At 40.9% G+C, this 138,939-nt stretch overlaps 2 protein-coding genes across 2 annotated transcripts; both read left to right on the plus strand.

Moving 5' to 3' along the window:
- Window positions 1-11,776: 11,776 nt before the first annotated feature.
- Window positions 11,777-22,347, plus strand: LOC149447619 (C-X-C motif chemokine 9-like). Its single transcript, XM_089652303.1, has 4 exons — window positions 11,777-11,873; window positions 15,999-16,125; window positions 18,170-18,256; window positions 21,796-22,347. The coding sequence occupies exons 1-4, from the start codon at window positions 11,816-11,818 to the stop codon at window positions 21,818-21,820; spliced, it is 297 nt and encodes a 98-aa protein (XP_089508429.1). The 5' UTR covers window positions 11,777-11,815; the 3' UTR covers window positions 21,821-22,347.
- A 13,251-nt stretch (window positions 22,348-35,598) lies between these two features.
- Window positions 35,599-83,886, plus strand: SDAD1 (SDA1 domain containing 1). The gene is made up of 22 exons (XM_089652304.1): window positions 35,599-35,829; window positions 41,217-41,321; window positions 47,746-47,844; window positions 48,317-48,427; window positions 49,847-49,918; window positions 49,997-50,097; window positions 51,139-51,196; window positions 53,674-53,745; window positions 53,854-53,955; window positions 54,991-55,060; window positions 56,974-57,077; window positions 58,165-58,222; window positions 61,151-61,209; window positions 62,372-62,448; window positions 67,186-67,283; window positions 67,482-67,558; window positions 71,673-71,805; window positions 71,893-71,984; window positions 76,303-76,496; window positions 80,118-80,202; window positions 81,446-81,607; window positions 83,585-83,886. Exons 1-22 carry the CDS (start codon window positions 35,740-35,742, stop codon window positions 83,633-83,635), a joined length of 2,070 nt encoding a protein of 689 aa, XP_089508430.1. The 5' UTR covers window positions 35,599-35,739; the 3' UTR covers window positions 83,636-83,886.
- The last annotated feature ends 55,053 nt before the right edge of the window (window positions 83,887-138,939 follow it).

A 138,939-nucleotide genomic window follows, 5' to 3' on the forward strand; every position in this document is an offset into this window, starting at 1 on the left:
GGAAACTTTTGTATCTTATTGACTGGAAGGGATATGGCCCTGAGGAGAGGTGTTGGATTACCTTCTGCTGATGTTTCTGCTCCCCGTCTGGTGGAATTTTTTCATCGGAAGTTTCCCCTTAAGCCTGGCCCTAAAAAAGTGGGGAGACCTCGTAAGAGGGGGGATACTGTCACAAGTTAGCCTGCAGCCTCTTGTTTGTTTAGTCTTACCTCCTTGCTGTTCTTGTTTCCTTCATGTGTGTTTGTCGGTGCTCATCTATGGGCATCGTCTGCTATTCTCTGGGTTTTATGTCCTTCCCTTTCATCACTTCCTGGCCCGCCTCCTAGCTGGCTTGTCTATTTAAGACATGCTCAGTCTGTCTCACTTTGCCTGTGCAACGTTTGTTGTCGGAGCTCCCCTGTGTTCTACTGAGTATCCGTTATTGTATATCTGTGTACCGACCCCGGCTTCGTTCCTGACATTCCTCCTATATTGTATATCCATGTACCGACCCCGGCTTCGTTCCTGACATTCCTCCTATATTGTCTATCCGTGTACTGACCCCGGCTTCGTTCCTGACATTGCTAGCTTTCCGCCTGTCCTGACCTCGGCTAGCCTACTGGATCTCCTGTGTTCTACTCCCATTGTACCCTGCTCCCACTAGCGGTCTCTTCTACCTCAGCTGGGTGTACCTGGGGGCCGCGACCTGGTTCCAGCCTGCTCCAAGTCCATCCCCACCATCAGGGGCTCTGGTGAATAAGCAGGCTGGGGCTTAGACTGGGGAACCCCAAGTTGTGGATTTGAGAGCTCACTACCAGAGGTGCTGACATCTAATTGCAAATGTGTGCTAACTAAACCCCTGTATTTAACGCATAGTGTTAGACAGGTTAATTTGGTTTGTTTGCAGGCTGGCTGGCAAGTTAGAGCTGGGAATTTTTCTCTTTTGTTGTTTGACATGCGTCGTCCTTCCATGTGCTCCTTGCTGTGAAGGCCAGTTATAGACTGGAGCAGTGGCATTCCTACGAAGACATATCTACCTAAAAGCAAAAATATGCCTAAAGCAGTACCAAACCCAAACACAAAAAGGTAACATACTGCAGTTTCATAATCCTCAAAAAGTGAAAAAAAAAATTTAAAAGGTGGCTGCATTCCTACATAAGGTGAGACCATGGAGAAGGAATATAGCCACCCTCTAACAAGAAGTCAGATGACAGCGGCAAAAAAAAAGAATTTAGAGATTTGGAGGAGGCAGAGAACAATAGAAGGAATTTAATCACCACTGGGATTTTTATTTTTTTGCTATATAAATGAAAAAGTCCAAACATTTTGAAAAAAAAGGGGTTTTCTTATAAAATTTTGCAAATAAATAATCTTTCTTCATAAATCTTGGCTAAAATGTATTCAGCTAACTTTTTAGTAAGAAAAAATAACCCAAATTAGTTTCTAACCAAAAATTATAATTTTTCTAATTTTTTAAAATTTTTTAAAATTATTATTTATTTTGTTTGTTTGTTTTTTTACCGTCACCCTAGCAGTACAGCGTCACCATAGTGACACTGTACTACTTGGGGGTGATGAAGATTTTTTTTCTTTTTTTACACTGATTGTTTTTACACCCATTTCTCCTTCTCTCTGACTGCATTCTTGCAGCCATTGAGAAATACTGTGTGAGCTGTGATTGGTCACAGCTTGTCACATGGTAAAAGGCTGTTGTGAATAGCCTTGTACCATGTGATCTCTGTGATCATTCACAGATTTCACTGGTAGTAAGCAATTATGTCAGAAGTGCTTACTACTATTCATGTGCTCACTGATTGGCCAATCAGTGATCACATGATCGGGACCTCACACAGAGGTCCTGTACAGCGATCCGGAGGACACAGAGGGCACCGGATCGCAGTGTCGCATGCTCCAATGGAGCGCGCACAGGTAGTGAATGTGGGGGCCATTTATGAACAGTGACCCACTTTGGCACTGCTCCCGTCCGGCTGACGGGAAGTGGTTAATGGTAATTCAATGTACAATCAGGCAGAAAACACTAATGATGTGTGACAGTGTTGCCAACCTGACAGAACATGGAAAATGTAATGACTGAGCACATTTTTTACTGACAGCCTGAGAAATAACATAAAACAACTAAGACAATCAATATTTAAACAGTATACTGTAAACACAATATGGATACACTGACAATACACACAAGTAATTTGACTGGTTTACACTTACAAAAGTCAACACAGTATGACAAATTATCAGCCCCTGATATTTACAGACCGTTCTAAAAATTACTGATTTGTACACATTTCTGTAAATTTACTGATGATTGGCAACCCTGGCGTGTGAATAATTGATAAATTAACTATAATAACATATACTCCTTTTTGATTGATCAGAAAGTAGAGCAGTTCTCTATATGGAAAACTGAATATTCCAGAAACAAATTTTGGTGGTAAACTTTACAGATAACAGACTCTTTCAAAATCTGCTGGACTGACGTACAGGTCAAACTGGTTGATTGAATCCACAACAAATCACTGGCGATAGTAGTAGCATCCATAGCACAGCCCTGTCTGGTACTGTGAATAGTTGGATTTGCACTTTCATTGTTCTGTTAGCTGCCTGCTGCTGCTCATGATACAGCTGCATTGCAATCATCCTGAGCAGTAGATGTGGATTGCTGATTCAATCCCAATCAAGGGTATTATTCCCCTTGTGAGCATGTTCTCCTTTTTGTATTTATGGGTTTCCTATAAATAACCTGGTTTCCTTCCAAATACATACTGGTAGATTAATTAGATTCAACCCTCAATTGTCTGTTTTGTGTTGATTAATGTGTAGTAGAAACAGTGCAATGTACACACCTTGGTGGCAGGGTATTATAGACATGGGTCAGATAGGTGTCACACACTGGCGTAGCACCAGGGGTCACAACTGCAATCCTGCCCTTGTTCCAGGGGGCCCAGGCAGCCCAGATGGCCTCCCTGTTACATTAACCACTTGCCTACAGGGCACTTATACCCCCTTCCTGCCCAGGCCAATTTCCAGCTTTCAGCGCTGTCGCACTTTGAATTGCGTAGTCATGTAACACTGTACTCATATGAAATTTTTAGCATTTTTTTGTGACGGATAGAGCTTTCTTTTGGTGGTATTTAATCACCTCTGGGATTTTTATTTTTTGATAAACAAACCAAAAACCACTGAAAATTAAAAAAAAACAACATTTTTTTCTTAGTTTTTGTTATAAAATTTTGTAAATAAGTGATTTTTCTCCTTCACTGATGTGTGCTAATGAGGCTGCAGTGATGGGCACAGATAGGCTGCACTGATGGGCACTGATGAGGAGGCACTGGTAGGTAGCACTGATGGGCATTGACAGGCATCACTGATGGGCACTGAAAGGCAGCACTCATATATGCCACTGATAGGTGGCACCAGGGGTGGACTGACCATTCGAGCACTCGGGCACTGCCCGAGGGCCCGGGGTCAGTAGGGGGCCCCATGAGATGGCCCTGGTACCTTTCATTAGCTTTTTCATAGGCTTTTTTGGGTGTGGGCAAGGTCACAGGGGCCCCATGATCCCCTATTGCCTGGGGCCCCATGAGTTGTCAGTCCACCCCTGGGTGTCACTGATAGGCGGCACTGACTGGCACTGATAGGCGGCACTGACTGGCACTGTTAGGTGGCACTGAGTGGCACTGTTAGGCAGCACTGATGGGCACTGATAGGTGGCACTGATGCGCACTGATAGGTGGCACTGACTGGCACTGATATGTGGCACTGATTGGCAGCACTGGTAGGTGGCACTGATTGGCAGCACTGGTAGGTGGCACTAACTGGCAGTGATAGGTGACACTGAAAAGCAGCTCAGATGGGCACTGATATGTGGCATTGATGTGCACTGGTAGGCACTGATATGTGGCATTGATGGGGCACTGATGGGCACCGGCAGGGGGCATTGATGGACATTTGACAGGTGGCACTGCTGGGGCTACACTGATTATCAAGGCACACTGATCATCAGTGCCCTGATGACCAGTGTACATCTGAGGGATGCCGATTACAGGCTCTCCACTCCTCACGAGCTGTCAGCGTGACAGCTTACGAGGAGAGAAATGCCAATAACAGGCTTTTGCCTATATACATGCGATCAGCTTTGATTGGACACATCTGATCACATGACCAAGCCGACATCTTCGGCTCTTTCCGTTGATCAATGATCTGCTGTGTCCGAGGGACACAGTGCACCACCGATTGCCGCGCTGCGCACCCCCGGAGCCGCGCATGCGCGGTTAGAGTGGGAGAATGTCATATGATGTCCTCCCAGAACGAGAGAACCACCTTGTGCCCGTCATTACCTTATATGCGGGCTAGAGGCTGTTAAGCTTCGCTGTCCTGCCATTTAGGATCTTGTCATTCTCTCAGAGCCCTCTGCAGGAAGCAGGACAGCTCTGGATGGAGGGCAGGGGCTGCCCGAGTTAACAAGCAGCTGATTGCTTGGCAGGATGTAGGGCAGTCCTAGCAACCAATCACCATCTTGCAGCTTGTACTGCCCAGCCCTCTGTCCAGACCTGAACTCAGCACACAGTTAACCCTTTAATCACCCCACATGTTAACCCCTTCCTGTCCAGTGTCATTAGTACAGTGTCAGTGCTTTTTGTTAGCATTGATCACTGTATTAGGGTCATTGGGACGTCAGTGGCAGTCAGTCAGTTCCCCCCAGTGTCAGAATGCCCGCCGCAGTCCCGCTATAAGTCGCTGATCACCGAAATTACTAGTAAAAAAAAATAGTACTAAAGATTCCAGTATATATACCGCCATTTATAGACAATATAATTTTAACTTAAACCAAATAATTTACATGTATTGGGATTTTTTTTAGTAAAAACATGTAGCAGAATACGTTTTGGCCTAAATTTATGAAGAAATTAGTTTTTGTTTATTTTTTTTTTACTGGATATTTTTTATAGCAAAAAGTCAAAAATATTGTTTGTTTGTTTTTCAAAATTGTCAGTCTTTTTTTGTTTATAGTGCAAAAAATAAAAAACGCAGAGGTGATCAAATACCACCACAAGAAAGCTCTATTTGTGGGAAAAAATTACATAAACTTAATTTGGGTGCATCGTTGCATGACCGCAAAATTGTCCGTTAAAGAAGTAACGCAGCGCCATATTGCAAAAAATGGCCTGGTCAGGAATCCTCTGGAGGGCAAGTTGTTAATGGAGGAGGGGCTGAGCACATTAATGGAGGGGGGCTAAGGATAATAATGGGGGGAGCGGAGGACATTATTGAAGGGGGGGCTGAGGACATTAACAGAAGGGGGGGCTGACGAGCAGTGGGTTAAACGGAAAAAAAACCCAATTCCCTGATTCACACACTCGTTGTGAATGGGGGTATTGTATTTTGATATCGGGGAGACTTCTCTGCCATCAGAATACACTGATCAGTGCTGCTGACTATAGCGGTGGAAAATCCGACAGGGTGTTTGTACAGAAATCTATTGGTAGATCAATTTCTGTACAACCAGCCTGCCCAAACGTGGATGTTGAACTGGTTGAAATTCGATCCATGTATGACCGGCTATAGATACTATCTAATTCCAGGGAAGGTGGTAAGCAGGAGGCATTCTTCATGAAGCCCTAATGATTCATGTGTTTTGTAATAGCCAGGCAATGTCAGTAAATGAGCACCTGATGCAATCCCCAACATGGAGACATACAAAATGCTTCCACCAGTTTCTTTGACATGTGTTTGCTATCTGAGACCAGTTGAAGTTCTGGGTATTTTAACCACTTGCCTACCGGGCACTTATACCCCCTTCCTTACCAGGCCAATTTTCAGCATTCAGCGCTGTCGTACTTTGAATGACAATGCAACATTGTACCCATATAAAATTTTTATACTTTTTTCACACAAATAGAGCTTTCTTTTGGTGGTATTTACTCGCTGCTGGGTGTCTTATTTTTTGTGCTATAAACAAAAAAAGAGCAAAAAATTGGGGGAAAAAAGTTTTTCTTTGTTTCTATTATAAAAGTTTGCAAACAGGTAATTTTTTTCGTTCACTGATGTGCGTTGATGAAGCTGCACTGATAGGTGGCACTGATAAGTGGCACTGATGAGCTGGCACTGACTGGTGGCACTGCTGGGCAATGACTGGCGGTACTGCTGGGTGGCACTGATGGGCACTGACTGACGGCACTGACTAGCGGCACTGCTGGGCACTGACTGGCGACACTGCTGGGCACTGATGTTTGGCACTGCTGGGCGGCACTGGTGGATTTCACTGCTGGGCACTGGTGGGTGATACTGATGGGCACAGGTGGGTGGCACTGCTGGGCAGAGGTGGGTGGCACTGATGGGCACAGGTGTGTGGCACTGCTGGGGACTGATGTTTGGCACTGCTGGGCGGCACTGGTGGATTTCACTGCTGGGCTGCACTGATGGGCACTGGTGGGTGATACTGATGGGCACAGGTGGGTGGCACTGCTGGGCAGAGGTGGGTGGCACTGATGGGCACAGGTGGGTGGCACTGCTGGGCACCGATCATCAGGGCACTGATCATCGGTGCCCTGATGATCAGTGCCTATCCCTCCTCTGACAACTGCCAGTTCTCGGCAGTACTTTCCTCACGCTGTGACAGCCTGAGGAAAGTGCAGCCGATAAACGGCAATTGCATTTCCCGGTGATCAGTGTGTCATTGGACACGGCTGATCACGTGGTAAAAGGCCGATGTGATTGGACTTTTACTATATCATGTGATCAGCTGTGTCCGTAGGACACATCGATCATGGAGATCGCAGGAGAGCACGTTCTGGGAGGACGTCATATGACGTCCACTCAGAACTGGCCGGATGCAGTGAAGCCGTCATTCGACTATCTGTGGTCGGCAAGTGGTTAATGGCTACTCTTCCTCTCTATCCGTCCATCCATCCATCTGTCTGTATTATTATTATACAGTATTTATATAGCGCTAAAAGGTTTGCTCAGCGCTGTATCTATCCGTGTATCTATCTATCCATCTTTCTTTCTTTCTTTCTGTCTTTCTTTCTGTCTTTCTTTCTCTTTCTTTCTCTTTCTTTCTTTCTTTCTTTCTTTCTTTTTACATTTACCCATTCTGTGTACAGATTTCCTATATGATTGCAGCTTGATTCCATAATTTCTCCCTCCATTGTAAGAGGGGCACACTGAATACCACTGTAACCACACTGACCACCTACAGTATGTAAGTAGCAGTGACATCATCACTTTTCTGTACATAATGTGTCTAGAGAGCAGAGCTGTGGGAGGGGCCCCGAAGCTCCACCCACTATAGGCTGCCTGCAGAAAACTACAGGAGGGGCAGAAGCAAAACCAGCCGCCCTGCACAAAGCGAGAGCAGCAGTTGCCAGTCTTTATTACAGTAAGCTCCTGCAAATTTCAAAGGGGATTATTGCACAGATCTGGAAGAAATACACAAAGAACACAAGGTTCACATAAGAATACACATGACTCTTGCATTAAACTATTTTCACTTATCCTTGAGTACAGCTGTAAAGTGTTACTAAACCCAGAACATTAAAATCAGTCAGTATATGCCAGGGGTGGGCAAATTTTTTGACTTGAGGGCCGCAATGGGTTCATATATTGGACCCGGGGGCCGGACCAAGAGTAGATGAATGATGTGTATGTGTCATCCATAGTAAGTATAGTAATATTCCCCCATAGTAAGCATAGTAATTAATCCCCCATATAGTAATTCATCGCCATAGTAATTCATCCCCCATATAGTAATTCATCCCCCATAGTAATTCATCCCCCATATAGTATTTCATCCCCCATAGTAATTCATCCCCCATATAGTAATTCATCCCCCATAGTAATTCATCCCCCATATAGTAATTCATCCCCCATAGTAATTCATCCCCCATAGTAATTCATCCCCCATATAGTAATTCATCCCCCATATAATAATTCATCCCCCATAGTAATTCATCCCCCATATAGTAATTCATCCCCCATAGTAATTCATCCCCCATAGTAATTCATCCCCCATATAGTAATTCATCCCCCATATAGTAATTTATCCCCCATAGTAATTCATCCCCCATAGTAATTCATCCCCCATATAGTAATTCATCCCCCCTATAGTAATTCATCCCCCCTATAGTAATTCATTCCCCATATTAATTCATCCCCCATATTAATTCATCCCCCATATTAATTCATCCCCCATATTAATTCATCCCTCATATAGTATTTCATCCCCCACAGTACTATTCCCCCCCAAGTAGTAAGCCAAGTCCCCCGTGTCAATTCACTTACCTTTGCTCCGCGCGTTCCTCTCGCCGTGTTCCCGCGCCGTTCCGGTCTTCAGGGCGGACTGTGAGAGGAGCCTAGCTCCCCTCCCCTCACGTTCGTCACGCTGCCCCGCCTACACACATCCTGACAGCCACATCTGCGGGCCGGATTAAAAGGTCCGCCGGGCTGTATACGGCCCGCGGGCCGTAGTTTGCCCATTGCTGGTATATGCAATAAAGCATGCTTGATATACTCACTGTGGAACCTAAGGGGTTAATTCTCTGGTGTGTGTAAAAACACTATTTGATCCTGACTTCTCTGATCCTCCCTGTCTTTCAGTGTCCACACATATTGTGTGGCTACACTCTGCACATGCTCAGTTTGAAGTGTATTTGTAGAGAGTTTTTTGTTTTGCTTGGGAGAGTGCACGTGATCAGCACAGGGCCAATTAGCGCTGTCCAGACAGAGATCAGGACTTCTGCATCCTCCTAGAGCAGAAAGAAAACTCCTCCTACAAGCTTTAGTTAGTGCTTGACTGGACACTGATAGAAGTCACAATACTGCTCTAACTGCTGATGAGAAAAGGTATTTAGCAGTTTATGTAAATAAAATAAGTGCATTTCCATGTTGTGTGTACTGTGGGAGACCAGATATAGTGAATGCAGGGTCCTGGGTTTAGTAACACTTTAAGCATGCACTTTTAGGTCACACTCAATATCCAGTGCAATTTAACCAAATCCACTCACCTTCATTTTGTAAAGTGCTGCGCAAACTGTTGGCACTATATACAGTTGCAAGAAAAAGTATGTGAACCCCTTGGGATTATGTGGAGTTTTGCATGAATTGGGCATAAAATGTGCTCTGAACGTCATCTAAGTCACAACAATAGAAGAACACAGTCTGCTGAACATAATACTACACAAACATTAGATGTTGCCATGGTTTAATTGCACATAACATGTAAACATTCACAGTGCAGGGAGGAAAAAGTATGTGAACCTTTGGACTTAATAACTGGTTGACCCTCCTTTGGCAGCAATAACCTCAACCAAACGTTTCCTGTAGTTGCAGATCAGACCTGCACAACGATCTGGAGTAATTTTGGACCACTCCTCTTCACAAAACTGTTTCAGTGTAGCAATATTCTTGGGATGTCTGGTGTGAATCGCTCTCTTAAGGTCATGCCACAGCATTTCAATCGGGTTGAGGTCAGGACTCTGACTGGGCCACTCCAGAAGGCGTATTCTGTGCTGTTGCAGCCATTGTTCTGTTGAATTACTTGTATGCTTTGGGTCATTGTCCTGTTGCATCACCCATCCTCTGCGGAGCTTCAGTTGGTGGACAGATGGTCGTACGTTTTCCTGAAAAATGTCTTGATAAACTCTGGAATTCATTTTCCCATCAATGACAACAATCTGTCCAGGCCCTGAGGCAGCAAAGCAGCCCCAAACCATGATGCCTCCTCCGCCATGTTTTACAGTGGGGATGAGGTTTTGATGTTGGTGTGCTGTGCCTTTTTTTCTCCACACATAGTGTTGTGTGTTCTTCCCAAACAACTCAATCTTGGTTTCATCTGTCCAGTATATTTTGCCAGTAGTGCTGTGGAACATCCAGGTGCTCTTTTGCAAACTTCAACCGTGCTGCAATATTCTTTTTGGACAGCAATGGCTTCCTCCGTGGTGTCCTCCCATGTACTCCATTCTTGTTTAATGTTTTCCTTATTGTAGATGTGTTAACAAAAATGTTAGCATGTGCCAGAGATTTCTGTAGGTCTTTAGCTGACACTCTGGGATTCTTCTTTACCTCATGCAGCATTCTGCGCTGTGCTCTTGCAGTCATTTTTACAGGACGACTACACCTAGGGAGAGTAGCAACAGTGCTAAACTTTCTCCATTTGTAGACAGTCTGCCTTACCGTGGACACATGAACATCAAGGCTTTTGGAGATACTTTTGTAACCCTTTCCAGCTTCATGCAAGTCAACAATTCTTTTTCGTAGGTCTTCTGAGAGCTCTTTCTGCGAGGCATGGTTCACATCAGACAGTGCTTCTTGAAACCAGTAAACCCAAAACAGGTGTGTGTTTTTTAAGGGCAGGACAGCTGTCAGCAACACATCCAATATCACCACACTGATTGGAGTCAAGGTTGGCTCACTCCTGGCTCCAATTAGCTCTGGGGGAAGTCATTAAGCTTGGGACTCACATACTTTTTCCTCCCTGCACTGTGAATGTTTACATGTTATGTGCAATTAAACCATGGCAACATCTAATGTTTGTGTAGTATTATGTTCAGCAGACTGTGTTCTTCTATTGTTGTGACTTAGATGACGTTCAGAGCACATTTTATGCCCAATTCATGCAAAACTCCACGTAATCCCAAGGGGTTCACATACTTTTTCTTGCAACTGTAAATCCTGTATAATAATAATCATGGTGCGCTCTGCATGTCTGCATATTGTAAGGTACTGAGGTTGTGGTTACATCTGTGAGGGGTTTGTTACAGAGTAATTCAAAAGTATATTTTGTGGGTACTGAAGGATAGTAGTATATGTATGCCATGTATACAATGAGGAGACTCGGCTTTTATTTAACCATATCCCCTTCAAGCCTCTTCTACTGTTAGCGTAATGAGTCCGCACCCATCATTTCCCTGTTCCACGTGAGATACATCAGGGGTCTCCAAACTTTCCAGACAAAGGGCCATTTTACTGCGCTTCCGATTTTAGGAGGTTGGCCAGTAGGAGTAGAAAATACCTAGACATCAGTGGGAGAATCCAATATTTCAGTTTTGGCATTAGGGGAAATAATAATGCTCCATCATTGGTGTCAGTGGGAGGAATAGTGCCCCAAGAGCCAGATAAAGGTATGCAAAAGGCCACATTCAGCCCCCGGGCCGCAGTTTGAAGACCACTGAGCTACACCATTACAATCCTAGTTATGTCCCTGCAGATACACAACAAAAAAACCTCTGCATACACTTGGCAAAACGAGAGGCAGCCTGATTATCCATAGATAAATATTTCATTTTGACATTAGTTGCTTGATTAAAGTGAATACATGTTTCTAACTGATTTGTAGTTGAATGGGGGACAAAAAGTGTCCTTGTACAGGGGCCCTTTGGTCTGTATGTCCACCACGGGGCACAGGGGTCACAGATACCCACAAATTTGACAGCCTAGAAGAAGTCATGCAGAAATATTGCAAAATCAGAAAAGACAAGCATAATACTGTTACTGTTTGGCACTGGCTTACAAACAATAGCCTACGTACAATGAAAGATCAGTAGAATATGTGATAAAAATGTTCTCTCAAACCTTTGACCTCTTTCTATGTTCCCAGCCTTTTATTTCATGAATAAGGCAACTCATTTAATGAAAACACACTTACTTCCAAGAAAATGAGAATTAGTGAATGAGAGAAAGTCCCAGTAAGTCTGACATTTTATGGGGTTTCCCCAGGGAGATTTATAGACATGTGGGAGGATTCTGATAATATAAATATCCTCTCCCTGCTACCAGTGTTAGACTGGTATTTTATCTAGTCCAGGTAAACCTGTTCTACACGATGGCCAGAATGCTCATTGCTGTCCTGAGCTCACTGCTCATTCTTCAGTGTGTGCAAGGTAAGTGGCAAAGGAATATATTAAGAAACACAGAGATGTGACTATTGACTGCACTTATTAAGATTGTCTAAGTATCTATGTAAATGGATTAAATAATAACTTTACTTCAATTCTAGGGCTGGTTCCTGAAAGAGAATATTTGTCCCTAGAAATGCTTTTTTCTTGGTAATGTCTGAGGTTTTAAGGGTTGACCAATAATATTAGAAACTGTAGTAATACAAAATTAGTGTAGCGTAACCTCCTCAATTTTGTATTAACTTTGTATTATTTGATTTCAAAGGATGGTGTGAAATCCACTTTGAAGTGTTTTTTTTAAGGTGGGTCGTCAGGGGGCGGTAAACTGCAGCTCAACCACATATTTTTACAACCCCCAGCCACAAATGCAAAATGCTATAGAATAACATTTACTGAAGAGGAACAATTACAATTATTTTTAGTATAAAATTTCATATATAGCATGTCCTCCTGAGGAATAACATACAGCGTTTTTGTTCAAGACTCAATTGAGCAATGTGGGTGTAACAGCAATAGAAAAGAAAGGCTTACATTTTTGCTGGTATTGACTGTACAGTTTTTCTAAGAGACAGCTTTGTGATGTTCACTAGAGTAGGTAGAAAAGAAGCAATAGTGCCACCTATAGAAAGTTAAATAAAAATGTATTTGCATAATTAGAATAGCCAGTAAACATATTACAATATATACATACTACTACAACCGCATAGTAATATTATAAAAAAGGAGTTTATAAATTACATTAAAAACTCCATCATGTTAAAGTATAACTAAAGGCAAAACATTTTTTTAGATCTGGATAACGTGGTGAGGGGTTAAAACAACGGGCAGATTTTATTGATGTGTTTTCTAACTGTCTTGATGTCACAGAAAAAAAAGTAAGGCTAAATCAAAAATATTGGGTTGCCACCAGGACAAGAATAGAGGGACATCTTCTGAAGAGGATAGTTTTTTTCTGTGACAACTGTCTAAGGGAGGATTTCCTACAAACTGGAAACATATCCTCCAACTTCCAGTTGAGCCCACGGGATGGGAAGTAAATGGAAATCTTCTTGATGAGAGACAGACAGCTAAAAAAAAATAGCAATTACAAAAATGTAAAAAAAATCTGCTAAATGTATACTTTATGTGAGTGATTTTGCATTGTATTGGGGAGTACTTGCTGTATATCACTTTAGCGATAAATATGGACACAGATGCAGTACACAGTTGTACCTTTAGCTAGCACTGAGCACATCTGAACATTTTACGCGTAGCACCACTCCCGAAGTAGCCGCTTGATTATTTTGGGTTCTCTGTTCTGCACCTCAACTCCAAGAACAATCTCGGACCACCCTAACACACCTGGTTGGATAATAGTACTGCAAACACAAGTGCAAAAGACAACCAAAGGAATAGTTTTACAGATTAATAATTTACTAGAGATTATTGAGTCATTAGGAAACAAAAGAATGTTAGCTGTGGGTATTCCCCAAATTGCAGTGTAGAGCATTAAACAGAGTCACAAAGATAATAGATCTGACTGCAGGACCCACAGGCCCTAGATAGATCTATGATCCTAGGAGCAAGAGGGGGAAGAGGAGACTTCTCATCAGTCAGTTCCCTCTAAGCCCTGATGCCACAAGCAAAGAAAACAATAAAGCACAATTTATGAAACCTGGTTAAGAGTTCCACTAAAAATAAATAGTTGCCACATTAAGGGGAAAAAGAGGGACAGCCAGTGACACTCTGTAGACTGAATCCTTTGAGTGGAGGAGTTTTTGAGGTAAGGGTGTCCTTGGTCTCCAGCTAGCTATGATGGGGCCCAAAGATATTACTGTGCAGTGGCAACCAGCAAACTGAATAGGATAGAAAATGTAATTCCCAGCAGAAAGCCTGTAAGTGGATAAGAAGGAGGTAACAGTATCTGCATGCCTCCGTAACACAGTGTCTATTACTGTGTTACGGAGAGTATATGGCTTGCACCCACTCACCAGTCCCTTGGGAGGTGACACAACTGAAATCCGCTGTGGAGGTTCAGGATCCCGGCAGAGTAGATTGGCACTTGGTCTCCTCCTGCCAACCGATCAGGAAAGTGGGTAGTGATGCCTGCAAAGTGACTAGCAGTGTCCGACCCGATTACTGGATGATACTGCCTTGGATTGTTGAGGGTCACCCCATGGTGTTGGGTGATACTGGACTGCCCATCAGGTTCACAGCACTGAACGGTGGTGAGCTGCAGTCTGGTCCTGAAGGGCAAAGTGGCATGCTCCCCTCCGTCCAGCTCCAAGTCCCCACACCAAAAGCTCCAGAGCAGCTGCTGCAGGAAAATATATCCACCTCCTCAGAATACCCTTCGATTTTCCTATTCTCTGGTAGGTGTAATCCAGACAATGCTGAAGAATACAGTGTGACTAGGCTATGGGACTACAAGTCTCAAGATTCTCTGCTTCTCAGGTACACTTTCCACTCTGCTAGAGAAAGAAAGAATCTTGGTCTATGCGGATGACCCTGAATTGCAGGATGACCCAGGCTGGACCTGGCTACATCTGTTCTATTCAAGTGAAAATTTGGCACAATAGAGATTCAGTGAGCCAAGGCAAATATGCTGTTCCTCAACTTTCTTTTTTCCCAGTGAAAATAAAAGGTAAGACAAGGGTGGCCAGTCTGTTACAATATGCTAATAAAATGTGTGTAGCAAGATTATAAATATTCTACTTATGTAGCTAATGCTGGGTACACATGGGCCTAAAATCATGTGAAAATGGTTAGTTTGGCAGGAGCTGACCGACTTTTAGCCCTTATGGAAGAAAGTCTTATGAACGGCTTCTGTTGGCAGGGGAATGCTGAAAAACCAGCATCCGATCAGTGCTGGCAGCCAATGACTGTGAGTGCTGATCAGTGTGTTCTGGCGGGGAACACTGCCCTGTCAAAACATAAAGGCACAGTGGGGGAGATAGCCACACTAACATTGCCTGTGTTAGTATAGCAATCGCTCAGCTTTTTTTGTTCAGCCCGCTAGGTTAAATAAAAAAAAATTATAGTGTGCACCCGGCTTTAGAATGGTTAAACTAAAATCCCACCTACGGTTAATTACAATTTTGATATGAGTGTGACTGGCCTTTATGTTACCAACATAGTTTTCTGTGTATTAGAGAAAATATATTGTGGTTTTTATATTTAATTATGCTTTATGGTCGTGACTACTTTTTTTTTGTAAGGTTAATAAGAAGTGTTACTGTATGTGATGTTCCAAGCTATTTTTCACATTTGTCGGTCTATTCTCATTTGCTGTACAGAACCCAATAGATCAGCTGCATACAGAACTCAATACCTCATGCTGTCATTTACACACAAAGGAGAGACTTATTCCCTTCCATCCCTCCCATGCCTACTTGTTCAGACAGATTGTATGGAATTTGTATTAGAAAGAGGGAGAGATATTGTAATAGTAAGGTTCTGCTGATTTAAAGCATCAGTTTAAAGCTGAAGTTTAGGTATGAGCTCTGAAGCATAATTTCATTTGGTCCAACATCTCATAGGTGACTGTTCCCTGTTGAATCTGCAAATTACTGTAGTAATCACCACTACTGCAGTGATAGCAGCAATTTTCCAGATCCAGTGCCAAACAGCTACACCTTCCTTCTCTTGCTTATTGCTGGTTCCAAACACTTCTCTTGCTTATTGCTGGTTCCAAACACCAGGACATCTTGTATTTTTCTAATGAATACAAGGTTTTCTCTGATGGGACGAGGTGGGGATGGTAATAGTCCCTCCCCCACATCATCCAATCAGAAAATACCTTGTATTCAAAAAATACAAGGCTTTCTATTAAAAGTAGCAGTGCCAAGTTGGTGACCCCATGTGGAAGGTAGGTCACTCTGCACTGGACCTGGATGATAACTACAGTCATTTGCAGCTTCAACAAGCGTCGGCCACATTGGAAATGTGCATACTTACAAACCGGACCAATGTAACTAGGTAATAAAAATCAAACCTAAACTTGAGCTTTAAAAACTCAATAGCTTAAGAACATAGTAGTGACCAAAAACATTATAGCTTACCATTAATATGCTTGCTATGTTGTACATCTTAACTATATTTATTGCTGGATAATCATCTCTTTTTTTCTAGGAATGTCACCACTAGGGAGAAGACGCTGCCATTGCCTTGGACACCTTTCCAATTCTGTTGATATCAAGCAAATAAGAAAATTTGAGGTGTTTCCTGAAAGTCCCAAATGTGAGAAGATGGAAGTTGTGTAAGTTACTGTTGTATTTAGAGAATTTGGGATCAATGCAAAAGTTAAACATGCAATATTTTAGTTCAAGGCTAACAATATACTGCAAATACATATCATACTGCCCAGCAAAACTTTACAATAGTAGCAGCCTTTGAATGGGACCTATCAACAGGAAAAGGGCAAATGACAGGTGTTTGCTAATGTAAATATATATTATTATTATTATTATTATTATTATTATTAATAAACAGTAAGGGACATATTTATAAAGCAGTTAATGTGTCATTCACCATATATGTATGTACTGCAGATATATTTTCCTGGTGCATGTGTTTTAAATAATAGTGATTGATTGACTTAGAGTGAATGTTTGGTGACTGTCAAATTTACTGATTTATAAAGATGCCCCAAATAAAACAAAATTCCCAACATTCTTTGGTGAGATTCCAATGCCCAGGTTTCTATATGACCTTCCAAGTAACACTTACTGTATTGCCCTCAACTGTCCTTTATGTCACATTATATTTATAGACAAAAGACCGTGAAATAATGTCTTGTTCTTCTTGTGGTCATGGTTTTTGACAAAGAACTGAAAGAACAGGACAGAAGGATCAGACAGAGACACTGACTGGCTGGCTCTGCCTACACATCAGTTCCCTAAGCTATTTTTTGTCCTAGACTACATGTCCAGATGTCAGCACCTTACCTTCTGCCATCTTTATGAGCTCCTTTTGCATTCCCATTGACTTGTTTGTAAAGCCAAAACATTTTTTCTTTCACCCTCTCTATTTGTGCTTGGTACCATTGTCTACAATACAGAAAATAGTGGCAAATCCAAAATTTAACATTTGGCCCTGGAACAGGAAATCTTCCATTGGGGGTCCTAGTGACAACTCTATAAGAGGGCATTTAAACTCATTATGGAGAGATTTCTTCTCACTTCCTGTTGTGTCTCTGGGGCGGGATGTGAAAGGAAATTTCTCCATTGGGACCCAGATAGCAAAAAAAAACCCACATGGATCTTAACCCCCCCCCCTACTATATCCTGAATGAAAAGACAACTTTACATTCACTTTACGGTTGTACAAAGAATTTAGCTCGTAAGACCTAAAGTGAATCTCAGGTGGTCCACAGCTTTATGAACAGCGGGCTGAGACCCCACAGAGGACTCATCATATTGTGGTTACAGGGGTGATTACTGGGCAGTCACCATGCATATCTGAGGTCAGTGTTATCACCACCAGCACTGGAGGAAACTGGAGGAACCACCACAACTCTTACTCTAAACCGATTGTCACGCATTTACTTTTCGCTAGGTTTTGGCTGAGATTAGGTTGTACACAGTTCCGTTATCACATAGTGTACTGTAAGACTTACTGCTGTACCTGACTGCCTGCAGCCTAATACAATTGCATTTACTCCCTTGCTGCCACTTACACAGAGCATAATTGAGGGCAAGTATTCTTTTTCTTCCATTACTTTACTCAACAGCTTTGTTTAACAAAGTACAGTCCAAGTGCTTGGTACAGTGTTCTTCCACATAACTGAGTTTATTCATTGCATAAAAAAGGTACTTTTTCTGACACTTCTTTAGGACACACCATTTATGTGCATTACATTCCCAGTGAAGGCTGTCCTGAGTCATAGTCATACTCCCTACTGAGCCTTGGCTACAGTGAATTGCATAGGCCTAAAGTTCTACTACAAGAATCCCTCCGGGAACATGAGCTCTCTTTTCTTCCTTCAACATCTTTCTCCCATCTCAAGCTCCAACCGGCCCCTTTCACCACCTGAGCAGAACAACCCACCAAAAACCAAGTAACTCCTTACAGACCAGATTTAGAGGATAATAGCAAATTTGAGCTTTTAATACAGATCTGGCCATTGACTGTGCCAGTTTTTTTTACACATCTTGTGATTCTTTATATGATGCTTTCTCATTCCCATTTACTGGGAGACGAAGGTAAAAGTGAAGAAACGTATACATGAATGTTCAAGCCATTATATTAGACCTGTACCAGCACACAAAGACAATTGATCATTATTTCTTTTTCAATTGTAGTGCTAAACTGAAGAATGGAGAAGAAAAATGTCTGAATCCTAATTCCAAAATGGTCAAACTTATCCTTAAAAAAAAGGAAAGGACTCGGTAAGCACAGTGACATAGCAATAGGCTTCCATCGTGTGAAATATTTTCTAAGTAAAAATGAATCCTCACTGAATGTGCTATATTGTGTACATTGTGCATTGCCACCGAATATCAATATTTATTTATTTATTTAATGTCATTAGTCAACCACTTGCCCTCCAAAGGATTTATCCCCCTTCCTGACCAGGCCATTATTTGTGATACGGCGCTGAATTACAACTGATAATTGCGCTCTCATGCAACGCTGCACCCAAATGAAATTTATGTCCTTTTTTCTCCATAAATTGAGCTTTCTTTTGGTGGTATTTGATCTCCTCTGCGTTTTTTTTTTTCACTATAAACAGAAAAAGACCTACAATTTTGAAACAAAAACCCTATATTTTTGACCTTTTGCTATTAAAACATGTCCATTAAAAAAAATTAAAAAATAAAATTTCATCATAAATTTAGGCCAAAATGTATTCTGTTACATGTCTTTGCTAAAAAAAAATAAGTGTAAATGAATTGGTTTATGTGAAAGTTATAGCGTTTCCAGTATATATACTGGAATTTTTGTTTTTTGCTAGAAATGGCGGCAATCATCAACTTATAGTGGGACTGCGGTGGGTATTCTGACACTGGGGGGAACTGACATCCCCAGTGACACCAATACAGTGATCAGTGCTAATAAAAAGCACTGACACTGTACAAATGGCACTGGGCAGGAAGGGGTTAAAATGTTGGGCGATCAAAGGGTTAACTGTGTGCTGTTTTACTGTGTGCACTGTGTGTGTGTTTCACTTTAAGCACACTGCACAAAGCAGTGTGCAGGAGCTGACAGGGGAGAGATCTGTATTGTTTACATACAGGTCTCTCCCGTCAGAAATCCTTGGAGATCGCCGGGTGCTGGCGGGGAATCACCAGCTGGGACCCAGTGATTGACAGCCGAGGCCATGAATAGCGACGCGGGTAGGGTGCACGTGCACACCCCCTACCCGGAACTGCAAAATCACATATACTGTATATACATGATTTTGCGCACACGAGCCGCCCTGTCACAGTATTTCTGCTGTAGGGCGGCACGGAAGCGTTAAATATTGCTGACATAGCAAGCAGTGCTTTACAATGTATGCAGAAACCCTGGATTGGGGGGGGTAATTGGTTTAATGGAAACCTCAGCAGTATCCTATATACCTTTTAGGTATAATAGAAGTTGCTTAGCAACCAATTAATAATTAGTTTTAACTTTTTAATGGAGTAAATGATTGGTATCTGATTGGACACTTCTGAGAAGCTTTATTATGGGCATTGCATGTCTTCTTATCTTTTCCATGGCATAATAATAAAAATGGTCCTTAAACACCACAAATGGCTAACACATATTAAAGGGATGTCTGATTGGGAACTTTTCCTACAACATGGAACAATGTACTGTACTCTACAGTCCTAATTTAGTAATGCCTATTATTATTACTATTATTATTAGAATACACGATTTATATAGCGCCAACAGTTTGCGCAGCGCTTTACAACATGAGAGCAAAGAGTACAGTTACAATACACTTCAATATTTGAAGAATCAGAGAGCCCTGCTTGTTAGGGCTTATGATCTAAATGGGCAGGGTCAAGTGATACAAAAGGTAATAACTGGGGGGGATGAGCTTATGGAGAAAATAAAAGTAAAGTTGTTAGGTGGAGGCAGGATAGGCTTCTCTGAAGAGAAAAGTGAACAGAGTAGGACATAGTTGGACAGGTTAGGGAATTCCATAGGATGGGAGAGGCTATGGAGAAGTCCTGGAGGTGAGCATGGGAGGAGGTGATAAGGGAGCAGGAGAGCAGGAGGTCTTGGGAGGAAGGAAGAGAGCAATTTGGTTGATAATTTGAGACCAGGTTAGTGATGTAGCAGGGGGCCGAGTTGTGGATGGCTTTGTAAGTTGTTAGCATTTTCTTAAATTTGATTTGTTGGGTGAGCAGCACTGCCTAGAAAAGACATTGATGTTTGATGCTGCATTTTCTGTTCCCTTCTCTCTACTTTGCAAAAGTATGTGAGTATTATTCCACTAACCACACAGAATGATGTTACCAGCATGACACATCCTAACGATGCTATATATAGCCGGTTCAGACTAATGCATATCTCAGTATAAATGGAAACATTAAACATTAAAGCTGCATTGACTAAAGTGTCTAAAATATACATTTATAAATCTACCAGTCTGCATTTACATGTCTCTATCTAATCACTAATAAACTGATTTCATTGCACAATCCTTTTACAGGAAATCCTTACAATTCAAGTTCTATATGAACATATAGCACTTAATGTAGAACTAAAAGCAAAACTTTGTTTTTAATATTGGATTGATTAAAGGAGCTTTATAACTCCATCTGTGGTGATGCCTCTGTTTCCAATTGGGGGGATTTCTCTTCACGTCTTGTCCCATTGCTAAAACAGGAAAGAAATCCCTTCAAAATGATGGAATCCTGGGGTGTCACCAGAAACACTGTTCCCTACTATTCTCTTCTTGAAACAAGCCAACATTTGGGATTTTCTTTCACTCTCAGTGATAGCAGTAAACAGGACAAATAGGTTGAATCTCCCAAACTGGGCATGGACAGCAATACAGACCGACCAAGTGGTCTACACCCTCTCCAAAAAAGTGTTTCCTTTTAGTAATACTTTAAGTGACTCCCTCCACAATTTGTCTTTTATTACAGGGAATTTTTACCAATATGTTATTTTTCAAATATGAACCTCCAAAAATATAGAAGCTGATTGCTAGGGATTAAATACACTTTAACCTAAACATACCTCTATACCTTAATCCAACCTTTAAACCTAACCCTAAACATTAACCTAGTCATTAAATGTAATCCTTAACCTACATTTACCTCAACCCAATGTCTGCATTTATTTAGCCAAATTTTTTGCTCTGTCTAAATTTAAAGAATATGTAAACCCAACATTTCATATTCCTGCTATGTGCCTGTTATACCAAGTACTTGAATAAAAAGTATCCTGTTCTCTTTGTATTGCACCGTGGTGTTCCTGCCAGTCCCTCTGCTTTCCTATTAAAACTGACCACACTAAATAGGACAACAAAGCGTGGTCAGTTTTCTAGCTGTGCTGGGAACTCAGTGTGCTCTTCTCCAATGATCAGACTTGTGCTGTCCTGCACCCCCACTGCACAGACTTTCATTGGAATGTTCAGTGTGCTCTTTCTCTGCAGCTGATCACTTAAAAAGGGGAAAAAAGGTATTTGTAATTTTTTTTAAATGTATACACAAATGTTTTGCCTTTCATTTCTATTTTAAACTAAATGTGTTGTTTTACAAGGTGAGGATTTACATATATGAGGGTTCTTCAAAAAGTGTCTGCACTTTTTAAAACTCTATTATATATATATATATATAAAAATGCGGAAACATTTTGAAGACCCCTAGTGTGCCAGATTTAGATTTCACTCTGTTCATTCATATTCAAATACTAAACCTAGAAAAAGCCATGTGAAAGTTTAGACATCAAAATACAATTAACTCTTAATCTGTTCTTGTTGCAGGTCTGAAAGAACATCAGGAAAATAAGAAGACAAATACTCTGAGAATGACCAGTATATCTTCTACTACTAATATTGTTATGAACACATCAGCAATGATCATTACACATAGTGGGGGAGATCTATTAAGAAAGACATAGACAAAAGCAGGTTCTTGTCTGCTGGAATCTGTTCCTCTTTGCAGTAGCGTTGACTGTTTGAAGCCTTTGTAATTCTGCATAGTTTGAGTAGTTTTACACACATCTATGTGTATTATATCATTGTGCTTGCTACAATATTTATCTGACATGCATGTGTAAGGAGAGGTCAAGGGACACATTTGATGTACCAGTAGGTGCAGTGCTAATTCTTCCCACAATTGGGAGATATATACAGATCAAACTACAGACTTATAGTAAATCATATGCAAGTGATATCACTCTGCTCCTCCTCTTCACTGCCTATGTGTCTTGATTAGTAAATTCCCCCCAGGATGTAATGCATTACTGAGCAAAATCCTGTTATACCCTGTTATAATCACATCATAATAAAAGCACCCAGCATATTAAAAGGCAATTTAATATGTATGTGCATTTCTTTTAATAACTGGCAAAAAATATATAACTTTGTTTACTATGCATGGGTGAACTTGTAGAGAAAAGGGACACTTTTTTTTATTATTTATTCAGGTATTAATTTATTCAAAAGAGCAGCTAACCACAAAAGGATTTATTTTTCCATTATCCTATATTTTTTAAACAATTACAATCTATGATTAATAGATCAGTCAGTTATAGTATACCATTTTGGTTTTAATTTCCCAAACCTTATTCTACTACATATTGGTCCATACAAGTGCAAGAGAATATAGCATTGGAATTGCTGCATGGATAGTGTATATGTATATAACTTGAGATCATAGTATGACAAATGGATTAGTTAGTCTGCGCTAAATGGTATGTAGGCAGAAGAGGCATTACCATTATCCAAAGCCAAATGCTGCACCAATCCAAAGTATATGAGCAAAATTATCAAACCAAAGGTCATAAACCATTGTATCTTAGTCACCCTGATTTTAGAGGGGACTCTGATGTAAAGGAGGACTGTGATGGGGACCCTGGTGTAAGGAGGACTCTTATGGGGACCCTGATTTAAGAAGGGTCTATGATGTAAGTGGGTACTCTGATGGAGACCCTGATATAAGGGAGGACTGTGATGGGGACCCTGGTGTAAGGGGGACTCTTATGGGGACCCTGATTTAAGAAGGGTCTATAATGTAAGTGGGTACTCTGATGGAGACCCTGATGTAAGGGAGGACTGTGATGGGGACCCTGGTGTAAGGGGGACTCTTATGGGGACTATTACTTTATCAATACCTTGTATTTCCTAGTTTGTGTTTTAGGTTAACAATGCTCATAGTATGTATTTAGTAGGCACAGGAATTGGTATATATTATTTATGTATAGGAGACATTTGGTTATTTATTAAAGAAGTATAGCCAAAAGTTTTTAGGCTATGCTTCTCCTATGGATCACAGGAGTGCAGTTCATTATGCACTCCTGTGACCCGTTTTCAGCACACATCGGGCTGGGGGGAGAACTGAACGATCAGTGGTGTTTGATTGCTCAATTCTCACTAGAGAGCCAGCGAGAGACCGATGCAGCATCAATCCACCTAGGTGAGTATAATGGGTTTTTTTTAAATAAGACCATACTTCTCATTTAATTACTGTATATAGTATAAAGGTTTGCAGGATGAATTTTCCTATAATCACATGATTAGGTGCTGCCGTTTGGGTCACATATTTGATTTTTTTTTTATTGGGTAGTTGCTATTTGACAAGGTGGTGAGAGCTCAATGTTTTGCACACTTAGTACACTGATCGTTGGTGGTCACTTGTACCCCTTCTATTTGTAAAAAGCTTACATTCTTTTAAATGAATGCAAAACAATCTGTGATGGAAATGGTGCAGATGAATGCTATGATTTCCCCTCCTCCAATCACAGAACACCTTGCATTAAGAAAAAAGGATAACATACTTTTTTTTAGTGGAGGAGTTGCTGAGTGAGCGACCCACAGTAATCAGTGTATTGAGTGCACATCATCCAGAACTGCAAGTCTCAGCACCAGATGTTCAACGTTGACAGAAGATTGCAGGCTTAAAAAGGAATTTATGTAACAAATGCTGCAGCAGCCAGAGATTGGACACACTTTATTGGCAGTATTTTATTTTTGGATGGGAAAATGGTCCAAAATATTCTTGGTTATACTTCTGCTTTAAAGATTCAGTATTAAGATTTTTACAGGAAATAGAAACTTCTCTGTATACAATGCATGACTCACAAAAGACCGGTGATGTATATGTTACCTTTGTGTTGCCATATATGACTCGGCTCAGGGAAAGTCCAACTGAGGGACAACTAATTGTGTAATACTCTATGCTAAGAATGTGATCACTAGATGTTCATAGTTTATTGACACTATGTAGCTGTTGCACTCAAATCATTATAAAATTATTTGTTAAAAGGCATATATGCTGGTTTTATTCTAAAAAAAACTTTTTGAACATCACTGCCAAATTGCACACTGAAATTGTACACTCATGAGTATTATTGCTTTGCTGTATAATGACATTGAACAAATCAGGTTCCTTGTTAGCTCAGTACCAAAGTGATGCATCCTAAGTGTATATATTTTTTTTTTTGTTGGTAATAGGGAAGGATGAAGTGTCTGAATCCAATTACCTTTGTGTTGGGAGCAGATCATTAGCTTTGCATATAGCTTTGCTGTGCATGCTGCCTGCATAAATTGTTATAATTGATTTATAATGATGATTGTTGACTAAAAATTATTCAAAATAAAGATGAGGTTTATAATGCAACATCTACTGATTCAGATTTTTCCTGTGGTATCAGATGCATTCGTTTATTTATTTTCAGGTACTTATATAGCACCATCAATTTATGCAGCGCTTTACATATATATTGTACATTCACATCAGTCCCTAACCCTCAAGGGGTGTACAATCTAAGGTCCCTAACTCACATTCATACATACACATACTAGGGACAATTTAGACAGGATCCAATTCACCTACCAGCATGACTTTGGAGTGTGGGAGGAAACCAGAGTACCTGGAGGAAACCCACGCAGGCACAGGGAGGACATGCAAATTCCAGGCAGGTGGTGCCATGGTTGGGATTTGAACCAGTGCCCCTAGTGCTGCCAGGTGGATGTGCTAACCATTTAGCTACTATGCGTCCCCATTAGTTTCTATCATTATCATTATTACCATTGATTCACTGAACTAAACTATGAAAAACAGAACTATATTAACCACTTGCCCTCCAGAGGATTTACCCCACTTCCTGACCAGGCCATTTTTTTTTTGTGATACTGCACTCTGTTACTTTAACTGACAATTGTGCGGTCATGCAACACTGCACCCAAATTAAATTTGTCCTTTTTTTCCCATAAATAGAGCTTTCTTTTGGTGGTATTTGATTGCCTGTGTGTTTTTTATTTTTTGCACTATAAATAAAATAAGAACAACAATTTTGAGAAAAAAACTAAAATTTTTACTTTTTGCTATTAAACATGTCCAGTAAAAAAAAATTTGAAAATCAAATTTCATCATAAATTTAGGCCAAAATGTATTCTGCTCCATGTCTTTGCTAAAAAAAAAAAATCCCAATTTGTGTAAATTAATTGGTTTATGTGAAAGTTATAGCGTTTACAAATGGCAGTATAGATAGTGGATTTTTTTTTTTACTAGTATTGGCGGCAAGCAGCGGCTTACAGCTAGACTACAGGACAGCAGAAGGCATTCTGACACTGGGAGGAACTGACTTGGTGTTACTGATATCAGTGCTAATAAAAAGCACTGACACTGTACTAATGGCACTGGGCATGAAGGGGTTAACATCTGGGGTGATCAAAGGATTAACTGTGTGTTGTTTCACTATGTGAGCTGACAGGGGAGAGATCTGTATTGTTTACATACAGGTCTCTCCCCCGCCGGAGATACTCGGCAATCACTGGATGCCGGCAGGTAATCACCCGGGACGGTGATTGACAGCTGAGGCTGCGAATGGAGGCTTGGGTAGTGCGCACGCGCGCCCCCCTACCTAGAACTGCAAAATCACGTATATATACGTGATTGTTGCGCACACGTGCCATCCTGTAGCAGTATTTCTGCTATAGGGCAGCGTGGAACTGGTTAAATTGTTTCAGCACTTTAGCCAGACAACAATGAATAAAATGCAATCAAAGGAAACCTTTACTGAGAAATGTACAGGCTGATATTTCTATAATTTTTCTGAAATTGCGAGTTGCTTAGATGTCTTTGTCTTCCAAACAGAACCACTGACCCATAACAAGTATACATCCAGCAAAGTCCGTAAATGTAAAACACCTGATTATTAAACATCAGCTATAGGTTGAATAAATGTATGTCATGCTCACTTGACCAAATGCTAGATCTAGATGGACTTGAAATGTTGATGTTAAGGCCAATCAGTGTGGTTGAGACAACTTAAGACAAATGCAAAAAAGTTGTCATGATCCCTTCTAATACGCTTTTTTTTTTTTGCCCCGCAAGTAAGTTAACATATATTTAATATTTTACCTATAGCTTCACATCAACAAATCAAACCATTGGGAGTTGGTGGGTGAATAAGGCCCTATTTACTCCTGAGTGTTTTTTAGCTCATAGCTCCAAAATACTCAACATCCAAAATCCCAGTTTTCAGTAGTGCCAATTTACACTAGAGGGTAGAGTCACATGAAGCTTGTAGCTCATATAGGTACATGGACTCCTTTTTAGCTATGAACTTCAAGCTCCAAGCAATCATAGCCCCAAAAAATGTAATGGAAGCACCTAAAAAAAGGCACAGGCACATGTGAAAAAGCATGCAGAATGAGACATCATGTGTTTTTTTTTTCTCCTCCTAGTAATTAGCCTTACTAGTAAATAGCTTTCTAGCCAAACACAAGTTTAAAAAATTGTTCACACTTCAAATGCCTACAAAAAAAACCAAAAAAACACCTATACCAATGCTCAAAGTACAAAAAAATGATCAAAGATGCTCAGCTCAAGTGTGAATGCAGCCTTAGAATGGTGGCCGTCACTGACAGGTAGGTTGAAATGTAGTACCATTTTCACCTTGGTATTTCTTTCTCAAGCTCATTTCTACCAGTATGATTATAATGTAATGACAAAACATTACTGTACTTCCAGAATTTACAATGTTTCAGATTATGATCTCATACTGCCGCTATTAAAGGTGCTTTGTGGAATTGGTTGTAAACTCTACACCCATGTGACAGTTGAAGATCAGCATAGAAATATATACATGCTGCAACCAGGGGCGGACTGACCATTTGAGCACTCGGGCACTGCCCGAGGGCCCGGGCTCAGTAGGGGGCCCCATGAGATGCCCCTGGTACCTATAATTTGCTTTTTCATAGGCTTTTTTTGGGTTTGTGTGAGGGCACCGGGGCCCCATGATCCCCTATTGCCCAGGGGCCCCACGAGTTGTCAGTCCACCCCTGGCTGCAACCATCTAACAGTATGCTGAAGTTGGCAGACTCCTGCTGAATCAGCCAAAATTTTCTCCATGGGTGGCCCTTTTGGCAACATCTGGATTGATAAAAGTTGTTTTTTACACAGCTTTTGTGGATGGAGCAAGGCAGAAAACTGTCAGCTGAACAGCTCCTGCAACCAATCTGATACAGCCATTGTTCAGGTATTCTGACACCTGGCCACCAGCAGCCCACAGCAGGAGATCATTGTTTATTATGGATGGAGGAATCTGTTAGATTTCTTCAGATAAGCCCACAGGCTGAATGAAAGAGAGCTATATGTGCATGGATAGCCTAAAGGCTTTGTCTAAGGACTGGAACACTCCTGTAAAATTACATTCATATACACATATGGGCCCCTTTGACATGAACAGCATCCACTCCAATCAGCAGGGGATCGGTGAGTAGATCCTTTGCTGACCAGAGCTGAGCAGGACAGATGCCACATCTATGCCAAGCGGACAATCGGATCCGCTGAGCTGAATGGGCAGACGAGTTTAAACAGACTCTGGTGTCTGTTTACATCAGGCTACCTCTGATCCGCTCCACAAAAAAGGACATAGTCATCTTCTTGTTTTTTTTTTTTTGGACCCGAACGGACCCAGAGGTAGGCAAGTGTAAAAGGACACAAGTGTTTTTATACCCACCTGTCCATAGGGCTGTATGAAAAACTGACAGGTGGATCTGATCAGAACGGCTGTGTGAAAGGGAACTTTTATGCAGGGGCATTTTATGAAATCAGCGGGCAAGATCATAAGTAGGGCCCTACTGTTTGAGTAAAACAAAATGTGGTGTGCTTAGTGCACCACATTCAAGAGTGGACGTGGTTTTTATTACCAGGGGCATTGCTAGGATTGTAAAAGACCTGGGGCACATTTGGGCACACCAGTGAACCGTGGATGTGGCCAAATTGTGTCAATGATGGGAAGGGACATCGTTAAATCAGACAAAAGCCTTCTTGTACACATAAAATATGCTTAGAGTCTCACAGAAATGTATGATCCTCAGCACAATATAAAAAAAAAACTCTTTCATTACATATGATTTGTAACACTTTGTCTGAGCCAACCTCATAGAAGAACGTCATTAAAGTAGTCTGGGACATGTTGACCTCAATTTACTTTCTGTGGTGGTAGTTTTCCAGGAGTTAGGGCTCATTTACACTATGGTGCGGAGCAGTTCCGGGACAAGGCCATCTAGCGCCGAAGGCGAAGATGCCAAATGGCGCCCCCCCCAAGATGTATAAGCAAAATTTCCTGGAAAAAATCCCCCAACCCCCTGAAAATTTGAGCTCTAATCTGCATGCTTAACTCCTAAGCATGCATTGCCTTTGAAAGCCAAATTCTCCAAAACAAAAATTCCCCCTCTTCCCAGTACAAATTCCACTCCCTCATTGAAATCCCCAACCCTGCATAAATCTATGCCCCCCCATACCCCCCCCCCAGCTCAAATACTCTCCTTCCCCAAATTCCCTCCTCCTAAAAAAATTCTCTACTCCTCAAATTTCCCCTCTGAGCGCAAATCTTCCTCAACATCCTAGTAGCATAAATCCTTCCCCCAAATCCCCCCCTCCTAGCACAAATCCCCCTAAATTACCCTTCCTAGCACACCCCCAAATCTCCCCCAGCACAAATCCTCTCCCCCACAAATGTCCCCTCCTAGAACAAACCTTACCCCCCATCACCCCCAGAATTCCCCCTCCCAGAACAAATCTGCCCTCATCTTCCCTTCCAGCACAAGTCCCCCTTCCTCATTTCCAGCACAAATCCCCCCGAACTCCCCCCTAGTACATATCTCCCACATCATCCCTAATACCCCCCCTCAAATCACCCTTCCTAACACATACTCTATCCCCCCAAAGTTTCCCCTCCTATCACAATACCCCCCCCCCAAAAAAAAGCCCACCCCCCAGCACTGATCTCCCAGAACAAACCTTACCCCTCCACCCTTCCCATATCCCCCCTCCCTGCATATATCCTTTTCACCAATCTCCCTCTCCTATCACAACTTTCTCTCTCTACCCTTCTTCTAGCACAAATCCTCCCCAGTCCACCCTCCTACCACATATCACCCCCCCCCAAACCCCTCCTCCTACCACAAATCCACTTCTTTCTCCCGCTCCTAGGACAGGTACTGTCCTCTCCAGCACAAATATATGCTACTCTGCCCCCCCTCCCCCTCCAGTTGTGTACCCCATTTAATTCCCCCTCCCTCACACATAGACCTAACATACAATGCTGCTGCAGATGTCTGCGGGATGTTAAAAGAAGCTTCCCTCAGGCTCCTCCTGAACTGTGAGGTGTCAAGAAGAGGAGGGGGAAGCTGCCAGCAGGGAGAGGTGGGAGGGTGTGGGATAGCGGTCACGCAGACTTACAATAGTTACATAGTAACATAGTTAGTCTGGCTGTAAAACAACAAAAGTCCATCTAGTTCAAGCATTAAAAAAAAAGAAAAAAAAAATTATTTAAAAAAACATTATAATCCTATACCCACAGTTTATCCACAGGAAAACAAAAAAAAAACCAATGTATGATTGAATTTTCTCCTGCAGGGGAAAAAATTCCTTTCTGATCCGCTGAGAGGCAATCGGATATTCCCTGGATCAACTTTACCTATAAATGTCAGTATCCAGTTATATTCTGTGTATGGAAGAAAGAATCCAGGCCTTTTTTAAGGTAATCCACTGAGCTGGCCAGGACCAACTCTTGAGGGAGTCTATTCCACATTTTCACAGCTCTTACTGTGAAGAAACCTTTCCGTATTTGGAGATTAAATCTCAAGATACACATATGCTACAGTTACATGTATATAGCTGTGCACAACATTTTCTGTAATGTATCTCACATATGCCACTGTTATGGCTCCTGAGAACCCCAACAACAGGAATATTTTGCCTTGTACAGGCGTACACCTGCGTCCAAGAGCCCTTAGACTTCATGCACACTTGATGTTTTTAATGCTACTTTTTGGGGCATCTGGTGTTTTTTCTGCCTGTAAAGGCCCCTGCATGTTAGCCTGTGTCCATACACACATACTGTAGATGTTTAGAGGAGTTTACAGGGGACAGGAGGCACATCCAAGAGCAGCAGCATTTTGGCAGAAAAAAATGCTTGACACATGTGAACGCATATGAACACACATTAACGCTAGGTGTGTTTGTCGCTTGAATGTTAATTCAGTTCATTGGCCAAACTAAATTATTATTTTGCCCAATAAAATGACATAGCACCCAAGTGCTTAATGTACTTAAATGCTCCTAAATGGGTTCCACACATTTGCAAGCTTCAAATGTTTTTTCTGTCAAAACTCTGCTGAGAAAAGGCATCTAGGAGAGATAAGCAAATGTCCAGTGTGCCTGAGGCCTTAAAGTGGTTGTAAACCTCAGAAATGAAATATGGACAAAGCATATCCCTCTATAGTGTGGACTTGTCCTAATCCAGGGCGCTAATTGTCATTTCTGTCTGCTGCCTCCTTCCTCTGCTATCAGCATGAGTCACTTCTGATAAATTTTCCTGACACCAAGAGAAAAATGGTGATGGGGAGGGACCTCCAACAGAGTGACAGTCTCAGCATTGTTCCTGTGTGCTGTGTGAAGGAGGGGCGTGTCCCTTCCCTCCAATCAGTTCTCAAAGATCTCCTCACGGATGTAACTTCAGCCCCCCTTTCCCTGCTTTTCCAAGCTGAGAGATTCTGTGTAAATTCTGCACTTTGAATGGATGTAGGGGAAACACAGCTATAGATAAACAGGCACCACTTACGTAGGAGGATTTGTTTCTTCTCTGTGTATCACCTGAGGCCAGTCACTTCACTGGGTATATATAACCCCAAATAGCCACTTTAAAGCAGAACTTTACCCTAAAGGGGACGTTTCTCATTATGCCCCCCTCCACTTCTACTTTTTCCAATTCTTTTTTTTTTGAGGGGGGTGGTACTGGTATTGACAGGTCTCTGCTCCCACTTCTGGTCAGATCACCATGGCGATTCCACTGGAAATTCTCCCCCCCCATCCTTGCTGTTTGCAACCTTTTGGGATATGTCATAGGTCCCAGAAGATGGCAGGACCATTCGCAATGTAGCTCATGCATGTACAGTGGGAAGCTGGGTGGGAAGCCACAAGAAATCATAGCTGGCTTCCCTTGATAAACATGCTGCCGCCGGGGACCTGAGGACTGGCGAAGAACCAGCCAGGGTGAGGACGACGCTGGATCCCTGGGCAGATTAGTGTCCTATTATTAACCAGTTGCAGACTCTGGATGTGTTAGACATGCCCAGAAAAGAGTCATCATTGTACACAAGGCATGTGTAGCATGTCCAGTCCTTCTGCCTTGCTGCCAGGACCTCCCCTATCCCAATACTTGGTGATTCAGCTGTGATAAAAGTGTTACTAAACCCACAACAGTAAAATCAATCTGTATATACAGTAAATCATGCTTGTTATACTCACTGTGGAACCTAAGGGGTTAATCCTCTGCATTGTGTAAAAAGGCTGTTTGATCCTGCCTTCTCTGATCCTCCCCTTCTTCCAGTGTCCTCCTCTTATCTCCTTATAAAACATATCGTGTGGAGTCACTCTGCACATGCTCAGTTTGGTGTGTATTGCTAGAGAGTTGTTGTTTTTTTCTTGGGAGAGTGCATGTGATCAGCACAGGGCCAATCAGCACTGTCCAGACAGAGGTCGGGGTTCTGCATCCTCCTAGAGCAGAAAGAAAACATTACTAAAATAATTGCATTTCCATGTTGTGTGTACTGTGGGAGACCAGATATAGTGAATGCAGGTCATGGGTTTAGTAACACTTCAAAGTGGAACTGCATATGTGAAGTGTACTATTTTTCTTTTTCTATATATACTATGTAGTTTTTGTCATTTTTCTTTTTCTTTGTATCTTTTAAAAAATCTGATTAATAGAAAGAAATTACCTGATTCAAAAAAAAAGAAAAAGTGGAACTGCACTGCATCTGAGCACCACAAACCAAAAATGCTATTTAATTAATTCTTATTATGCAAAGAAAACGTACCCACCCATCCATGTCTTCATGCTTTAGTAATATAAACTGCTAAATACCTTTTCTCATCAGCAGTTTAAGCAGTCTTGTGAGTTCTATCAGTGTCCAGCTGAGCACTGGTTAAAGCTTGTAGGAGGAGTTTTCTTTCTGCTCTAGGAGGATGCAGAACCCCTGACCACTGTCTGGACAGTGCTGATTGGCCCTGTGCTGATCACATGCACTCTTCCAAGAAAAAAAAAACACTCTAGCAATACATACCAAACTGAGCATGTGCAGAGTGACTCCACACAATATGTCTTATCAGGAGGTAAGAGAGGGACAGTGGGAGAAGGGAAAGATCAAAGAAGAGAGGATCAAACAGCCTTCTATACAATGCGATAGATTAACCCCTTAGGTTCCACAGTGAGTATAACAAGCATGCTTTACTGCATATACAGACTGATTTTACTGTTGTGGGTTTAGTAACACTTTAAGTAATGATAACATATATATATAATAATAAATGTGCAAAAACATGCACTGTGGAGTGCTAAAAATAATGGTGAGAGTAGGGAGGAGCCAAACCAGTGACGTCACGCCGCACAGGCCACGAGGAAGGCCGGAGGCCATCTTTGTCACTGTTTCTGTTGCCAGATGTGAGTGGATTACTGAATATGTACACTTATGCCAAATTTTGAATAAAATACTGCACTATTAGGCATCTTTTCTCTGGCTTGTTCAGGGGTGGACTGACCATTTGGAAACTGCCCGAGGGTCTGGGGTCAGTAGGGGGCCCCATGAGATGCCCCTGGCACCTTTTTCATAGGCTTTTTTGAGTTTGGGCAACGGCACAGGTGCCCCATGATCCCCTATTGCCCGGGGGGCCCCATGAGTTGTCAGTCCGCCCCTGGGCTCGTTTATTTACGAGCCCCTTAAGGTGGATTCCTGTGCTCTTCTTATGCCTATGACTGGTCCATTTATACTGGATGGGATTTATCCTGAAACCTGGAGAGTAGCAGCCGGCTGACCACCTGATGTGCTGACATGTGCCAGATGATCCCAAGTTACCTTTAGGATCCGGATGACCAGGAGTGGTGTAATTTACTCAAATGCACATTTTATTGCGCTTTCTGGTTAGTGCAATATACGCTCGTTTTCCATCCACTGGAGTCACGGAATTCACCCTTGGACTTGGACTTTTTACCTCTTCATTCATATTTGTGTCACCTTTGCACTTTATGCGTCAAATCAAGACGCTACTCTCACCATTGTTTTTAGTGCTCCACAGTGCATGTTTTTGCACGTTTATTATTATATATGTGGATATATTCAGTTATTTTTTTTTAGGATTATTGAGGCCCATAGCAGAAATGGAAAAATTGCTCTGGTCCATAAGGAGTGAACAAGTGTGAGAGATGAAGTGGTTAAAAGCCAGCTGCTACAGTGTTGCTGCTGATTTTCATTTTTTTCAAACAGACTGAAGCTTCTCTGTAACCAGTTGCCAACTGCGCTATATCTGAAGGACGGCTACAGTGCAACTGTATTTACCTGGTGCTATGGTGCTACAGTGTGGTTGTGGAATCCTGGGACGACATCCATGGATGTCATTGCAGAACCCGCCCCCCCTGCGAGCCCCCAGCAGCACACATGCGGCGCCGCCGGTGATCGTTGTGTCCTACGGACACAGCTGATCACGGGGTATGGTAAACAACCAATCACGGCGGCCTTTTACCATGTGATCAGCTGTGTCCAATAACACAGCAATCACCAGATAAATACAGTTGCCGGCTCTTGGCTGCACTTTCCTCATGCTATCACAGTGTGAGGAAATTACTACTGAGAGCCAGCAGTTGTCAGCAAAGGGATCAGCACTGATCATCACAGCACTGATGATCAGTGCCCAGCAGTGCCACCCACCTGTACCCATCAGTGCCACCCACCTGTGCCCATCAGTGCCAACCACATGCCCTGCAGTGCCACCCACCTGGCACTGGCACCATCAGTGCTACCCACATGCCCTGCAGTGCCACCCACCTGTGCCTGGCAGTGCCACCCACCTGTGCCCATCAGTGCCACCCACCTGTTCCACTCAGCAGTGCCACCTACCTGTGCCAAACAGTGCCACCCACCTGTGCCCAACAGTGCCACCCACCTGTGCCCTGCAATGCCAACCACAAGTGCCTATCAGTGCCAACCACTTGTGCTCAACAGTGCCACCCACCTGTGCCCTGCAGTGCAAACCACAAGTGCCTATCAGTGCCACCCACCTGTGCCCAACAGTGCCACCCACCTGTACCCTGCAGTGCCAACCACAAGTGCCTATCAGTGCCAACCACCTGTGCCCATCAGTGCCCACCATCAGTGCCCAGCAGTAATACCCACCTGTGCCATGCAATACCTCCCATCAGTGCTGCCCACCGATGCCGCCCATCAGTGCCACCTATCAATGCTGCCTATCAGTGCCCATCAGTGCTGCCTATCCATGCCACCTCATCAGTGCCCATCGGTGCTGCCTATCTGTGCCCAGTGCCGCCTATCAGTGCAGCCTCATCAACGCACATCAGTGAAGGAGAAAAATTACCTGTTTGCAAAATTTTATAATAGATACAAAGAAAAACAGGTTTTTTTTTCAAATTTTTTGCTCTTTTTTTGTTTATAGTGCAAAAAATAAAACACCCAGGTGATTAAATATCACCAAAATAAAGTTCTATTTGTGCGAAAAAAATTATAAAACTTTCACATGAGTACAGTGTTGTATAACCGGTCAATTGTCATTCAAAGTGCGACAGCGCTGAAAATTGGCCTGGGCAGGAAGGGGCTATAAGTGCCCGGTAGGCAAGTGGTTAAAGCAGGCAATACATGGGTCAAATTGCAAACGAAAATCGAAAACACCGTTCGTTCTGTAATCCGATGGCGCCACCAATGATTTTGAAAATCGGTTGTTTTTCACAAATTTTCCAGCATGCCTGAAAACAAAATGGGGAGGAACCACAAAAATTGGCCCGTGCCATTGCTCCACTAACAGAGTGAAAATTGGTCGATTATTCTTAGGTACGATTTTCAAACGCAAAATGGTTCGAAAATCGACCCATGTATGGCCGGTCAAACTGCGGTGTGTAAACCTGCATATTTCCATGGCAGATGCAGCTAGTGTAGTTAACAGTCGTCTCTTCTTCCATTCTGCACGATGTCATTTGTATGAGGCCACTAGATGGCGCCTGGACAACGTTTGGCCAGCCATGTTTGTCCCCTGCAGGTCCCCGTCGTGACGTCAGGATGTGTCCAACATGGCGGCGTCCAGTGCTGTAAACACGTGTGCTGGACAGTAATAGATCGGGCTGGTTTGATCGGTAATCGATTTATCGCCGTGTCAGTGTGAGAGCCGCCTTCACTGCCGCAGCCATGTCTGGGAGGAATAACAACAAGCTGCCCACCAATCTTCCTCAGCTGCAGAATCTGATCAAGAGGGATCCGGACTCTTATACGGAGGAGGTGAGAGAGGGGAATGGTGTCTACATACAGACACGGGACCCCTGATATCTGGGAGATAGACTAATCCAATGACACAGCCGGAACAAACAGCGACCTATAGGGACTAGCTGACAGGAATTCTCTGATGGCTAATACATCGTCATTTAACCCCTTCAATACCTGGCACTTATACCCCCTTCCTGCCCAGGCCAAGTTTCAGCGCTGTTGCATTCTGGATGACGATTGCGCGGTCATGCAACACTGTACCCATATGAAATTTTTATCATTTTTTTCACACAAATAGAGCTTTCTTTTGGTTACTCGCCGCTGGGTGTTTTATTTTTTGCGCTATAAACCAAAAAAGATCAAGCATTTTGAAGAAAAAAGTTTTTCTTTGTTTCTATTATAAAATTTTGCAAACAGGTAATTTTTCTCCTTCACTGATGTGCATTGATGAGGCGGCGCTGATAGGCAGCACTGATGAGGTGGCACAGATAGGCGGTACTGATAGGCAGCACTGCTGGGTGTCACTGACTGGCAGCACTTCTGGGCACAGGTGGGTGGCATTGCTGGGCACTGATCATCAGTGCCGATCCATCCTCTAACAATTACAGGTTATCGACAATACTTTTCTCACGCTGTAATAGCATGAGGAAAGTACAGCTGATAACCGGCAACTGCATTTACCAGTGATCTGCTGTGTCATTGGATAATGCTGATCACGTAGTAAAAGACCGCTGTGATTGGCCTTTTACCACATCACGTGATCAGCTGTGTCTATAGGACACCGCAATCACAGAGATCGCCGGGTGCGCACCCCCGCAGCCAGCCGTGGTGAAGCTGTCATTCGGCTATCTGTGGTCGGCAAGTGGTTAAAGCCTAACTCCAGTCAAGTGTTTATGAAGCTTTGAATACAGTGCTGAGAAGTCATGGAGAAGCTTCAGTCAGGTTTAAAAAACATTAAAGTCAGCAGATACAGACTGGTTGAACAGAAATATAGAAACACTACATGATTTGCAGGTGTGAAAGTGACGAGATGTTTTGCATTAAAAGCGGAAGTGATGTAATATTCTTTTGCTTCTGCTGTATGATGAGACACCTAGCTAACAGATGGGAAGCCTCACTTTCGTCATTCACTGCGTGTGCTGCTAGTAATATGGAGTCATGTCAGAGCTTACTGAGCTTCAAAGAGGGAAAATTGTTGGTGCCTGCTTAGCTGGGGACCCTGTGACTGAAGTTGCTAATTTATTTGCCGTGTCACAAGGTACAGTATCAAAAGCTATGACGGCATATACAGTTTTCCGGGAAAATGTCAACTGACCGAAAGAGACAAAGAGATATTACGCAGGATTGTGACCCGGAATAAGAAAGCAACTGCTGCAAAAGTGACTGCAGAACTCATTCTCAGTCCCGTGAGGCTCCGTAAGCTCTGACATGACTCTGTATTACTAGAAGCGCACGCAGTGAATGACAAAGGTGAGGCTTCCTACCTGTTAGCTAGCTGTTTCATCACACAGCAAAAGCATGTTACATCACTTCTGCTTTCAGGGCTGGTTCACACTACATGCATTCCAGTGCGCTTTTTTTCCTGCATCCAAAATGCACAGAAAGTGAGTGTATGTGTATATATATATTTTTTTTCTTACTAGAAGCCTGCAAGGCATTGCACCTGCGATCAGTAGGCCACGAGTGTAATGCAGGGCTTCTGTAGACTGTCAGGGTATCTGTGTGCTCATACATCAACAGAGAGAATCAATCAACTACCAGAGCATTCAACAGCACCCTGTCGAGAACTACAAACCGACATCTGCAAAGGTTCTCAGTGCTTGTACTTTTCCCATCCATAGATGGGATTGAATGTTGCATCCGGGTGGGCGAAGCCCTGCATATCCGCGTCTTTTATAAAATGTGATAGCGAGTTCACAAAGAAGATCCCTGGCCTCCTGTCACAGGGAGGCAATGGATCGGGGAGCTGCTGCAGGAGTGAGAACTTGTTCCACTATAAAAACAGGTGGAATGTGTTCCAAAATGTGAACTTATCCTTTAACCACCTTCCGTCCACCATATAGTACAATTGTCGGGTGCAAGGTGGTTCTCTCGTTCTGATAGGACGTCATATGATGTCCTTCCATTCTCACCGCGCATGCGCGGCGATCGCCAGTGCGCTGTGTCCCTCGGACACAGCAGATCACGGAAAGAGCCGAAGATGTTGGCTCGGTCATGTGATCAGCTGTGTCTAATCACAGCTGATCACATGTAAACACGGAAATGCCAGTCATTGGCATTTCTCTCCTCTCGAAGAGGAGAGGAGAGCCGGTAATCGGCTTTCCGCGGAGGGGACATGTACACTGATCATCAGGGCACTGATGATCAGTGTGCCCTGATGATCAGTGTGGCCCCAAAAGTGCCACCTGTCAGTGTCCATCAGTGCCAGCAGTCAGTGCCACATCAATGCCACATATCAGTGCCCATCTGAGCTGCCTTTCAATGTCACCCATCAGTGCCAGTCAGTGCCACCTATCAATGCCCATCAGTGCCGCCTGTCAATGCCCATCAGTGCCACCTATCAGTGTCCATCAGTGCAGCCTATCAGTGCCCATCACTGCAGCCTCATTAGCGCACATCAGTGAAGGAGAAAAATCACTTATTTACAAAATTGTATAACAAAAACTAAGAAAAAACTTTTTTTTTTTTTCAAAATTTTCAGTGGTTTTTGGTTTGTTTAAGAAAAATAAAAATCCCAGAGGTGATTAAATACCACCAAAAGAAAGCTCTATCTGTCTCAAAAAAAAAGATAAAAATTTCATATGGGTACAGTGTTGCAAGACCGCGCAATTGTCATTCAAAGTGCGACAGTGCTGAAAGCTGGAAATTGGCCTGGGCAGGAAGGGGGTATAAGTGCCCTGTAGGCTAGTGGTTAAAGTAGAACTTTACTTTCATTTTGGATAGAGTATGGAAGGGTTAACTCCTGTCAGCTTTTTTTGCCATCTCTGTCCCATTACCAAAACAGGAAGTGAGAGGACATCCCTCCAAAGTATGAAAATCCATGGTTGTCACCAAAACTAGTTTCCTCACTGGACGATTTCCACTCTATTCCTGTCTTGGTGACATTTGGCATTTTCTTTCACTCTCAGTGATGACAGTAAACAGGACAAAAAAAGAGGATGATTCTTCCTAATGGGAACACAGCAATAAAAACTTGACAGGTGATCTAATGCCTCTTCACTCTGTCTATATGTCTATAACATAACAAAGGTTTTGCCTTTTAGTTATACTTTAACATGTTTGTCTCCTTAGGGAGAATTTTCCCTATTTCCTGTCTCTGGTACAGCAAGGCAAGAAATGGGAGGTGCAGTTGGCACTGAGACAAAACAATAAAAGCCTTGCTAGACATGCTAATTCTTACTTTACCATAAATGTGCATGTTTTTTTTTCCTTCTCTGTTCTCCCCAGTGGTGTCACAGATAGCAACAGAAACCCAACAGAGTTTCTTATTCCCTTCCCTTCGCCTTATCCAAAACAAAATAAGGGCTCATGCACACATACTCAAAACAATGCTGCAATCAGATATGCCCCAATTTATTTCTTGTGGAGATGAATGCAGCTCTATTATAGGCAATGTGTCCATGTACATGGTGGAGTTTATCTTAATATTCTAGAGCTGCAGATAGGGAAGGAAAAAAATGCTTGAATCTTGCATTGGAAGAAGAGCCTATTCATGGCTTTTCTGCATATACATATATTAACATGTGCCTGTAAATCCATTTTTATGTGTGTAAATGCTGTACACACATAAACACAGGTACTTGCGCACCAGTACATGCATTTTTATGTTTTGTTTTTCTGACAGCAGGATCCTGCGTATTTGTGAGTAAATTAAAAACATCTGTGTGCATGAGCCCTAAGGCCCCTTTCACACAGTTGTTCCGTTTTTTTCATCTGTTCAGCCGTGTTTTTTCCAAGAAAAAAACGGATCAGTTCACGTCAGTGTTTCATCCCTTCACGTCAGTGTTTCATCCCTTCACGTCAGTGTTTCATCCCTTCACGTCAGTATTTCATCCCTTCACGTCAGTGTTTCATCCCTTCACGTCAGTGTTTCATCCCTTCACGTCAGTGTTTCATCCCTTCACGTCAGTGTTTCATCCCTTCACGTCAGTGTTTCATCAGTTCACGTCAGTGTTTCATCAGTTCACGTCAGTGTTTCATCAGTTCACGTCAGTGTTTCATCAGTTCACATCTGTTCTTCATCTGTTTTTCATCCGTTCACGTCAGGTTTTTCATCAGCTTTAGATCAGTTTACATCTGTTCTTCATCCGTTCACGTCAGTTTTATGTCAGCTTTAGATCAGTTTACATCTGTTCTTCATCCGTTTACGTTAGGTTTTTCGTCCGTACATGTCAGGTTTTTCATCCGTTCACTTCAGTTTTACATCAGCTTTTCATCAGTTTACATCTGTTCTTCATCCGTTTTTCATCTGTTTACATACTTTTTTTCATACATTTTCCTCTGTTCATATCCATCTACATCTGTTTTTCATCCATTCCGGTTTTTTTTACAGAAGAAAAATAGGGTTTTCTTCCGTTGAAAAAAACGGATGTTAGTGAATGCGAACATTAACGGATTTAACAGGTGATCATCCGTTTACATTCGTTAGTCCATAGAAATACATGGGTGTCCGGTTTTCTTCTGTAAACGGACTGATGAAAAATGGACATAGGGAAGGCCCGTGTGAAAGGGGCCTAAATTTTTTGGTTGGAGTTGGACTTTCCAAAACGATAGTTTTACATGCTATCCCCTACTGTAGCTGAACTTTCATACATTGGTAATGTATCCCATGTTGATGATTTAGCAGTCTAAACAGTGTTTCTTCCTTCATTTCAGATTGCTTAGCAGTGCAAGCTCCAGCCATTCCAGAGCATGTGCTTTCTTGTAAAGCATGACTTTACAAACAATTTCTGCTTCAGCTGGGACCAGCAGCATTCGATCAGTGTGTGGCTGTACTAGTTTGACAAAAGGTTTAACAATCAACCTTTGTCAGTCAGTGGCTACAGCCACTGATCAGTGTATTCTGACAGTGCTGGGTCCTACTGTCAGAATACAATGTTTTGGCTGGGGAGATTCCTCTATCCACGGACGAAATGGGAAAAAAAAACTAGCCATCCATGGGCAGCTTTATAATGAATTGGGAAGACCAGAACAGGGGTGGTATACAAAGACTGACATTGTATTCCTTCTAAGTATTTCTGAGGGCTTTTGCTTGATAATTGGAATTGGTCTCTTTTAGTCATCACTCCCAGAAGATGACTGAGATTTGCCAATTTTATTAGAATTAACATTTAATCTATAAGAACTGAAAACGAATTATAATCTTTTAAAAGTAATTCCTCGTGCCTTTCTTGTATATACAGTTTATTCAGCAGTACAAGCACTACCAGTCCATTGTTGAGGTTTTCAAGCTTCAACCAGACAAATCAAACAAAGAGTTGGCAACGTTGGTCATGTTTATGGCACAGGTAAGTCTTCTATCGTAAAGTAAATAATGCACTGCGCAAATACCCCACACTCTCATTGTGCAAAGCCGCAAACACACCCAGAGGATATCCGCTCTCAGTAACAAATCAAAATATAAATTTGTGTTGCGTTAAGTGTAAACAATCAATTACAAACAAATATGTTGATGATGTACATACAATGTTACATAAATAAATTCGTACTCAAATAAACATGAACAAAAAATATTTCAAAAACAGCCCATAAAAGTGTAAACCAGTCCCCTGGCTTCTGTGGTGAGTAGTGAGAAATCTTCATTCCAACATAACCACCAACGTGAATAGCCACCACTGTAATATCAAATCAGAGGCTTACCTGATCCTTAGACCCCCTTTTCTATAGGGGCTCATACTACGCTCAATGTATATATTCTTATCCAGACTCATGTGTCTTTATGGAACCAAATGCACCGCCCGAAACTCATCAAGCCGTCCCGATGTTTAGGGTCAGTGTTTGTTCATGTAAAATAAAGAGGTGCCTCTCAGTGCAGTAAAATACAACTGGTTTATTAAGCAGACAAAAATGCACTTACAAATGCAAAGAATAAAAAGCGTCAGTCCACAAAGATGGTCCAAAACGGCGATCCAACGCCTTTCTAGCCCCGAAAGATGTCTGGTTATGATGAAACACATCGGGCGGAGCCTCCCTTCCGACGTCATCGCGTTGGATCGCCATTTTAGACCATCTTTGTGGATTGATGCTTTTTATCTTTTGTGTTTGTAAGTGCATTTTTGTCTGCTTAATAAACCGCTTGTATTTTACTGCACTATGAGAGGAACCTCTTTATTTTACATGAACAAACACTGACCCTAAACATCGGGACGGCTTGATGCGTCTTTGGTGGTGCATTTGGTTCCACATAGACACATGAGTCCGGATAAGAATATATACATTGAACGTGGTATGACCCCCAATAGAAAAGGGGTCTAAGGATCTGGTAAACCTCTGATTTGATATTACGGTAGTGGCTATTCACGTTGGTGGTTATGTTGGAATGAAGATTTCTCACTACTCACCACAGAAACCAGAGGACTGGTTTGCACTTTAATGGACTGTTTGTGATGTGTTTTTTTATTCCTGTTTATTTTTAAGTCTTCTATAGTGTATTATGATATGAGCTTTTAACCTCTTCCTGCCAGCCACACTCATATATGCAGCTTCTCGGTGGGTGGGCTTTAACGCCAAGTGGCCACATATATGCGTCCCTATGTAAACACATTACTGCACTAAGAGTGTGCTCCCTGCACGCTTCCAGCACAGCAACCAGCGGGTACCGGAAAGCTCCCGATGCAGACTTGCAAGCTCTGCAGTTATGTGACTGCCAATCACAGTGGTCACAAGTTCGGAATGCCCACTGACATTTAGAACCTCCTAAGGGGCTGGGAGGCAGCGGTGGGAAGGGGTTAAGGGCTCATGCACCCAGATATAATGAAATACGCCTATCCGTACAAACCTGGGAGCAAGATTCTGCATAAAATATTTCTGTAATGTTTACAGATTTCTGCAATGTTTACAGATCTACAACAAATGTGCACTATTTAATGCTAGCAGGTTTGAGCCGCCTACATCCTACTGCTAAAGACACTAGGTAGTTTGAGCAGCTATGGGTGGAATTAGTGCTCTGGCAGTTCTGCTAGAAATCAGTTTTCCATCCAGTTCTTTCTGAAAGCCAATGGTTACAGCTGTTTCTGCTTGTGTATAATTTGAATAGCTCTTCCCACTGGCCATCAGGGCAGTCCTGATGGGTGATTGCAACACCCAACCATGTTGGCCTCTGCATCCCCTATATTTACATGTCCGCCCTGAATGAATGGGTTATTCATTGGTAGCCGTGCATGCGCATAATGACTGTCCCTGTTAATTGAGTTTCTCATTAATTCAGGGCTGAGCTGACATGTAAACATTAATTGTGCATAACCATTGGTGGCAGTGCCCACTGATAACACTGCTATTTACATGTCGGCCACTGCCCCTTAGCAACAAAGGATGTTAGAAGACTTGGGCCTCCTGCAGGGGCAGACTGACAACTCATGGGGCCCCCGGGCAATAGGGGATCATGGGGCCCCTGTGTCCTTGCCCAAACTAAAAAAAGCCTATGAAAAAGGTACCAGGGGCATCTCATGGGGCCCCCTACTGACCCAGGGCCCTCGGGCAGTGCCCGAGATTCCAAATGGTCAGTTCGCCCCTGGCCTCCTGCCTTCTAGCTCCTGCTGCCTATTATTCTTCACTGCTAGTAGGCAGGTGGCCAATAAAATGCATCTGTGTAAAATAATTTTTTTCCGGAGCATTTATTAAACAGCATTTGTAGAATGATACAAAGTATTATGCCACTATCAGTGAATCAGCTACATGTTTAATCCGGATGTAACACAGTACACAGGAAAACAAACCGACAATATATACTTGGCAATATCTCACTTGTGGATGCAAATATGAATATTCTCAAATTGCCAACCATTAGGCTCATATTTTTTTCAAATTTGTCCAGGCACCCTCTATGATGATAGATAAATTGCTCTGTTCTACCAGTTTAAAGGCTTAGTTCAGCTTTGGAACATGTTACAAGACTGAGCCTTTGAGAAAGCCAATTCCGGTGGAACGTAAAGGTGGGTAGTGATGTCATCATGCTGGGTGGAGTCAACACCATGTTTGGATGCCGAATCTTCTAACACTGTTTTAGATGCCTATGGTTCTTTTAATACACGTGAGTGCATTTTCCCGTTTTTAATAAATAAAAAAGGAATGGCAAGTCGGCACTATTGGTTTTCTGTGCTTCCTTTATGCCACCCTCATCCCTGGGAGATTGGTGAACCACATTTCAAGAGGAGTGTGAGATAAACAGTCGATATATGCTAAAATGCGCATTTGTCCTTTGGTATGGTGGGGTCCATCAGACCAGGTGAGAAGACACCTAAAATGTGTGGTGAAGGGCACTTGTGATTTTTCAAGGTGGAGAATACATTGTGATTTTGGAATACTGAAGGAATGTGAAGGTGATCAAGAATCTCACAGGAAGATTGGATGGGAATACAAATTTTTTTTAAGTTTGTTTTTCTTTTTTGAAGATTTAAACATATATTTGACTATATGCAGTTCAATATATCACCTGATTTTGTATTTATATTGTTAACTTGATATATTGATATTTAAGGAATAGAATTGTTTTGAGGAGGCACTTCATCTATTTGGTATATCGTTAAGGTAAAAAAATAGGTATAAAAATTGGAGTACAACAGCGCTAGGTGTCTAGTAATTATTCAAATAAATGAGTGTATGGATTATAAAGATAATTAGTTAAGCTGCTAGCATAGAAAGTAAACCTCAAAAAAACTTTGGATAATATGTCATAAAATATGCAGCGCTCATAAACAGGTCTCAAGAACCACAAAAACCTGATAACATACAATTGTTCTAAATTAAGTATACCATTGAATTACAGGAGTTGCAATTACAGGAGTTGCAATGGGGGCAAAGTTTGCGCCGAGCCTCGCTAATCTATTTATGGCTTATTGGGAGGAAGAGATCATCTACTCCAGGGATTGGCCACATCTGTGTTTATATTGTCGATATATCGACGATATCTTCCTACTTTGGGATGGGGATGAATCCTCCCTTACAAATTTTTTCACAACCCTTAATTACAACACTAATAACATTCAATTGACTTTCCAATATGATTTCCAAGAAATTAATTTCTTGGATTTAAATATTTTTAATAACGGCACAGGGCTATCTACCAAAACTTTCTTTAAACAGACTGATCGAAACAGCTTTATTCCAACAAATAGCTGTCACCTCCCTAGATGGTTGAACAACATACCTAGGGGCCAATTCTTGAGGGTTCGTCGTAATTGTGATAATGTTGAGGATTTTATCCAACAATCAAATATCCTTAAAAAGAGGTTTGTGGAAAAAGGCTACAATGATAACACTCTACAGATAGAAATTAATAATGTTCAGAACACCAATAGAGAGTTGCTCCTGTCTACTGGGCAAATAAATAAAAACACAAATAAGGACAATAGGTTCTGTCCCTTTATCACCAATTTCTCTGCCCAACACAAAGATGTTGCCAAGATTATTCGAAAACATTGGTGTATTCTCAAAAGTGACCCAGTACTAGGTAGCTCGCTACCCAACCTACCAGAAATCACTTATAGAAGCGCTTCCTCTCTGAGGAATAAACTTGCTCCAAATGTGGTTAATCCACCGAGACAGATTACGTTTTTTAATCGAAAAAGTTTCTTCCCATGCAACCGATGCATGTTATGTGTTTGTAATGGCGTTCACAAATCACCTATTTTTACCTTTTGTTCTCGCTCTACTGGCAAACAATACACAATAGACTCTACTATCACATGTAATAGCCTCCATGTTGTTTATCTGCTTGAATGTTCCTGCGGAAAACAGTACGTTGGCAGAACTACCAGGAGATTGAGAGATCGGCTACGTGAACATCTCAAAAATATAAAGAAGGGTTTCAAAGAACACTCTGTATCTATGCACTTTCGCCAACAACATAACCGGGACCCTCATTCACTTAAATTTATTGGTATTGACATGGTCCATAAGCATTGGAGAGGAGTCCATAAACGTAGAGCAGTCTCTAGGTTAGAAACAAAATGGATCTATTTATTACGTACATCATCTCCTTTAGGCCTTAACATTGAGTTGGACATCAATTGTTTTATTGACACTAGTTAATCTACATTTATCTTAATTTTTTTAATATACTTTTTTTAGACATGCGTTGCTGTCAGTTCGTTTTTTCTTGTGAGGTTTGGCTGCTTTATAATGTTTTTTATTGCCTTCCTTTTATTGCCTTCTATTATTATATTAAGTATTTTTACTACTGTAATATTTTTACTAGTGCAATCCGCATATTTTATATCTGTTGTTCCTATGGTCCTCTGATGCGTTTTGCCATGTGGATTTTATTCTATTCACATTTTATTACTGTCTATTCAGTGTTTTTTTATTCTTCATTGTCATTTAATCATATGTATTTAACTTTATGTATATATTGTAGTCACATGCGTTTTTGTATTGTTAGACGTTTGTCCATTATACCTTAGCATGACTCCACAGTTTGTCTTTGCTAGTAAGACTCAGGTACATATGGCGCAGTTTGGGAATGTTTGATATGCATGGTCGTGCTGCATATATGGCGGGTTCCTTTATTAATTACTTACCCTATGTTCCTGCGTTATGCTTATATGTTTATTCACCGGGTGTAATACCTGTCCGAATATTTTCCATCACAATAACATATATGCATATTAATTTATGTTATTATAGGCATTTTGTGAGCCATGTCCACAGAGGCATTTTTTATTTTTATAGTTATTTCCCCATGCTTTAACAACTATATACACTCTGCACACAGGGTTAGTGTCCCCTTTCTGCCCAATTGCATGCTAATGGCTCCACATATTTGATTGTCCCCATCTGTATCCCTTAACATGGGTTTCACCTTCTTCTGTCCATCTGCATTGTTCCTCAAGAAAATGGCCGCCGTATGAGCGTACTGCGCATGCGCGGCTTTACCGCAATGACGTCACCGGTGCGTACTGCGCATGCGCACCGCGGATTATAAAAATGATCGATTTTCCTGCAATGCACCCCCTTTGAAAACGTGTGTGTGACACGAAACGCGTCAGTGAGGTGCCCCCCCACTGTCTGGACATATCTTTTAGCTGCCCCTTGTTCCTGTGACCTTTATTTGTAAGTGTGGTTTTTCTTATCATTGTGAATTACTACATAATAAATGCAATACTACACTATCAAAGCTTCTGGCCTGTGGCTCTCTTTTTTGGAGGGAGCCTGGGCTTTTTGAAGGTGCCTGGTTCCTCTTGGTCTCCTGTGTGTTGCTGGCTGGCTTGCTGGATTCATCTCCTTATTGGCTGATGTGCATCTCTGGAATCATCGTCCTGCTGTCCTGGGAACATGACATCTAGTGGCGAGATATCAGATGACATCATCCCTTCCAGTGGCTTCCTTTCAGAGTACCAGGAGTAGGTCTTAATTACTCCATGCTCCATGTGCTGAGATATCTGGTTAGTGCAAACTTCTTTCAGCTTGTCCAACACAAGAGTCACGAACTTTTTTCCGGTTCTCCAACCGTGGATGCACCACAGAAGTCACGAGTTATATATGCTTTATATTCAATGGTATACTTAATTTAGAACAATTGTATGTTATCAGGTTTTTGTGGTTCTTGAGACCTGTTTATGAGCGCTGCATATTTTATGACAAGGTAAAAAAATGTCCACCTTTAGAACCATGTACTGTATGTTGTCATTGAGGTTGACTAGAATAAAAGTAGGTATAAAACATAAACTGTATGCCCTTGTAGCTAGAATGCTAATCACCTGTGTTTGTTTTTAGACTGCTCACTGCTATCCACAACATCTGGAAGACTTTCCACAGCAGCTAAAATCTATACTGTCTACACAGCATACAGTAATGGATTCAGACCTCAGAATGGTAATTATTTTTTACTTAAAGCAGTGTTAATTCCAGATCTGGCCTAGATTTGTACTTTGCCATGATCTAGGACCATTTACCTAAATCATCTTGATCTACTGTTGATATTAAAGCTGGACCCTTTAAAAGGAGTCCTCATCTTAGAATTTGCCCTCACTCAGCAGTTTCTCCAAGTCAGCTAATTTTTAGTGATTAGCTAACTGAATATTTGTCCCGGATCGATTTTCCTGGTACATCTGTCAGTCAAATACGGGGGCTGGCTCTGGTATATATCACAACAGCATGTTGATATTCTGGCAACGTACATAGAAAGAAGCACGGTGAAACCCTTATTTAAATATAACTATCCATATAAAAGAATCCAATATTGCATGTGCCACTTTTATTACTGGCGGGGAGGGTCCTCTGTCTGGGGAATGTCTGTGCATTAATACACGTTATTTACTCAATTTATTGCTTTTTTTTTTTGTAGACTCTTTGCAAAGCTCTGATAATGTTAAGGAACAAAGATTTAATAAGCCCGGCAGTACTTCTTGAGCTTTTCTTCGAGCTTCTCAGGTGCCATGATAAACTTCTAAGGAAGGTAAAGCTATTTGTCACTTGAGATTTTAATGTTGTTTTCCTGTCATCAAAAATGTGTGCCAATCAGGTTAAACTCTTACAACTTTTTGACACCAGCAGCTGTGCTAATCTCACAGTTGCTTGTGTGCTCTGGGAAGAATCTGTGCAGATGCTCCAAGCACAGAGCATCACGCTGTTGTTAGTATTTCATTGAAATGTCACAAGTAACATTTTTACAAGTAACAGTCGTTGTAAAGCTTAATTTTTAAATAAATTAAAATAACAAACTTGTCTACCTGCTCTGTGCAATGGTCTTGCACAGAGTAGCCCTGATCATCCTCTTCTGCGGTTTCCCGCTGGCAACTCCTATCCTCTCCCCGTTGCTGAGTGCCCCCGAGCAAGCTACTTGCTCTATGGGCCCTCGTGCGTGCGTGCTGCTTGCTTCCGAGCCAGTCCTGTATGTCCATAAGACACGCAGAGTGTGGATTTCCCCGCCCCCTGCTCCCTCTTCACTGTTGATTGTTAGCAGCAGGAGCCAGTGGTTCAGCCAATTATGTGTCTCGGCCAACGAGGAGTCCGAGACCCGGTATAGCCGAGGCTCCGGTGCATAATGCTGAATCACGAACAGGCTTTGATAAGTATTAGGGGGGCTGAGGGGGGAGCTGCACACTGAAGGTTGTAGGTACTGTGAATATTTCCTATACATGCACCATTTAGGACATATTTACTTTAGCAGCACTGGTGATGTCACTGGTGCTTGTGCACTGCATTCTCAATAGATGATGTTCCATCCTTTGAGAGATCTATGCTGTGGGTGAATGACGTCACTGCAGCTCGGCCAGTCAAACGACTGCAGCCTGCGAAGCCGGAAGCACTCTGTGAAGATGGAAGCGACAGCGCTCTGCTGGAGTGGAGGGCTTTGTTTTCAGGTAAGTCTTTCATAATGTGCTAGTATGTGATGCATACTAGCACATTGTGCTCTTTACTTGCAGGGAGAAGATCTTGTTTTATTTTTTGCAGTTTTACTATCGCTTTAAGTTCAATTCACCACAGCAGCATTGCAGTGCGGTAGTTTGCGTTACATCCTGCTGTGCTGTACAATATTCTTCAGCGCTTACTTCTGAAATGCAGTGGTGTGAGCTGGCACCATAGATAAAAAGGCAACCTACCTTGTCTTTGCATTCGGACTGCACTGGGAAGCCTTTCCCAATGTAGATGGGAAAAGTTTTGTAATTTTTTTTGTGGACATTTTTATATTAGGATCTTTGTGATTTTTTTTTTTTACGTGGACTTTCTTTACATTGTTATTTGGCAAGGTATTGTCTCCTATATTAAGTGCAGCACATTGTTGTTTACTGAATGTTTTATTTGATGAACACTATCACATCTGTGTCTTCATGGTACATTTGTATCTGTTTTATTTTTTTTTTTTTTTTTTTAGACTTTATATACTCACATTGTGACTGACATCAAGAATATAAATGCAAAACATAAAAACAATAAAGTGAACAGCGTAAGTACTTTTGTGCAGTGGACTAGCATGCACTTCTGTTGTGAGCAATGATCTAACTCCATTTATTGTATTATCCAGACTCTGCAGAACTTCATGTATACAATGCTCAGAGACAGCAATGCAATAGCAGCCAAAATGTCATTGGATGTCATGATTGAGTTATACAGGAGAAATATCTGGCAAGTACAATTCCTTCTTTTCATTGTTAAAAACTGTTTTGTTTTCATATTTGTGTATATTTACAGGACATAACTTTAAATGTTAATTCATATAAGAAAATCATTACAGGGCTCACTTTTTCTCCAGTCTTCATCTAAAAGCAGACCTTTACCACCCAAACACAAAATTGAACGGTGCCGGTAGCACTGTATGCCTATCTCGAAATGTTTTAAAAGTTATTTTGAAAATCAAATACTTTTTCATAAACTTTTTTTTCCTTCTACCTCTTGGTTTCCTTGAGGCACCGATGAGATAGCCCCAGACTTACAGGTACCCTCTGGGAAGACTACGTCACTAGTACCTCAGGGAATTCTGGTCTAATCTCGCTCATGACACTGTACAAGATCTGGGGTGGTCTATTATTGAACAATAACAGACTGAGTCAGATCTCCTATGGAACGTGTCATATGTGATGTGGAGCGTGTGCTGTAAGTATACTTATTCTTCAAAAACAAGCCGCTCCAGATTAGGTATAGCACATGTGCCAGATCTCATACAGCGCATGATCTTAACAACACACAAATCTGGCAAGAAAGACTCGACTCGTATTATAAGTGTGGAGAGGGCGTAGGTCCTCTATAGTGGTTATCAGTCCTGGGAGAAATTAATGCGGTGTTAGTCATTGATATGGAATCTGTCAGATGAACTCAAAACTACTGATAGACATGTTTGTGTCGGTCATAATCACGGGAAGTATTAAAGCAAGAGGGTAAGCGTGAGGGCTTAGTAACTAGAACTTTTTTATGCCGTTTTTTAAAATACCAAATTTCAACAAAATAATTGCTTTCATAGCAAGGTGAACTTTATGCACAACCGTATTCTCTGTTTTATATTTGTCAGATTTTGCTTCCAGTCATTGATACAGCTGGGCTCTGCTAGTCTGTTGGGTGCTACAGCAGTTTGATGGGCTGCTATAGCTGTAATTTTATATAGGCTCGCTAATGTAAATGTAATATGGACATTGTTAAATTGTGTACTTTTTGTGTCATTTTTCCTTATAGGAATGATGCCAAAACCGTCAATGTGATTACAACTGCATGCTTTTCCAAAGTAACCAAAGTAAGTAAAAAGTAATTAGCCATTTGCATCTTAGTGAATTCCTATATATCATGATAGTGACGGTCTGGTCTATGCAGTTCAGTTTTGGAAATCACTTAAAGTTACAGCCATTAAGAAAATTCATTTAACCTCCCTGGCGGTATTCCTGAGTGTAGCTCAGGGTAAAGTTTCAATACCACAAGCGGTAACCCCGAGCTACACTCCGGAATACCATGCGGCGCTGCTCAGTGATCCCTCGATCAATTACCTTGTCCTGCACTCCCACGATGTCCCTCCTGCAGTGTCCCCGGCAATGTAATCTGGCGGATGCCGGCATCTGTCATCTGGGTTCCGCCCCCTGCGAGTGTCAGGATGTACGGGGACAGAACTGCGGGAAATTTGAAAATGACAAAAAGTGACATTCACTAAAATCACTAAAATAGCATAGTAAAACATTACTGTATCAAAGCATTTCACATACATTTTGTCCTGTGCCCTGGCTGCTTTTTTACTGTGCTTTCTGCCTGGAAACTGAGAAACGTCCATGGCGTCCAAAAAGCGTCCCTTTTAGGTCAAAAGCGGTTTTAGATCAGCTAGAGAACAGTGATAGTAAATCAGAACCACTTGCAGAATTGAGTGATAATGTTTCGTGGGGAAATTCGTCATCAGACACTGAAAACGATTTTGCGACTTTGCTCAGTGATGTGCGAACCTATTTCATTGTTTTTGGTTTGATTATATTATTGAATTAAATTTATTATTATATTATTTTTTTTAATGATTATTTATTAAATTATAATTTATGATTTCGTGTTTCAAGTTTTATCCTACCCGGGATGTTTTGTTCGGACAGATTTCAGTGAGTTATTCCTAAAAATTACAGGCCTACAATAAAAAAAAACATATTTCCATGCAAAAAAATGTACCGCTTTGAGCACAGAAATACTGACATAATCAGACCGCTAGGGAGGTTAATTTATGAAAGAGACAATGAAAGCTTGGCCAACCTAATTTTTCTTGCTGTCTGTGTTCCCGCTTTGGAAATTTACCCTCTCTGCTGGTCCTGGTGAGCACTGCCACCAAGACTGAAAGTGATGGTAAATTTTACAGTTGTCACCAGAATGGAGGGGAGAGGGGAAATCTTCGTGTCGGGAAACCTGCCCCAATGACAAGAGTCTAAAAGGGGAGACTTAGGAGAGATGTCTTCTCTATATCTTGTGTCTCTGGGACAGAAAGTGAAGGGAATTCTCTCCACTATGATGAAGTAAAAATAGTGATTTAACCAATCCCTACTTTTTCCAAGAAATAAAATGTTTGGACGCTATATAGTCTTATAGTTTTCCAAAAAATAGCCAGTTAAGTTCTTGTAGCAAAACTGCCTTTTTGCTATGCAACCTTAAAACTGCTATTACAATTTTAAAAGTGTAAATGTATTGTTCTGTGTGGGACTGTCTTCCTCCATTGGTGTTTATTCATCCTTTTTTATGTGGTCTTGCAGAATAAAGTGCCTGAAACTGGAGTTCATGTAGAAATCCCATTATTTTCTGATTCACATCTATGTGGAAACTATAGGGGCCAACACTTGTGACAGGTGTGAACGAGTACTTAAACTACAACTGAACATGTATAATAGGCACTGTAAAATGAGGATATCTTAAACTTGACTGGCGACAGCTTCAAATTGCCTCTGAAAGTCCCATTAGTAATGTGTTAATGCAAACTCTGTATATGTCCGTGTCTGCATAGGCTTATCTTGGAGCTGAAGCTTCTGATGCCAGGATTGCAGCACTGTGAAATTTTGGTGTAGAGGATCCCAAGTCAAGGCTCCATACTTTCAGTATCTCCATGGACATGAAGACAAGATTTATTCACTATGCCCTGTGCTTTGTGACCTTTGCAATAAAATTAAAGTCTTGCGTTCTAAGATCTAAACTACAGGTTTAGTTTAAAAGCATCACAGTAGAGCAATTAGACTAGAGGTTACAAGGTGTACATTCTACCTTGGCTAATTATTTCATAAAGTTGTAGTATAACATTGCCTATATTGTCAAGGCAGTCAAACAAGTAATAACCTGCCAGTGTTTGTGTTGTCGGTCCTGTCTGAGTTCTGCTTTGCTAAATTACAACCTTACATCCCTCCTAATCACCATAGGATAAATGGGAGGTGTTCTGGAATCCAATAGGGGAGAACTCAGACAGGCTGACAATACTGCTTGGGATTTCAGTGCAGCAGAAACAGCATTGTTGGCTCACTACATGAAAACTCGGAGCTCGCTGGAACTCTGGCAGGACCAACAGAAATTTTTCTGTAACTGTAATGGGTTTACAATGTGTGTGTGCTGTACTGCAGAGAACTAGTGAATTTTTTTTTTCCCCCGGACATACATAAATTGTTGCTGTCCAAAGTACTAATTAATATTGCTGTTTTCTATATTTTTATGTATAAATAGGTGTGCTTAGTATACAAATATATTTTCATTGACTTTCCTTCTTACTAGATATTAGTTGCTGCATTGCAGTTCTTCCTAGGAAAAGATGAGGAGAAGAAAGACAGTGATTCTGAGTCAGAGGTGAGTCTCTTGTTCGTAAGAATTTGCTGCATTTATGAGAAGGGATTACATTAGCAGCTAAAATAAGCATTGTGTCCAGTTTTTTGGAGGTTTCATTTTTCATTTAAGGATGATGGTCCCACTGCTAGAGATCTGATGGTGCGATATGCCACTGGAAAAAAGAATACGAAGAGCAAGAAGAAGCTTGAGAAGGCCATGAAAGTCTTGAAGGTATATCTAGTAGCTCCTTGTGGCATCATAGTGTTGTGTACATCAGTTTTTTTTTACAGATTACAGAATTTCCATAGTTTGATCCCTGCCAAACAAAAATGACCTCTGCAAAGTAAGGTTAATAATAGTCAATTAATGCACATTTTAAATTTTTTTTTTAAAGTGGGTACATTTTGATACATTTTTGCAAAAGGCGGACTATGCCTTTTTAATGTTGTTGTTTTTAAAGAAGCAATCGTAATTCAGCCATGGCACCGTTTAAAAAAACAAATGCACGTTTAATTCTTTACTTTAAGTCATACAGGAATAATCAACCCAGCTAAACTCCATATTAATACATATCATGATCATTGAACATGGTGCAGTCGTGGAAATTAAACAACCACTAAAACACAGAACTGAGCAATAGTCAGCAACACCTTTAAAGTACAGGACTAGATGTGTAGAGGAAAGCAATCACATATAAGAACATTATGACCACATGTACTAAAAATAACTGGCTGAGGTATATCCTGAATTACCATTTAAATACAGAGAAAAAAATTAAAGGGAAGGAAAAAAAAAAGAGTCTTGATTGGACTAAAGGAAGAGAAAGGGGAAAGAGACATGGGAGGAAATGGGAGCGGGTGTATGTGTGTGTGACCAAGAAAACTCCAGGTGGAGTCCCTGCTCTCTGTAGATGGTTTGGTTTATGGTTTCATGACTAAGAGCCCATAATATCACAGTATTCAGGTGAACACGTAATCTTGGTCTAGAAGTACCACATTTTAGGGAAACCATCTTCAGCTTAATTTTGATAATAGCGAACCAAAAACTGATGGGAGAAGCTTTGGACAAAGGGAGTACAGTAAATATATAAAGTTCAGCTTCTGTCCCTGATATCCAGAATACATCAGGGACAATAGATGTTGCAAGGTTACAACATTGTGCAGGATACTCAAAAAGGTGATTTTAGTACTTGGCTGAAAATTCTGAATTCCCTATACGTTAATATAATCTTCTGTTCTTTTTTTTTTTTTTTTTTTTTTTTCAAAGAAACATAAAAAGAAAAAAAGACCTGAGGTGTACAACTTCTCTGCAATTCACTTGATACATGACCCTCAAGGTAATAATGTGTGGCAATTCTTTTAACCACCTCAAGTCCGGACACTTTCACCCCCTTCCAGTCCAGCTTTCAGCTCTATCACACTTTGAATGCCATTTGTGCAGTCATGCAACACTGTACCCATATGTAATTTTTAGCATTTTTTTAGACAGATAACACTTTCTTTTGGTGGTATTTATTCACCACTGGGATTTTCATTTTTTTGCTATATAAATGAAAGACCATTTTTACATTTTTATTTTATTTTTATTATATTTTTTGTTTACATACTGTCAACCTAGCAGTACTGTGTCACCAGAGTGGTGAAGATTTTTTTTTTTTTTTTTACACTGATTGCTTTTACACCCATAAAGGCTGTAAAAGCAATCATTCCTGCAGCCATTGAGAAATACTATGAGAGCTGTGTTTGGTCACAGCTCCCAGGGAAGCGCGCACAGGCAATGGATTGGCAGCGCTCCCGTCCGGCCGTTTATCAGAATGTGCCAGACGGGAAGGGGTTAACTGAGGTTTATTTTCATTTATATATATATATATATATATATATATATATATATATATATATATATATATGTATGTGTGTATGTATAGATTTAGGCTTATTCGGTTTTATGCCGTTTTATTATCTTGCCATGCTAAGTGAGCATTAAGTATTAACCTGGACTGACCTGTGTTTAGAAAGGTTTGTTGACAGCATATCATTTTTTTTTTTTTCTTTCAACTTACAGGCAATAGATTCTGGTTGATGCCATTTTTACTGAATGTTATGTAATTTCTTCGTTACATGCTGTAATTAAAAATGAAAGAAAAAAAATATCATCCTTTACATATACAAATATGTTGACCGCTAGGTCCTGTGATGTTTGCAGTTTCTGGTACCCACTTATTATACACAAAGTTTTAAACATTATAATATAATATACATTTTTTTAAATTATTATTATAAGAAAACATATCCATCGCCAGAACATCCTGGTGTTGACTGCTAATGGGAAGGAAGGTCATAAGGGAATAACTGATTTAGTGGTATTTTAATTCTTACTTATGTTCCAACTTTGGTGCCTAGGAGGCTGCAATTCAGGAATGGGTGTGGTGATTATTTTAGGGACCGTACCATGGTTTTTATAGAGTATTTGCTGTATAATAAATCTTTTGTGTATAATAAGTTGAGGATCAGTTTCTGATGTATGCACTTTTTTTTTCAAATTGGCTTGTTGAGGCTCAGAACACAGGTCTTCCTTCTTTTTTTTTTTTTTTTTTTTTTTTTTTTTTTTAGCCTTTTCAAAGTCATTGAAAAGATGCAATTAGAAACTTCTCCCATTATCTTACTCATATCCAAAATCAACTTAATGTCTGACTCAAATGTCACTTTATGCAAAGGACATTCCTCCTGAGACCCAATGGGTAAGGAGAATATGGCAACTTGCTGACGTGACAAGATCCTTAGGCAGTTTAACACCAATGTAGTTTTAATGTAACTTGGTACATTGCAGTTGACGTATATCAGTGTTTCTTAGCTTAAAGGGGCAATAGGTTCACAAACTCAAGGTTGCAGGAGTGTAACTAAAAATAAATTGGTGAATGTAACAGCTGCGAGTATCTTATTAGAGTGTATTAATTATAAAAATGTATCTAAAACTAGCCATGTCATTTGGCTTGGGAATAAAATTGTCGTGGTTAAGAAGGTACATGGATAGTTTAGATAATTTCTTGCTAAACATGTTTGTTTCATGTTGATAGGCAAATTCATCTTTAGTAATACAGCTTGTTCGGCTTACCAAAACTGTGGTTTTACCTTCTTGTTCACACCATTGATGCAGTTAGATAGCCTGATGCTTATCCAGTGTAATGTGTATGTGTAATATATATATATATATATATATATAAAATATATTTCTTTAATTTTTTTTTTCCAGAGTTTGCAGAGAAACTGCTGAAGGAGTTGGAAAACTCCAAAGAAAGATTTGAAGTTAAGATCATGCTAATGGACCTCATTTCCAGACTCGTTGGGATCCATGAGGTAAATTGGTAAAATACAATGTTAAAATATGACTAGCATTATGTGAAAAAATAGTCCTTTGACAAGATGCGCCATTTGTTTTATTAGAGTAAACCTATAAGGGACACCAATGTACCTTTTTGGTGCATGTAAATACCTTTAGTAAAATATATAAAAATAAATAACAATGAATTTTTGAGCGCTTTATACATGGGGCCTCTGTTTCTCCCTGATTTGGAGCTAAGCAATTCAGACATCAAGGACTTGTAATTTTTTTTACACCTTGCCTCCACCGTACACTGATATACCTTGCTGATGATTTGATGACTTAAAGCAAGGCTCGTATGTGCTTCAGAAAAACTGCTGACGAACCTCTAGATTACCGTTAAAAGAGAAGCATGGTTTTTTGGGTTTTTTTGTTTTGTTTTTGTTTTTTGCCTAGTTCTAGTACTTACATCTAGGTGGATGCAGTATTGGTCCGATGCTGCATCTGTCTCCCTCCGGCTGTAAGTGTGAGAGCCTGAGCCAGGTGCTGCTCCAGACTCTGGGGTGGATCCCAACTTTAAAGTCGGGATCTTTCCCCAGCCTGGATCAGCTGAGTGACTTCAGCTCACTGTCAGCTGAAAATGCAGAACCAACTGCAATGCTAGGATTGACAGAAGTACAGCCAAAAGAGCTTTGGCTATACTTCTTCTTTTAATGTTTTTGATTTGGATGTGTGTATAATCTTACTTCGTAAATGATATGTGAAGTTCAGTGACCTTGCCAGCAAGTCAAATTTTACTTTACAGGGTCATTGAACATTGGCTTAAAGTTAGTTTGCAAATTGTTTATTTTCTTAACTGTATTAAAATACTAATGATAGTCAAGAAGCATAAATGTTTATTATTGCTTGTCATGTTTAAAAAGTGATTAGGACCATTGATGGATTTCATTACATTTTCTTCAAACACAGATCTATATGCAGGCCTGTGATCGGTGGTTTTTACTACTGTAGCTCTATTTTGCGCGTTACGATATTGCATTTTCTGGTGTTTTATATGGTCATCGGTTTAAAATGGTGTATGGGGGCACACATTTTCTAACACATCTGCATTTTTTTACACAGCTATTTCTTTTCAACTTCTATCCCTTTATACAAAGGTTCCTACAGCCACACCAGAGAGGTAAGTTTTTTTTTCATTTTATTTTATGACCACAAGGAGTTTATCTGAATTTAAAAGGCCTCTGTACACCAACAAATGTATCATGCATTGGGGATTTGTGCTTCAAAATGGCCACCATGCTTGAACTATCATATTTTATATATTTTTTATTGATGTCAGTTTTATGAAAAATTGGATTGTTTTGCAGGCTCTCTGCCATGTGTTTTCTGTTTATGGAAATTTAATTTCTTGTTTGTATTAAAACATTTTTGAAATGTACCAAATAAAATGTAATACATAGTAAAAAAAAATGCACTGTTTCAGTATAGATACAATACTTCCACATACAGTATATCCAAACATTGCAGCCAGCAAATGTGCTCAAGGGTAATGATTCTGAGTACAAATAGATGAAGTAAACAAAAAACAAGGTTTGCTCATTATTGATAGACGTTGAGCATTATTAGAAATTATTAATCACTTGAGCTCTGGAAAATTTTACCCCCTTCATGACTAGGGCATTTTTTTTGCTGTTCGGCACTGCGCTTCTTTAACTGGCAATTGCGCTGTCAATCCACGATGCACTGTATCCAAATTAAATTTATGTCATTTTTTTCACGCAAATAGAGCTTACTTTTGGTGGTATTTGATCACCACTGGGTTTTTAATTTATCATATAAATGAAAAAAAAAAAACGACTTTTGAAAAAAAATATTTTTTACTTTCTGCTATAAAACATATTAACAACCAAAAAAAATTTAAAAAATCAAATTTCTTCATAAATTTAGGAAAATGTATTCTGCTACATGTCTTTAGTTAGAAAAATCCCAATAAGTGTATATTATTTGGTTTGCATGAAAATTATAATCTCTAAAAATGATGGTGTGTGTATATATATACTGGAATATTTATTTATTTTATACTAGTAATGGCAGCGATCAGTGACGTTTAGTGGGACTGTGATAGTGTGGCAGGAAATCTGATACTAACTGACACTTTGTGGAAACTGACGTCTCCAGTGACACTAATGTAGTGATCAGTGCTAATATACAATGACACTGGCTGGGAAGGGGTTAATATCTAGGGGCAATCAAGGGGTTCATTTTGTGCTGCTTTTTACTGTGGAACTATTTTGTTTATTTTCCCACCTTCGCAGGGAAAAGAAATCAAGCAATCTTCTCCTCTGTACAAGAGCCCTATGTTGAATTCCAGCCCATAGCTTTGGGCTGTGATTCGACACAGAAAATCAGCAGGTCCTGGCCATGAATCATTGGCCGGGATCAGCTGACAAACTCCTGCTGTGTCAAATCACAGGGGAGTAGGTGGGGGTGCATGTGCGCATAGGCAGCAACATACAGGTACATTGCTGTGCCTGTAGGAGCTGTATATGTACTGTGGCGGATTGGCAAGCGGTTAAAGTGTATGTAAACCCTCACCTTGTAAAACAACCCATTCAGTTTAAAATAGAAATGAAAGGGAAAAAATTGTGTATAGATATTAAAAAAATTATAAACATGTTTTTTTCCCTTTTTTTTATATGCGACCACATTCTCTCTGTTCTCAGCTTCATAAGAACCTGGGGAGGAGAAACAGCAGCACACTGAACTTCTCTATGAATGGCTGTGCAAGGGTGGGGTTTGTCAGGATAAGTCTCTGATGATTATACTGAGTTCCCAGAATAGCTAGACCATTGTGTTTTCTCCTGCTTAGTGTGGTCAGTTTTTAACAGGAAAGCAGAGGGACTGGCAGGAACACCAGGGATTTCTCACATGGGAAGTAATACAAAGAGAAAAGGATTTTTTTCATATAAGTACATGGTATAGCAGAAACATATCAGGAATATGAGAATCTGGGCTTACATATTCTTTAAGTATATGCTATTCCAAGATTGAGTTTTTGAATTTCCTGTGAACAGCAGAATTGATGTCCATTATTAGAGCTGTTTGCTCAGTGTATAAAACTCCACATTAGTAAACAATGTGGAATGCCATTTCAAAATTGAAGTTCTAACTAAAGCCCCCAGAAATCAGTTCTTTAACTTTACGCTGAAAAAATGAAAGCAGTGTGAAGAATGATGAAGGATTCAGAAGCTCAGATGTTTTCTTTATTAAGCTTGCCTCTAAATCAGCAAGTCTTTACTCAGTGTTAGATTTATTGTAAAGTACTGTCCTGTAAATGAAATACCAGTACCTCTTCCTTACTTCTAGTCTCTTCCACTTAAACTCCTGTTGGAAGCACCAGAGAGACCATCTTCTCTTTTGTTGTGGGTTAAATCTCTTACTACATTAACACGATTTACCACTGATGAGGCAGCACTGATTAAAAAACGTACATCTTATATGCTAGTTTTCCATTTAGAAAAAGCATTAATATGTACAGTAAAAAGGAATTTAGTGGTACCTGATTGTTGCCGGTAAATTTATCGGTTCCACCTTCATAAATGTTAGCTTAGCCTAAAAAAAGGTTCCTCTTCCCTACACCAAATGTCACATTTTGTCAAGTTGATGCGGCTGTGTGGAGCTTTGCCTGCACAGCCACGTCATTCATTCACAGAGATCTGTGAATTAATAAATTACAAGTCCTGTCTTGCACACAAAGGTAGATGAAATTGCTCTCAATGTACTGCAAGGGTGCGAATCAGTGCACTTGTAGTCCATTGTCTCTTCCTTCAGCTCAGTAACTGACAGCAGTACAGGCAAAGAGTTGTATGAAGTGTCTGCTGCAGCCTGACATTGCACCCATAATTCACTGATCATGGGTACATGCTTTGCAGGCAAAACAAACAAAAAAAACAAAACACTTTTTTTTTTACCTGCAAAAACATGTACATTTATTATGTTAGCAAAGTTGAATGTAGCCTGTACAATTTATAGGTAGTCTGCTTTTTGAATACTATGCTGACTAGGTTGGGATGTATCCTGGACTAATTCCCACTTTCATCTCATTCAGAGGTAACCAGGATTCTACTGTTTGCTGCACAAGCTACTCATCACTTGGTTCCTCCTGAGGTAAGCTGATATTGTCCCAATACATGTTGGTGAAATGTCTCTACGTATATTGAGCCTGTTACCCCAATGTGTGAATGCAGATCATTTTCAGAGGAAATCCACATTTTTATATATATCCCATACAATCAGGCTGTTTGATGTAAATGTTTCCTTTTTTTCTTTTATGCAGCATTATAAATATACCGTATATGTAGCCCCTAAAATATATAATACATACTCTGAAAATAATTTCTATACACCTAGTGGTGTCACATTTTGCAATGTGGTCAAAATATAGTTCTAAAATGTATTGTGTTAACCACTTCAATACCCGGCACTTTCACCCCCTTCCTGCCCAGGCCAATTTTCAGCTTTCAGTGGTGTTGCACTTTGACAATTGCGCAGTCATGCAACACTGTACCCAAACTAAATGTTTACCGTTTTGTTCACACAACTAGAGCTTTCTTTTAGTGGCATTTAAACACCACTGGAGTTTTTTATTTTTTGTTAAATAAACAAAAAAAGACCAAACATTTTTACTTAGTTTCTGTTATAAAATTAAATAAGTAATATTTCTCCTTCACTGATGGGCACTGATAGGCAGCACTGATGGGCATTACTGATGGAGGAGGCACTGATAGACAGCACTGATGGGTACTGATTGAGCTGCACTGATGATCAGTGTCCTGATCATCATTGTTAATGTACCCTGTCACACTGACCCGTTACCGGCTCGCCACTCCTCACAATGTGACAGCATGTGAGGAAAAGACTGCCGATAACCATCCCAGCAACTCTGTTTACAATGTAATCAGTTGTAATTGGACACAGCTGATCACGTTGTAAAGGGACGCTGTTATTGGCCCTTTACCGTGATCTGTAATCAGCGGTGTCTGAAGGACACCGCGATAACAGCGCGATGGATGCTGCGCGCCCCAGGGGGCTTTGTTCTGGGAGGACGTCTATAGGTGCCCTCCCAGAACTGGCCGACTGTGCTGTAGCAGTCTTTTGGCTATAGCATGGTCAGGAACCAGTTAAAGCAGTGCACTAAAATTACCCTATGTCTATATTATCAATTTTGTTCAGGTTCTACATGTTTTGCTTTGGTAATTATCCAGGAAACTAGATAGAGTTAACAATGTAATGCTATGTCTAACTTACTGCTTGACTTTAACAATTCCAGATTGCTCAGTCAGTGTTGATGACCGTTGCAAATAACTTTGTTACAGACAGGAACTCAGGAGAAGTGATGACTGTTGGGTAAGTACAGCATGTAGCCTTGATTTTGTAATTCTCGTTTTGTTGGGTAATATTCCCTTTTTCTCCTAGTTTTTATGTGATATCTTATTTTGTCTTGCTGTCAGAGAACAGGCTCTAAGTAAAATCCATTTTTTCAAATGTTTTGGAAACACAGCAGATCTTTGTAATGAAAAAAAAATACATTCTCTGCTTCTGTGGGCTTTACCCCTGTGCAGTAGAAGAGAACACTCAGTTTTAGTTTGTTGTCCTAAGGCAGGGTTTCTCAACCAGGGTTCCGTTGAACCCTAGGGTTGCTCCAGAGGTTGCCATGGGTTCCTCAGACAATAAGCCATTCTGCCTTTCAGATAAGTAACCACTGACACCAATAATCTTTTTAGCTATCTTTTAGTATATCTGTAAATATTCCCAGTGACCATCATAAGGAGCACTTTTCTCACCGAACATCACACCAATGTACTGTGAGTTGTAAATATAATTATTAACAGGGGTTCCCTGAAGCCAAAAAGCTAATTTAAGGGTTCCTGTATATTTAAAATTTTGAGAGAGGCTGTCCTAAGGTGTAAAGATGTAGGGCATCATGGTCTAGGTTCAGGGTCAGGAAAGAAGGGATTTTAGGCAGATGGTTTTCTCTGCCTGTGAACAGCCTCTCAGGGCCCATTCACATCTATGCATGTACTTTGCAATGTCGGTGGGCCCTATAAAAAAAAAAAAAAAAACATGCTTAGGCTTGGATCAAACTAGTGTGATTTCTGATGGAACTCTGTCGCAGAGAATCGCAGGACAATGGAAATCACATTGTTTTCAATGGTGCCTGTTCACATCGAAGCAACACAACAGAGAGCGATTTTGGAAAAGGGTCCTGTGCTATTTTGGTGTGATGCAGCACAATTTTGTTGGCCATAGACTTGAATAGAGATGCATCAAAAATGCATATTGATGCGATTTTGATGCAGTGTTGCAAGCAATTTTATTTTTGTTAACCCTCAACTGCTAGTAGCAGTCTAATATTGCCTCAAAAATGCACTGGATGCAAAAGTGCATCAAAAACACACACAACTCATCATCAAAATCGAAAACAACTCGCACTACAGAATTGCACCTGAAATCTCATCTAAATAGCATCACACTAGTGTAAACCAGGGTTAAATAGTACTTTATGCAGCACTGAAGGTGATACAATTGAAATATAATTCATTTATTTCTTATAGGAATGACATCTGTAAAATAAATAATCCCAGTGGTATGAAATGCTATGGATGTTACATAAAATTGGCTATGCCTCTTTTGGAGCAATGTAACATTTATAGTATACCCAGAAATGTTTGCTTTTACTCTGACCATGTACCTGTGCATGGGCTGAGTTTGGATCCAGAATACAGATAAATAAAAAGCATGGAGAGCAAACAAACTCCATCAGTAAAACATGGAGTATAACATAGTTCTAAGACCAGAGGAAGACTAATCTATGAAAGATATAGTCCAACTCTTAATCAGCATCTCCGTGTCAAAACCCAATAGTGCTGATGTCTTCTGTTCGAAAATTCTTCTTTCACAAGTGACAAACTCCTCTTCCTCCACTTAATACCCTCAAAGAAATATAAATCCAAAACGCATGATATCCAACACAAAACAACTCACTTACAAAATTAGTGCCAATAAGTGAAAAATCACACCACTCCACCGTGTATCTACTTCTAAGTTTCTGTCATCATTACTCTTACCCTCTTAAAAATTTGGAAAAGCGTCCACAAAATCCACCTTTCTTTGTGGTTGAGCTCCTAAATCTGTCACCTTTTATGTGAAAAATGTACTTCCGAAGGAATTAATTATAGTGTCATATCTTCAAAACAGTATACGTGCTCCCATCACATCAAAAAAAAAATTTTCCCAGTGCTGGTGAACACACTGAACGCCACCTCATATCTCATGCACCTTACCAAATGATAAGTCCACTTGCATAAAAAGGGGGGGGGGGGCTCCTCTCACTCCACAACGTATCCGATTCACAATGACATCATAACATGTGACAATATATACCCAAAATAGTGTAGTAGGCAATAATAGGGATATCGCTCTGTAATTATAAAATTGCTCTTACAAACAAGCAAGGTGTCTCTGCATAAATTCCTATAGCAAAACAGTATGAAAACCTTTTCCAAAATGGCCGCTCCGTAACTTCCGACATCACGTGCTGGCGTGTTTCCTCACTTCTGACTTCATCTGAGGCTGTGCACGTCGGAATCGCGGCCACTTAAATACCCCACATAATAAACAACTCACATCTTTAAGTTTATATACTTATTGTGGGGTTTGTTAAGAATAGTACAAAGGACATTTACATCGTCAGTTGTATATTACTATTATGTGGTATAGCAATAGCGAACATTCCTGGGTATATCTCTTCCTTTCTCAAAATGGCACATACTGTCAATGCAGATAAGATTCAGGGGTATTTATGTGGCCGCGATTCCGATGTGGACAGCCTCAGGTGAAGTTGGAAATGACGAAACGCGTCAGAGTGCAACATCGGATGTGACGTCAGAAGTAAACCGGAAGTTACTGAGCGGCCATTTTGGAAAAGGTTTTCATACTGTTTTGCCATTGGAATTTATGCTGAGACGCCTTGCTTGTTTGTAAGCTCAATTTTATCATTAAAGAGCGATATTCCTATTATTGCCTACTACACTATTTTGGGTATACTTTGTTACGTGTTATGATGTCATTGTGAATCGGATACGTTGTGGAGTGAGAGGAGCCCCCCCTTTTATGCAAGTGGACTTAATCATTTGGTAAGGTGCATGAGATATGAGGTGGCGGTCATTGTTCACCAGCACTGGAAAATTTTTTTTTTCTTTACGTGAGGGGAGCACGTATACTGTTTTGAAGATATGACACTATATGTAATTCTTTCGGATGTACATTCTTCATACGAAAGTGGACAGATTTAGGAGCTCAACCATGAAGAAAGGTGGATTTTGTGGACCCTTTTCCAAATTTTTGAAAGGGTAAGAGTAATGATGACAGAAGGTTAGAAGTGGACACATGGTGGAGTGGTGTGATTTTTCACTTACTTATTGGCACTAATTTTGTAAGTGCGTTTTTTTTTTTTTTTGTCTTGCATATCATGCGTTTTGGATAATGCGCTATATACGATTTATATTTCTTTGAGGGTATTAAGTGGAGGAAGAGGAGTTTATCACTTGTGAAAGAAAGAAGAACAATTTTCTAACAGAAGACATGAGCACTATTGGGTTTTCTTGACACGGAGACGTTGATTAAGAGTTGGGCTATGTGTTTTGGATTTTCGGGGGAGAAAGTATAATTTGGCGTCTGGGGTTTATTATTTATTGTGTTTAGCACTTAGTAGCACACCAATACATCTACTTATTTAACCTCCCTGGAGGTATTCCCGAGTGTAGCTCGGGGTAAAGTTTCAGCACCACAAGCGGTATCCCCGAGCTACACTCGGGATTACCCTGCAGCGTTGCTTCTGGATCTCTTCTTCACTTACCTTGTCCTGCGCTCCCGCAGTGTCCCTCCTGCAGTGTCCCGGCTTCTGGGTTCCATCCCCTGCAACGTCAGGATGTACAGGGACGGAACAGCGGGAAATTTAAAAATGTGAAAAAGTGACATTCACTAAGTACACTAACATCACATAGTAAAACATTACTGTATCAAACCATTTCACATACATTTTGTCCCCAGTGCTTTGTCCTGTGCCCTGCCTGCATTTTTACTGTTCTTTCTGCCTGGAAACTGAGAAATGTCCATGGTGTCCAAAAAGCGTCCCTTTAGGTCAAAAGCGGTTTTAGATCAGCTAGAGAACAGCGATAGTAAATCAGAACCACTTGCAGAATTGAGTGATAATGATTCGTGGGGAAATTCGTCATCAGACACTGAAAACGATTTTGCAACTTTGCTTAGTGATGTGCGAACTTGGCGCTCTATTTCAAATTTCTGTGTTTTTGGTTTGATTATATTACTGAATTAAATTTATTATATTATTTTTTATGATTATTTAATAAATTATAATTTATGATTTCATGTTTCAAATTTTATCATACCCGGGATGTTTACTAGACTCTTGTTCGGACAGATTTTAGTTGAGTTATTCCTAAAAATTACAGGCCTACAATAAAAAAAAATACATATTTCCATGCAAAAAAATGTACTGCTTTGAGCACAGAAATACTGACATAATCAGACCGCTAGGGAGGCTAATCTATGAAAGAGACAAAAGCTTGGCCAACCTAATTTTTCTTGCTGTCTGTTTCCCCACTTTGGAAATTTACCCTCTCTGCTGGTCCTGGTGAGCACTGCCACCAAGACTGAAAGTGATGGTAAATTTTAATTTTACAGTTGTCACCAGAATGGAGTGGGGAGGGGAAATCTACACCTGCCCCAATGACAAGAGTCTAAAAGGGGAGACTTAGGAGAGATGTCTTCTCTATATCTTGTGTCTCTGGGACAGAAAGTGAAGGGAATTCTCTCCACTATGATGAAGTAAAAATAGTGATTTAACCAATCCCTACTTTTTCCAAGAAATAAAATGTTTGGACGCTATATAGTCTTATAGTTTTCCAAAAAATAGCCAGTTAAGTTCTTGTAGCAAAACTGCCTTTTTGCTATGCAACCTTAAAACTGCTATTACAATTTTAAAAGTGTAAATGTATTGTTCTGTGTGGGGCTGTCTTCCTCCATTGGTGTTTATTCATCCTTGTTTATGTGGTCTTGCAGAATAAATTCAATTAAGGAGATAACTTCTCGATGTCCATTGGCAATGACGGAAGAACTTTTACAGGATCTTGCACAATATAAAACACACAAGGACAAAAGTAAGTTGCCATTTAAACATAGAACTGATGAGGTGAAAAAAAATATCCTGTAAAAAAAAAAAAAATTGACAGATACTCTGAGAGACTAACCACTATATTCAATATTTAGGTATGACAGGAAAGCACACATTTTGCAACTGTTTGTTTCATCTATAAGGTGCTAAAGGTGTTGTTTTTTTGTTTTTTTTTTCTTTTTAGATGTCTGCATGTCAGCTAGAGCTTTGATACAGCTATTCCGCACATTAGACCCCAAGAAGTTGCAGAAGAAATTCCGCGTAAGTAATTATTATTTTTTTTTTACTACATTGGGGAAAATTGTACTGGCACAAGCCCCTTTTTTTAATTAGGAGTGTTCCGTTCTTGCTGATAGGTACAGCACAGAGAACATGTGAGCTGGAGCTGCAAGCTTTCAGTTGCCTTGACAGGTCCAGCACAGAGAATATGTGAGTTGGAGCTGCAAGATCCAACCTTTGTCTTCTCACTCCCTCCCCCATCCCCAGCCTTATCTCAGCGGGGAGGGAGGAGGAGGGTGATAACACTGCACAGGCTCTGCTCCTGCTCTGTTATCACTGCATGGGGAGAAAGGGATGTGAGCTGTCTACTGAGAGCTCAGAATTCCCTACAAGGTCACACCTGACTGAAATCTGCTGTGGTTTTCTGTCCGGAAAACTGCGGTATTCCCTCTGTTATCAACTGTAGACTTGCTCTAGTTTTCTAGTTTTTATTTCACTCTAAAATAAAAACTAACGCAGGTGGTACAGATAGACCTGAAACAGGTCTATCTGCTTTGTTAATGTGGCACATGCTGTTTCTGACAACTTCCAGTGTCATTATAATGGCACAGAAAGCTTAGTTAATTTCCCTGAATGAGTTTTTATTGGGAATAATTTCACCCTTATGTCTTATTAATCCAGAATGGGTTTTGAAAAAACCTGTATTTGCAGTCTGCTGAGCTATACAATTTATTAGTATCACTTAAAATTACCAGGAATAGAAAGCAGCTAGATCTACTTAACTGTTTTCATTTTTCAAAAGGCCATTCCAGGACAGAAAAATTAGCTGCTTGGTAAATACACCAGAGATGGACATTATGAGATGCACATGCTCCTTAGAAACAAAGAAATGGTGTGAATGTAGCAAGCAATAGCAAATTGGGAGCCTCAGTTGCTATAATTAGGCCATTTATGATGAGTCTTAACCATTTCAATACCGGGCAATTTTACCCCTTCTGCCCAGGCCATTTTTCAGGTTTCAGCGCTATCATTTTCTTCACACTAAAGATTTCTTTTGGTGGTATTTAATCACCGCTGGGGTTTTATTTTTTGCTAAATTAACAAAAAAAGACCGAAAATTTTGAAAAAAAAACATGTTTTTCTTTGTTTCTGTTATAAAAGTTTGCAAATAAATAATTGTTCTTCATAAATTTAGGCCAAGATGTATTCTGCTACATGTCTTTGGTGAAAATAACCCAAATTAGGATGTATTATTTAGTTTGTAGGAAAGTTATAGAGTTCACAAACTATGGGATAGATCTGAATATTGATCAATCCTGAAGTACTGACAGCCAATCTAATTTCTTGAGGTCCAAGAATGTCAGAACAGTACAGATATCTCCCAAATGACCCCTTTTTGCAAAGTAGACAGTCCGACGTACTTCATAAGCGGCATGGCGAGTTTTTTGAAGTTGTAATGTTTTTGTCCAAATTTTTTGGAAAATGAAAAAATTAAAAACATTATTTTCACTATTTTATTTTTTTACATACCATCACCAGTGCAGTACAGCGTCATCATATAACTGGCATGGCGGTGGTCAGGGACACTGACTGGTGACAGTATGAAAAAATATATATATATTTTTTTTTTAATTTTCTTTTAATTTTGTTTATTATTTTTAATTTTTTTATTAAATTTTTTTCTTTTTTTTTAAAGATTTTTATTTTTTTATATTTCACTACCATAGTAACATTGTACTACTTTGGGGAAGTGATCAGTATTTTTTTTTTTTTACACAATTTGCTTATAGCAAAGAATTACTTTGCTATAAGCAAGCATTTACCTGAATGACATCGATTCATTCAGGGTTTTTTTTTTTTTTTTTGTGCTTAGCTGTGATTTGGCCACAGCTAATCACATGACATGTGCATGTGATCGCTGTGACCATTCACAGCTAGACACTTGTATACAATGGATGGCATGAATGAAGCCATCCATTGTATACAACTGTCAGGTGACCTGCTGTGACGCAGGTCACATGGTACCGGCAACGGGGCCGATACTCAGATCTGTCATCGGCCGTGTCCGAGGTACACGGCTGGTGACAGATTGCGCGACTCTGCAAGCGCGAAAACTGCGCATGCCCGGGAGTACGCCAAATGGCGTCCACCCGGAAAGCTAAAGCATTTTGCCGGCCGCCAAACGGCTATTGGCCGGGCGGCAAATGGTTAAAGTGTATGTAAAAAAGTTCTCAAACATATAGATAATCCTTTTGGACAATTGTCACTGCAAAAGTGTCCCCACTGGAAGATTATTGACCCAGTGACAGCTCAGAAATTCAAATTTTTCCTCCATTTTAGTACAATAAATCCAGGACACATAGAAATAATGAATCTCCTCAGCACAGAAACAGACAGCAGTACAAAACCTAATGAATTTTAACTATTCCCTACTTTATCCAAAAAAAAAAACAAAAATCTTTTACATATACATTTTTTCAGTTATATACTATTTTTAAACTGTTTGTTTAGTTTTTACAAACTCTTGCATACTACTGCCAAAGCATCATAGCGCATTTCTGATTGGTTACCCACCTCTGATATTTTAGTTTCTTGGTTTTCAGAGAATACAATGATAAAGCAGTCAGGTTGATTTGATTAGTAAAGAATAGTGCTGCGCTCCTAAACATTGATAAATATACAGTGAATAAAATAAGTCCCAAATAATAAAGTGACAGTCCACCATGTGAGTTTTTGAACTCCAAGAAGTGACACTACAGTGATCCTCCACCAAAGCATCCAATGGGTACGCTTACCAGATTGGATTGAATCTCTATTTTATAGAAGTATCGCTGAAATCCTCTGTGGCACCATGTGACATCCTACACAGAACACAAGTTATTATTTGCCACAGCTCCAAATTATTCATGTAAAAAATGACAGGGATACTCCATAGCTTAAAATCATCTGAAAAGATTATTTATTAAAGTTGCGAAAATACAAATAGAGAACAGAAATAGATCATCAGTCCTACAAGCCGGTCCCAGGATGAGAACAGGCTGCTTCGGGGTTCAAAGGCATGTGATGACGTCATGTACATCCTATATGTTTCATCACATATGGCGTCCTTCGGGACCAGGTTGATTTAATTACCGAGCATTATCTCTTGGTTGTCGCACTGTAAAATCTAAAGTGCGCGGTACACACGGGGCGAAAATTGTACGGTTCAGCAAGAACATGCTTTTGAACCTTGAACACAACTGTCTTTAGACTGGGTTCTGTCGCACGGGCATTCGATAAGCACTTTCAACTAATGGCTGCAAGCGCTGATCAGTGTATTCTGTTTGAGTCAGAATATAATATCTCAGTGGAAGAGATTGCTGCATCAACATCACTTGTGTTGAAGCAGCAACCTGTTTTTTTTTGTTTTTTTTCTTTGTTTAACCTGCTGGTTGAACAAAAAAAAACTGTAAAGTACTAGATTGTAAGCTCCAAGGAGCAGGGCCCTCGAACCCCTCGTGTATTGTATTCTTACTGTAGCGTCTCATGTACTGTCTCTCACTATAATGTACAGCGCTGAGCAAACGTTTTGGCGCTATATAAATACTGTATAATAATAATACCCAGCTTTTTCCCCAGGGTAGGTTTAAAATTCCAGACTCCACCAGATACAATTTCCATCTTGGCAAAAATGTATTTTTATCAGGAAAAGTAGCTTGTTGTGAGGGACAAGTAGATTGGGACCCCAAAATAGTCCCTTGGACAAGTAGTTTTTTAAACAATTTCCACACCCCTGCTGCCCAACTTTAACTGGTAATTGCATGGTCATGCAACGATGTGCCCAAATGAAATGTATATTATTTTTTTCACACAAATAGAGCTTTCTTTTGGTGGTATTTGATCACCACTGAGTTTCTCTTTTTTTTTTTTTTTTTTTTTTTTTTATAAAAACGTGCCCTGAACTTGGAAGAAGGTGCTTATGTGCAGATACATGATGGTTCCTGTACATGCCGCCCTCTGTCAAAATTACTGTGGGCAGTTGTCAAGTGCTTAAATTGGGTTGTAAAAAATAACTATTGTTTCTATTGCTATTACAATGCTGATGTTGTAAAATGAAAGTGTATGCTGTGACTATAAATCTCCTTTTAAAAATGAGAACACTTGAACATTTTAACAGGGCAAACCCACGGAGGCATCTACAGAGGCAAAAATTCATGCTTATGGAGAACTGGTTGCTAAAGATTACATTCCTGGTGCAGAGGTGCTAGAAGTCGAAAATGAGCCAAAACAAGAGGAAGGGGAGGATGATGGTAAGTGACAAGATTATGTACAGTTTATTCACTTTACCAATACTTTTATTTGCTTGCAAGTAATAATATATCCACATATCTCTTCAGATGGCTGGGAAAGTGCTAGTCTTAGTGATGATGAAGAAGATGGAGAGTGGATTGACGTTCACCACTCCTCTGATGAAGAGCAGAAGGAAGTTGTAAGTGTTAAAAAAAAAATATCATAGGGTACATACAGGGGTTAAACAAAAACTTGAAACACTACATGATTTGCAGGTGTGAGAGTGATGTCATGTCTCGCGGTGAAAACAGAAGTGATGTAACATTCTTTTGCTTCCGCTGTGTGATAAGACACCCGGCTAACAGATGTGAAGACTCACCTCGTCATTCAGTGCGTGCACTGCTAGCAATACGGAGTTATGTCAGAGTTTACTGCCCTTCAGAGGGCAAATTGTCGGTGCCCGCTTAGTTGTTGCCTCTGTGACTGAAGTTGCCAATTTATTTGCCATGTTGTGAGGTACAGTATCAAAAGTTTTAATGGCATATGCAGTAATGACTAAAAATATTGGAACCCCAACAGTTCTGTCAGATAATGCACTACTTTGCCCAGATAATTGTTGTAATTACAAATGTTTGGGTATTCTCATGTTTATTTCTTTTGTTTGTATTGGTATGACACACAGAAGTGGAGAAACAAAATCTGATACATTCCACGCAAAACTCCAAAAATGGACTGGAGGGAATCATTTGTGGTGTGTTATCTTGACAGAAATGCTGGGATGCCAATATTTTTGGCTATGACTGTACAGATTCTGGGAAAACGTCGTCTGATGAGCATAATCAAGGTCAACATGGTCAACTGACCCAAAGAGAAAAGGACATTACGCAGAATTGTTACCCAGAATAAGAAAACAACTGCTGCAAAAGTGACTGCAGAACTCAATCTCGGTCCTGTGAAGACTGAGATTGAGCTCTGCGGTCACTTTTGGAGCAGTTGTTTTCTTATTCTGGGTCACAATCCTTTTGTCTCTTTTGGACCATGTCAACCTCGCTTATGTTTATCAGACGACGTTTTCCCAGAAACTGTACATGCCATCATAACTTCTGATACTTCGCCTCACGACACGGCAAAAAAACATAGTGTCACGTACCTGATTGGAGACTGAAATGACGAGGTCGGCCTCACTTGTGTCACTAGCCCTGATCCCACTGGAAGTGGATCAGAAGGTGTCTAGGGACCAGGGGGACAAGAGCGCCAGCAGATGTTGTTTGCAGCTCTTGCAGTTGGAGACTTTGGAAGACTGATGAACCTCTGATTCAGGAACAGCAGTAATATGCAGGGCTGGTATGGTAAACCGCCAGGTGTTCACCAGAGCAAGGCAGGGATGGGAGACAGGAGCAATGTCATAGGAATAGCCGGGGTCAACGGGCGGACAGCGAGGTACCAAATCATAAGCAAGCCAAAGTCAGGAGCAGAGCCGAAGTCAAGAACCAGTATCAAGCAGGAGAGTAATCAGAGTCAGGTCAGGAACAAGCTGGGTCAGCAACAAGGAAACCACACAGGAACAAGCAGGAAACAGGGAACAGCTGAAGACCAGTCAGCACAGGCAGAGGCACCTTTTAAATAGTCCGTCTGGCGCCAATCTTCACCGTGCATGTGCATGATCGTGCATTTCTGTGCACATGCGCATGTCTATTCACCATCCGTCTCACGGGAATTCCCTTACACATAGGAAGGTCTCGTTCACACAGGGTATACTACAGCGTACGCCTCTGCAAGACTGTTTTTACCTGCATGTGGATGCACAGGTGTTCCATGCATCTCCATGCAGGCAGTGTTTTTGATGTCAATTTGGATGTAACAACTGCACAAACACATCCACTGCTCCCATCTATGTGAGTCTGGGTTCATGTCCCTGAGCTCACACTGTGTTCAGGGGAAATGCACCCACACAGATGTCAGATTGGAAGCAGCAGCTGTGCTCGTGCTCTGCTCCGTCCCAATTGACATGAATAGGACTGTCTGCACAGGGATACACAGAACACCTAGGCGGGTAAATACAGCCCTCCATGGACATACCCTTTAGTATGCCCCATGTGTACAAGGCCTTAGCAATTTAGCAGGATGTTTGTAAGTTATGTTACATTTGTGTGCACTAATAATGATTTTAGTGTAGTTTTAGTGAAGATAGTGAGTTTACCAATATTTGTGGGGTCTAAAAAAAATCTGTAGAACTTTTTTTTTTTCTTATTCTACAGGTCATGTGCTTTCAGAATATGTATGGTTTTGGGGGGTCTTTTACAAATTCTGAAAGCTGTAAGTGAAAAATAATAACCTCCAGTTTTTTTTTAATAAATTGTTTTTATTTACAGTTTTGCACACCTTCAGTTTTCACCATTTCAAAAAATAGCACAATTTATAATTTGCAAATATTTATTTATTAACTCAATGCAGTTTTTTACCTTTTACATTTAGTAGGAACTTGCACGAATTTTGTAAACGTTGCCATGTATGTATTCATTAATAATGATTTCAGTGTATTTTTTGCAAAAATAGAGAATTGCTAAACATTTATGCAGATATCCCAGGGTCTAAAAAATCATTAGCACCTTTTTTTTTTTATTCTACTAGTTATGTGCTTTCATAAAATGTATGGTTTTTGGGGGGGTCTTTTACAAACTCTGAAAGATGTAAGGTAAAAATAAAAATATTATGGGAAAATCGTAAAAATGGTTTGGCCACCTGAGTTTAAACGTGGAGTACAGGGCCTGGCAGCAAAAGGGTTAATGGCTGCATGCATCTTATGGATCAGTGGCTCCTATTATTAAAGCCAGAGGTGGCCATGCATTTTTTAAATACAGGTGGAAGTCAACAATGGCACTTTAATATTTCTTAGTCAGGTAATAGGACATTGCAAAGACTGCACATAAAACTAAAATTGGTTTGGGTAGGCACTGATATGCTGGATCAGCTGCCAGACTCCAGTGGCAAGTGTTTCCTGTGATAATTTGTGTGTCTGATTCTCCTGACAAGTGCAAAACAAATGTGGTACTCTACCCAAGCAAGATTCCCCAATTAATAATGTATTATGGTTAATCAATTGAAGATGTGGCATTTGACTTTTTAAAATGGTAGTTCACAATTATGAAATAAAATCTGCTTTTTACATTAACATAGCATGGGTACAGGTACCTTTCAATAGCACAGAGTCATAGAATATGGCCATACTCCTATTTTCCCATAATCTGTATGTATATCTACTTTTTCATTACACCATGCAATCTAAGCCCCCCCTTCCTGCTGACAATGGTAATGATTACCGGTGGAAGTGAAGAGAGAGCACATGCACATCCTTTCCCAGTCAGGTAAAAGGGAATTTGTAAATGTGAGTAGATCGAGCCCGCATGTGCGCATATGTACCCTACAGCATATGTAAATTTGCAGTGGTGGGTGGACAGAATACAGAATCAGTGACATCAGATCCCCGCCAGATAGAAGGAAATGCCATTCTCAGACTGCATTTCTCCATAATGAAAGCATGAGATAAGTGAAAACACTGAAGTTGGAGGTGGAAATTCAGGTACTCGTGTGTCTAAAAGATAAAGTTATTATATTCAGCTTGTCAGCTATCACACAAAACTAATGGTGGAGATATTTTAAAATACTACAGAATATTTTAGTGGGCCTACATGACAAAAAGAAAAGATGATTTGATTGTAGTCTGTATTCACAATATTCTGCTCACATTATGTGTTTTGTGAATGCTAATGGAGATCAAGGGCAATGGTTTTTTTTTTTTTTTTTTACATTCAGTGTTCAGTGTTGTCTCAAGTTTCGTAGAATGACCCAGTTCTGCACTAATCTGATAAGCTGCATTCATTGCCCACTATGAATTCTGCCACCAAAATGTTTGCACAACTTGAGTAGAAGCAAATAAACAAGGATATATAATATATTTCATCCTTAACAATACGACACATTTTATATGATTTGCAAAAGTAAGCTTGTACTTCTATAAATTTAACCCACACATAATACTTTGAACTAATACACTATTGTATGCATTTGACTTATGGGATAAATCATAATTTGCCAACTTAATGACCCGCCAAAGCAGAAGAATTGTTTCTCCGTGACAACCTTCTTCATCTTTTCTCTTTATTTAATAAAAAAAGAGTTCAAAAGGAAGGGTTATGATCACTATGAGAATATTAGTTCTGAAAATGATTAATATGGGGATACATCATGTGCCCTGGTAAGGTTTAAACTGATAATATAGCACAATTTAAACCCCTTTTGAAAAAATTTTAATGTTATAAGCCCGTATCTATTACATATGTTTAGAGTTTACCATGAAGTGTGAACTGTATGTCTTACTATATGTTTTATATTGATCAGCTATCCTTGAGCCTTGTTCATAAATCTGCTGCCCAACAATTTATAAAACCATGAAATATTGATTACCTTGACCACAGCTTCATTTGTAAGAAATTATATCACTTCTGCAATATTTTTAGGCAGAAAAGCTCCAGGCGATGCCAGAAGCTGAGCGAAAGTCCAAGGCTGCAGCAGTCAGTGCCAGCAGGCTTCTCACTCAAGAGGAGTTCAAGAAAATCCGCATTGCACAGTTATCAAAAGAGATTGCTGCTGCTCCGGGTAAATCTGAGAAGAGGAAACATGTGGAAATAGACAGTGATGAAGAGGAGAGCAGGTTTGCATGGTTTTTGGTCTATTGCAAAAGTCATTTACGTGTATTCAATTTAGTAAATGTAAAGTGTTCACTCTGTTGGTACTGAGCTGTCGGGAGCCATGAAACCCATGTAGCACTTCCAGAAAGGATCAGAGGCATGCTTTGTGCCTGCGTTGACCAATCAGAATTACTCTGGTCCTTTCCAGAAGCGCTGCATGGAGAAGAGATTTTAAATCCCCAGACTGCACGGATTTTACATTGCTATACTGCTCCAATGGGCACTGACAGCTCATCACCCACAGAGGCAGGTACAGTGGATATTGAGTGGAGGTGTGGAAGGGGGTACAGTGTTCACCTTTTAACACTTTAAATCTGCTTAGTCGCTACAATTACTTCTGTTGGTCTATGTCTGTTTTTATGCACATTGTTTATTGAATAGAAGTGAATGAAACAGTTCACTATGTTCAGGAATATTATTATACAGTATTTGTATAGCTCCAACAGTTTGCACAGTGTTTTACAATCTAAAGGGAGACAATACAGTTACAATACAGTAAAATAAGATGGCTGAGGGCCCTATTCATAAGAGCTTACAATCTAATAGGGAGGGGCAAGTGTTACAAAAGGTAATAACTGTGAGGGATGAGCTGAGGGAAGAATTAAAGTTCAATTGTTAGGTGGAGGTGGGATAGGCTTCCCTGAAGAGATGAGTTTTCAGAGATTCACCTAAAGGCTGGCTAGAATTGAGATATCAGATTGAGGTAGAGAGTTCCAGAAGATGGGAGAGGCTCTGGAGAAGTCCTGGAGATGAGCATGGGAGGAGTAGACAAAAGAACTAGAGAGCAGGATGTCTCAGGAGGAGCAGAGGGGATGGTTGGGGTAATAATATTTGGAGACATGATTGGTGATATAGCTCAGGAGAGAGTTGTGAATGGCTTTGTATATTGTTAGTATTTTTAATTTAATTTGCTGGGCAATCGTAAGCCAGTGGAGAGATTCGCAGAAAGGGGTGGCAGACATTAAGTGTTTGCTAAGGTAGATGAGTCTTGCAACAGCATTCATGATAGACTGCCCTAAGTGAGCATGGAGGATAGCCTGTGTAGAGGTAGGCCTAAAAGAAGGGAGTTGCAATAGTCAAGGTGAGAGATACCAAGGGAGTGAATGAGTAGCTTGCTGGTTTTATTAGTTAAAAAGGGGCAAATTTTAGATGGCACATAGGTGAAGTCTACAAGATTTTTACAGTGATTGGATTGGGGGCTGAAAGGATAGGTCAAAGTCTAGGACTAAACGTAATACCCTGGTGTGAGGGGAGGGACTGATGGTTGTATTATTGATCAATTATGGAAAAGTCAGGGGGAAGGGGGTGAGAAATATTACAAGTTCAGTTTTAGTGTGACATCCTTGTTGATTATAAAAGTTAGTATGTTAGTAATACGAGAGCAGACTGAAGGAGTGAAGTTAGGCGTAGAGAGTTAGCATTGAGTGTCATCGAGGAGAGGAGGAGACAGAGTTGTAGGCAACACTAAAGGAGCTCTGTGATAGGTAGGAGGAGAACCAGGAAAGAGCTGAATCTTGGAGTCCAAAGAAGTGGAATTTATTGAGAGCACGAGTGTTCAACAGTATCAAAGGCTGCAGAAAGGTCTAGTAGTAAAAGTGTGGAGCAGTGACTTTGGGTTGTTTTTTTTTTTTTTTAAGCCAGCCATTCGACTCTCGGCTGGTTCAGCAGGGACCGGTCAAGAATCGAACCACCTATGGGCAGGCTGAATGTGCACAATTTGATTGTTGTACGATGGGTACAACTAGCTTGTTGGATTTTTACATGTGAATATAGCTAGTGGTTATAGCCGCTACCAATTATCACTGTGTTCTTCTGGCAGGGATGGAGATTGAAGATATAATAGAGAGAGTAGAGGATAGAAGAAGAGTGTGACCAAAGTAGTTGTGAGTGAACAGGATACAGGGGACAATTGGTTAGATGGGAATTGTTTGGTAACCTCTTCAGCAGTAGTCGGGTCAAAAGAAGAAAGTATTGAATATGCTGTTAGACATGGTATGTTAAATAGGTAAGATATCTGTACGGTGTCCTATGTATGTCCTCACGAATTACATCAGTCTTGTTTTTTAAGTGATTGGCAATCTATTGGGCAGTGACTGAGTCAGTGGGTGGAGGTGGTGGGGGAAAAAGTAGAAAGAAGGTAAAGTGTTACTAAACCCAGGATCCTGCATTCACTATGTCTGCTCTCCCACAGTACACAGAACATGGAACTGCTAAATCCCTTTTCTCATCAGCAGTTAGAGCAGTCTTGTGACTTCTATCAGTGTCCAGTCGAACACTGGTTAAAGCTTGTAGGAGGAGTTTTCATTTTGCTCCTCTGTCTGGACAGTGCTGATTGGCCCTGTGCTGATCACATGCACTCTCCCAAGAAAAAAAAAACCTTTCTAGCAATACACACCGAAGTAAGCATGTGACTCCACACGATATGCCTTATCAGGACATAAGAGGGGGACACTGGAAAAAGGGGAGGATCAGAGAAGTCGGTATCAAACCGTGTTTTTACACAATGCAGAGGATTAACCCCTTGGGTTCCACAGTGAATATAACAAGCATGCTTTACTGCATATACAGACTGATTTTACTATTGTAGGTTTAGTAACACATTAAAGATCTAACCCTGATTGGCATGCCATCCTTCTGCTATATTTATTTAAGTCAATGTACCCTTCAGCATCTCTCTAAGCACAAAGCCGTGCTGATTGTCAGAACATTTTAGCACTTCCTGCATCTCAGAGGAGATATTGAGGGTGGTATGGGCTTCAAGGATAATAGCCTATTTAGAAGAATAGTGTATTTGACAGGGATGGGAGGAGGGGTGGTAATGCTGTCTCTCTTAAAAAAAAAAAATTTAAAAGACTAATCCAAACTCTGAAAAGCATGCTTTTCAGCACACCTCAACGCAAGTTAGTGCAGCAAGGTGCTTTGGGGTGGGCAGAGTATATTACCTCAGCACAGTAGCGTGAATGGGCTTTAAAGCTCTCCTGGATTAGAGACTATCATCAGCATTAATATACTAAGTAAAATATAAGATATATTACCTGTCATTTAAATATTTTTTGCTTTTGGGTTTTAGTACATACTGTAAATTGTTTGAATTCGATATCTGTTAAATTTGTCTTAAAAATTATATTTGTACATCAAACCTCACTTATAATTTAAAGTATTTGTAAATGTGTTTTTTTTTTTTTTAATAAAAAATGTTATATGTGCTCTGTGCATGTAACAAGCTGCACCTGTGCGCTTGATCCCAAGCTGGGCTGTGTGTGTCTGTGGACGCAGGTATAGTGTGTCTCAGCCCCACCCACTGCTCTCTGTTCAGAGGATTTTATTAACAGCCAATGGCTTCTGCTGCGGCCTCTGTGAGCAGAAAGAGAGGAGAGAGATGCTGCAGACAGGCACAACGCTGGACCAAGAGTGGGCTCAGGTAAGTATAGAGGGGGGTAAGGGGACAATACAATCACTGGGGCTTTTTTTACCTTAAATCAGTAAATGCATTAAGGTAAAAAATGTCCAGGCTTTGGAACCACTTTAAGTGTGACGAATTGGTATATAGCATTGGCAGTAGCTAATAATGTTCTCTCTTCTAGAGGGGAGTTGCTTTCACTTAGAGATATTGAACGTCTGCATAAAAAGCCCAAATCTGACAAAGAGACCAGGCTAGCCACTGTTCTGGTGAGTTTAAATGCTATTGTTTACTTTTCTCAGTATTTAACTATATCATTCATTATTTTGTGACATGTATTACAGTACTGTACAGTAAATAACTAGGACTCTGTGCCCTAGCATGTTTATTTTATGCTGCCTATAAACACGTGCTTTATTAAGAAAAGTATCGACTTAAACAAAAAAAAACTATACTTGCCTAGTTGGATGCAGCATCGATCGCCCGCTGGCTCTGTAGTGAGAACTGAGCGATCAAACGCCTCTGATTGCTCAGTATTTCCTTCCTTTCTGAGCACAGAGCCATGACTGTCAGTTTCTGGCTCTCTACTTTGCCCCTCCAGCGATTACTGGAGAGTTGAGCTGTAGAGGAGTCAGGAGGGCCTGGCTCAGGCTGTTGGTGGATTGCTGAGAGACTGAGTCAGGTGCCGGTCCAGGCTTCTGCATGGATCCCGACCATATGGTCAAGATCTTTTAAGAGCCTGGACTGCCTCAGTGTTGTCAGCTGACTGTAGCCCGCTGTCAACTAAAAATGGGTCACAGGAGTGCAGGACGAACTGGACTTCTGTCACTTACACAAGAAGTATAGGCAAAATAGCTTTGGCTACACTTCTCTATTAAATATCATCCTGCAATGACAAGTAGTATGTTTTAGACAGACAACCAAAACGTGACATTTTTATTGAAGGCTTTTAAAATATAGAAATTGGTATATAGGGCAAGAGACAAGAAAAAAAGGATAGTAATCACTGGGTAGATGGCCATTGGTACATACAGTTTTACAAAGTGCATATACACTTAGGTCCATATATATTTGGACACAGGCACAATTTTAGATTTGTTCAGGTATTTACCAAAACATATTCAAGCTATAGTTATATAATGGATATGGGCTGAAAGTGCACATTCTCAGGTTTAATTTGAGGGTATGTACATACAAATTGGTGGAAAGGTTTAGGAACTACAGCTCTTAAAAAAACAAAACAAAAAAAAAAAAAACACTACAAAAAAAAAAAAAAAAAAGGTCTTGTATGCAAGAAAAGAAAATAGAGCTTGCTCCACCAGAGCGCACATTTGCATTACAGGATGTTGCATTTTTGTGGTGCCATTCAAACATGCCTTACCATATTTGTATGGTGTGTTTCATCGACAAGTATTTACAGGATTAACTAACTATAAGTTCAGGTCTTTTCAACTAGTAAAGAGAACAAGAGAATGTCTCTGTTTAGGATTTCTTTTGACTTACTTTTGATAGGCCGGAAGAGGAGACAGAAAAGATTTTGTGAGGAAAAAGATGAAAATGAATCCCCACGCCAGTACCACCAACAAGGAGAAGAAGAAGAATAAAAACTTTATGATGATGAGATACAGCCAGAACATCCGAACTAAAAACAAACGATCTTTCAGAGATAAGCAGGTAAATACATCAAACTTAGAGGTGTGTTATTTATAGGTGCCAAGAGATTGGCTTAGGGGTGTTGGCACTGAAAATAAGTTGAAGAAAAGCAATCCCGACTGCTTGCTAGAAACCCTTAAATCCTAACAGTAAATGTTTTTGTTTTTTTTATCTAACAGTTTGCTTACTAAGATTTAACTCAGGGTGCACCAATAAGCCTAGGTTCACACTAATGCAGTAAAATTATGATCTGGTTTTCAATGCGATTTTGTAGTGCAGCCGCAGTTCGAGTTGGTACAGTTTGGATACGTTTCTAATGTGAGTTTTTTTACTTCCCGGCACCTGCCACATAGTGAAAAACTTGTTGCCAGCAGAATTTAGACAAAAGAGCTAGAAAAAAAACAGTATGGGGGTTCTCCCCAATCCATGCCAGGCACTTTGAGTCTGATATGGACTTTAACGGGGCCCACACAGCAAAAAAAAAAGTGTGGGATCCTCCCCCCCCCCCCCCCCAAAAAGCAGCCCAGCAGGCCAGAAAAGGGGAGGGAGAAGCTAACGCTCCTTTGAGGGAGAAGCTAACGCTCCTTTGAGGGAGAAGCTAACGCTCCTTTGAGGGAGAAGCTAACGCTCCTTTGAGGGAGAGGCTAACGCTCTTTTGAGGGAGAAGCTAACGCTCCTTTGAGGGAGAAGCTAACGCTCCTTTGAGGGAGAGGCTAACGCTCCTTTGAGGGAGAGGCTAACGCTCCTTTGAGGGAGAGGCTAACGCTCCTTTGAGGGAGAGGCTAACGCTCCTTTGAGGGAGAGGCTAACGCTCCTTTGAGGGAGAGGCTAACGCTCCTTTGAGGGAGAGGCTAACGCTCCTTTGAGGGAGAGGCTAACGCTCCTTTGAGGGAGAAGCTAACGCTCCTTTGAGGGAGAAGCTAACGCTCCTTTGAGGGAGAAGCTAACGCTCCTTTGAGGGAGAAGCTAACGCTCCTTTGAGGGAGAAGCTAACGCTCCTTTGCCCTCCCTCCTGAATAATAGCAGGCTACATGACCTCAACATGGGGTGCACTCTGCACTCCCCCCACATGTGAATGAGTATGGGGTGCAGAATACCCCTACTTAGTTACCAAAAAAAGTCAAAAGTAAATAAAAAATACAAACACAGTTTTTGACAAGTCTTTTATTTAAAAAAAAAAAAAATGTCCTGATGTGAATCCATCCTCCGTTACGATGAATGCCAGCTGCCAACCTGCACATGGAAAAAAAAGCCGCTCACCCAACAGAACCACTTTCGTCACTAGACCAAAATGATGTCTCCAGGTGACCCCGGCTCTTTGTTTACTTGGTGTCAGGGGGAAGCGGTGCTGTCATTCAGTGAGTGTCCAGCGCAAGGAGCAGTCAAGTTCAGCAGATTTTTCTTTTTCATGCGGGTCGGCAGCCAGCGGACTCATCAAAAAGTGCAAAGTGCCTCTCCCATGTTGCCCATGTTGAGAGGACATGTGGCCTGGTATGATTTGAGGGGGGCTGCATGATCAGATAACGGTGTGGCAAGGATTTTTTTTTTGGGAGGGGGCCATGAAGGGCCTGGTATGAATCCCCAGCTAACAGAGGTGACTCCTCATTATTGTTAGGAAGCCGGGGCTTGCTGGCTCCTTAACAACCGATGACGTATCCCTGCTGCTGACACACAGCCATATCTGTTTGCTTTGAAACTTTCTCTGATTGAAACCAACTCTCTTATTAAACTGTTTGTAAAGCCTGAGTTTGTAATGAGCATGTTTGGCTGCCCCATTGTTCATATATTACTACAGGCATATCAACAAGGTTTTTAAATATGTTATTTATTCACTTTAAGCTGGTTGTTTTTACATTTATTTAAAAAAAAAAAACTGTAAAAACATACAACTTTATTATTAGCTTCACTTAAAAGGAAGTACCTGAACAAGGATCTTTTCCTGAAGTTTTATTTATAACGTATTTGGTTTTAATCACTACTTCATTTTCTGTTGTACAGATTGCTCTGCGTGATGCTCTTCTGAAGAAAAGGAAACGACTGATGAAGTAACTGGACTTTGCTCTAGTCACAGTAGTGTATTTTAGCTGTAAAAAACGTTTATAGCCCATGTGGGCTTTTCTTGACATAATGCCCAAGGTGGGAACTTATTTTGTATAGTATGTAATGTAACCAGCGTAATGGGTCCTTGCAAAAATCAGCACTTTAATCCAGTGAAAGTGCCACCTTTTATTATTATGCTATAAAACCATGTATAACCTGTAAAAGAAGTTCCTTAAATATAACATTATGCTGTCTTCAAATTGTGGTTGTCTAATTTGTGGGAGGTTCATTATTTTACCATAATAAAACACCCTTATTTTTCATTTAAAAGGTCCATTTTGTTGAAGGCTGGTTCCTCTTAGTTCTTAAGTTCAAATTGGACAACACAGGCTGTTAAATGATGGAAAAAAAAGGAAACATTGGAGGTGCTACCCATGGCAAACGATAATTTCTTCTGCTCTAGAAAACCGGTGGGGATGGTATTTGGTTTGCTGCTATTGGCAACTACTGCTGTTTCATTATTCTGAAGTCTGAGCAGTGCGATAGACCTAAATGTTGGTTCTGTGTGTTTAAAGGATAAGTTCACTTTTGGAACATGTTACATGTTCCACCAGTTTTATGAGGAGGTGAGCAAAACCTTGGACAGAGGGGTGGTGGTGGACGTGGTATACTTGGATTTTGCAAAAGCGTTTGACACAGTTCCCCACACACGGCTAATGTGTAAGGTAAAGTCTACAGGCTTGGAAAAATCCATATGTAAATTGATAGAAAACTGGCTAAAAGATCGTATTCAGAGAGTAGCGGTAAATGATTCATACTCTGAATGGTCTAGGGTTGTCAGTGGTGTTCCCCAAGGTTCAGTGTTGGGACCCTTACTTTTAAATATATTTAAAAACGATATAGGGTCTGGGATTACAAATACCATTTCAGTCTTTGCAGATGACACCAAGCTGTGCAGTGGAACAACGTCCTTACAGGATGTCTCCAACTTACAAGCCGACCTCAATGCACTGTTTAATTGAGCAACTATGTGGCAAATGAGGTTCAATGTTGATAAATGTAAGGTTATGCACTTGGGGGCTAAGAATATGCATGCATCATACATACTATGGGGGGTACAACTGGGGGAATCAATGGTGGAGAAGGATCTGGGAGTTCTGGTAGATCACAAGCTTAATAATGGCATGCAATGCCAAGCTGCAGTTTCTAAAGCAAGCAAAATCCTCTCTTGTATTAAGACTCCAGAGAGAGAGAGATATCATTTTACCCCTGTACAAATCATTAGTAAAACCTCATCTGGAATATGCAGTTCAATTTTGGGCACCAATTCACAAAAAGAACATTGGGGAACTGGAGAAAGTACAGAGAAGGGCAACCAAACTGATACGCGGCATGGAGGAGCTCAGCTATGAGGAAAGATTAGAGGAACTGAATTTATTCTCTCTTGAGAAGATTAAGGGGGGATATGATCAACATGTATAAATACATCTGTGGTTCAGGTCCTCCCTAACCCCCCCTCCCTATCCTTCTCCTCCTTCAAGGCCCACTGCATCCGGCTCTTCTCTCCCACCCCCCTGAGGATTGCGGTAATCTATCGGCCTCCTGGTTCCGCATCCCCCTTCCTTGATGGCTTTGCCACCTGGCTTCCCTTCTTCCTCTCCTCCGAGCTACCGACCATCCTAGGTGACTTCAATAGCCCAGCTACTTCCCAACTCGTCGTCCTAACCTCCTCCTTCGCGCTCACACAGCACACACAATCCTCCACCCACACCAATGGAAACACCCTGGACCTCGTTTTCTCCCACCTCTGCAGCCCCCACGACTTCACTAACACCCCCTTTCCCCTCTCTAATCACCACCTCATCACATTTTTCCATCTCCCCTTCCCTTAACTCCCCCCCCCAAAGCGTCTAACCATCACCTGCAACCTCCGCAATCTGAACCCGACCCATCTCCACCCGGCAGCTGACTGTCTGTATGACAGTATCCTCCCTCTGTCATGCCCTGATCTGGCCACTACTGCGTACGACTCACTGTCGGCTGCCCTCGACTCCCTGGCACCCCTAACCACACGTAACACCAGACCCCGACCGCTTCAACCCTGGCAAAACAACCGCACAAAAAGTCTCAAACGACGCAGTCGCGTGCTGGAGCTCTTATGGCGCAAAACCAGATCCCCTCGCGCATTCTCCCTCTACAAAGCCGCCTTCCTCACCTTACACCACCTCCCTCCACGCCGCCAAGCAAGCCTATTTCGTAACCCTTATCAACACCCTCTCCACCTGTCCTCGTCGGCTCTTCTTCACTTTCAAATCCCTGCTCTCCCCCCCCCCCCCCCCCACTTCCACTCAGCACCTCACTCACCGCCCACGAGATTGGCAATCATTTCCAAAACAAGAGTGACACAATCCGTAAGGACATTGTCAACTCACAATCTACCTCTCCACCCAGCCTCCCGCCCTCCTACTACCCCTCTACCCTCCCCTCCTCCAACCTCATAGCCGCACTACCCCCCGCTATGCCTAACCCCCTGCACACTATCACCTCCCCAACACTCTGCTCCTTCAGCCCAACTACCCCTGAGGAGGTCTCTAAGGTCTTCACGAAATCCCGCCTCACCACCTGCCCCCTGGACCCTATCCCATCACAGCTCCTCCAGTCACCCCCCCCCCCCATCATTCGCTCCCTCACCCACATCTTCAATCTCTCCCTCTCCACTGGCACTTTCCCCTCCCCTCTAAAGCATGCGCACATCACCCCCATACTCAGAAAAAACCCTCCCTTGACCCCGCTGACCTTAACAACCTTAGACCCATCTCCCTGCTGCCATTCACTTCCAAGCTCCTTGAGTGCCTGGCCTACAATCGCCTAAGCGCCCACCTCACTGATAACAACCTCCTTGACTCTCTACAGTCTGGCTTCCGTCCCCTGCACTCCACTGAAACCGCCCTACTTAAAATCACCAACGACCTACTAACCGCCAAAGCTAGGGGGCCACTGTTCTGTCCTCCTGCTCCTTGATCTCTCCGCGGCCTTCGACACTGTCGACCACCTTCTCCTCCTTACTAAACTGCACTCCCTTGGCATCAGGGACGCTGCTCTCTCCTGGTTCTCCTTCTACCTTTCCCAACGCTCCTTCAGTGTCATCTATAACACTGCCACTTCCCCCTCCCTCCCCCTCTCTGTCGGAGTCCCCCAAGGCTCTGTCCTCGGACCCCTCCTCTTCCCCATCTACACCTCCTCCCTTGGCAAACTAATACACTCACATGGCTTCAATTACCACCTCTATGCCGACGACACACAAATTTACCTCTCCACCCCCCCACTTCACCCCCTCACTCTCCGCCCGCATCGGCCACCTCCTGAACGACATATCAGACTGGATGTCGCTCCATTTCCTCAAACTTAACCTGTCCAAAACAGAGCTCCTGGTCTTCCCCCCACCCTGTGCCCCCCCCCCCATCCTCTCCATCACTACTAACAACGCCACCATCACTCCCACCCCACGTGCCAAAGTCCTGGGTGTCACCCTAGACTCATACCTCTCCTTCCTACCCCACGTCCAACTGCTATCAAGATCATGCAGGCTCCACCTCCGCAACATCTCCAAAATACGTACATTGCTCACCCCAGACACTACTAAACAACTCGTACACTCCCTCATCATCTCACGCCTGGACTATTGCAATTCCCTTCTCACTGGCCTACCCAAACGAACACTATCCCCACTCCAGTCGATCCTGAACTCAGCGGTGAGACTCATCCACCTCACCAACCACTCCACATCCGCCACCCCCCTCTGCCAATCCCTTCACTGGCTCCCGATTGCCCAGCGCATCAAATTCAAACTGCTAACCCTGACTTACAAATCCATTCACAACGCCGCCCCAAACTACATAACCGACCTGATAACCAAATACTACCCTACCTGTGCCCTTTGCTCCTCACAGGACCTCCTACTCTCTAGCTCCCTGGTCTCCTCCTCCCACGCCCGATTGCAGGATTTCTCCAGGACTTCCCCCCATCCTCTGGAATTCCCTACCCCAATCCATCAGACTGTCACCTACCCTCATCACCTTCAGGCGCACCCTGAAGACCCACCTCTTCAGGGAAGCCTACCCCACCCTCACCTAACAGCTGACCTCCTCCACTCCTCCCACCACTTCATTCCCCACAGCCATTTCCTCCTGTACCACTATCCCCTCCCTCCTAGATTGTAAGCTCGAAAGAGCAGGGCCCTCGAACCCCTCGTGTATTGTATTGTTTTTGTCTTGTTTCATGTTCTGTCCCCCTCGCTATTGTACAGAGCTGAGCAAACCCTTTGGCGCTATATAAATACTGTATTATAATAATAATATAGTGAACTCGGTGTAGAGTTATTCACCTTGAGGTCATCACAGAGGTCTAGGGGGCACTCTTTACAACTGGAGGGAAAGAAATTTAATCTCCATATACGGAAAGGTTTCTTCACAGTAAGAGCTGTGAAAATGTAGAATAGACTCCCTCAAGAGTTGATTCTGGCCAGCTTAGTGGATTGCTTTAAAAAAGGCCTGGATTCTTTCTTAGATACACAGAATATAACTGGTTACTAATGTTTATAGGTAAAGTTGATCCAGGGAATGTCAGATTGCCTCTTGGGGGATCAGGAAGGATTTTTTTCCCCTGCAGGAACAAATTGGATCATGCTTTGATGGGTTTATTTGCCTTCCTCTGGATCAACTCTGGGTTTGGACTAAAAAAATTTTTCTTTTTTTTAATGGTTGAACTGGATGCACTCTTGTCCTTTTTTCAGCCAGACTAACTATGTAACTATATATGTTCCTTCACTTAATACTATATGGAATAATGTAACCAGACTGGGCCATATTGCTGGGTTATTCTGTTTTTTATGGCTGCCTATGCCATCATTAGAGAGTTTTTGCCACACTTCCCGTCCCAGAGATGCAACAGGGAGTGGGAAGGAATTTCCTCAAAGTGAGGGGAAAGCATGCCTTTGAAAGTTGTCACTGAAATGGGTGACCCACCTCACTTTTTACCTGGTAGCAAAGTATTACTCCTCTCTCTTTGCTTGCAGCTTTCTTCTCTCTGATAAGACTGATACCTTCTTAGCAGTGGTAGAAGTCCTTGTGCTTGGGCAAGAAAATTTCTGTTCCTGACTGTGTACACGTCTCACAGATTACTGTTTCTCCCCCTCTCTATGGACAGGCATAGTATATATCCCACACAGTTTCACACATCAGCATTTTTGCTGCTTTTTACCACATGACATGCTAGACAGTTACAATGAACAGTCCAGAGTGAGTGATCACAGGAAGGAGGGAAGATCGAGAAAATGCTTCCACCTTCCAAAAGCATACTAGGACAACATTCTCCTCCTGCTAGAAGCACACTCGAAAATTATTCTAAGACTGGTATGCAGTTAGACGTTCAGACTTTACTCCAACTTTCTTGATTTGCATACTCGTTCTGGGTCAGAAACAAACAAATGAAGGTAAAGAGTAAGAGTAATAGCATTTTGTAAGGAAGTCAGTAATGGCATACTTCATGTTTTTCTCTGGAAAGGTTTACTGACTGACCTTGAACAAGTATATACATTTCAGAAGTTAGGACACCTACTATGCTTGCTATTATGGACAGTGACTACATATGTAGCTGAGGGACTGCATTAGAACCTGATGGCTCTAGAACCTGCACGTTCAAGAACAAACCTGCAATATCTTTTTTTTTTACATTTTTCCAGGCAGAATGCCTTTGTCTGTGTCCTGTACTGTACGATTAAGATAAAGTTTTCATAGACCCTGGGTTATAGGCTTTGTACCTTAAGGTGACTAGACACTGGCAAAGCTTTTGTGGACATGCCCCTGGGTGCCTCCCCTATAACGTTACCCAACTCTGAGAGTCCTCCGCTTTGGTGTGCTAAGGTAGACATCTTGTCCCTTGTGGAGAAGTCATTAACTACTTAATTATTTTATTTTTGTATTCTTTAATTGACTTTTTAACCATCTCTTTCACTGTCTTCTTATATTTCAATTTAAGAAGAACATCCAGATCGGCGCAACCTCGGTAAAATCTTGGGACCTGTACCGAGGCTGCATGCTATGGGGACTGTCTGTAATGTTGCTTTGGGGACTGGATTCTGCATGGACACTAACTTTGGCAATTAGTGCAGCATATATGGTCAGCCACAAGGTGCTAAACCGATCCAGGGCCATGGTCCATCTCTATGGAACCTAAACCCTAAATCCCTTTGGTGGTATGCCCACTGTGTCAGTTGAAGCCTGGACTCTGTATATAGTCTAGCATCATGGACAGTGCTGTACACTCCTTTCGGTCACACCTTTCCTATATTCTGCACTCTACTTTACTTATTCTACAGGGGAATACCCTCACCTCTAGCTATAGCTAAGATCAGGCAAATTGGGGCCACGGCAAAACCATAAGTGAACATTCATTCTGCCTAAGGTCTACACACAATTTTTCCCTTGCACCTGATCAGGAACCAATTTCTCTCCATCTGATTTTAGTTCTATTTCAAGCATGCGACAGGTAGCCTACTTGACCAAAGCAGAGTTTTCTGCATCAATCTCACAATTTCTAGAACAGCTATCTGCTTTAATACAGCTATATTTTTCATGGGCTACAGAATGCCATGCCTTATTTCTAACTCCTCTATCTCTACCTGCGTTTGATCAGTGGGGGCTGCTGAAGATGTCCCCCTCCCCCCCGCGCTTTTCTACATCGGAAGGGGGAGCATAACACAACCTGGTTGCTAATGTGGATAAACTCACTGCTGCTGTATGGCTTTGCAGAAAAAGAATGGGCAATCTATTATGACTGGATCACTCCAGAAAAGATTTTCACTTCTTTAATACCCTTTGCCAAACTCTAGCCATTGGAAAAAAGAGTTCACTAAATAGTCTCAAGTCCTTCTAGCCCTATCTTTGGATACCTAGAGCATTCCATTCAGGCCTTCCTCCCAGAGCAAATTCGACTTGTCTGCTCAAAAGATAGAACAAGGGAAGAAGACGGTGATTCTCATTACATCAGACTAGGCCAGAAGAACCTGGTATATGTATATAATCAGGCTGCTAGGAGACAACTGGCCTCTTCCAAACAGGCCAGGCCTGTTGTCTCAAGACCCTCTGTTCCATCCTGCTTTTCAGTCTGTGGTTTTGATGGCATGGCTGTTGAAGCCCAAGTCTTGAGACAGAAGGGTCTGTTATTCCTAACTTGCTAAAAGCAAAAAAAAAGAAGCCATTTCCAGAAAGACCCATCATCATACCTAGAAATGCCTGCTGTGAGCACAGTCACTTCAGACCCAGAGATTACCTTGTGACACGTGTTGTGGCCTTCCTACAATCAGGTGTTACCTAGAATTTGGCCTTAAAGTGTTACCAAACCCAGGACCCAGCATTCACTATATCTGGTCTCCCACAGTACGCACAACATGGAAATGCAATTATTTTATTAGATTTAAACTGCTAAATACCTTTTCTCATCAGCAGTATATAGCAGTCTTGTGACAGAGCACATGTTAAAGCTTGTAGGAGGAGTTTTCATTTTGCTCTAGGAGGATGCAGAATCCCTGACCTCTGTCTGTACAGTGCTGATTTGCCCTGTGTTGATGACATGCACTCTCCCAAGAAAAAGAAAACAAAAACCTCTTTAGCAATATACACTAAACTGAACATGTGCAGAGTGACTCCACAAGATGTCTTATCAGGAGAGAAGAGGGAGGCACTGGAAGACCATTATACACTGCAGAAGGTTAACCCCTTAGGTTCCACAGTGACTATAACAAGCATGCTTTACTGCATATACAGACTGATTTTACTGTTGTGGGAGTAGTAAAACGTTAAGCACTCTAAAAGTACTGGTTTGGGCCTTGTCCTTTTTTTTCAAAAACCTCTATCTTTTCTCTCTTTTGTCAATCCTATATTCAAGGTGTATCTCGCATCAGGTCCCTCTTGCAGCACCCTGTGCTTCATTGGGATCTAAACTTGGTTATTCCTACCCTGTAGAAACCAGCCTTTTGGTCACTGTTATGTCTGGCAGACGTGTCTTTGAATTGATGGATTTCTCTTGTAAGGAGCTGTTCTTCATCCTTCACAAAAAACTAGGTAGTCTTGCGCCCGAGACATCTTTTCTTCCTAAGGTGGTATCAGTCTTGCCCTGCTCCAAAGCATCAATTCATTGCTTGGACATGTTCTGAGCCATAAGAGTGTACCTCAAAGCAATAGCTTTGATCAGGAAGAATTATTCTCTTATTGTCCTGTCTTCAGGACCTCACAAGGGACACCTTGCATCTAAATCCACCATCGTTCAATGGGTAAGAAATGTATTCGCTAGAGCTTACACTCTCAAGGACAAATCTCTTGCACTGTTGCATGCCTATTCCACCAGATTGTTGGGAGTTCCCTGGGCATTCTGGCATCAATCTGCTGTAGCCCAGCTGTGCAAGGCTTCCGGCTAGTCCTCTGTTCATTCCTTTTCAAAGTTCTACCGGGTGGTTAGCCAATCTTCTGCGGATGCAGCTTTCAGTCACAAGGTTCTTGCAGCAGCACTCTGAGGTTGGGTCTTTTGACCCTTGTTTGGCCTGTTGGCAGAGTTCTCTTTTGTCTAGTTGTTTAACCTTCTCATTCATTGCTTGGGAGTGTCCCAGGGTCTATGAATACTTTGCCTGTGTCCTGTACTGTATGATTAAAATAAGATACATTTTTACTTGCCTATAAATTCCATATATCTTGGAGTACAGGACTTGACAAAGGCATCCCTCCCTTTTATTCCTTGGTTACTCTGCATTGTTTGCTACAAAACCAAGTATTTGAATGCTTTCGGTTGATTTACTAAAACTGGAGCGTGCAAAATCTGGTGCAGCTGTGCGTGGTAGCCAATCAGCTTCTGAGGCTGGCCATACTCCATACAATTTTCTTACAATTTTCTGTCCAATTTCCTTTAGATTTACCTTCAAGTGCGTAGTGCAAGGGCCTGCCTAATTGGATACGACTGAAAGTGTTGTTTGGGTTTGACCTTCTATTATGTTTTTTGCTAAATCTAAAGCAAAAATCTCAAGAAAATTGTATAACGTATGGCCAGCTTAACTTCAGCTTGTTCAAATAAGCTTTGACAAAAAAAAAAATCTGCAAGCTGATTGGTTTCTGTGCAGAGCTGCATCAGATTTTACACTCCTGTTTTAGTAAATCAACCCTGTAGTGACCTGTACTGTACTCCACAATATGCAATTTTTATAGGTAAACCAAAATTCCACTTTTTATTTCACTTTTGCTATGTTTTTAGTGACATGTCAGGGATGAATTTATGCACAAAAATTATTGATGAGTTTGCTTTAAGATTTATACAAGTGGATGTGGTAGCTTTTGATTCGCTATCTCTGAATTGTGCTCATACAGTGGGGCAAAAAAGTATTTAGTCAGCCACCAATTGTGCAAGTTCTCCCACTTAAAAAGATGAGAGAGGCCTGTAATTGGCATCATAGGTAGACCTCAACTATGAGAGACAAAATGAGAAAACAAATCCAGACAATCACATTGGCTGATTTGGAAAGAATTTATTTGCAAATTATGGTGGAAAATAAGTATTTGGTCAATATCAAAAGTTCATCTCAATACTTTGTCTATGTCTATGCGTTCCAGACTTCAGGCTGTAATTGACTGCAAAGGATTTGCAACCAAGTATTAAAAAGTGAAAGTTTGATTTATGATTATTATTCTGTCCCATTACTTTTGGTCCCTTAAGAAGTGGGAGGCACATAGTGTTGTAATTCCAACACCGTTCACCTGATTTGGATGTAAATACCCTCAAATTAAAGCTGACAGTCTGCAGTTAAATTACATCTTGTTCGTTTCATTTCAAATCCATTGTGGTGGTGTATAGAGCCAAAAATGTTAGAATTGTGTCAATGTCCCAATATTTATGGACCTGACTGTATATCCTTTGTTGGCAATGACAGAGTTCAAACGTTTCCTGTAAGTCTTCACAAGGTTGGCACACACTGTTGCTGATATGTTGGCCCATTCCTCCATGCAGATCTCCTCTAGAGCAGTGATGTTTTGGGGCTGTCGCTGGGCAACATGGACTTTCAACTCCCTCCAAAGGTTTTCTATGGGATTGAGATCTGGAGACTGGCTAGGCCACTCCAGGACCTTGAAATACTTCTTACGAAGTTCATTCCAGGACCACTCCAGGACCTTGAAATACTTCTTACGAAGTTCATTCCAGGACCACTCCAGGACCTTGAAATACTTCTTACGAAGTTCACTCCTTCATTGCCCGGGCAGTATGTTTGGGATCATTCTCATGTTGGAAGACCCAGCCACGTTTCATTTTCAATGCCCTTGCTGATGGAAGGAGGTTTGCACTCAAAATCTCACGATACATGGCCCCATTCATTCTGTCCTGTACATGGATCAGTCGGGCTTGTCTCTTTGCGGAGAAACAGCCCCAAAGCATGATGTTGCCACCCCCATGCTTCACAGTAGGTATGGTGTTCTTTGGATGCAACTCAGCATTCTCTCCTCCAAACACGACGAGTTGTGTTTCTACCAAACAGTTCTATTTTGGTTTCACCTGACCATATGACATTCTCACAATCCTCTTCTGGATCATCCAAATGCTCTCTAGCAAACTTCAGACGGGCCCGGACATGTACTGGTTTAAGCAGGGGGACACGTCTGGCACTGCAGGATCTGAGTCCCTGGCAGCATAGTGTGTTACTGATGGTAGCCTTTGTTACGTTGGTCCCAGCTCTCTGCAGGTCATTCACTAGGTCCCCCCGTGTGGTCCTGGGATTTTTGCTCACCGTTCTTGTGATCATTTTGACCCCACGGGGTGAGATCTTGCGTGGAGCCCCAGATCGAGGGAGATTATCAGTGGTCTTTTATGTCTTCCATTTTCTAATTATTGCTCCCACAGTTGATTTGTTCACACCAAGCTGCTTGCCTATTGCAGATTCAGTCTTCCCAGCCTGGTGCAGGTCTACAATTTTGTTTCTGGTGTCCTTCGACAGCTCTTTGGTCTTCACCATAGTGGAGTTTAGAGTGTGACTGTTTGAGGTTGTGGACAGGTGTCTTTTATACTGATAACAAGTTCGAACAGGTGCCATTGATACAGGTAATGAGTGCAAGACAGAGGAGCCTCTTAAAGAAGAAGGTACAGGTCTGTGAGAGCCAGAAATCTTGCTTGTTTGTAGGTGACCAAATACTTATTTTCCACCATAATTTGCAAATAAATTCTTTCCAAATCAGCCAATGTGATTGTCTGGATTTTTTTTCCCATTTTGTCTCTCATAGTTGAGTTCTACCTATCATGCCAATTACAGGCCACTCTCATCTTTTTAAGTGGGAGAACTTGCACAATTGGTGGCTGACTAAATACTTTTTGCCCCACTGTATATATAATGCAGCATTTGCAGATTAGTCAAGCACAAATCTGTAAGAAAGCTGCCAGGTTTCCTACTCATTCTGCAGTTAATCTTGCCATGGTTCTGCAGTATCTTTTGTTGCTTCTGGGGACCTGTGCTATCTCTTTCTTGTCTGATGCCACTATTCAAAGCATGTACGAAACAGCCCCTCGTTATACCATCAACCTGGACCTTCCTCCGCAGAAACGATGGGAGCTGGTGCTGAACAATTTCAACTACACCATACTGCAGCAAGTGGCTCATAAACTAATAGAGTAAGTGAGATTAAACCTTTTTTACTACCTAATGATTCTGTTTCATAACTGGGTATATAACTTACTTAGAGTCCTGCTGTCTATACTTACAGGAAACCAGTAACAAGAGAAATGTGGAGACTGCTACTGCAGACTTCTGCTTGGCCTTTATGGTGATCCAGTTACTTTAGTACTCTGGATTAAAGCAGTCTTGAACCCGAAACTAAAAATGTATCCTATTGCAGCTTTCCAATCAGTAAATGCGGTGGCTGCATCAGTTTTCTTTTTTTGGGGAGGTCCTTTTGGGGAGGTGGATGGACGAAGCATTTTCCATCAGTTTTTCTAAACGTGTGGTGTGAACGAGGCCTAAAAGGGATTGGCAGTGTGTATCCCGTGCTCCTGGTGAGGTCATTTTTTACAAAGCTAATAGGGCAGAGACGGAATGCACACCACTACAAATACATGATCCCGCCATGGCCATCTTAGATTCTGGAACATGTACTGTTTTGATTGGGAATACACTATGAAGAACGTGTCTTTTTATTTTTTATGATACTATGTCCAACTGAGTATATATGCACAGCGATCTATATAACACAGCAGTGCCATCGTTTGATGTGGTTTTGAGGAAATCTGGATATCTTGGATTGATACACAAGCGTTGGTTGACCACTCATATTTGGGTCATATGATTCTGGTAAGCCTCCCTCTGTTGCACACCGAGGTGCTGTGTGGTTCATTATTAAGAAGTTTGGTGGCGTTTGGGATCCACCTCTGTCATTTCTCTTATCGAAGAACCACTGAATTCACAGTTTTTGGCTTCACATTTGGATTCCTTTGGGGTTTTTTTTTTTTTTTTAAATTTGTGGTGACACATAAGAGTTTGATATATTTTCACTGCACTATTGCATTGTACATACATTTTAATTTATCTTAGTGCTGCACTATTGTTTTGTGATGTCCTATGAGGCTGCATGGGCTCTGACCCTCTGTCTGGACAGTGCTAATTGGCCCTGTGCTGATCACATGCACCCTCCAAAAAAACCCCAAAACAACGCTCTAGAAATACACACTAAACTGAGCATGTGCAGAGTGACTCCTAGAGCTCTGTACTATTAGCAGATGGATTGGGGACAGTAGAAGAAGGGGAGGATCAGAGAAGATGGGATCAAACTGCTTTTTTACACAATGCAGAGGATTAACCCCTTAGGTTCCACAGTGAGTATATCAAGCATGCTTTACTGCATATACAGATTAATTTTACTGTTGTGGGTTTAGTAACACTTGAAGTACAGCCCCTATCATCACCAAAGGGCTACAGATAATTATCAGTGAATGTAATGCTACAGAATAGACATGTGCAGAACAAAGAAAAAATTGTTTTGTTTCAATTCTTTATTTAAATAATTTTGTTCCGTTTAAATTTGTTAAATTCATTTAGTTGGTTTGCGGAATTTGTTTTGTTTCCTTTTTGAATTTGATATATTTCAAACTCAATTCAAACTCAATTCAACTGATTTTGGAAATTTTAAATTGGCATTCGAATACAAATTTATTCTGAATTTCAGAAGACGGTTATATTCTTTTTATTTTATTTTATTCTATTCTATTGTTTTTTTCCTATTCTATTTCTTTCTATACTAATCTATTTGAATTTGAATTTATTCTATTCGAAATTCAAATTTTGGAAGACAGTTATATTCTCTCTATTTTATTCTATTCTGTTGGTTTTTCTATTCTATTCTATTTGAATTTATTCTATTTGAAATTGAAACTTTGGAAGACAGTTCTTTCTATTTTATTCTATTATTTTCTATTCTATTATTTTATGTTCTATTCTATCTTATTGTTTTATGATGTATTCTATTCTTTTATGTTCTATTCTGGTCTTTTCGTACGCAAATTCGAGATCAATTCGAGTGAAATTTGATAAAAATTTTGTCCAATTTTTGTTTAGTTATTTTGGATTCATTACTGTTGTAATTCGGAAATTTGGAAAGCTGTCAAGGACTGCAAACCGGCAACAAGAGATAGTCAGAGACTCCAGACATGCTACAAGGTTGGTCAGAGACTGCAGCCATGATATAGGTGTTCCTGGAGATTTAGGATATGCTTCCAAAGATCATATCTGAAGACACATAATAGTGTTTACAAACCAATTCTTCAATCTTCATGCACCCTAAAGCCTCCTTTAAAAGTCACTTGTGGCATATTTGACATTTCTCTCAGCAACATCAATATTAAAAGATCAGAGAAAAATAAAAAAACATAAATAACAAAAGAGATGGACCGTACACTAAAAATGTCTGAAATAAATAAGCCAAAAAATGTAACTACTGGAAGCCCGTATAAAGAATAGTTTTCCTTTACTGGTTTGAGTAAGCACCAAAGCAGAGACTACTATTTTCACAGGCCCTGATGACTGCCGAATAAATGCCAAAGTGTTGCATGTGGCCCCCAAGCTAATGGATGGGTGAAGGAACCCTACATCTTTCTACATACATCCCTAAACCTACAGAAATGCTACTCCTAATTCTTATATTCATTTCAAACATTTTCTGTGGTGTATATTTTTTTTTTTATAAAAGTGCAATAAAAAATAATGCATTGGTATAGAATACTTATCAACTTGTGGATATTATTCTATAGACGATGGTGATTGGTTTGATCATGCTCTCTACTTCTGTAATGAAGGCTATCCTGATGGCTGGTTAATAAGAGTGGTAAGTAAAAAGCATAAAGATCAATGTTGGTGATTTATATAGTCAAATATACTGTATACAGTTGAAGTACACCTGTCACTGAACCCAGTCCAGGTATAGGCCTTGATAACCCTTCCTCCTCAGTTAACAATTCCCTTTGATTTACTGCCCTTCTCTACATTTGAACAGACAACCTTTGGCATACCAAATACATCCAAGTATGTAGCAGCATGTGATCTGCTCCCCTTCCTGCAACAATGTAGTGTCTGGCATCTCAGTGGCCCATCGCCAGGTCCAACCATCACCAGGTAGCCCTGTGTAAGCTCCGATACAGACTGACTCTGGACTATATGTACTTAGAACTCCAACAAAATTAGGTGGCATTAAGAAAAGTTAAATATCAGCAGGTAGGGGGTAGGCTCTCGACAGAACCTGTCACTTCGCCATGAATAGACATTCTTCTATGGGTCCCAGACTCTCTGAAACTGATGGCGCCTGTCAATTCAGCATGTAGTGCTGAAGCATGTGAACAGCCTCCTCTGTTGTTTAGCCTTTAGGTGGCCAGTTTGGGTCAGCCAATGGCAGCCCCTGTAGTTTGCTAATGACAAGTTATTTTTAATAGGTGTAATTTTAAGAAAAAACAACATGGCTCCTGAATGTTTATTGAAAGATTAATAAAACATACAGTTAGGTCCATATATACTGTTTTTGGACACAGGCAACATTTTATTTTTTTTCAGGTATTTACCAAAACTTATTCAAGCTATAGTTATATAATGGATATGGACCGAAAGTGCACATTCTACGGTTTAATTTGAGGGTATGTACATCCAAATTGGAGGAAGTGTTTAGGAATTACAGCTCTTAAGAGTAGCCATTCCCACTTTTTCAAGGGACCAAAAGTAATTGGACAATTGAATCAAAAGCTGTTTCATGGCAAGGTGTGGGCTACTCCTTCGTTATTTCTTCATCAATTGATTCTAAGTGTGGTATTTGCATTTGGAATCTATTGCTGTGAACCTACTTCAAGAGTTCAACGGAGTTGTCCATGCAAGTGAAACAGGCCATTGTAAGGCTTCAAAAATGAAATAAATCCATCAGAGAGATAACAGCAACATTAGGAGTGGCTAAATCAACAGTTTGGTACATTCTGAGGAAAGAAGAAAGCATTGGTGAGCTCAGCAACATAAAAAGTCATGGATGTTCACAGAAGACAACAGTGGTGGATGATCGCAGGATCCTCTCTATGGTAAAGAACAACCCATTCACAACATCCAGACAAGTGAAGGACACTCTCTAAGAGGTGGGTGTATCATAGTCAAAGTCTACAATCAAGAGGAGACTTCACGAGAACAAATAAAGAGGGTTCACCACAAGGTGCAAACCATTCATAAGCCTGAAGAACAGAAAAGCCAGATTAGACTGCCAAAAATATCTAATAAAGCCAGACCAGTTCTGGAAAAGCATTCTTTGGACGGATGAAACTAAGATTAATCTGTACCAGAATGACGAAAAGAAAAAAGTGTGGAGAAGGCCTGGAAAAGCTTGTGATCCAAAGCACACACACAACGTCATCTGTAAAACATGGAGGCAGTGTGATGGCATGGGCATGCATGGCTTCCAGTGGCACTGGGTCAGTGGCACAGTGTGTCTAAATATATATGGACCTAAATGTATAGACCTCAGATGAACACAGTGCCATTTTATTGCTGAGAACAGAGAACATTAAGGTGCTTGTGGCACCCTACAGCAAAGTTGGCATGCTTTTCTAGAGTTAGCATTTAGTAGTCAAGAGGTCCTCAGCTGTACCAGAAATTGCCAATCTGAATGCAGGGTAGTAATATGCCACTGCAGAATATGTCATTGTCTTTTCATGAATTCAGGGCTGGTTTCAAATTAACAAGGAGAATGTAGAACCTTTTGCAATTTTCCCTCTAATCGTGTCTATTTTTAAGCATTATTGTTTATTTTTTTATACATTTCCAAGTCATGATTACTTGTTCATGCCTTTATTTCTACAAATGAATGCTCATTTGCCATTTTTTTCTCTCCACCAGGTATTGGAAAAGGCAGATCATTTTCTAACTGCTTATTTGAAGTTAGTGTTGTCACCGGTGTTGCAAAGTATCTACATTACTGTGGCAGGCATCAAACAAGGAGTAATCATTGTTCGAGAGAAGACTACATGTGTGCAGAGCTACTATTTTGAACCTGTTAATGAAAAGTAAGCATGCTAAAACTCCCAAAAGTGCACAAAGTTGTCACGTTACATGCTATGTAGCTCATTATTTCTTAGTTTTGTTGTCTTTTGCAAATCAGGTGGTTCCTTCTCCAAACGGACTTTGACAAATTTGAGGACAAATGCCAAAATGATACTGGCAGGTATGAATTCCATACAATCTAGTTGTAAGATTATAACACTATAGGTATAGTGAGTTTGTAGATAATTGTGAACCTGTGAGTGCACTTATCACTTAGTTATGCTGTCATTTAATTTCATAATGCAATAAGAATATACACTATATTGCCAAAAGTATTGGGACACCCTTCCAATTCATTGAATTCAGGTGTTCAATCACCTCCATGGCCACAGGTGTATAAAATCAAGAACATAGGTTGCAGACTGCTTCTACAAACATTTGTGAAATGGGTTGCTCTCAGGAGCTCAGTGAATTCAAGCGCGGTACCATGATAGGTTGCCATTTGGGCAATAAGTCCATCTGTGAAATTTCCTTGCTGCTAAATATTCCACGGTCAACTGTTAGTGGCATTATAACAAAGTGGAAGCAACTGGGAACAACAACAACAGCGTGGTCAGTACATGCTGAAGTGCACAGTGCGCAGAAGTTACCAACTATCTGCAGAGTCAATAGTTGGCAATTCCAAACTTCATATGACCTTCAGATTAGCACAACAACAGTGCGTAGAGAGCTTCATGGAATGGGTTTCCATGGCCGAGCAGCTGCATCCAAGCCTTACATCACCAAGTGCAATGCAAAGCATCGGATTTAGTGGTGTAAAGCACACCGCCACTGGACTCTAAAGCAGTGGAGACATGTTCTCTGGAGTGACGAATCACACTTATCTGTCTGGCAATTCGATGGATGTGTCTGGGTTTGGCGGTTGCCAGGATAATGATACTTGCCTGACTGCATTGTGCCAACTGTAAAGTTTGGAGGAGGGGGATTATGGTGTGGGGTTGTTTTTCAGGGGTTGTGCTTGGCCCCTTAGTTTCAGTGAAGGGAACTCTTAAGGCGTCAGCATACCAAGACATTTTGGACAATTTCATGCTCCCGAATTTGTGGGAACAGTTTGGGGATGGCCCCTTCCTGTTCCAACAGGACTGTGCACTAGTGCACAAAGCAAAGTCCATAGAGACATGGATAAGCGAGTTTGGGGTGGAGGAACTTGACTGGCCTGCACAGAGTCCTGACCTCAACCCAATAGAACACCTTTGGGATGAATTAGAATGGAGACTGTGAGCCATTGCCTTCTAATGTAATTTACAATTGAATTACGTTTTGTCCAACTTCATATATTGGCCACATGTCTTGTTCACAGTCCTTGGATTAAACAGTTCATTCTCATTACTACAATCACTATTGATACATTTCCATAATTCTAATCCATCTCCCTTTAAGTGCCTCTTTTCCAGGGAGAAGAGGTTTAAAGCTTGGCTCCAGGAAAAACAAAAAATATCCCTTGCTGCGAAAGCCCATTTAGGTATGGGGGTAGGAATTACCCGATTCTCCGCTCCCCAGCACAATAATTGTCCCTATGCTCTACCTCAGCATTCTCATTTCCAGTGCATGGCTATGGGCCTTGCATTGGTCTGGATGACATCAAGGGCATCCAACTGCCAGAACATAGGGGAGTAAAGGCTGCGGAGACTGATCTTGCAGCCCAGAAGAGCCTGTTGGAGCAAAGGATCGAGTAAGTAAAACTGCTTTTTGCTGCCCCCTAGGTGTAAATGAGTATTTAGCCCTTGCAGTGTGGGGGGCAGCCCCTCTGCACAGGGAACCTTTTACTTGCTCCAGTGTTCAGCTTTAAATTCATACCTTAGTCTCTCGATTTCCCTAACTAATTTTACTGCCCTTCTCTGAACTTTCTCTAGTTGAAGGACACCTTTCCTGAGGATTGGTGCCCAAAACTGAACCGAATACTCAAGATGAGGTCTAACCAATCTTTTGTGAAGTGGTAGAATTATAGTTTTATCTCTTCAGTAAATACTGAATGCATGATAGTAGTCTGCTGATGTTGTTAGCTGCAGCTTGGCATTGCACAATATTATTGAGTCTATGGTTTACAAAGACCCCCTCCTACTGAATAATCACTTGCTGACCGCCCGCAATACTCTTACTGTGGACAGGCAGCAGCTACAGGCAAAGCGACGTACCAGTACGCTGCTCTGCCTGTACTAACACGGGGTGCTGCTGTGCCCCCCCCCCCCCCATGGTAATGAAAACAAGCATTGCATTGCAGAGCAATAATCATTATTGTAAAAATAAGAAGTGCAGCGCTATTAAAACAGTTCATAAATATAAATAATAGATACTGAAATATAGATGATGAATATGAAGTTCATATATAAGTTCGTATAATGTATGTAGATATACGTTCCCTTCTGTAGCAGATTTCCAAAAAGACTTGTGACTGGAAACAATAATTGTGACTGGAAACAACAGTAAAATTGCACACTCACCAGAAGCGCATAGGTGATGCGCATGTAAATATATAACCACCAAGGATCACTTAAGCAGGCGGAGTATATCAGGAAACTGGTAAACTTTTTTCCAGGTAAAAAATGTTTAAAAACATGTTACAGTGATAAGATATTGTAGGGTATATACAGTATGCAGAGCAGCACTGACCCAATTTTCAAGATGGCCTCCGGGCCTGCACGTGGCGCCAGCGGCAATGACGTCACGTATGTCAGCTCCTCCTAAGGCCTTTCGTGCCACGCACGTCATCAGAGGGGAGCCTGGAATAAAGTTTACCATAATTTACTACACTATGAGCACCTCTTTTGTGGCTCTTTCTTGGAGTTATTAAGCCCACAGATAAGCCACATCTAACCAAATATCCAGAGGAAGGGAGCCCTGTATCCAGGCTGAGCACCCATCCATCCTAAAGGGGACCTCTGGACGGTGCAGATTTCTTCCTTAAATCCCAAGACTGAGTGCTTTGCTGACCATTCCTTAGAGGGAAGCTCACCAGATGCCTGATATACTCCGCCTGCTTAAGTGATTCTTGTTGGTTATATATTTACATGTGCATTACCTACATTTTACACACACACACTAGCTTAGCAATCCTTTTATTGCCCCTATTAACCCTTTGATCACCCAGCCAGTGACTATAGTACAGTGTCAGTATATAGAATTTTCCACTGATCATTCTATTACTGGCACTAGCGACATTAGAATACGTCACGGTCTGTAAGTGCCCTTCCCAGTCAGGGTCGGCTAGTTGCCTGCACACTATCGCACTCACGATACAGGTATCATCCTGGTATCACTTTTTTCAGCTGGTGGTTGGTTTTCATGTGAAAGCAATCCTAGCAGCTGATTAGCCACTGGATCGCTTTTACAAGCAGCGGTAAGGGACAACCCCCACCTCCTGCTGCCTTCCACTGCTTTTCAGGGCTCTCCCGTCCTAACGGGGAACCCAAGATTCAGCCAGCATGGCTCTAATCATCTCTATGGTCTAACAAACCAGAAGCTAAGAGCATTTCATCATTTCGGTTTCCACGTAAACAGATGCTTGGTGTGATCAGATGCTTTAAGGGGAGAGGAGAGATCTAGAGTCTAATAGACCCCAGATTTCTCAGAAAAGAGTACCTGTCACTGCCTATTGCTGTCACAGAGGATATTTACATTCCCAGTGATAACAATAAAAAGTATTATTATAAAAAAAAAAAATGAAAAGGACAGTGTAAAAATAAAAAAGACAAAATAAATAAATAAAATCACAATCCACCCACTTTCCTTTCTTGCACGCAAAGGCAAATGCAAGTGTTAGTCCAAAAATTTGCCATGCATGTGATGTATCACCACAAATGTCAAATTGAGGGCAGTAATTCTAGCTCTCAACCAACAATATTAATCTAAAGTGGTAGCCTGTAAAGGCTTTTAAAGCATCACCCATAGATATTAAAAATGTATGTTGTTTGTCTCTGTTGCACAGTTGTGCGCAATTTTAAAGCATGTCATGTTTGGTATCTATTTATTCAGCATAACATCCTCTTTTTTATTTTAACAAACAATTGGGCAGTATATTGTGGTTTTGTGAATTAAAATAAAAAAAGTGTATTTTTTTTTTAAAAAATGTGCGTTTGAAAAATCGCTGCGCAAATACTGTTACATAAAAAATTGCAACACCCACCTACTATACTGGCATTTTAGGGCCTCCAAAACTGTGATAGGTAGTAAAGAATTGACGTGAAGAAATATGCCCTTTGAAAGTCTGAAGGTGGTCATTGGATTTTGGGGGCCTGTATGTGGATAGGCTGCCAAAAAGTCTCTCCCATGTGGTATCCCCATATTTGGGAGAAGGAGAATGTGTTTTGGGGTGCTATTCTGCATATACCCATGGCATGTGTGAGCAATATATCATTTAAGTGACAACTTTGTGTAAAAAAAGAAGTTTTGTAAATTCCCATAATTTTTTTGCAAAATTAAAATCTTCCATGAACTCAACATGCCTCACAGAAGATTCCTTGGGGTGTATACTTTTCAAAAAGGGTATTTGGGGGGGGGGGTGTTGTACTGCCCTGACATTTTAGCACCTCAAAAAATGTGACAGGCAGTCAGAAAGTAAAAACTGTGTAAATTCCAATATATAGCGGGGTAAAATAAGTATTGAACATGTCACCATTTTTCTAGGTAAATATATTTCTAAAGGTGCTTTTGACATGAAATTTTCATCACTTGTCAGTAAAAACCCTGCAATCCATACATACAAAGAAACCAAAAAAATAAGTTTAGAAATTAAGTTATGTGTCATAAACTGGAATGGCACAGGGAAAGAAAGAACACATGAAGAAGGGAGGTACAAAACGTCATGTCATTGAAGGAAGGATGAATTGAAAAATGTACCAAGACATTCTTGATAAAAATCTGCTGCAATCTACCAGGATGATGAAGATGAAACGAGGGTCGACATTTCAGCAAGACAATGATCCCAAACACAAAGCCAAGGAAACTCTCAACTGGTTTCAAAGAAAGAAAATAAAGCTGCTAGAATGGCCCAGCTAATCACATGACTTGAATCCAGAAAATCTATGGAAAGAACTAGAGATCAGAGTTCATAGAAGAGGCCCACAGAACCTTCAAGATTTGAAGACTGTGTGGAAGAATTGGGCCAAAATCACACCTGAGCAATGCAATTAGTTTCAGCTGCTTTGGTGTTAATGAAATTAAAAACAGGTGCACTAGATGGGCAACAATGAGATGACCCCCAACACAGGAATGGTTTTACAGGTGGAGGCCACTGACATTTTTTCCCTACTCATTTTTTCTATTTTTCATTAGTTTTGCATCTGGCTAGGGTCAGTGTCACTACTGGTAGCATGAGTCAATACCTAGACCCTACAGAGATTGCACAGGCAGTCCAAATCCTCCAGGAAGGCACATAAATACGTGCCGTTTCCAAAAGGTTTGCTGTGTCTCCCAGCACAGTCTCAAGAGCATGGAGGAGATTCCAGGAGACAGGCAGTTAATCTAGGAGAGCTGGACAGGGCCGTAGAAGGTCCTTACCCATCAGCAGGACCAGTATCAGCTCCTTTGTGCAAGGACGAACAGGATGAGCGCTGCCAGAGCCCTACAAAATGACCTTCAGCAGGCCACTGGTGTGAATGTCTGTGACCAAAAAATCAGTAACAGACTTCATGAAGGTGACCTGAGGGCCCGATATCCTCTAGTGGGCCCTGTGCTCACTGTCCGGCACCATAGACCTCGATTGGCATTTGACATTGAACACCAGAATTGGCAGGTCTGTCACTGACACGCAGAGCAGGTTCACCCTGAGCACATGTAACAGATGTGAAAGGGTCTGGAGAAGCTGTGGAGAACATTTTGCTGCCTGTAACATCTTTCAGCATGACCGCTTTGATGGTAGGTCAGTGATGGTCTGTGGAGGCATATCCATGGAGGGATGCACAGACCTCTACAGGCTAGACAATGGCACCCTGACTGCCATTAGGTATCAGGATGAAATCCTTGGACCCATTATCAGACTCTGGTGCAGTGGGTCCTGGGTTCTTCCTGGTGCACGACAATGCTTGGCCTCATGTGGCAAGAGTATATAGGCAGTTCCTGGAGGATGAAGGAATTGATACCATTGAATGGCCCCCCACGCTCGCCTGACCTAAATCCAATAGAACACCTCTGGGATATCATGTTTCGGTCCATCCGATGCTGCCAGGTTGCACCTCAGACTGTCCAGGAGCTCAGTGATGCCCTGGTCCAGATCTGGAAGGAAATACCCCAGGACACCATCCGTCGTCTCATTAGGAGCATGCCATGACATTGTCAGGCATGCATACAAGCACGTGGGGGCCATGCAAACTACTGAGGACCATTTTGAGTTGCTGCAATGAAATTTCAGCAAAATGGACTAGCTCGCTGCATAATTTTTCCACTTTGATTTCCGGGTTGTCTTTGAATTCAGTCCTCTGTAGGTTGATCATTTTCATTTCCATGATGACGTCGGTGTGACGAAACCGGTCGTGCGTAGCCTATTTGATGTGGACGTTAGAGAGCCTTGCTGGTCTGTGCTGTATGGGAGAGATCTGCGGTGAGCGTTAACTGTATCTCAACCCTTTTTTTGCGATTGAAGCTGGTGTCTGTTGGACACCTTGTTTGTGAGTTTCCTTATACCTTTTTTAATAAAGAGATAAATGAAAAAAACGTATTGCACCATTATGTTCTCTTTTTTGTCCCTGAGTGTACTGCATGCTCTCATGGAGGTATGAGAAAAGAGTGGAGAAGTTCATCATAAGAGCTTGGGCTGCAAAGTTGTTTGGCTGTGATTATTATCTGGAAGTATCTGAAACATCACCATATCTATTTGGACATCGGGTTCATTGCTCCCAGAGCACAAGCGCTGTTGCTGGTTTATAATCTGACTAGCCATTAGCTCTGGTGAGTTTATTTAACCTCCTTTGGTGGTGGATTTCTCACAATTGGTTCAAGTCACTGAAGATATATATATTTTTTTGGACACTTATATATATTTTTTTGGACACTAATTTATGTTTGGACACTATAATTTATTTAAAACACTAATGTTTTTTTGGATGATGACATACACTTTTGTATAAGTTTGTTATTAGCGCATACCTTTTAATTTGGATTGTTGTTGCCAAAATTTATTTTGGGTGGGATATGCTGCTGACACTTTGGTGTTTTTTGTAAGTTGGCGCTTTTTTTTTTTTTTTTTAATTTGGTAATGACAACACAATTACCTGTTGAAATAGCGCAGTGCTGAATAGCAAAAAATAGCCGGTTCAGGAAGGGGGGAAAACCTTCCGTACATGAAATATTTTGGCTTCCAAGCGCATAACTTTACATTTTTCAATACTGAACCTTATCTGCCATGTAGCTGCCCATCCTTGAACTTTAGCAAGGTCTTCTTGTAGAGATTTGAAATCCTGTTTTCTTCAACAGAAGCTCACCAAGCATCAACTGTATACTGCATCTGAATACAGAGCATCTACTACCTGCCATTCACATACACATCTCCCATTTCGCTATCACATTCATTCCACCAACATCAGAAATCCTTCTCAGTAGTACAGCTGCGAGGGCTCTGGACAAAAAAAAAAGTTCTATGTTTACCTCCTTCGTGCCCAGGCCAATTCTCAGCTTTTAGCACTGTCACACTTTGAATGACAATTCTGTGATCATGTAACCATACTAAGGCTGGCCATACATTATACAATTATCTGCAGATTTTCTGCCCAATTTCCTTTAGATTTACCTTCAACTATGTAGTGCAAGGGCCTGCCTAATTGGATACAACTGAAAGTGTTGTTTAGGTTTGTCCTCCTATTATATGGTTTTTGGTAAATCTAAACCAAAAATCTGCAGATAATTGTATAATGTATGGCCAGCCTAAAACAACATTTTTTATCATTTTTCTTCACACAAATAGAGCTTTCTTTTGTTGGTATTTATTTACCACTGTGTTTTTTATTTTTTTGCTAAATAAATGAAAAAAGACCACAAATTTTGAAAATAACGCATTTTTCTTCGTTTCTGTTAAAAAATTTGAAAAATAAATAATTATTCTTCATAAATTTATGCCAAAATGTATTCTGCTACATTTCTTTGGTGAAAATAACCAAAATCAGTGTTTATTATTTAGTCTGTAGGAAAGTTATAGAGTCCAAAAACTATGGCATATCTGAAAATCGACCAATCCTGATGTACTGACGGCCTATCTCATTTCCTGAGGCCCAGAAATGCCAACACAGTACAAATACACCCTAAAGACCCCTTTTTGGAATGTAGACAGTCCAAGGTATTTAGTAAGAGGCATTGTGAGTTTTTTAAAGTTGTAATATTTAGTCAAAACTTTTTTTTACAATTTGGACGGTGCTGACCAATCAGATGCCGTCTAGCCCGAACTGTCATTGCTGCAAGAAGAGGAAAGAAAGCAGTGGGAATTTCAAATCCCTGACGCTTTCTCTCCTCTGCCTGCAAGGAGGTTTCCTGCACCGCTCCTGTGTGAACTATGACAAGCCTGGTTTCACACAGGAGCAATGGGGAAACCACATGCGATTTGGACAGGAATCACATTTTTGTTCAAATTGCATGCTAATCTTTACGGTGCAATTTGTGTCAATTAGTGCAAATCGCACCACAAAGTATCTGTTAAGTTATTGGGAGTATTTTCATGAGTACAAGTACTCGTGAAAATATTCGGTATCAGCACTGATACCGATTTCGGTATCAGTGCATTCCTAATAAATTCTATCTTTACATGTTTTATAGAGAACATTAGTTTTATTGTAGTTTTATAAGCAATTAGGTATTTTAATTGCTGTAAGTATTACTAGTAATATGTGTTTATTTTATGCCAGGATTGCTATAGTTAATGTCATGCATCATGAAGGGCAGAAAAACATCAATGTGGATAACTTATTCAAGGTGGTAATATACTAACCTGTATTAAAGTCAAACTTACTCTCTGTCATGATGCAAACTGTGTGGCTGGCTTCACAAAACCAATTCGCCATTCTCAACACCTTTCTGGCTAGAATAAATAGGTAGAACCCAGATATCAGAAGTGTAAGGATAATCATACTGATCATAATTCTAAGGGCAGGGCCAGTGCATAATACATTTTACTATGGTGTAATATAGTATCCCTTGTAACAAGTGTTAATTATCCCCTTTTCTATGAGCACATTACAGAAAAAGGACACACTTACATGGATATGAATAGAGCACTGCTCACATAAATTGGAAAGTATCATAGTAACATTAAGGATATTCACATCTTATTGGTAAAAAAGTTCATACCAAACTGACAGGTAAACACGGGGGCGGGGTTACTGCCTCTATGTTTACCTGTCATTTGGTGAGTGTCTGTCCATGGGACATGTCACTCGTGGAATGATAGGTAACTATTGGGGCAGGCTCACCCGAGTGACCCCATGCCCATGTTTACATGTCATTGGGTGAGTGGTGTGTCCCCATGCAGAGACACTCGCCCAATAAAAGGTAGACATGGAGGCAGTAACCCTGCCTGGATGACCCCACCCCTATGTTTACCTCTCACTGGGCAAGTGATGTGTCCCCATGGAGAGACACTCGCCCAATGAAAGGTATACATGGGGGCAGGGTCACCTGGTGATGTCCCTTTTCAGCTGACCATCCATTGAGGAGAGCAGACACAGACCTGTCATCTGCTTGCTCAGCGAGAATCAGCGGGTCTGCAAAATGGGTCCAAACTGTGTGAAAGGACCCTTAGGGAGGGGGAATGGAGGACACTACCAGGGGCAGACTGACAACTCATGGGGCCCATGGGCAATAGGGGATCATGGGGCCCCTGTGTCCTTGCCCAAACTCAAAAAAGCCTATGAAAAAGGTACCAGGGGCATCTCATGGGGTCCCCTACTGACCCTGGGCCCTCAGGCAGTGCCCGAGTTTCCCAATGGTCAGTCCGCCCCTGGACACTATTACGGTAAGGTTTTTTACCCTAATGCAGAGAATGCATTAAGTTAAAAAAACGTTTTACCTTTACAACCACTTTGAATGCAAAATTGAAATTCAGTGCTCTTATTCAGCATGCATAGGAGGTTTACCCACTCCCTATAACAAAATATGTAATTACTTTTATGAATCCAGTAATTTGCAGAGTATTGCAGTTATATTTGGATACCCCATAATTGCTGTATTTGTTATGAATAGTTCTGCAGTCTCTTATACTATCATTTGTATGACAGGTTTTTGCTTCAATAAATGGGACGGACGTGTAAGTGATAATTGTTTTATTATTATAACAACTACATAAACATGTGTTTTTTGCAGTTTAATATTACTAGTTTTACCTTTTGTGCTACCTTCAAACCAAACATGTTTAAAGCATTGGTAAAGCACACTTGTCATTAACCCTCAGCTAAAATGTGTCCTTCCTAGAAAAATTTTTTTTACATCAGTACAGTTTATATTATGTAACATAGAAATTTTTAAAAACCTCAAACTACCACCTGTTCACACCCATACTAACTGTTCATACCATTGTGGTGCATTAAAAGCCATAAATACCCCAACGCACATGCCCAATGTGTGTTGCAGTGTGCGTTGTGCGACGTCTCTGATTACAATACTGCATGCAAGTTTTTGTTTTTTAATATTTTCCTGCAGTTATAGTGATCCCCAACAGAATGTTGCTACTATATAGACTATATAAATTCCATAACATGTAGCAGCTCTGTTGAATGCAAGCTACAACAAAGGATTTGGGTTTTTAATGACTTAAATATTTCTTGTATTAAAACATAATGAACTTTTTTGTCTGGTTTATTCAGAAATACAGCCTATACAACAATAATGTGTGCTGCCTCACCAGACATCTATACGACCTGGATAAGGAAACATTAAAGTAAGCCATGTTAAGTAGCATTTGTATAATGACAAGTTATAAAATGCTTATCCTGTACGTGAATTGAACCAATTGTAATGTTTTTCTTGTATTTGTATTTCAGCTTAATGAGAAGAATTCCACCATATCCAGCAAATTGGCTTTACATATTGCCTTTCTCGCAGTGGATTCTTGCAGGAGTCTTGTAATCTTCTTTCTCAAATGAAATATTAAATGGCTTTCACTAATTAAATATTAGGCTGGTTGTGGCATTGGATTGTAGGTTTTTTTTCATCATCCATCTACACTCAACGGCCAATTTATTAGGTACACCTGTTCAATTGCTTGGTAACACAAATTACTAATCAGCCAATCACTTGACTGAAACTCAATGCATTTAGGCATGTAGATGTGGTGAAGACAACTTGCTGAAGTTCAAACCGAGCATCACAGTGGGGAAGAAAGGGGATTTAAGTGACTATGAATGTGGCATGGTTGTTGGTGCCTGACGGGCTGGTCTGAGTATTTCAAAAACTGCTGATCTACTGGGATTTTTATGCACAACCATCTCTAGGGTTTACAGAGAATGGTCTGAAAAAGAGAAAATATCCAGTGAGCAGATATTTGGATATGTGGACGAAAATGCCTTGTTGAAGTCAGAGGTCAGAGGGGAATGGGCAAACTGGTTCGAGATGATAGAAAGGCAACAGTAACTAAAATAACCACTCTTTACAATCCAGGTATGCAGAAAAACATCTCTGAATGCACAACATGTTGAACCTTGAAGCAGATGGGCTACAGCAGCAAAAGACCACACTAGGGTGCGACTCCTGTCAGCTAAGAACAAGAAACGGAGGCTGCAATTCGCACAGGCTGATCAAAATTGGACAATAGAAGATTGGAAAAATTGTTGCCTTCTGATGACTCTTGATTTCCCTAGAGATGGTTGTGTGTAAATATCCCAGTAGAACAGCAGTTATTGAAATACTTAAACCAACCCGTCTGGCACCAACAACCATGCCATGTTCAAAGTCACTTAAATCCCCTTTCATCTCCATTCTGATGCTCGGTTTGAACTTCAGAAAGTCGTCTTCACCCCGTCTAGATGCCTAAATGCATTGTGTTGCTGCCATGTGATTGGCTAATTAGCAATTTGTGTTACCAAGCAATTGAACCTAGTAAAGTGGCCTGTGAGTGTATAATGCTTCTGCTAACATACCTCTGCACTCACTATGTTGCTGTAGGTTGACACAGTTGCCAGACTGGGGCTTCAAGCATATGAGCTGGTGACACCAAAATCAGACAGACTGCATGCACTAAAGCCCCTTTCCCACGAATGCTCTGATCAGGTCCAGCTGTCCATTTTTCAGACAGGCCAGATCGGAACCTCCATTCTCCTCTATGGAGTGAAGAGTGTAAACGGATATGTGCCTGCATCCAATCTGATCTGCTAATGGATGGGGATATGTCCCGATCTGTTTGGCCAGATCTGACAGCAGTTGAGTGTAAACAGACAGCCAGTTCGTTTACCTCCAAATGTCCATAGAGGAGAGCAGCCTGTGACCTGTCATTCGCCTGCTCAGTGGGATCTGCAGACAAATCCCTGCTGAGGAAGCAGAACATAGGTTGAGTCTGCCATTTGTGAAAGGGGCCTTAGGCTCAATGCAATGATTCTAGCTTTTATGGCAGTTAGCACTGGGTTGATGTTTACATCATAATATTGTATATTTCAAAGATGATTAAAAAAAACTTGTTGCAGTGTCGTGGGCAAGGTAAGTAGGAAATCACCTGAACATCTGGTTGGGGATAGCTCTTTTTACTAGAGGTTTTATTTCTAGCTTTGCGGTATTCTGAAGTCCTGCAGAAATACTATCGGAGCTCCATGTTTTGTTATCGAATGTAAGGCCTTCAGTTTCACAGCCTCCTTTCTCTAAGTCTATGGTTTCTAAAATAATAATTGCCATGTTTCCCTTTTGGTTTCTTGTTTTTTGTCATTAATCCTGGCTGTTCTTCAGTATCACGGAATGTGCTTAATGAGTTCATTAATCCAATCATTTGTCCTCTGCTTTTAAGGCTCCATGCACACTGGGCGTTTTGATAATGCTGGTAATGTTAGCTGTGTAAAGTCACATTAAAAACGTTTTTCAGTTTTTTTTTAGCATTATTGCATTAGCTTTTAGCGGCATTTTGACATGTTTTACCGCGTTTTGTTGTGTTTTTCAGCGTTATAGCATTTTTACAGCTGAAAAACTCCTCTAGAAACCCACTAGTCCTGGTTTTTTTTCCAGACAAAGAACGTCCCAGCCAAAAAACATTGATTACAGTCTATGTATGCATGAAAACTTAGGATAACATGCTGGGGGGGGGGGGGGGTTTACTAGCTGTAGAAAAAATGTCAAAAGCCAAAAACAGCCTCTGTGAAAACGTCAAATGTGCATGAAGACCAGGGGTGGACTGACCATTTGGAAACTCGGGCACTGCCCGAGGGCCTGGGGTCAGTAGGGGGCCCAGTGAGATGCCCCTGGTACCTTTTTCATAGGCTTTTTTGAGTTTGGGCAAGGACACAGGGGCCCCATGATCCCCTATTGCCTGAGGGCCCCATGAGTTGTCAATCCACCCCTGATGAGGACTAATTCTGATTCTACTTCAGCTGCTCAGATTTTTACTCCTTGTCTTTTTTAACAGATAGGGTTTATAAAGCACAGAGATGCAATACAGATATGCGATTGACAATAAACAACAGCCAATAAATAAACAGTCAATACAATGCACTTAACTTGGCTTCTTCCAGCCAGCCAACAAATAGACCCTGAAATAGTGGTCCACAGCAGAAAAAGAGTAGGGGGTGGTGAAGAAAGCCAAATACACTACTAAAAGTATTCAGAGCTGTCTGATCACTTCCTTCTCGGTTTTAAATCTGAAAAGTTGATGGAAAATTATGAAATCATGTCCAAATGCGTCTCCATCTTTCACAGAAATAATTGGATTATAATGTTATCCTGTTTCAAATGTCTCTTAATGCATTAAAATACTCCCTTAGACCTAGTCTGTCCAGACAGTTTGGTCTAGCGCATTATCCCAGATACAAATTTATTACAAACTAGATAAGATATACTCACAAACGAGTGAAGATGAATCGCATAGCAAGTAACAGTCACTGGGTATGTATACCACAGAGAGCCAAAGGCCCTGACATCGAGATGCCATCCTAGGGCCAACTAAAGGCTGACTTAAGAAAATTGTTTAGTGTATGGCCAACCTAAGGCTGACCATACATGATATAATTTTCTTGAGAATTTTGCTTTAGATTTACCAAAAAACATATAATACGAGGTCAAAACTAAATAATACTTTCAATTGTATCCAATTAGGCCGGCCCTTGCACTACATAGTTGAACGTAAATCTAAAGGAAATTGGGAAGAAATTGAACAGAAAATTGTATAATGTATGGCCAGCCTAAGTATCTCAGTTTAATAATCAGATATTAGCAAGATCCTTAATTGCTTGACACTGTTCATATTAAAATTAATTTGCTATGGCCCCAAGGAAACGAATTGCATTTGTGATTTAAGTCTCTAAACATAATACAAGTGAATAACACACACACAATAAAAAAAATTTTTTTGTACTCATTATAAAAAAAACCAAACCTTTCTCTCTATCCACTGAAAGACAGAGCAGAGATTGTGAATATCTTATTTTGGAGTAAAGTGTTACCTTCAAGAGTAGAACACTAGGAGCAAAAACAAAAGAACATCCTTGGAATGGCCCCTGACAGTAGTCAAATCCCCTTTTGGTAGAGAAAATTCAGACAGATGGAACAACCAGAAAGGGAATACTGTCCCCTCCTATTAATCAATTAATGCAAAGAAAAGAATGTTATGGTGAATACAACAAAATACCCCCCCCCCCACCACCACCACCAATGTGAACGCTCACGTCAGTCTTGTAAACGGTGATTGCAAAACACATTTGAATGCGTTGTTTTTTTTTTAACGCAAGAGCAATAATTCTAGCTCCAGATCTTCTGTATAATTCTAAACTGGTAGCCTGTAAAGGCTTTTAAAGCATCACCCATGCAGATTTTTAGGTACCATAGTTTGGTACCGTTACATGGGCATCCACATTTTAAAGCATGACATGTTGTATTTATTTACTCACAATAACATCATCCTTAATATTTTACCAAAAAAGTGGGTATTAAATTGTGTTTTTGTGCATTACATAGTTAGTCTGGCTGAAAAAAGACAAAAGTCAATCCAGTTCAACCATTAAAAAAAAAAAAAAAAAAAGTTATAATCCTATACCCACAGTTGATCCAGAGGAAGGCAGAAAAAAAAGCAAAGCATGATCCAATTTGCTCCTGCAGGAGAAAAAATTCCTTCCTGATCCCCCGAGAGGCAATCGGATATTCCCTGGATCAACTTTACATATAAATGTTAGTATTTAGTTTTATTCTGTGTATCTAAGAAAGAATCCAGGACTTTTTTAAAGCAATCCACTGAGCTGGCTAGAACCAACTCTTGAGGGAAACTATTCCACATTTTCACAGCTCTCACTGTGAAGAAACCTTTCCATGTTTGGAGATTAAATTTCTTTTCCTCCAGACGTAAAAAGTGCCCCCTTGTCCTCTGTGATGACCTCAGGGTGAATAACTCTACACCGAGTTCACTATATGAACCACTGATGTATTTATACATGTTGATCATATCCCCCCTTAATCTCCTCTTCTCAGGAGAGAATACATTCAGTTCCTCTAATCTTTCCTCATAGCTGAGCTCCTCCATGCCTCTTATCAGTTTGGTTGCCCTTCTCTGTACTTTCTCCAGTTCCCCAATGTTCTTTTTGTGAATTGGTGCCCAAAACTGAACTACATATTTCAGATGAGGTCTTACTAATGATTTGTACAGGGGTAATATGATATCTCTCTCTGGAGTCTATACCTCCTCTAATAAAAGAGAGGATTTTGCATGCATATTCTTAGACCCCAAGTGCATAACCTTACATTTATCAACATTAAACCTCATTTGCCACATAGTTGCCCAATTACACAGTGCATTGAGGTTGGCTTGTAAATTGAAGACATCCTGTAAGGACGTTATTCCACTGCTTGGTGTCATCTGCAAAGACTGAAATGGTATTTTTAATCCCGGACCCTATATTTGTTTATACATATATTAAAAAGTAAGGGTCCCAACATTGAACCTTGAGGTACACCACTGACAACCCTAGACCATTCAGAGTATGAATCATTAACCACTACTCTCTGAATACGATCTTTTATCCAGTTTTCTATCCATCTACATAGAGATTTTTCCAAGCCCGTGGATTTTACCTTACCCCCTTTTAAATATTGGCACCACATTGGTCTTACGCCAATCCAGAGGTACTATGCGAGTCATTAAAGAGTCCCTAAAAATTAGAAACAATGGCTTTAAAATGACAGAGCTCACTTCTTTAAGGACCCGTGGGTGTATGCCATCTGGTCCAGGTGCTTTATTCACCTTTATATTGTCTAAATATTTTTGGATCATATCAATTGTGAGCCAATGTGGATCATCTGGAGCTGTGTCAATATCATGCCCATTATGGACAAGAGCTCCCCCATGCTCATTTGTATACACAGAGCTGAAGAAGGTTTTTAATAAATTTTCTTTCTCTTTGTCCCCAGTCACCTACTCTAGATTATTTTGTAAAGGGCCTACATGCTTGGACCGGACCTTTTTACTATTAATATATTTGCATAATTTTTTGGGGTTGTCTTGCTATCTTTTATAATCTGTCATTCGTTTTCAATTTTTGTGGCCTTTATTTCCTTTTTGCATATTCTGTTATATTCTTTGTAATGTTTAAACAATGATAGTGTTCCTTCATTTTTATATTTAATAAAAGATCTTAATTACAATTAATTAAAGTGTATTGTTTTCCATAAAATGTGTGCTTGAAAAACCGTTATATAACCATTTTATAAAAAATTGATATAAAAATATGCAACACCCACCATTTTATTCTCTAGGGCCTCTGCTTAAAAATATATAATTATGGAGGGTTCTAAATAGTTTAGTTTTCCAGCAAAAAAATATGTTTTTTACATGTAAGAGAGGAATGTCAGAATTGTCCAGGACTGGAAATGGTTAATGAGTGGAAGACAAAAAACATTTTACTTAAATGATAACAGATGGAAGGTTACAGAAATGAGCAGTTTTAGGATTTCACATAAAAATATGCAACATCCACCATTTTATTCTCTAGGGCCTCTGCTTAAAAATATATAATTATGGAGGGTTCTAAATAGTTTCGTTTTCCAGCAAAAAAATTATGTTTTTTACATGTAAGAGAAGACTGTCAGAATTGTCCAGGACTGGAAATGGTTAATGAGTGGAAGACAAAAAACATTTTACTTAAATGATAACAGATGGAAGGTTACAGAAATGAGCAGTTTTAGGATTTCACAGCAGGGTCGCCAGCAGACATTTCTCACTGCAGGATGCTAAATTTCCATGGTTATGATGGCATTTCTCCCATCAGAGAGCCCCTACCAGCACATTTCTAAAGTGATACTAAAGGTTCAGTTTTTTTTTTTAAATAACAAACGTATTATACTCACCTATTCTGTGCAATGGTTTTGCACAGAGCAGCCCCAGTCCTCTTCCTGGGTCCCCCACTGAAATTTCTGTCTCTTTCCCCTGCTGAGTGCCCCTCAGAGTGAGCTTCTTGCTCTGGGGATATTCATGCATGCTCGCTCCTGAGCCTGCCCTTTATGTCCATAAGACTCATGGAGCGCAACTCGGCCCCGCCCCAGCTCCCTTCACACTGGCTGTGATTGACGGAAGCAGGAACCGATGGCTTCCTCTGCTCTGTCTCAGCCAATGAGAAACGAGAGATGGATTGTGATCTCTGGATTGAGATCAGGCTCAGGTGAATATTAGGGGGGCTGCACACTGAAGGTTTTTTTACCTTCATGCATATAATATATGAAGTTGAAAAAACCTTTACAACCACTTTAAGTCTTGGTATTATAGTGCTATAAACAATGTCTCAGCAGCCACTCACTTCCAATTTGTGAATCCAGCCGCAGCCACTCCACTCCAGACAGTTCATATAACACTGACCTGCATAACTAGCTGGCTGCTAATTCCATAGGAAAGGGAGTGAGTCACATGCTTTTTCATACTCAGAAGTACCAAGAATATTTCTCACTCCCAATGGCTGAATGGGGAATAAATCAAAGGTGTGTATGTGCTGCTGCTGAACATTAAAGCAAACCTGTTGCTTCTTTCTGCATGGCAATAGTGCAATGTGATGAAAACAATGGACTGCAAAAGGTTTATAAAAAGATTTTGAGTTGCATTTTTCTATTATCAAAGCATAGCAAACTAAAGCTTTCTTTTTTTTCCACTTTGTTCTAAAACATTATGCTAATACTAAAACCTAAAAATACTCAAATTATTTTGGTCATAATACTACAATGTTATTTCTGTCACCTTTGTACCCCTGATTTCAGATAGGGATGATTGGCCTGGCTATGTAAACAGTGACCTCCCCTGCAACTGTGTACAGAATAAATATCCCTCTTGGCCTGTAATGCATGCCTTGTGCATAAGGTCAATTTACTCTCTGCCCAACTTGTTCCAAGTGCATAATGTGACTTCACGGTGCATACTGGAATGAATTGTGCACTAGTATTGTGTCACTAAATATATTGGTACAAAATTTTGGTATTCATAAAATTACTCACACTGTTCACAATGTTAATCATTCTCGCTGCATAACAACACTAATTAACCACTTGCCCTCCTGAGGATTTACCCCCCTTAATGATCGGGCCTCTTTCTGCTGTTCGGCGCTGCACTAATTCAACTGATAATTGCGCGGTCATGCAATGCTGCACCCAAACAAAATTTACGTCTTTTTTTTCACACAAATAGAGCTTTCTTTCGGTGGTATTTGATCACCTGTGCGCTTTTTATTTTTCACGCTATAAACAAAAAAAGGCCAAACATTTTGAAGAAAAACAATATTTTTTACTTTCAGCTATAAAAATTATATAATATATCAAAGTTGGTTATAAATTTAGGCCAAAATGTATTCTGCTAAATGTTTTTGGTAAAAAAAATCCCAATAAGTGTATATTGATTGCTTTGTGTGACAGTTATAGCGTCTACAAACTATGGTATAGATACTGCAATTTACGCCATTTGCTTGCTATACAGCGCTGCGCTAGTTTAACGGACAATTGCGCGGTCATGCAATACGGTACATAAATGAAATTTACATTCTTTTTTTTCCCACAAATTGAGCTTTCATTCGGTGGTATTTGATCGCCTGTGCGGTTTTTATTTTTTGCACTATAAAAAAAAAGGCTGACAATTTCCAGTAAAAAAAAATTTTAAAATCAAATTTAGTCATAAATTTCTGCCAAAATGCATTCTGCGACATGTCTTTGCTAAAAAAAACCCCAATACGTGTAAATTAATTGGTGTACGTGAAAGTTATAGAGTTTACAAATGACGGGAAAGATACTGGGATTTTTAGTTTTTTTTTATACTAATAATGGCGGCGATCAGCGACTTATGGCGGCAATCAGTGACTTATGGTGGCGATCAGCGACTTATGGCGGGACTGCGACGGACATTCTGACATTGAGGGGTAATGACTTGGGGTCACTGACATCCCCAGTGACACCAATACAGTGATCAATGCAAAAAAAAAAAACACTGACACTGTACTAATGGCACTGGGGAGGAAGGGGTTAAGTTTATTTTTCAGGGAAAGGGTTAACTGTGTGAGGGGAGTGTTTTACTAGGGGGCGGGGGTGTGTACTGCTACAGACAGCTAAAACTCGCCATAGATAAATAATTTTTCTTTTATTGATCAGCCAGCAGGCTGGATGGATTCACACAAGCGAGCAGGATAGAGCAATCCTGAGGAGGAATCCACACTGTCAAAATACAATAGCACAGTGGGGACTCCCAACTCTCAGGCTGCAGTGCTGATTGAATGAAACATTTTTAACATTCCTGTTCGAGAGAAGCCGAGTATTAGATTATCTTCTGTCTAGCAGGAATGGCCATGTATGGATCAAAATTTGGCAGATTGGGGATGGAGGGGTGGAGAGTCCATAGGTATTGCTTGGGAGAGGAGGATGATACCCTTCTCTCCTTTCTTTTTTTTTTCTCTCTCCACCTTCTTCCGGTTCTCTCCCGGCTGCATCATGGTTTCTCTGCCCTTGGTTCCTCCTTGCCTAGGCTTGGGAGGGAGGCATAAAGAGAATTATTGTTTAGGCGGGTTGCCTGGAGGTCGGACATGCTGCCAAACCCCAATCTAACTAATGATAAGAACTTGGGATTGGAGTGGGCTTGTATTTTTGGAGTATCACCCCAAACTGGGAATCACTAGTGGAAACAACTCATGACAGATTCCAGGGCAATATGTAGGCCATGAGGGTTATAGGGTTAGGGCGAGTGGGAAGGGGGAGGGGTGGAGGAGTGTGTGGTGGCTGTAGGGGGGGGGGGCGCACAGATCTTAAGCTCACTATATCTGTGTCCCTGTGATGGGAAAGTGGATAAGATAGTGAAATAACTTCAGAAAAGAGCTCGATTAAGTTTATGACCTACAATATGAAAGGATTAAACTCCCCGATAAAAAGACATAAGATACTTAGGGAATTATACCAACACTCCATAGATGTAGTGTTCCTATAAGAGACACAGATAACCCATGATACAAATATTAAGCTATACTCGAAGTACTATCCAATGTGGTACTGTGCAGATTCATTAGATAAAAGGGCTAAAGAGGTAGCAATCTGGTTTTCAAAAAACCTTAGTTTTACACTGAAGGATAGAATGGAGGACCCAGAGGGCCGGTTCTGTTCCTGAAGGGAAGATTGCAAGGAATTGAATACACATTAGTTAATATCTATTGCCCAAATTAAAACCCAGTAACATTCTTGGAGGGCATATTAAGAAAATCTCTGAATTTAAAAGGGGCAATCTGGTTGTGGCAGGAGATTTAAATTTGTGTCTGGATCCGCAATTGGATACGTCATCTGGTATGCAGAGAGAGGTTGGTAGGAAATTATTCAAGAGGTTATTACAACAAGGTCAATTGACCGACACTTGGAGAATAAAACATCCAAGAGAAAGAGACTACACCTTATTCTCTCCAGTACACGGAATGTATTCAAGACTGGACTATATACTGATCGAGCATAGACAACTTGAGTCGCTGGTCAGCTCCAACATAGAGGTCATGTCTATCTCTGCTCATGCTCCAGTCACAATCAGACTGCGGGTTTGAGTGGATCAGGAAAAAACAACTAAGTGGAGACTAAATGAGATGCTAATACAAGACCCTGAAATAGAGAAAAGGCTAAGGCTCTAAATAGAGCAATTTTATGAGTTTAATGAGACCAAGGAGGTTTCTTTGGCCACAATTTTGGAGGCACATAAAGTATATACCAGGGGAATACTGATTGCAATAGGGGCTGAAAAAAGAAAGAACGGGGGGGGGAAATAAAGAGGGTGACGGAGGAGCTATATAAGTTAGAACAGTTACATAAAAAGAAGAGAGGTATGGACTTATACCAGAAGATAATCCTTAAAAGAGAAGAACTAAAAGATCTTACGGAACAGGAGTTGAGGAAGATATTTAATAGGGTATCAAAAGAAAGATATCAGTGGGGGAATAGACCTGGAAAACATCTAATGCGGAGGTTAAAGGAAAAGAAATCTAAAAAATTTTATAGAGAAAATACAAACTAGTAAAGGAGAATTGGTGTACTCCACCACTGACATTGCTAATAGGTTCCAAGAATACTATAGTAGGCTTTATGACATGAGCCCTAGAAATATAAAAGAAACGGAGGATGAAAAGATAAAAAGGCAGAAATACTTAAAATAAGTGGAGATGCCAAGAATAGCAGAAGAAAAACTAGAGGCCCTAGAGAGATCTATTACGCTGGAGGAAATCAGTTTGGCCTTAAAGAACATGGCCCCTGGTAAGAGCCCTGGCCCGGACGGATACACTGTGGGATATTTAAAATTTTTTTGAGATCTTCTGATCCCTAAAATGTGTGGTTATGTGAATGCAATAGGAAAGAGGATGGAAATGAGAGAAGAATCATTGCAAGCACATATAACCATCATCCCATAAGAAGGGAAGGACAGCTCACAGTGTGCCAGTTATAGGCCCATATCCTTATTAAATACTGACACTAAACTGTACGCTAAGGTACTGGCAACTAGATTGAAGGAACTGATGCTAGAGTGAATACATCTGGATCTGGACAGGGTGTCCACTATCTCCACTGTTGTTTGTACTGTGTACAGTGTGTAGATATAGCAGTAATAAAGATAGGGGAAGTGGAGCATAAGGTGGCAGCATATGCAGACGACATGTTGTTTTATATAGTAAATCCTAGAATAACATTGCCTAATTTAATGAAACTGTTAAAACAATATGGCGAGCTGTCAAATTTGAACATAAACCCTGCAAAGTCAGAGATCTTAAATGTCAATGTTCCAAAGCAAGAGAAGTTGAGCACTCAAAAGAGTTTCCGTTTTCCTGGAAGGAAAGGGAAATGGGCTATCTGGGAATAAAATTAACCCCTTCAACAAAAAGCTTATACCAGGCAAGTTACATCCCTTTAATAAATGAAATAAAGGGGGAGTTGGGGTGACTTTCAAAGGGAGGAGCCTCTTGGATAGGTCGTATAAAACGTAGAAATTCTTTATAAGTTTCACATGCTCCCAATAAACCTGTCAGGGTCCTTCTTTGCGGTGATAAAGAAGATGATTCTCAGGTTTATATGGGCAAATAAGAAACTAAGAATTAGGTATGATGTACTGTGTAGGGTAAAAAGGAATGGGGGATTGGGGTTTCCCAACATTAGGAAATATTACTTAGCGGTGATTTTATCACGAATAGTAGATTGGACATTTAATGCACAAGGGAAAGGATGGGTTAATATGGAAAGAACACTAAGTAAGGCACAGTTAGGGAAGATTGTATGGATACCACATAAATTTCGTACACTAGATGAGAATATTAGTTATTTAACAAAAAAGTGTTAAGTGTTTGGGATACAATTTATAAGTAGAATGGATGGAAATACAATTCCTTACTGACTTTGGTGGATACAGAGTATTTTCCTCCAGGGAAGGATATCATTTCCAGTAAATAGTTTAAAGATAAAAACTCACGTTTGAAGGATATTTTGAATAAGGGGAAATTGCACACCTATCAAGAGTTGAAGAAAAAAAAAGATTTAATTTTCACTTTAGATGAGTAGCGGTATGGACAACTAGGACACTTTGTTTCAATGCTCCCACAGCCACTGAGGATCTCGGAGGATTTGTACACATTTGAAAAATTGTTGAATGTAAATACAGCTCCAAAACAAGCCACCTCCAGGATATATAAGATTCTGATAGATAAGAATGGAGCCCATCCTCCCGGGTTCTTGGAAAAATGGGAAAAGGAGCTTGGAACAGAACTGAATGAGCAACAAAAGAATAAAATATTTAAATTAGCACATGAGGTGATAAATATGAGCACAGTAGAAATGAATTATAAATGCATGATGAGATGGTATATTACACTGAGGTGTCCGTTTATGACACAGAGAATAGCTGCGATTCAATGGATCTCAGCTATTCTCTGGTCATTCACAGTTTATGACACTCAGGAGATCATGTCAGCCCTTCACTGGAGATCTGTGTTCTCCCTCCAGATTCTCCAGCCAAGAGCTGGAGAATCAGAGGGACCGCAAACTAAGCAGAGATAATTTACCTCTGCTTAGTAAACTGATCTTTTACTGTAATCTCGCGAGATTATAGTAAAATCAGCCATTTTCCAGAGTTTGTAGACCGTTCTCCAGCATTTGGAGACTGTTCTCCCTTCGTTCGGAGAACTGCTTCATAAACTGCATTCACAGGAGAACTGTGTTCTCCGAGAATGCTGGAGAACTGAGCAGCGATCTATTACCGCTGGTTCATAAACGGACACCTGAGTGTGGCACAAAAACAGCAAGATGTTTCACCTTTATGTTGGAGAGGTTGTGGGATAAAGGGCACAATGGCACACATTTGGTGGGAGTGCCCGAAAATACAGGATTTTTGGAAGGAAATAATTAATTGTATTCAGGAAATCAGAGGAATCATTATACAAAAGGACCTGTGGATGTGTTTATTTTACTCCGAGCCCGTAGGTATACTGTATAAAAACGGTATTATAGCATATAATCAGTGCAGTTAAGGGCTTGATTCCCAAGTTTTGGCACGCTTCGGAGCCACTAGGAATAAATGATTGGTTGAACAGAGTTGAAAAGATTTTTAGGAGGAGCTGTATCATGTGGAGGAGGACAAAATGGAAGAATTTAGGAAAACGTGGAGTAGTTGGCTAGATATTGGTTTGGAGTTTAGGGAGAAATGTCTAGAGAGAGCTTGATGGAGATTGTGAAAGCGAGAGGGGCTGTGAAAGGAAAAATGACAGATATAGAAAGACAACTATAAGAGGAGTAAGAACTTAGTTAACCATTTTAATACGGTGCAATTTTACACCTTCCTGCCCAGGCCATTTTTCACGTTTCAGCACTCTCACACTTTGAATGACAATTGTGCAGTCATACAACATTTTACCCAAACTAAAATTTTATCATTTTCTTCACACAACTAGAGCTTTCTTTTGGTGGTATTTAATCACTGCTGGGGTTTTTATTTTTTGCTAAATTAACAAAAAAAGACCAAAAATGTTGGAAAAAAAACACGTTTTTCTTTGTTTCTGTTATAAAAATGTACAAATAAATAATTGTTCTTCATAAATTTAGGCCGAGATGTATTCTGCTACATGTCTTTGGTGAAAATAACCCAAATTAGGATGTATTATTTAGTTTGTAGGAAAGTTATAGAGTTCACAAACTATGGTATAGATCTGATTATTGATCAATCCTGAAGTACTGACAGCCAATCTAATTTCTTGAGGTCTAAGAATGTCAGAATAGTACAGATATCCCCCAAATGACCCCTTTTTGCAGAGTAGACAGTCTGACATACTTCATAAGAGGCATGGCGAGTTTTTTGAAGTTGTATTTTTTTTGTCATAATTTTTCGGAAAATGAAAAAATTAAAAAAATTATTTTCACTATTTTTTTTTTACATACTGTCACCAGTACAGCAGTACAGTGTCATCATATAACTGGCATGGCGGTGATCAGGGACACTGACTGGTGACCGTATGAAAAAAAAAAATATATTTTTTTTTATTATTTTTTTTTATTTTTTTTATTATTTTTAATTTTTTATTTTTTTTTTTTTAAGATTTTTTTCATATTTTACTATGACCAAAGTAGTACAATGTTACCATAGTAACATTGTACTACTTTGGGGAAGTGATCAGTATTTTTTTTTTTTACACAATTTGCTATAAGCAAGCATTTACCTGAATGAAATGGATTCATTCAGCTTTTTTTTTTTTTTGTGCTTAGCTGTGATTTGGTCACAGCTAATAACATGACATGTGCATGTGATTAGCTGTGATCATTCACAGCTAGGCACTAGTATACAATGGATGGCATCATGAATAAAGCCATCCATTGTATACAACTGTCATGTGACCTGCTATGATTGGTCACAGCAGGTCACATGGTACCTGCAGTGGGGGCCGGTACTCAGATCTGTCATCGGCCGTGTCCGAGGTACACGGCCGGTGACAGATCGCGCCGCTGCGCCGCTCTGCATTAGCGCAAACTGCGCATGTGCAGGAGCACGCCAAATGGCAGAAGCACTTTTGAAGCCGCCAAACGGCCATTGGCCGGGCGGCTAATGGTTAATAAGATCTAGATAGGGGTAAATTGGTGGGGAGCTTAGGGGGGGAAGGGCGAGGTAGGGGAAATTATGTAGTAAAATGGGATTTTTGTAAATATGATTTTGCGGAATATTGGATTGTTATACTTTTTGTACTTTAATACCTAATAAAAAAAAATTTTAATTAAAAAAAAAAAAAGTAGAACACAGAGCACAAGACACAAAGTGCAAATGTCAGGAGTGTGCAACAGAGTCCCATCTGCTGGTCAGTGGAAGGGAAAAGTGAGAGAAAAAAAAGCAATGCACTCAAGGCACTAGTAGTCAGCAGATTAACCCCACTTCCCCCATTTCCAGACACTGGCATCCATGGGGGTTTATTGAAACTAGGAAGTTGCAGTAATGTGCATTGGTGCACTGTGGTGTCATTTGAGGTAAAGGGCACTCCAGTACACCTTCCCACTCCAGTGCCCGGAACGCAGTGACCGGACAGACCTGTGGAACCTCTACCACCCCTGCCATTGGTTACTGCAGCCCAGAGTGAAGTTGCCCTTTGCCATCAAGTGCTCCTGACAACTTCTGACACCTTTCTGCCTAAAATTTATAACCTGCTCAGTGCATTAAAGGGACACCACCCAAGTCAGGTGCCACTTAAAGGGATAGTACTTGTCCTACTTTCTTCCTTTTCTTGTATTAATCCTTTGAAGGAATGTCACCTTCATCTCTTCCTACTTGTGCCCCAACTGGGCCCCAATGAGCACACGAGCACACAGAAGATTCCTCACTGCACAAGGGACATTGACTACCCTAGTCAAAGAGCTACACTTTGCAAAGTGTAGTTGCACTCTGCAGGTGAAGCTGCTCCAGAGCTTAGTAAATGAGGTAAAGCTTCACTTTGCATAGAATACCCAATCACATGCAAGAAAAATGCACATGATTGGATGATAGAAGTCAGCAGAGTTTCTGCTTATGTATTAAGCTCTGGAGCAACTGCACCTTCAGAGTGCAACTACACTTGCAAAGTGCACAGTCTATTTGCCTTTAGTAAATCAACCCCAAGATCTGGCACATGTGCAGACTTGCCGTAGATCTCTGCAAGATACCATAGACCTGGCAGAGTCCTGCAGTGTTTCTACACGTACACAATGGGGTTGAATTACTAAAACAAAATCTGGTGCAGCTGTGGATGGCAGCCAATCAGCTTCTAACTTCAGCTTGTTAAGTTAAGCTTTGGCAATCAAACTCTCCGGGTTTAGTTAATAACCCCCAATGTCTGGCACATTGACTCTTGATGTATGATGTATAAACAGCGGCCAGATACATCATTGCCACCTAGGCAAGGAATAAGCACACAAAAGTGTAAAAAGAAGAAAAAAAGGTATTCACAGGTAGGAAAAAAACTGTTCAACAGTTTAAGAGGGACAAGAGTGGAGACAAGTCACAGGATGTTTGTACATTTGTGATGGTCTGCTTAAGCAAGAGAAAGTCATGTGTTTCAGAATTCCTGGAAACACATCATGTACACACATCTATTTACATACACCTTGTGAACTGCAGCAACGACTCACAACCTATTATGTCATTACTATAATATGCTTTCCACTCCAAACTGTAAACACAGGACTGACTTTTATAAGGGTTCTTTCACAAGGGCGTTCCATTTTTTTCATCAGTTCAGTCACTTTTTTTTTCAAAGAAAAGTATTCATCAGTTTCTCATCGGTTTACATAAGTTTTTTCATCAGTTTACATCCGTTTTGCATCAGTTTACATCAGTTTTTTAATCTGTTTACATCCATTTTCATCCGTTTTTTGTCCATTCCGGGTTTTTTACGGGAAAAAAATAGGGTTTTCTTCCATTCAAAAAAAGGATGTTAGTGGATACGGACATTAAGGGATGTAAACGGATGATCATCTGTTTACATCCGCTAGTCCATAGAAATACATGGGTGTCTGTTTTTCGTCCGTAAATGCACAGATGGAAAACTGACATACGGAACGCCCGTGTGAAAGAGGCCTTTGTCTCTTTCACACGGGACAGTTAATGGAGGAGTTTTTAACAGGACATTGAGGCTGAGCTCAAGAGCGTGCCTGCATGGCTTACTGAGAAGGCACCCACAGGAAAGGAAGAGCAGAGAGCAGAGATTGCCGGTGGGGGATCCAGAAGAGGAGAGCTGTGCAAGGAGGACGATAGAGGTACTGCTGACTACTGATGATTCTGAGAGGGAACTCCAGACCAGGCTGTGTATATCCTTAGGAGGACCTCCGGCTGACCATTGAAAGTTTAAATCTTTAATGTGTGATTTAATTGTGCATCTGGTGAGTGCGCAATTCTTCTATTACCTGGCAAATCACCATATCATTGGATGTAGAAAGTCAATTACTATACTCTGAGATCATAATATTGGATCTTCAATTATATCACTTCCTTTTGGACATTGATTTATCACTATTGTCACTTTATTTAGCACCTTTAGTCACTTTGCAGTGACAGTATATAGTGTCATCACCTTGTCACTATATGGACTCATTAATGTCACGATTCATGGTCACTTTATATACACTTACAGTCACTTTGAATACTATTTGATACAGTGTTATATTCATATATTTATATTTTTATTCCATTTTGCTGGTTCATATTTTCATAATTGCCTTTGCACTTTTTGATTCATTGCACTTTATTTGGTATTTGACATTCATATCTTAGCGCTGCACCTACTATTTATATTATTAGTTAGAAAGGTTTTTTTGGTACCTTTTTGGTGTCACAGCAGCTAACCTATAGCGCTCTCTTTCCTATTTGCATACAAATGTATGCTTGTCTGCTGGTCCAAAAAAAAAGTTATTTCTGTGAGCTTGCTCATAATATAATCCTCTGAAATGGCGGCACTCGATCTTAGGCTGGACAGCGGCAGCATGAAAACTGGTGGACTTAAAGAAAAAGTCATATAAGCATTGGAAGGTATATTTGTTTAGGTACACACTTTCACATTTTATTGGCAGCTTATAGAGGGGAAGGGAAAGGGAAGGTCCTCTTTAAGCACGAGGAGGCAGCCCTCCAAAAGGCAATTTCTCGCCCTTGGAAATGAAATCATCTTAGGTGTGAATAAGCCCTACCCTCAGAGATGCCACTAGATGTCATTGCTGTGCTGCTAGGGTGGAAGTGAACACAGTACACAAGGCATTTTCCTGTCACTGACTACATACAGTGATTCAAGGCAAATACAGTACAGTGCCAACTGGAGAAAGGAAGCTGAGTAAAAGCCTAGCTGATGAAAGCTATAAGATTGCTAAATAATTGGTAGAAATATGTTGTTATTATTAAAACTCTATCCAGGGCTTTTTTTCTCAGAGAATAGGTGCAGGAACTCCCCCCTCTAACTCCCCCCTTGTCTCGGTCCCCTAAAAACCTCTAAGCACCATCCCTTGGTTTCACCCCTACTCGACTCCCAGTACCACCCCTTTTTGACTCCCCTGCAACAATGCACCCCCACAACAAAATACCACCCCATCAACATTAGACCCCCTACAGCAACAACAGATCTCGCAGCAGCCAGCATTAATAGACCCTCCAGCAGCCTGCAGCAGAAGACCTCTCCCTCAACAGTAGATCCCTCTTAGCAGCATAAGACCCCCAGCAACATAAGATCCCGCCAGCATCAATATATCCCCCCACTAGCAACAATATACCCCCAAGCAAAAAAAGGATCCCCTCCAGTGACAATAGATCCCCCAACATCCAGCTTCAATAGACCTTCCAGAACACCCAAGAACCCCTTGCCATTACATACATTCAGTGCTGGAGGTGCTGGAACTGCTTTCCCCCATGTTCCCGCTGAAAAAAAGCCCTGGTGCTACCCCTGCAGGAGCCACTTGATAATGCTTGCCCTCAGTGGTTGCCTGATCTTGCAAGCCTTCTGACACTCTGGGTTCAGACATATTTAAACAGTATAGGATAATAATGCAAGAGACACAGTTCTTTAGTAATACCTTTATATTAGTCTTGTTCAAAAGAGTAGACCACAAGAATACTGGTTTTAAGAAATACAACCCCAGTTAACACATAAAAATAGAGCACTGGTAAAATAGGAATAATCAGTTAGCTATGTTTAACAAATTATACAGCCATGAGTAGTAAGCTTCAAGTATTAAACTGCAACACCAGCAGTAAGAGGGGGAAGAAAAGGCTTTCTGACTCATCAGCTCCCTCTAGGCCACTACAATGGTGGATGCAGAGAATTATGTAAATGTATACTCCGACATAAATAGATAAATGTATCCCAATCTGAATAATAATGGCCTTAGAAAAGATGAGGTCCCTTTAGCTAGAGATTGCAACTTGAGTTCTGTTATGTTTAAAGTTACTGATATGGTGGTGTTCATTGTCTTCTGCTAGCAATGGTGGGGCCCATAAACAGCAGTGAATACCGGTAATTCAATTAAGTTAAACAGATAGACTGTGTTACTGCTCAAAACAAAGATCTCCTGATACTGGGGTGTAAAGATGTCTGCATGCAGTGTCTCTAGAGTGCTGACAGAAAGAGGTTGGGCATCTGCCCGCTAACCAATCTCATGGATAGCACGGCCTCCTAGGAACAGGGTTCTTGGCTGTTTGCAGGGATGTGCAGAGTTGCCACCTGATGGCCTGTCAGTGCAGCATGCAGAGATGTAAAGACTGGATAGTGACAGTCCCGAGATCCGCATTGATCGGGTGGAGCTTGGGTTTACATCACCACGCATATGTGCACACTCATGGCCATTTTGGAAGTGGGAACACGTGGATATTTTTGGATATACGGTGCTGTATTTGATTTTAAAGCATGCAAGTGCATTTCTTTGGCTTAATTAATCTTTTTAATGATTTTACACTATGAGAAGCTTTCTCATTTCATGCACATGCCACTTTTATGCCTGACAACGCATGCGTTGACGTTCTATACAGAGCGGGTGAACCCCATCTGTACCACATTTGAAAGTCGTGGAGGAGGCTGGAGCGGTTGCTTTTTGATCATTCTTAAGCCCATTTTGACCACTCTATAACATGATGGTCAAATATATCTGGTAAGCCTTCTTTGAGCACGGAGTGGGGTGACACGTGTTCCACATGGATAACGTTTGATCATCTCTAGCAATTGAAGATTCATGATCGCACTTGTTGATATTTTTCAATGTTCTATGGCACTGGGACTTATTATTTTTTCACTTTCACAGTGCTTTTACTTTTATACTATTTTTATTGTATTACAAGTGTTGTCAAATCTAGCTTCACGAATGTTTAGCTAGGCCAGTAATAATATTGATTCTTACACTTTTAGCGCATAACTTTTATTTGTATATACTTTTTAATCAGAGTGTAGCATCAATTAAAGTCAATTAAACTCCTGGAATATTGAGCTGGTCAGTTAAGTAGCAGAGGGGGTTGTTAATCAATTTCAGCTGCTTTGGTGTTAATCAAATTAATAACAGGTACACTAGATGGGCAACAATGAGACGGCCCCCAAAACAGGAATGGTTTTACAGGTGGAGGACATTTTTGTTTCCCTAATCTTCTTTTGACTGTTTTTCACTAGTTGTGCATTTGGCTGGGGTCAGTGTCACTACTGTGAGCATGAGGCGATGCCTGGACCTTACAGAGGCTGCACAGGCAGTCCAACTCCTCCAGGTTGGCACATCAATATATGCCATTGCCAGAAGGTTTGCTGTGTCTCCCAGCACAGTCTCAAGAGCATGGAGGATATTCCAGGAGACAGGCAGTTACTCTAGGAGAGCTGGACAGGGCCGTAGAAGGTTCTTAACCCATCAGCAGGATCGGTATCTGCTCCTTTGTGCAAGGAGGAACAGGATGAGCACTGCCACAGCCTTACAAAATGACCTCCAGGACACTGGTGTGATCATCTCTGACCAAACAATCAGAAACAGACTTCATGAGGGTGGCCTGAGGGCCCGACTTCTTCTAGTGGGCCCTGTTCTCACACCATAGAGCTTGATTGGCATTTGCCATTGAACACCAGAATTGGCAGGTCTGCCACTGGTGCAATGTGCTTTTCACAGATGAGAGTGGGTTCACCCTGAGCACATGTGACAGACGTGAAAGGGTCTTGAGAAGTCATGGAGAACGTTATGCTGCCGGTAACATCATTCAGCATGATCGTTTTGGTGGTGGGTCAGTGATGGTCTCTGGAGGCATATCCATGGAGGGATGCACAGACCTCTACAGGCTAGACAATGGCATAGGCATGACAAACAGACTGCCATTAGGTATCAGGATGAAATCCTTGGTTCCATTGTCAGACCCTACGCTGGTGCAGTGGGTCCTGGGTTCCTCCTGGTGCACGACAATGCCCAGCCTCATGTGGCGAAAATATGCAGGCAGTTCCTGGAGGATGAAGGAATTGATACCATTGAATGGCCCCCACGCTCTCCTGACCTAAATCAAATAAAAAACCTCTGGGATATCTTGTTTCAGTCCATCTGATGCTGCCAGGTTGCACCTTAGATTGTCCAAGGAGTTCAGTGATGCCCTGCTCCAAATCTAACAGGAAAAACCCCAGGACATCATCTGTCGTCTCATTAGGAGCATGCCCTGACATTGTCAGGCATGCATACAAGCATGTGGGGGCCATAAAAACTACTGAGTACCATTTTGAGTTGCTGCAATTAAATTTCAGCAAAATGAACTAACGCGCTGCATAATTTTTTTCACTTTGATTTTCGGGGTATCTTTGAATTAAGTCCTCTGTAGGTTGATAATTTTCATTTCCATCAAATGATGGGGAATCCTTATGTTCCTAACACATTACCCAGTCCATGTCAGTATAGATATCCAGCATGAGATTTTTCCCCATTGAGATCTGATGTGTTTTCAAAGTGTTCATTTACCTTTTTTTGAGCAGTGTATTTTGCTCCATTAAATAAAGATGGACGGTAAACTGTGTGCAGCTGTGCCTCAAATTTGTGACTGCTAACTTTGCTCAAGGGGACCACCCAAATCCTTTTCCCATTGGTAGACATAGGGTGGGAGTATTGGGAATCACACTCTAAAAGGAGACCATAGATTGTGAAGACTACATTTTTGGTCAAAGGTTTACTGAGACAAATGTGCTTGAAGAAGGTCAGAGTCTGTGAAGAATCTGTGTGTTTGAGGGGGAATGCACATAGTTTTAAATTCATCGATAACAATTTCTCAATGTGGTTCATGTTGGGTTATGGGAGCATGCAGATGCCCTCTGTGAAAGAGTTAGAAAGCAGGGATTTCTCCTTCAGAAGTTGAAGTTTTTGGTCACTATGGCATCAGAACCAAGATGTTTTATTCTTTTTTAGTATTTTTTTCTCCCATTGTACTTATCTTCTAGATTTCAGAGCTTCAGGGGCATCCTAAAATTTCTTAGGGAAAGGAGAGAGGTGCACTCTAGAATGTCTTTGTGTGAGACTGATTAAAAGTAGAACTTGCTTGCTAGATATTGGCACAGGACTGGACTTCCACCACTTTCATAGTGGGTGTGCGAAATGGATTTGATATACCAAAAGGAATTCATGCTTTACAACAATAGAGATAAGATACTTTTCATTTCAGACAGATTATATAAGAGTACAAAACACTGGGAAAATCACCTCAACCCAAAACCACTTTAAAATTATAACGTTGTCATAAAAACTGGCCAGCTGCCAGAGCTCGCATAAGACAGACTACCACAATAAGATAGCGGACAGCAATTACCACACAACGTGATGTAACTACCCAAAAGTTCCCCTGGGTGGAGGCAAAAAGCTACACTGGATGATTAACGCTCAACTGGATCATATGTATAGCCAGGGGAATTGGTGAGGAGTACCCACAAGTGGTGGCAGCACAGGAGTAGTAAGCATGGTAACTTGGAAAGCATAAAAGGTTTACCCCACGGTGTAAGTATTGCTTTAAATGAATCTCCTTGCTTGAAAGTCCCCTGTATCAATGGCTTAGTCAGCAAGCTATTAGCAAGTAGAGTCAGTGTATAGGCAGGATGAAAATAAGCCAGTCAAAGAGGCACAAGCAGACAAATAAAGAGTGTGGTAGAGTATCAGCGAGCAGTAGGTATCAAAGTGGCACTAGTGCACACATGGAATATATGCAGTTAACACTGCTTTACAAGCCAGTCCTCACCCCTGAGCCCTCCAACCACTAAATGTGCATACCACTCCTCTGCTCCGACTTTCCGCTCCAGTGTCTCAGGCCAGTGTTGTGCGTAGCCTCATCAACAACCTCTGTTGATGAGAGGCTCACTGCCCCAATAGCTGTCAGTCCACACACTGGGTAATCAGGCGGTAATCAATTCTATTTCCACCACAGTTTGAACTTACATCATTTTTAACAATGGGATTACTTAAAAAAATGCCTTTTAATAATCAAATTTTCTGCACGTCTATAAATATTTGAAATTTATTTAAACCTCTAGCAGGGGCATATTTCAGATATTTATCCAATGTCTTTAGTTCTGAGCAAGTCAATGATATTCAATTTAAGTTACTGTCTCTTTTCGGAGTGCCTCTGGCACCCTCCTCTGCATCCTTTCTTTGTCTACCTTTTGTGTTCCCCTTGGGTCCTAAAAAACGTTGTGGTCTGCCACCCCAATTAACCTTTTTAGAAGATGCCACTTCCTGCCTGGGTGCTCCCCAACTCTACCCATAATGGCCACCCTCTGAAGAGGGTCATCTGAAGAGTTATAATAGTCATCATTATAGCCTACTAATGGCAAATATATGTTATTCATGGTTCTTGGGCAACCAATTCAGGAAATGGGGGATGCCTCATAATTCCCCATATAATCCATCTTCAATGGTTCTCTCAGAAGTCTTCTCTGGCCATTCATATTCCGAGTCTGATGACTCAAATAATATTTTGTATGTAGCCCTTGGTTTCTTACACACCAATAATTGGTGCGGCCTTTGAGACCACCTTTAGGGGACCCTTCCTCCCTTCTTCTTTTTTAAAGGGATAAAAGAAGAGGAAGGCTTAGGTGTAATAAAATCCCGTTGGACAACTTTCTATCTTAGTTACATGATCAAGTGAAGGTCCTTTATGTTTAGAACTATTCTCACCAATGTTATCCTGCCATTTAAAAACGTAATTTGTCTTATAGTCCTCACTATCCCGCAGATACTTTTTTTCCTTTGCTCTTCTTCCTCTTTTGTTAGGATCTCTCTCATTTCCTGACTTTAGAAACTATAGGCTTCCTCTTGGTCATGAGGGGCTAGTTTTTCCTTCATATCATTAATTTCACAATCTAAGCTTGCTCTAATCTGGAGATATCCAAACCCAGCTTCATTAAAGTATTACGGCCATTTGCCAGCCCTCAGCTGGAATTCTTCTTTTGTAAAGTTATATAAATAATACCCAGATGTCAAAGGCTCCTCTTTATGCCCCCTAAGGATGTCCCTTGCATAGACAAAATGTGTAGGGTAGGACTAGAAGCCTATGATGTCTTCACACCAGCTGGTGTACTGTAGCGTAGTGTTTTTCAGCTTTTATTACCCTAAGATGATTGTGAGTATATTTGCATGTAAATAAATTGGTGTTTTTTTTTCAATATTACTATATGTTCCTTTATATTTTCTCCTGAATCTTACTGCAGAGAATCACACTTTCTAGGCAGTCAGTGGAGGACTCGGTGGGTGTGGAGGTTGTTACCATACCCTGGTGTGATTCACATTTGCTGTATTCTGCACTATTGATCTCTTAGAATCTGGAGATCGTGGTTATCCAGTAAGGGAATTTACATACCTATTGTCGAGGTGGTTTGGGACTTAAACGTGGACTGTGGTGTTTTATTTTTACAAAATCAAACAGTGGCTCCCTACTGGAGCCCTGAAGTATTCCTTTGTGAGTGGACATTTATTTTCACCAGATTGTTTATTTTGGCCCCCAGTGGAGCCCTGAACATTCCTTTGAGAGTGGACTTTCATTGCTATTACAGTATTTATATTTGATTATATATCTGAATATTAAGTGCAGCATGGCCATACATTACCACTTGATATCATATACCGCAGTGTCTTATACAATTATTAGTATAGCCTTGTGCATACTATACATGAATTGTGATAATTTATTTAGTACAGGTATTTGTATAGCGCCGTCAATTTACACATCTTTGTACATATATTGTACATTCACATCAGTCCCTAACCCTCAAGGGGCGTGCAATCTAAGGTCCCTAACTTCATACATACACAATTTAGACAGGAGCCAATTAACCTATCAGAATGTCTTTGGAGTGTGGGAGGAAACCAGAGTACCTGAAGGAAACCCACACAGGCACAGGGAGAACATGTAAACTCCAGGCAGGTAGTGCCGTGGTTGGGATTCAAACCAACGACCTTAGCACTGCCAGGCAGAAGTGCTAACCATTTAGCCACTGTGCTGCCCAAGCCAAAAATGTGTAAATTATAAATGAGTCCTTTAAATAAATACAACATGTTTATATATAAAAAAAAAATCTTATATTTTATGTGATTATCTTCCCATCAATCAGTGAAATTGTGCAAATCTTGCTTTTAATCAGTGCTCTTAGCACTACAGATGTGAATCCTCCACTGACATACATAAATACTCCCCTAGAAAGGACAAAAGGCCCATCCAGCTGTTAATCTGCTATTGGCTGGGCAGGAAGGGGTTAAAGAAGATTTCCAGATATGGTACATTTTTACATAGTTACATTGGTCCAGCTTGGACCAATTTACACTACTTGGCCAATGCCCCTGGATGCTAAAAGTCACCGAAGAAGACACCCCTACTTCAGCTAACTCCATTTGCTTTCAGGTCCTGTGCTGAGCAGCCCACTTGATGCATTGTGAATACAGGAGTTTGGCCACTCAGCACGGGCACCATTAAATGAATGAATTGTCCGAATGAATACAAAGTGTCCTCTGATTGGACGAGGTGGAGAGGCAGGGCATCAGTGTCATGCTCTCCACCTCATCCAATCAGAGAATGCTTTGCATTCATTCAGAAAATTCAGAGCATTCTCTGAATTATGCCTGTGCCAAGTGGTTGACAACTTCTGTTCATAATTCAACAGGCCACTCAGCACGGGGCCCAAAAGCAAGTGGAGCTAAATTTAGTAGTTGTATCTACTTCAGTGATTGCCATTTTCCAAGGACATTGGCCACGTGGGACCAATGTAACTATTTAAAAATATACAATGCCAAGAATTATTTCTTCAAGTTATGTGACAAATTTCTGCTTGACTATATTATGTCCCTTTGGGGTGGAGCCGAAAGACGGGTACAGTGCGGTTGTCTAGTTCTGGGAGGGCATCCATGGACATCCTCCCAGAACACGCCACCTGCACGCCCCCCAGCTGCTGGTGATCGCTGTGTCCTATGGACACAGCTGATCATGCGATGCGATAAAAGGCCAATCACAGCGACCTTTTACCACGTGATCAGCTGTGTCCAATGACACAGCAGATCACCGGGTAAATACAGTTGCCGGTTATCGGCTGCAATTTCCTCATGCTGTCACAGCGTGAGGAAAGTACTGTCGAGAACCGCCAACTGTCAGCAAAGGGATCGGGACCGCCCATCTGTGCCCATCAGTGCTGTCCACCTGTACCCATCAGTGCCACCAGTCAGTGCCTGTCAGTACTGTCAGTGCCACCCATCAGTGCCCATCAGTGCTGCCCATCAGTGCCAGCTCATCAGTGTCGCCTATCAATACCGCCTATCAGTGCCTCCCATCAGTGCCCATCAGTGCTGCCTATCCATGCCACCTCATCAGTGCCCATCAGTGCTACCTACCAGTGCAGCCTCACCAACACAAATCAGTGAAGGAGAAAATTTACCTGTTTGCAAAATTTATTTTTGCTATTTTTTTGTTTATAGAGCAAAAAATAAAACACCCAGGTGATTAAATACCACCAAACGAAAGCTCTATTTGTGTGAAAAAAATGATAAAAATGTCATATAGGTACATTGTTGCATGACTGCACAATTGTCATTCAAAGTACGACAGAGCTGAAAGCTGAAAATTGGCCAGGGCAGGAAGGGGGTATAAGTGCCCAGTAGGCAAAAATCAAACTCTTTGGATGCCATAATATATGCCATAATATACACCATGTTTAGAGGTCACATGGCACTGCACACCACCCCAAAAACACAATACCAACAGTGAAGCATGGAGGTGGGAACATCATGGTGTGGAGCTGTTTTTCAGCATATGGTACTGGCAAACTTATTTTCATTGAGGGATGGATGAATGGAAAAAAGTACCAAGACATTCTTGATAAAAATCTGCTGCCGTCTACTAGAATGATGAAGATGAAATGAGGGTGGACATTTCAGCAAGACAATGATCCCAAACACAAAGCTAAGGAAACTCTCAATTGGTTTCAAAGAAAAAAAATAAAGCTATATGAATGGCACAGCCAATCACCTGACTTGAATCCAATAGAAAATCTAGAAAGAACTAAAGATCAGAATTCATAGAAGAGGTCCACGGAATCTTCAAGATTTGAAGACTGCTTGTGTGGAAGAATGGGCCAAAATCACACCTAAGCAATGCATGCGAGTTTCTCCATACAGGAGGCATCTTGAAGCTGTCATTACCAACAAAGGATTTTGTACGAAGTATTATTATTATTATTATACAGTATTTATATAGCGCTAAAAGGTTTGCTCAGCGCTGTACATTATAGTGGGGGACAGAACATGAGACAATACAGTAACAAAACAATACACGAGGGGTTCGAGGGCCCTGCTCTTTCGAGCTTACAATCTAGGAGAATTAAGTAAATTTCAATAATTTTTCCCTGTGTCATTCCATTTCTTGATTTCTGAACTTATTTGTTTTGGTTTCTGTGTATTTATGAATTGTATGGGTTGTTACCGACAAGTGATGAAAATTTCATGTCAATAGCACCTTTAGAAATATATTTACTGAGAAAAATGGTGACATGTTCAATACTTATTTTACCTGCTGTATATAATATTTATTTTTGCTAAGCACTCTTAAACATGGTTCTGTAGGTAAGAGAAATGTACTCAACAATGAGGCCCATTTGTT

The sequence above is a fragment of the Staurois parvus genome, unplaced genomic scaffold, assembly GCF_062004578.1.
Source record: "Staurois parvus isolate SC_StPar_1 unplaced genomic scaffold, SC_StPar_1.0 ptg000679l, whole genome shotgun sequence".
Classification (NCBI taxonomy): domain Eukaryota; kingdom Metazoa; phylum Chordata; class Amphibia; order Anura; family Ranidae; genus Staurois; species Staurois parvus.

What these genes read in the sequence shown, in the direction of transcription:
- LOC149447619 (XM_089652303.1), top strand. Translation starts at nt 11,816, where the DNA reads ATGGCCAGAATGCTCATTGCTGTCCTGAGCTCACTGCTCATTCTTCAG. An exon ending in CATTCTTCAGTGTGTGCAAG is followed by an intron (nt 11,874 to 15,998) that starts GTAAGTGGCAAA and finishes CTTTTTTTCTAG; the next exon opens with GAATGTCACCACTAGGGAGA. An exon ending in TGTGAGAAGATGGAAGTTGT is followed by an intron (nt 16,126 to 18,169) that starts GTAAGTTACTGT and finishes TTTCAATTGTAG; the next exon opens with TGCTAAACTGAAGAATGGAG.
- SDAD1 (XM_089652304.1), top strand. Translation starts at nt 35,740, where the DNA reads ATGTCTGGGAGGAATAACAACAAGCTGCCCACCAATCTTCCTCAGCTG. An exon ending in CTTGATACATGACCCTCAAG is followed by an intron (nt 55,061 to 56,973) that starts GTAATAATGTGT and finishes TTTTTTTTCCAG; the next exon opens with AGTTTGCAGAGAAACTGCTG. An exon ending in GACTCGTTGGGATCCATGAG is followed by an intron (nt 57,078 to 58,164) that starts GTAAATTGGTAA and finishes TTTTTTACACAG; the next exon opens with CTATTTCTTTTCAACTTCTA.